The sequence below is a fragment of the Chiloscyllium plagiosum genome, unplaced genomic scaffold, assembly GCF_037043375.1.
Source record: "Chiloscyllium plagiosum isolate Xiang-an unplaced genomic scaffold, Cpla_swu_hap1 HiC_scaffold_48, whole genome shotgun sequence".
NCBI classification, from domain to species: Eukaryota; Metazoa; Chordata; class Chondrichthyes; order Orectolobiformes; family Hemiscylliidae; genus Chiloscyllium; species Chiloscyllium plagiosum.
The window spans coordinates 25,515,352-25,659,530 of NW_028270186.1; the positions used below are offsets into that span (position 1 = coordinate 25,515,352).

The 144,179-nt window shown below is 45.4% G+C and overlaps 3 long non-coding RNA genes across 4 annotated transcripts in view; 1 reads left to right on the plus strand and 2 right to left on the minus strand.

Annotated features, from left to right (window-relative positions):
• Positions 1-8,421: 8,421 nt before the first annotated feature.
• LOC148135758 (uncharacterized) lies at positions 8,422-82,417 on the minus strand. 2 transcript variants are annotated; one of them, XR_015754821.1, is made up of 4 exons: positions 82,251-82,417; positions 55,301-55,435; positions 40,153-40,280; positions 8,422-8,528 (listed from the first exon to the last, which is right to left on the minus strand). It is a non-coding gene; the product is annotated as an uncharacterized LOC148135758 (long non-coding RNA). The 2 variants fall into 2 exon arrangements; XR_015754822.1 differs by lacking the exon at positions 8,422-8,528 and adding an exon at positions 13,773-13,886.
• Positions 82,418-98,220: 15,803 nt separating this feature from the next.
• Positions 98,221-106,197, minus strand: LOC148135759 (uncharacterized). The gene is made up of 3 exons (XR_015754926.1): positions 106,078-106,197; positions 105,041-105,143; positions 98,221-98,810 (listed from the first exon to the last, which is right to left on the minus strand). It is a non-coding gene; the product is annotated as an uncharacterized LOC148135759 (long non-coding RNA).
• Positions 106,198-125,297: 19,100 nt separating this feature from the next.
• Positions 125,298-144,179, plus strand: part of LOC148135760 (uncharacterized) — a 34,308-nt gene continuing 15,426 nt past the window's right edge. Inside the window, exons 1-3 of the long non-coding RNA XR_015754879.1 lie at positions 125,298-125,381; positions 127,462-127,560; positions 128,526-128,608. This is a non-coding gene — a long non-coding RNA (uncharacterized LOC148135760). The remainder of the gene's footprint in view (positions 125,382-127,461; positions 127,561-128,525; positions 128,609-144,179) is intronic.

The window sequence follows — 144,179 nt, forward strand, 5'->3', positions numbered from 1 at the left end:
ATTCAATGTCTTATTCTCCAACGCTATCTGGGAAGAGAATTCCACAAAGACACAACACAATGAGATGATTACTCCAAATCACCAACTTCTTAACAGAGACATTTTTCAGTTTTATAATCCATCCACTCATGGTAATCTCTCACACAAGCTGAAACATTGTTTCAGTATTCAACTTAAAAGACTACTTGGAATATTCTGGGATTAAACAAGATCACATGTCATTCGCCTAAAGCTCAGCAGATCCAAGGCCAGTCAATTCAAGATTTCCTCCTGAAATATGCGCTCCTCCCAGGAGTCAGCTGTGTGAATCTTCTATGGATTGCATTTCATATCATTGTGGCCATCGCTCTGTTGATGTGCTTACACCACTACCTTGTAGATCTGTAGAAAATCGCCGCTACTTTTAAATGTATTCTGTTTCAGAAAGTTTCAACATTTATCTTAACTCCCTAAAAGTTTGATGTGCATGTAACGTTTTTATTTTGTAACCCAGGTGCCTGGTTCCTCTGTGCCTAAAGCCAATCTCTCCACTGAAATAATACATTACGTTTCCATTCAACCCGCCAATATCTTTGAGCACAGACACATTTTTCCTACTATGTTCCATACACCAATATTTGCTTGATCACTTGGCCCAACCTATATCTCTTCATGGACTCATGTCCTCTTCATATCTTTTTTCTCCAACAGTTTCAACAATTTGTATTCTTCCCTAATACAGACAGAATATTTGGCCAAAGAAACATACTGTGGCGACATTTCAAAGTAATTTGAAATGAAATATTTTTACTCCATGTCTAAAGTAAAAATTTAGAACAAAGCTAAAGTGTGCTGCAGTCCTATCACTCAGTTCCCATTACTCAATGTAGGGTCAGATGGTGTGGAATGTGTGTGGGTAGAATTGAGGAACCACAAATGTGTAAAACCACAGTTGGAGTAATGTACAGGCCTTTGAATCATAGTCAGGAGCTGGAGCGCATGATAGACCAGGAGATAGAAAATATATGTAGGAAAGGCAAAGTTACAGTGTGTGGGGTGATTTCAATATGCAGGTGGGTTGGGAAAGTCAGACTGGTAGTGGTTTGCAAGGAAAGGGATTTGTGGAATGTCTACAAGATGGCTTTTTGGAGCAGTTTATGGTGCAGGCAACAAGGGAATGGCAATACTGGATTTAGTGTTGTGCAGTGAGTCAGACGTGAGAAGGAAGCTTAAGGTGAAGAAACCCTTCGGAGGTAGTGATCGTAATATGATTGAACCTAAACCTCAATTTGAGAGGGAGAAAGTAGAATCGGAGTTAATATTACAGCTGAATAAAGGCACCTACAAAGACATGAGGGAGGAGCTGGGTAGAATTGACTGGGAGAGGAGCCGAGCAGGAAACACAGTGGAAGAGTAATGGACGGAGTCTCTCCGAGCAATTTAGGAGTCACAGCAGAGATTCATCCCGAGGTAATATATGTATTGTACAGGGAATGCATGGCTAGGGTAAAAACAAAAGAGAAAGCAGTTAACATGGCAAATGGCAATGGGAAACCAGAGGATTGGGAAGCTTACAAAGAGGAACAGAGGGCAACAAAATAAGAAATAAGGAGGGGGAAGATTAAATATGAAGTTAAGCTATCCAGTGATAGAAAGGATGACTGCAAGAGCCTCTTTAGATATATTAAGGGCAAAAACAGGAAGAAGAAGTGGATATTGGGACACTGGAAAATGACGCGGGAGTGATAGTAGTGTGGAACAAATAATAGATGAGAAACTGAATAATTATTTCACGTCTGATTTCACGGCGGAAGACATGAATGATATCCGAAAAATTAAAGAGAGTGGGGAGGCAGAACTGATTAGGAGAAGTTGCTCGAAAAACTAAATGTATAAATAAACTGGATGGAGACATTAATGGTGATATTCCAGAAATCTTTGGAATCAGGGAGGTTCCCAGAAGACGAAAAAATTACGAACGTGACACCCTGTTTGTTTTTAATAAAAAGAATATTTTTGATTTTTTTTTACAAAATTACAAAAAATAGTACAAACTAGTGTATTCTGTTTTACAATATAATAACAACCCCAATATAGAATTTAAAAACAAACTACTAATCTATTCTCTAAACTAGCAAACCATAAAATAGGATATACCACATTACTAAAACTAAACAAAAGGAGGAAATAAAATAAATAAGTGAATAAATAACTAGATGCATATGTTTTAAAAATTATATTAAGTCATAACAGAACCCGTATTGATTCAGGAGTCCTCCCCACAGGAGCCCCCAAACCAGCCAGAACCATCCCCACGGCGAAGCAATAGCACTGAACAATTTGGCTGATATATCTGTGTCAATGTAGTTCATGAAGATCTGCCATGTTCTATAAAATAATTCCGTCTTTTGGTTCACCATATTTGTAAGGATGTCAAGTGGGATATATTCCATGACTATCCTGTGCCAATTTGAAAGCCCTGGGGCACCTTCGGATATCCAATTCACTAAAATGTTTTTGCCCGGACAAAAGAAAAGGATAATGAATAATTTCCTCTCGTATACATCCAAAGAAGGGAAATTTGGAGAGGCCAAAAGTAGGGGCACTGGGTCCCACCCAATCTCAGTACACAAAATCTTTGCCAAGGCATTCGCTACTCTGTCCCAATACACGCGGATCTTACGGCATGTCCTCAGACAATGGGTGAGAGTACTAACTTCTATGTTGCATGTAGGATACATTGGCGATGCTCCTGCCTTGAACTTTGCAAGTCACTCAGGTGCCATGTGAGCCCAATGAAGTATCTTCAATTGGATAGCCTGAGTTCTGTTACAGATAGACAACTTCCTGACTTTTCCAGGACGTCCTCCCGCATCTCTAAGCAGATTTCCATCCCCAATTCTTGACTCTAGGTTTTATACAACCGTTCCATGTCCTTTGATACCTTATTAAATAGTTTATGGTAGAGACTACTGACCACGGGCGGACCCATCGGCCGAATCACTCTCGTTCCCCTATCCGATTTATAAGGGTCAATTATCAACATGGTCTTTTTTTGTATAAAGTCTCCCATTTGAACATATCGAAAAAGATCTTTGCTATGCAGCCGAAAGTTCTGACGCAGCTGTTTGAAGGACATCATGACATCCCCATCGAACAGGTCTCCCAAACATGAGATACCTCTGAACTCCCAGGTTCTGAATACAGTATCATTCAGTCCTGGCTGGAATCCCAATATTCCCACTATAGGGGTATAGGGGGAGGATTTTTGTAGGTTACCCTCATCCTGTCGCATTATCGTCCAGGCTTTGATTGTATTTAATACAATAGGATTTTTACAATGTTACGTAATAACTCTCACCTTGCCCGTAAATAGTAGATTGAAGAGGGGATATTTTGCTTGGGAGGCCTCAATATCTAACCAGATTTATTGTGGGTCAAAAGAGACCCAATCAGCTACGTAGGATAATAGAGATAATAATTGGTACCTCCTCAATTCTGGAAAATCCAGCCCACCGCTTACTTGTGGAAACTGTAGCTTTTCTAATTTAATAAGGGGCCGTCTATGAATCCAAATAAAGGAGCCGAGCCAACCATAAAGCGTACGCAGCACCTGTCTCAGCAGCATCCAGGGGAGCATTCTCATAGCATATTAAAGGAGAGGTAGGATATGCATGTTGAACAAAGTTATTCTACTCAGGAGATATTCCCAGCGTTGAAGGTCCTATCATGATTTCGCCAATAAATGTGTATATTTGACTTTATATAGCTGACCAAATGCCTGAGTATTAAAATGTAAAGAAAAACCTCCAGTGACCACCGAAAACAAAATGGAATCCTGAAGAAGGGCTTATGCCCGAAACGTCGATTCTCCTGTTCCCTGGATGCTGCCTGACCTGCTGCGCTTTTCCAGCAACACATTTTCAGCTCTGATCTCCAGCATCTGCAGACCTCACTTTAACCTGAGAACATGCCAAATAATTTAACCACTTGAATTAAGCGGGGCACAGATGTCAATGGAGAACTGAAGAAAAGGAGGACATCAACTGCATAGAGAGTAATTTTGTGCTTACCCGAGCCAACCTCCGGAGCCATTATATTAAGGTCAGCTCGTACAGATTCTGCCAACGGCTCAATCACTAGCGTAAATAATAATGGTGAGAGAGGGCATTCCTGACGAAAATCTCTGCCAACGCGAAAGCAATCTGAACTTAAACTGTTGGTGATCACCGCTGCTCTGGGATCATTATATAATACTGTAACCCATTTAGTAAAGACCTCTCCAACACCAAACCAGTCCAGCATATAAACGGGATATGGCCATTCTACCCGATCAAATGCCTTCCCTGCCTCTAGGGAGACAACTAATTCCGGTATTGCTCCCTGCTGGCAGGTTTGTACCATATTTAAGACTCTTCTAATGTTATGAGATGATTTGCGACCCTTTATAACCCCCATCTGGCCTTCTCTAATAATGAATGGCAAAACCCTCTGCAGTCTTAATGACAACACTTTTGAGAGAATTTAAAATCCACATTCAGCAAGGATATAGGTCGAAATGAAGAGCAGTCATCTGGGGCCTTTTCCTTGATAAGAATGAGACAAATATTTGCTTCTCTCAGAGAAGGCGAGAGCCAGCCCTGACTATGTGAATAATTATATATATATATATATATATATATAATGTGTGTGTGTGTGTGTGACCCGACTAATTCCCCAATCAATTCTTTATAGAACTCAGCAAAGAATCCATCTGGTGCTGGCGCTGTGCCACTCTGGAGCTGCCTCACTGCCACCTGTATTTCCTAGGTTGCTAGGGGGGCATTGAAGAACAACACCTGCTACCAGGTTAGGCCCGGGAGGGCAAGGTTTTTTTTAAGCAAAGACTCTATCTTCCTTGTTCTATCCTCACAGCCCTGTGACCTATACAATTCGAAATAGAATATTCTAAAGGTTGCATTGATCTTTTTACGATCACAAGTCAGGGTACCAGCACTCTTTCTGAAGACGTAATGGCTTGGGGAGCCTTTTTCTTTCTGGCAGCAAGGTATGCTAGATACCTGCCAGGCTTGTCGCTATATTCAAATAATCTCTGCTTCACAAGTAATAGCTCCCTCTTTGCTTTTTGAGTAAGTGTGGGATTCAAAGTTGCTCTAAGGGCTGTGATCCACTGTAGTTTAGCAATGGAGGGCCTATCCACATACGCTGCCTCAGCCGTCTTCAGGCGAGCTTCGAGCAGACCCTGTTGTTCTCCCTTTATGTCTTTTCCGGGTCACAGAATATGAGATAACCAAGCCTCATCCATAGGCCTTACCAGTTTCCCAATCACCGAAGGCTTACTGGCCGTGTTGGAGTTGATATCCCAAAAGGTTTTAAACTCCTGCCAGAAATATTTTATGAACTTACTACCCTTCAATAGGAAAGGGTCCATACGCCAATGTCGGGAAGCTAGCTCATCATTACTAGTCTTAGCCTCCACATATACTGCGGCATGGTCGGAAATAGTTATATTACCTACTTTACAAAACAATATTGAGTTCAAAAGTGTCGACGGGACAGATGCATATCGATTCTGGTATGGTATTTTTGTGGATTAGAATAAAAAGTAAAGTCTTTACCCTCAGGGTGAACACCTCCACGTATCTACCAGCCCCAACTCCCTACTCAGATCCGCCAACTGCCTAGGTCTCATACATATGTCCGCAGAGATCTTAGTATTCTGTCCAGCCCTGGGTTGATGAAACAATTACAATCTCTCCCTATAATTGTGTGGTGCACCCCGAGAGCCATTAACTTGGAGAACGCTTCCAACACAAACTTAAAAGGGTGCGCTGGGGGAGCAATAGAGATTCAAAATCCCATATTCATCTCCATATGTTAGGGTTTTAATTATTGTATACCATACAGACTCATCTTTTATTGGCTTAGCATTTGGAAGGGAAGATTCGTCTGGATAAGAATGGCTACTCCTCTACTTTTTGAGCTGAAAGATGAAAAGAACACCAGGCCAAATCGACCCTGTTTCAGCCTCGAATTCTCCTTAACAAGTAAATGTGTCTCATGTAGAAGGGCTGCATCCACCCTTTCTTTTTTAAGACTTGATAATATCTTTTTCCTTTTGATTGCTGAGTGGCTCTCCTTGACATTCTAGGTGCACCACCTAAACGAATGACTAGCCATGATCGTCCAAGCAAGACCGAGACCCCCCAGGAGGGAGAACCCCACCCAAAAGACATTGAATAAAAACCAAAAATGATTCACACATAAAACACTCTATAAAACAGCGAAATCAAAACAGCTGAGAACTACTCCGAAAAACAAATTGCATAAAACATACTTAAAAGAAGACTTTCTCCCTTGTTCACAAGGGGCACTACCAGCTTCCAATAATCCCGTCATAACATCTCCCAGCCAGAACCATGCCCTCGGCTCAGGCATTACAAAGTAGAGCAAATAAATTCCAATATCTTTTTAGACAGACTTGAAAAGGGTGGGAGCTAAACACTACCCCCCACCCCGCCCCACACACACCATCTTCGCCTCATCAAATGCCTTCCTCTTTCGGACCACATATTCTGGAGCACTTGTATATCATGACATGGGGATTCTTTCCCAACACTCTGGAGGACTCGAGCAGCATATGTTTTTCCCTGTAATGTTGAAGTTGAACTAGGACTGGGCGGGGTCGCTGATCCAACCCGGGCTGACGCACAGCAACCCGTTGTTCCTGTTCAACCCGCACCTGGCCCAGCTCCGACTCCAGTTTCAGCAGCTGTGGGAGCCATTGCTTCAGGAAAGCAAAACGCTGGGCTTCCTCCTCCCGTTCGGGAAGGCCCAGCAACCGAATATTTTCCGGATGACCTCGATTTTTGAGGTTGTCAATATGTTCCTCTAAGGTCGGGACTCGATATCCCAGAGCCCAAGCCTGACCCATGGATAACTCAGCAGTGGTGTCGGAGGCCGTGGTCCATTGCTGTGCATCTCCGACACGCTGCCCGAGTTTCTCGATCTCTCTGTCATGTTTCTGCAGCATGACCGAGATTGACTCCCACCTGGACTGGGTCTCTTCAATGGAAGCATCAATCTTCTCTCGGAGTGTTACAAGCTCCGAGATCAGGCTCGCCCCTGCAGGTGAGTCCCCCGGGGCGGCCGCAGACGTCTGCCTTGCTGCCAGGTGGGGGTGGGGGGTGGGAGAGGGGTCCCTGCCTGTTGGGAACTGTGGGAGCCTTTGTCTTTGGTCATTTTAAAAAGCATTAAATTCTAAAGTTTGATGTAGAATGGCCAAGGCTGCTGGGCAAAAACTATTTTAAACAATTTAACAGGTGAGGTGAGGGTGGGTACCCCACTTTGACTGAGTCTTGGGCAGAGCTGTGCAGACTCATACCTACTGGGTCGCCGCCATCTTGGATCTCACTGACACCCAGCTTAAAAAGGGAATAAGGCAAAAGACAGAAAATTACAAACTGATCAGCCTAACCCCGGTTGTGGGTAAGTTCCTGGAATCCATTGTGAATGATGGAATTTCTGAATAGTTGCCAGTGCGTGGTAAAGTATGGCGAGGTCAGTATGTTTTCGTCAAGGGGAGATCGTGGTAATGAATCTGTTAGAATTGTTTGAGGATGTAACAAGCAAGTTAGACCAAGGAGAGCTAATGGATGTTATCTATCTGCACTTCAAGAAGGACGTTGACAAGGTGCCTCACAGGAGGGTGCTGAGTAAGATAAGGGCCCATAGTGTCAGATACAAGGTACTAGTGTGTACAGAAACTTGACTATCTGGCAGAAAGTAGAGAGTAGGAATAAAAGGATTCTTCTCTGGATAGCAGCCGATGTCAACTGGTGTTCAGCAAGGGAACCAAAACTTTTTACTTTGTACATTAACAATCTAGATGAAGGAACTGAGGGCACTCCGGCGAGACTTTTAGATGATGGAAAGGTAAGTAGTGGGACAGGTATCATTGAGGAGGGAGGCTGCAGAAAGGTTTAAACAGGGGAAGAGAGCGGACAAACAAGTGGCAGATGGAGTACAACCTGAGAAAGTGTGCGGTGATGCACCTTAGTAGGAAGAAGAGAGGCATGGACTATTTTATACCTGGGGAGAAAATTCAGAAGTCTGAAGTACAAAGAGTGTTGCGAGTTCCAGTCCAGGATTGTCTCAAGGTAATCGAGCAAGTTGAGTCAGTAGTTAGGAAGGTGGTGTATCTGCCCCACAATGTGCTTGAAATCTTATATTCATCAAAAGAACTGAGTCAACTCTTACAAACAATAATATTCGTTTATTGAACATAATTAATATTAGAACAATAAAACGTATTATAACGTAATGTAAAACACTACAAGTTATCTTATGGTTTAACTTAACTTTGGATGATCACATACCACCCATGAGAAGTTGACCGCATTCCACGTGGTGAAGTCTTCTTGTTCTTCTGATAGTCTTGGAGGTGTCTTCTCTTTCATTGGTTATTCTCGAGTTACCACTCTCTGAGGGGTTTTGCGGTGATTCTTATCCTTCCAAGTCTTCACTCCTTTTGGGAGGGTGTGGAGGATCTGCCAATGAAATGAACAGGTACATTAAATTGATCAATCAGACTCAACCAGGTGTTGTCACATTGATGGCCCTAGGGCGACATTCCATTATCCTGTTCAGGTCCAACTTCAGGTGTGTATTACATGGTCTGTTGCTTCAGGTTTCTTTGCAACCATCTGTGGGTAGCTGCAGCCTGTCTGGATTCTGCAGAATATGGATGAGCACATAGACTTTGGTCAAGGCTGGGTTCTACTTCCCAGCATGCTTTAATCATTGTTCGTTTTTGTAACTCCATGGTAAATTTATTATTGTCCATTGTAAGATTATTTTTTCAGGTGGTCAATCTGGTCAGAAAGGCAAATACAGTGATGGCATTTATTTTGAGGAGACTTGAATATTACAGCAGCGATGGATTTCTGAGGCTCTATAAGACTCTGGTCAGAACACATTTGGTGTATTGTGTACCATTTTCGGCCTCATAGCTCAGTAAGGACGTACTGCCCAGAGCATGTTCAGAGGGGCTTCATAAGAATGGAATGAAAAGCTTAACATATGAGATCTCTGGGTCTATACTCGCTGGAGTTTATAAGGATGAAGGTGGATCTGATTGAAGCATACAGAATACTGGTTGACTTGTCAGAGTAGATGTTGGAAAGATGCTTCCACGGCTAGGAGAGAAAGGACTCAAGGACGTAGCCTGAGAGTCAAGAGAAAATCTTTAGAACCCAGGTCACTCGAACATTATCTGGGTTTATCGCATCAGAATTCAGTGATAACACCACGAGACCACTGACTTGCCCAATCCTCCACAGTGTGACTAACATGTGCAGTACGATATGTACTGGGATTTGCCTTCATGTTATCCTTGACTTCCTTATCAAGATATGGATGATTTTTCTCCGAAATGAAATTCCTCTTCGGTCTTTAGTATCTCCCTAATTGTTTGCCAAATTTCTTCAGCTGTCCTGCCTTTGACTGTTCTTTTCTCCCCCCCAGACCACCACAGCCAAATGCTTCCTTAGGCCAGTATAATTATCATTACCTAACACTAAAACTCTCATGTATGACTCAGTCTTCACTCTTTCAATCTGAATGTGAAACTCCAGCATGTTGTGGTTATTCCAAGGCAAATCTCATCCACCAATCCTTCCTTTTTACATAATATCAAATCTAAATTTGATGAGATGCCCTACAGTATGGAAACAGGCCCTTTGGCCCAACAAGTCCACACCAACCCTCCAAAGAGTAACCCACCCATTCCCATTTCCCTCTGAGTAATGTACCTAACTCTATGAGCAATTTAGCATAGCCAATTCACCTGACCTGCACATCTTTGGACTGTGGGAAGAAACCCACGCAGACAGTCCCCCGAGGCTGGAATCGAACCTGGAGGCCTGGTGTTGTGCTAACCACCGAACTACCGTGCCACCCCATTCTCTGGTTGTTTCCATGACATTCTGCTCTCAGAAATAATCTCTCATACACTCTATGGATGTTTATTCAAGGATATCACTGTCAAGTTGATTAATTGAGCCAATTTGCATGTTCAAACCACCCATAGTTACTGCTGTGCCCTGGTTACAAACCCTCACTCTTTTCGACCTCAGAAGTACTTTGGGGGGACAGTGGCTGAAAATTACTCTTTTCAAGCGGTTTCTTCTCTTGCTTTTTATTTGAACTGAGACGGATTTCAAATTTTTTGGCACAAAACACTTTGCAAAGGTCTGAGTTCCCATTCGCACGAACAAATGTTTATTTTCTTTTCACGAGTTACATTTCACAGTAAATATCGATGATTTAAGAGGACTAAAAGTAGTCATGAGATATTGATAGCAAACAGGGTTGAGGAAAATCCGAAAGAATTATTTTCATATATAAGGAGCGAGGGTAACTAGAGAAATGTTTGGTCCACACAAGGACAAAGGAAGAAAGTTATGCATGGAGTCAGAGAAAATGGGTGAGATTCTTAGCGAATACTTTGCATCTGTATTCACCAAGGAAAGGGACTTGACAGATGTTGAGGTTAGGGATAGATCTCTGAGTACTCTGGTCCAAGTCGACATAAAGAGGGAGGAAGTTTTGAATACTCTAAAAGGTATTAAGGTAGTCAAACCCCAAGTCCGGATGGGATCAACCACAGGTTACTGAGGGATGTGAGTGTGGAAATAACTGGGGCTTTAACATATATCTTTGCAAGATGATTGAACATGGGTGAGGTCCCGGAGGACTGAAGAATTGCTAATATTGTCCCCTAGTTTAAGAAGGATAGCGGGGATAATCCAGGTAATTGTAGACCGGCGAACCTGACATCAGTGATAGGGAAGCTGCTGGAGAAGATACTGAGGAACTTGAGGAAGGCGTTTTATTAGGTTCCCCATGGTCGGCTGATGGAGAAGGTGAAGTCACATGGGGTCCAGGGTGTTCTATCTAGATGGATAGAGAACTGGCTGGGCAACAGGAGACAGAGAGTAATAGTGGAAGGGGATTTCTCAAAATGGAGACCTATGCCAGCAACAGCAATCTGTGCTGGGACCACTGTTGTTTATGATATATATATCAATGATTTGGAAGAAGGTATCAGTTTCCTGATGAGCAAGTTTGCAGATGACACTAAGATTTTTGGAGTAGCAGATAGTGAAGGGGACTGTCAGCTAATACAGCAGAACATGGATAGATTGGTGAGATGGGCACAGAAGTGGCAGATGGAGTTCAATCTGTGAAAATGCGAGGTGATGCATTTTGAAAGAACCAGTTCAAGAGTTAACAGCATAGTAAACAGAAAAGTCCTGGGGAAAATTGACTTACAGCGAGATCTGAGTGTTTGGGTCCATTGTTTCCTGAAGGTGTCAACACAGGTCATAAAGGGTCAAAGCAGCATATGCCATGCTTTCCTTCATTGGATCAGGTGTTGAATACAAGCGCTGGCAGGTCATGTTACAGTTGCATAGGACTTTGGTTTGGCCACATTTGGAATACTGCATATAGTTCGGGTCAACACATTAACAAAAGGATGTGGATGCTTTGAATAGGGTACAGAGTAGGTTCACCAGGAGGCTGCCTGGGTTGGACGGTGCTGGTTATGAAGAAAGATTGAGTAGATTAGGACTATTTTCATTACAAAGTCGAAGGTTGAGGTCTACAAAATCAAGACAGATATACACAAGGTGAATAGCAAGAAGCTTTTTCCCCAGATTGTGGAACTCAATTACTCGGGGTCATGAGTTCAAAGTAAGAGGGAAAAGGTTTAGGGCAGATATATGTGGGATGTTCTTTACACATAGGGCAGATGCAGCCGGGAACTTGTGGCCAGCGGAGGTGGTAGGGGCAGGAACGATAGCGTTATCTAAGATGTACTTAGACAGAAACATGAATGAGCAGGGAGCAGAGGGATACAGACCCTTAGAAAATAGGTGGCAGGTTTAGAAAATAGGAGGATCTGGATCAGCACAGGTTAGGAGGGCCGAAGGATCTGTTCCTGTGTTGAAATGTTCTTTGTTCTTTATCAGTCATTCTAAAAATAGCAAGTTTTCAACTTATTGTATGCTACAATTTAATAATGTAAATGATTTATTTATTTGATAGTGCATATCAAATTATTGTCATTTCTAAATTACAGTCACAGGGTCAAAGCGATGTACAGCATGTAAACAGACCCTTCGGTCCAACTTGTCCATGCCGATCAGATATCCCAACCCAATCTAGTCGCACCTGCTAGCACTCAGCCCATATCCATCTCAACACTTTCTATTCATATACCCATCCAGACGCCATCTGAATGTTGCAATTGGACTAACCACCACCACTTCCTCTGGCAGTTCACTCCACGCACGGACAACCCTCTGAGTGAAAAAAATGCCCCTTACATCTCTTTTACATTTTTCCCTTCCTAACCGAAACCTATGCCCGCTAGTTCTGGACTCCCCACCCCAGGGAAAAGACCTTGTCTATTTACCCTATCCATGTCTCTCATGATTATTTAAACCTCTATAAGGTCATCCCTCAATCTCCAGCGTTCCCGGGAAAACAGCCCCAGCCTGTTCAACCTCCAGCTATAGCTCAAACCCTCCAACCTTGGCAACGTGCACGTAAATCTTTTCTGAACCCTTTCAAGTTTCAACTGATCGATCAGGTCCTGGGGATTTTTGCATCTTCATGTTTTTCAAGACATCCAGCACTTCTTCCTCTGTAATATGGACATTTTTCATGATATCACCATCTATTTATCCGTATATCTACATCTCCCATCTCCTTTTCCTGAGTATACACTGATACAAAATGCTCGTTTAGTATCTCTCCCATCTCCTGCGGCTCCACACAAAGGCCACCTTGCTGATCTTTGATGGCTCTTTTCTCTCCCTGTTTACCCTTGTGTTCTCAATGTATTTGTAAAATCCTTTGGATTCTTCTTAACTCTATTTGCCAAAGCTATCTCATGTCCCTTTTTTGCCTTTCTGATTTCCCTCTTTAGAATACTCCTCCTGCCTTTATACTCTTCTAAGGATTCACTCGATCTATCCTGTTTGTACCTGTCATATCCTTCTTATTCTTAACCAGCCCCTCAATGTCTTTAGTCATTCAGCACTCTCTATACCTACCAGCCTTTCCTTTTACCATAACAAGAATATACTGTCTCTGGACTCCGGCTATCTAATTTCTGAAGGCTTCCCATTTTCTAGCCGTCTGCTTACCTGTGATCATTTGCCGCCAACAGCTTTTGAAAGATTTTGCCTAACACCGTCAAAATTGACCTTCCTCCAATTTAGAACTTCAACGTTTAGATCTAGTCTATCCTTTTCCATCATTGTTTTAAAACTAATAGAATTGTTGGCAAATAACTGAAGCTGACACATTTCAGGTGAGAAATTAAATTGATTGATTATATTTAAATGTTATAATTCTATTTGATTGTTCAATCAAATGCTCACTCTGAATATTCAATCTGTCAGATGTCAACTATTTTGCAAATGATAGCGCGACAATATAGGCATTTGAATACTGAGATTCAATGTGTAATTGTGATCACCAGCATAGTCAGACAACATGTTCTTTTTCGATACAAAACAAAATGTGCATTCTTTACTTTTGGATAATAAAAGGTCATTCGTTGTTTATATTTTAATTCCATCAACATAGAATCAATTTTATTGTTTTCAGAGATGATGCAGATATTGTTCAGTTGAATAATTGTATTTCATACCTTATTATTGCACAATTCACAAACATGGGAAACTCCTGATTATTGTGCAGGTCAGTAAACCCATCACTTTGCATCATGACCGGCATTAAATGTGGATTCCAAAAGGGTGAATTCGTGTACAGTGATCCTGGACCTCACAGCTGCATGTAGCACTCAGAGAGACACTGGCCTGGCCCTGAATCTGTGAAGAGAGTTTCCAACTTGGGTCAGGGCAGTCATTCAAACATTCCCTCACAGAGAATCATTTGGAATCCACCTTGAGCAGGAGGAAACTAGCCAAGAGGCTATCACTGATCTCAGTGTAGGTATAAATACTGTCTAAATTAGATACTAATGACTGACCAGGAACCATGCCTCTTAAATTCAACCTCAGTCAGAGCCTGGCCCAGGGAGCAGATGTATGGACATGGAGTGTCAGAATCACATCGCACACGTTACTTATGGTGATGACATCTGGTATGTCCCCCAGACTCCATACATCTGCACCCTGGACCAGACACTGGGTGAAAACGTTCACAATTGACAGTCTATTGCAGCATTTTGTGTCTCACAGTGATCCCTCTGAAACTATATCCAATAAATGTACCTTCACATTCAACAGTATCAAAATAAAATTATACATCCCTGTGGATACCCAGATACTAAATCATAGGTCACCCAGCAGAATGCATCTGAAGAAGGCAGGAACAAACAGGAAGCCAAAAATCGTTTTAATAACTCAACTTGGTGGATTGATCGTGGTAACCACACATATTGTGCTGACACTCAGGTGAATGTAACAATGCACATCAAAACTGGACCTCTTGGTCTAACGCCCCTCCCCACCTTCCTGACCTCACACACCTCACTCCCTCACACATTCAACAACTGATGAGAATCCACAAGCTGAGTGAAACTTGGAACATAGAACAGTACAGCACAGTGCAGGCACTTCAGCTCTCAATGTTTTGGCAGCCTTTTATCCTACTCTAAGATCAGACTAACCTCCACAACCTTCAATGCACTAACTTACGTGTGCCGATCCAGGAATCTTCTTAAATATCTGTATTGTATCTGACTCTACTACCACCGCTGGAGGAAAGCCCGAGCTGCTCAAACTTTCATTGTAAGACATACCCTCCAGTTCAGGCAGCACCCTGTTAAGTCTCCTCTGCGCACTTTCTGAGGTTTCCACGTGTTTCCTATAATGAGGCATCCAAAACTGAACATAATATTCCAAGTCTGGTTGAACCACAGCTTTATAGAGCGAAGAAATAACGTCGCTGCTCTTAAACTCAATCCCCCTCATAATGAAAGACAACACACCGTATTCCTTCTGAACAACCAAATCAATTTGGGTGGCAACTTTGAGAGATCTATGGACAATGACCCCAAGTTCCCTCTGTCACTCCACACTGCCAAGAGTTCTGCCTTTAACCCTGTATTCTTTATGCAAATGCAACCTCCCAAAATAAATTGCTTCACATTTTTTAAGGTTGAACTCTAGGTGCCACTTATCAGCCCAGCTCTGCATCCTGTCAATATCCTGTTGCAACCTACAATAGCCCTCCACACTATCCACAACCCGACCAACCTTCGTGTCATCAGCAAACGTACTAACCTACTTGTCCACTTCCTCATCAAAGTAATTTATAAAAATCAAGAAGAGCACAAGTCCCAGAGCCGATCCCTGTGGAACACGACTGGTCACTGAGCTCCAGGCTAAATACTTTCCATCTGCTACCATCTTCTGACTTCTGTGGGCCAGCCACACCCGTATCCACAGAGCCAAATTTCTCTGCGCCCCATGCTTCCGTACCTTCTGAATGAGCCTACAATGGGGAATGCCTTGCTAAAATTCTTGTTGACCACATCTACTGGTCTACCTTCATCGATGTGTTTTTTACATCTTCAAAGAATTCAATAAGCTTTCTGACGGATGACCTGCTCCTCACAAAGCCATGCTGACTATCTGTAATCAAACTATTGTTTACTAAGTAATTGTAAATACTGTCTCTCAGAAACGTCTGCAATACTTTGCCCACCACTGATGCAAGACTGACTGTTCGGTCATTCCCAGAGTTATCCCTATTGCCTTTCCCGAACAAGGGAATAACATTTGTCACCCTCCAAACATCTGGCTGGCACTGCTCCAGTGGACAGTGAGGACGCAAAAATCATCGCCAAAGGCACGCCAATCTCTCCCGTCACTTCCTGGAGTAACCGAGGGTAACCCCATCTGGCCTAGGGGATTTATCTATTCTTATGTTTGTAATTCATTCAATCAGTGTATACTTCCCTTCAACTTTTCTACACCCTGACCAACCAACTGATTGACTGCTTTCCATTTCAGTGCAATATACAGTGCTGCCTTCCTGAGTAAGTACAGTTCACAACATTCTGGGAATCATGGAATGAAAAAATAAAGGAATGCATCAATGCTTTCCTGATGAAGAGTTTACGACCGAAACATCGACTCTCCTACCCCTCGGATGCTGCATGACCTGCTGTACTTTTCTAGCACCACACTTTTTGATTCTGATTTCCATCAACTGCAGTCCTCACTTTCTCCATTACTGAGGGCTGTCCCCTCTGCATACTGAGTGGGAAATTAACCATCAGAAACTCATTGTATGTGGAGCTGACTGCTCAGTTCTCGAAAGTTGCACTTGATGAATACATTTTTTTAAAAAAAGAAATTACAATTCTGCAGATATTCATTCAGTGCCAGAGTTAGAAATGTGGTTCATGGTTTCAGCAGCTGGATATCAAACAGGAAATGACTGAAAAACTCTGAGGTACAGGGTATTCCAGGTATTATATTGCAACTTACATTAATGCTGAGAGTATTTTCAGACAGGCTGACAGATGTGATAAGGGAATGAGTTGACATGTGGAGGTGTGACATTTTTTACCATCACAGAGGCGCATTTGAGGGAGGTCAGGGCTAACAATTCAAAACTCTATTGTACTGGAACTATAGACAGGACAGGGCAGGGTGTTAAAGATGAAGTGGTGTTGCTTTATTAATTAACAAGTCAGTTACTGGTGAAAGGATGGACAATATCTTGGAAGGGTCTTCAAATGAGGCTTTGAGGGTCGAGATTTGAATCAAAACGATGACACACACACTGCTTTTTTAAGCACACTTGAGCTTACAGTGTGTAAACAGGCCCTTCTGACCAACAAGTCCACACAGACCCTCCGAAGAGCAACATTAAGATTGACAAGTCGCCAGGCCTGGATCAGATTTGTCCTCGGCTGCTTTGTAAAATGAGAAACGTGATTGCTTCGTCACTTGCGAAGATATTTGCATCCTTGGTCTCCACTGGAGTCGTTCCTGAGGACTGGAGAGAGGCAAATGTAATTCCTCTCTTCAGGAAAGGAAATAGGGAATTCCCGAACAATGACAGTCCAGTAAGTCTCACGTCTGTTGTCTGCAAGGTGTGAGAAAGGATTCTGAGGGATAGAATTTATGACCATCTGGAAATGCATGGCTTGATTAAATGCAGTCAACACGGCTTAGTGAGGAGCAGGTCATGATGAGGGTCGAGCTGTGGATGTGGTGTATACGGACTTCAGCAAGGCATTTGATAAGGTTCCCCATGGTAGGCTCATTCAGAAGGTCAGGAGGAATGGGATACAGGGGAACCTAGCTGTCTGGATACAGAATTGGCTGGCCTACAGAAGACAGCGATTGGTAGTAGAAGGAAAATATTCTGCCTGGAAGTCAGTGGTGAGTGGTGTTCCACAGGGCTCCGTCCTTGGGTCTCCATTGATTGTCATTTTAATTAATGACTTGGATGAGGGGATTGAAGGATGGTTCAGCAAGTTTGCAGATGACACAAAGGTTGGATGTGTCGTTGACAGTAAAGAGGGCTGATGTAGGCTTCAGGGGGACATTGACAGGATGCAGAGACCGGCTGAGAGGTGGCAGATGGAGTTCAGCCTGGATAAATGCGAGGTGATTCATTTTGGAAGGTCGAATTTGAAAGCTGAGTACTGGATTAAGGATAGGATTCTTGGCAATGTGGAGGAATGGAGAGATCTTGGTAGGCAGGTACATGGATCCCTTAAAATGGCCAGCCAAGTGAACAGGATTGTTAAGAAAGCATATGGTGTTTTGGCTTTCATTAACAGGGGGATTGTGTTTAAGAGTTGTGAGATCTTCTTGCAGCTCTATAAAACTTTGGTTAGACCGCACTTGGAATACTGCGTCCAGTTCTGGTCGCCCTATTATAGGAAAGATGTGGATGCTTTCGAGAGGATTCAGAGGAGGTTTACCAGCATGCTGCCTGGAATGGAGAGCTTATCTTATGAAGAGAGGTTGACTGAGCACGGACTTTTTTCATTGGAGAAAGGGAGGAGAAGAGGGGACCTAATTGAGGTATACAAGATAATGACAAGCATAGATAGAGTCAAAACCCAGAGACTATTTCCCAGGCCAGAAATGGCTAAAACGAGGTGTCATAGTTTTAAGCTGGTTGGAGGAAAGTATAGAGGGGATGTCAGAGGCGGGTTCTTTACACAGAGAGTTGCGAGAGCATGGAATGCGTTGCCAGCAGGAGTTGTGGAAGCAAGGTCCTTGGGGACATTTAAGAGACTACTGGACATGCATATGGTCTCAGAAATTTGATGGTGCATACATGAGGATCAATGGTCGGCACAACATCGTGGTCTGAAGGGCCTGTTCTGTGCTGTACTGTTCTATGTTCTATTTTCAAAGTCCTTGCACTTAATAATAACTTGGTCTTGGGTGTGGAACTGAGGCCCATCATTTCAATGCTCCATACTGTGAGTTGTGTACTGTTTTCACCATATTGTTATAAAGATGAACTGAATAAAGGAGGGATTTTGTGTTTATTGGACAATCTAAAAGTTGGTATTACGAAAGGATGTAGGACCTTCAGTAAAAAGACTTTGCTGTTAATGGTTAGAACAATGGTGCAAACATTTACACAGAGATTTCCAGCCCAACATCCAAGGATGTTGGGCTGGGATCATACTGGCCATCAATGGAGCTGCACAATTCTGTTTGGATACTGACATTGTGGAAATAACATACACTGGATATGGTTTATGAGGGATTCAATGTAAGATGCCATCTGCTGCAGGAACCCTTCATCTTTATAACACATTCATTCAGGATTGGGTCCAAGGTACAAAATTACAGAAGGGATATACTTGCAAGACATGGTTGTTTACTGGTCATTGTTACAAATGTTGAACTGCATCTGGACCAGCGCCATGTGCTAGTCCATTGACCAGTCTGCCCCACACACATCTCCCTGTTGTTCAGGTATGTCTCTAACCAGTCTATTGTGAGGGATTGTGTGACTAACTGTCCAGCTCAAGTTAGGAAGCTCACTGAACAGATTTTGGAGATGGCCAGTGTTTTTGGAGGTCGTGGTGAGGGCCAGTAAAACTGTGCCTGAATGTCGGTTTTTTTTTTCAATGTCATTTCCAACAGCTTTTCTGCCTGCAAGATGGTGTGTTCACTGAACTGGACATGAATTGGCTGTTTACTATAGTCACTGAACTGTAATACTTAGGTGTGCGCTCTGGTAAGTCAATTATTGTTCACTTCAATTGCTTTCAACTGAAAAACAATGATGTTTGGTTTATTTTAAAATATGTAAGAAATAAAGTGATATTAATTCATCATTATACAGAATGTAAAAGTGACCTGCTGTATATTTCCCACAGACTAATCAAGCAACAATCAGATATTGTCTGGAAAGCAAGATTATGTGAAGAGGACTATGTCCCAGGTAACATCACCATCCTCTGTGGTAGGTTCTGTCCCACTGACAGGAGACAGCCAGGCAGAGGCGGACAGCTCCTTGACATATAGTCAATATGGGGAGGCATGGTGGCTCAATGGTTAGCATTGCTGCCTCATAGCACCAGAGACCCAGGTTTGATTCCAACCTTGGGCACACTGCCTGTGTGGAGTTTGGACGTTCTCCCCGTGTCTGCATGGCTTTCCTCCCACAGTCCAAAGAAAGGCAGATCAGGTGAATTGGCCATGGTAGTGGATTGCTCTTTGGAGGGGGTTGGCGTGGAATGGTTGGGACAAAGGGTCTGTTTCCACAGTGTTGGAAATCTAAAATAATCATAGTGCTCAGCATTGATGTTGGATCCTGTGGCGGCTAGACTGCTCTGCGGCAGATTATGGGGAACCAATAAAAGGGAAACCAAAAATTGACGACATCGTCACCGATCTGCCTGCTGCAGATACACCCCTCCATTTCATATATCGGTAAGAATGGTCACTGCACAATCTTAATGGGGAACAAGGGCTAACTTCACATTTTGCAGACCCTCCACACCATGATATCGACTGAATGGTACAGACTTTAAACAGATTAAGCAACCAATGACGATGCATCCATGAGGTATAATGGCCCATCGGCAGCAGCACAATCGTATTCTGTACAACTCATACAGTCTGCAACTTCCTGGACAGACATAAATCCCACTATACAGTAACCACCACGGCCCGACAACTCTCCCACTGTACATTAACCATCACGGCCCGACATACCGCCCACTGAACCGTAACCATCACGGCCCGACATACCTCCCACTGTACAGTAACCATCCTGGCCCGACATATCTCCCACTGTACTGTAACCGTCACAGCTCGACATACCTCTCACTGTACAGTAACCATCACGGCTCGACATACCGCCCACTATACAGTAACTTTCACGGTCTGACATACCTCCCACTGTACAGTAACCACCCCGGCCCGACATACCTCCCAATGTACAGTAACCATCACGGTCAGACATACTTCCCACTGTACTGTAACCGTCACAGCTCGACATACCTCTCACTGTACAGTAACCATCACAGCTCGACATACCTCCCACTGTACAGTAACCATCCTGGCCCGACATATCTCCCACTGTACAGTAACCATCACGGTCTGACATACCTCCCACTGTACAGTAACCATCACGGCCCGACATACCTCCCACTGTACAGTAACCATCATGGCTCGACATACCTCCCACTGTACAGTAACCATCACAGCTTGACATACCTCCCACTGCACAGTAACCATCACGGCCCAACATACCTCCCAATGTACAGTAACCATCACGGTCAGACATACTTCCCACTGTACAGTAACCATCACGGCTCGACATACCGCCCACTATACAGTAACTGTCACGATCTGACATACCTCCCACTGTACAGTAACCATCCCGGCCCGACATACCTCCCAATGTACAGTAACCATCACGGTCTGACATAACTCCCACGGTACAGTAACCATCACGGCCCGACATACCTCCCACTGTACAGTAACCATCACTGCCCGACATAGCTCCCACTGTACAGTAACCATCACTGCCCGACATACATCAAACTGTACAGTAACCATCTCGGAGAGACATACCTCCCACTGTACAGTAACCATCACGGCCCAACATACCTCCCACTGTGCAGTAATCATCACGGCCCGACATACCTCCCACTGTACAGTAACCATCACGGGCCAACATACCTCCCACTGTACAGTAATCATCACGGCCCAACATACCTCCCACTGTACAGTAACCATCACGGCCCGACATACCTCCCTCTGTACAGTAACCATCACGGCCTGTCATACCTCACATTGTACAGTAACCGTCACGGCCCGACATGCCTCGCACTGTACAGTAACCATCAGAGACAGACATACCTCCCACTGTACAGTAACCATCACGGCCCGACATACCTCCCTCTGTACAGTAACCATCACGGCCCGACATACCTCCCATTGTACAGTAACCGTCACGGCCCGACATGCCTCCCACTGTACAGTAACCATCAGAGACAGACATACCTCCCATTGTACAGTAACCATCACGTCCCGACATACCTCCCACTGTACAGTAACCATCACAGCCGACATACCTCCCACTGTAGAGTAACCATCACGGCCCGACATACCTCCCACTGTCCAGTAAACCATCACGGCCCGACATACCGCCCATTGTACAGTAACCATCACGGCCCGACATACCCCACCTTGTACAGTAACCATCACACCCCGACACACCTCCCACTGTACAGTAACCATCACGGCCAAACATACCTCCCACTGTACAGTAACGATCACACCCCGACATACCTCCCACTGTACAGTAACTGTCACGGCCCGACATATCCCCCACTGTACAGTAACCATCACGTCCCAACATACCTCCCACTGTACAGTAACCATCACGGCCCGACATACCTCCCACTGTACAGTAACCGTCACGGCCCGACATACCTCCCACTGTACAGTAACCAACACGGCCCGACATACCTCCCACTGTACAGTAACCATCACGGCCCGACATACCTCCCACTGTACAGTAACCATCACGGCCCGACATACCTCCCACTGTACAGTAACTGTCACGGCCCGACATACCTCCCACTGTACAGTAACTGTCACGGCCCGACATACCTTCCACTGTACAGTAACCGTCACGGCCCGACATACCTCCCACTGTACAGTAACCATCACGGCCCGACATACCTCCCACTGTACAGTAACCATCACAGCTTGACATACCTTCCACTGCACAGTAACCGTCACGGCCCGAAATACCTCCCACTGTACAGTAACCATCACGGCCCGACATACCTCCCACTGTACAGTAACTGTCACGGCCCGACATACCTCCCACTGTACAGTAACCATCACAGCTTGACATACCTCCCACTGTACAGTAACCATCATGGCCCAACATACCACCCACTGTACAGTAACCATCACGGCCCGACATACCTCCCACTGTACAGTAACCATCACGGCCCGACATACCTCCCTCTGTACAGTAACCATCACGGCCCGACATACCTCCCACTGTACAGTAACTATCACGGCCCGACGTACCTCCCACTGTACAGTAACCATCACAGCCCGACATACCTCCCACTGTACAGTAACCATCACAGCCCGACATACCTCAAACTGCACAGTAACCGTCAGGGAGAGACATACTTCCCACTGTACAGTAACCATCACGGCCCGACATACCTCTCACTGTACAGTAACCATAACGGCCCGACATACCTCCTACTGTAGAGTAACCATCACGGCCAAACATACCTCCCACTGTACAGTAACCATCACGGCTTGACATACCTCCCACTGTACAGTAACCATCACAGCCCGACATACCTCCCACTGTACAGTAACCATCACACCCCGACATACCTCAAACTGTACAGTAACCATCATGGCCCGACATACCTCCCACTGTACAGTAACCATCACACCCCAGCATACCTCGCACTGTACAGTAACCATCACAGCCCGACATACCTCCCACTGTACAGTAACCATCACACCCCGACATACCTCAAACTGTACAGTAACCATCATGGCCCGACATACCTCGCACTGTACAGTAACCATCACGTCCCGACATACCTCCCACTGCACAGTAACCATCACAGCCCGACATACCTCAAACTGTACAGTAACCATCATGGCCCGACATACCTCCCACTGTACAGTAACCATCACAGCCCGACATACCTCCCACTGTACAGTAACCATCACGCCCCAACATACCTCGCACTGTACAGTAACCATCACAGCCCGACATACCTCAAACTGTACAGTAACCATCAGGGAGAGACATACACCCCACTGTACAGTAACCATCACGGCCTGACATACCTCCCACTGTACAGTAACCATCACGTTCCGACTTACCCCCCACTGTACAGTAACGATCACACCCCGACATACAACCCACTGCACAGTAACCATCACGGCCCGACATACCTCAAACTGTACAGTAACCATCAGGGAGAGACATACCTCCCACTGTACAGTAAGCATCACGGCCCGACATACCTCCCACTGTACCGTCACTGTCAGGGCCCGACATACCTCCCACTGTACAGTAACCGTCACAGCCCGACATGCCTTCCACTGTACAGTAACCATCACGGCCTGACATTCCTCACACTGTAGATGAACCATCACGACCCAACACACCTTCCACTTTATAGTAACAGTCACAGCTCGACATACCTCCCACTGTACAGTAACCATCACGGCCTGACATACCTCCCACTGTATTTTAACCTTCACGGCCCAACATACCTCCCATTGTACAGTAACCATCACAGCCCGACATACCTCCCACTGCACAGTAACCATCACAGCCCGACATACCTCAAACTGCACAGTAACCGTCAGGGAGAGACATACTTCCCACTGTACAGTAACCATCACGGCCCGACATACCTCCCACTGTACAGTAACCATAACGGCTCGACATACCTCCCACTGTACAGTAACCGTCACGGCCCGAAATACCTCGCACTGTACAGTAACCATCACAGCCCGACATACCTCAAACTGTACAGTAACCATCACGGCCCGACATACCTCCCACTGTACAGTAACCATCACACCCCGACATACCTCCCACTGTACAGTAACCATCACACCCCGACATACCTCCCACTGTACAGTAACCATCACACCCCAACATACCTCCCACTGTACAGTAACCATCACACCCCGACATACCTCGCACTGTACAGTAACCATCATGGACCGACATACCTCCCACTGTACAGTAACCATCATGGACCGACATACCTCCCACTGTACAGTAACCATCACACCCCAGCATACCTCCCACTGTACAGTAACCATCACGGCCCGACATACCTCCCACTGTACAGTAACCATCACACCCCAACATACCTCGCACTGTACAGTAACCATCACAGCCCGACATACCTCCCACTGTACAGTAACCATCACACCCCGACATACCTCGCACTGTACAGTAACCATCACAGCCCGACATACCTCGCACTGTACAGTAACCATCACAGCCCGACATACCTCCCACTGTACAGTAACCATCACAGCCCGACATACCTCCCACTGTACAGTAACCATCACGCCCCAACATATCTCGCACTGTACAGTAACCATCACAGCCCGACATACCTCAAACTGTACAGTAACCATCAGGGAGAGACATACCCCCCCACTGTACAGTAACCATCACGGCCTGACATACCTCCCTCTGTACAGTAACCATCACGTTCCGACTTACCCCCCACTGTACAGTAACGATCACACCCCGACATACAACCCACTGCACAGTAACCATCACGGCCCGACATACCTCAAACTGTTCAGTAACCATCAGGGAGAGACATACCTCCCACTGTACAGTAAGCATCACGGCCCGACATACCCCCGACTGTACAGTAACCATCACTGACCAACATACCTCCCACTGTACCGTCACTGTCAGGGCCCGACATGCCTTCCACTGTACAGTAACCATCATGGCCTGACATTCCTCACACTGTAGATGAACCATCACGACCCAACACACCTTCCACTTTATAGTAACAGTCACAGCTCGACATACCTCCCACTGTACAGTAACCATTAAGGCCTGACATACCTCCCACTGTACAGTAACCATCACGGCCTGACATACCTCCCACTGTATTTTAACCTTCACGGCCCAACATACCTCCCATTGTACAGTAACCATCATGGCACGACATACCTCCCACTGTAAAGTAACAGTCACAGCTCGACATATCTCCCACTGTACAGTAACCATCATGAAGAAGGGCTTATGCCCGAAACGTCGATTCCCCTGTTCCCTGGATGCTGCCTGACATGCCGTGCTTTTCCAGCAACACATTTTCACCTCTGATCTTCAGCATCTGCAGACCTCACTTTCTCCTCAAAGTAACCATCATGGCCCAACATACATCCTACTCTACAGTAACCATCACAGCCAGACATACCTCCCACTGTACAGTAACCATCACGGCCCGACATACCTCCCACTGTACAGTAACCATCACTGCCCGACATACCTCCCACTGTCATGTAACCATCACAGCTCGACATAGCTCCTATTGTACAGTCACTGTCACACGGCCCAACATACCTCACACTGTACAGTCACAGTCATGGCCCGACATACCTCCCACTGTACAGTAACAATCATGGCCCATCATACCTCCCACTGTACAGTAACTTTCACAGCTCGACATACGCCCTACTGTACAGTAACCATCACGGCCCGACATACGCCCTACTGTACAGTAACCATCACGGCCCGACATACCTCCCACTGTACAGTAACAATTATGGCCTGACATACCTCCCACTGTACACTAACCATCACTGCCCGACATACCTCCAACTGTAGAGTAACCATCACAGCTCGACATACCTCCCACTGTACAGTCACTGTCACACGGCCCAGCATACCTCCCACTGTACAGTCACTGTCATGGCTCGACATACCTCCCACTGTACCGTAACCATCACAGCCCGACATACCTCCCACTGTATTGTAACCATCACGGCCTAACATACCTCCCACTCTTCAGAACCATCAAGAGCTCAGTGCTTAGTACTGCTGCCTCACAGCACCAAAGTCCTAGGTTCAACTCCGGCCTTGGGTGTCTGTGTGGAGTTTGCACATTCCCCCAGCGTCTGCGTGCGTTTGCTCCAGGTGCTCCGGTTTTCTCCCACCGTCTAAAGATGTGCAGGTCAGCCGAATTGGCCATTCTAAATTGCCCACAGTGTTAGGGCACATAGTCAGGGTTAAGTGTAGGGCAGGCGAATGGATCTGGTTGGGTTGCTCTTCTGCTGGTTGGTGTGGAATGGTTGGGCTGTTGGACCTGTTTCCACAATGTCGGGAATCTAATCTAAACTCCAAGGTTCAAGTCAGGAATATGATGGAATAGTCACTTGTCTGAATGAGTGCAACTCCAACAGGACTCTAGTATGGACTTACGAGCAACAGGCAACACAGTTGTGTGGGGAATATCCTGTCTCACAAACGTGATGGATTATTTTGAGGAAATGACAAAATTGATTGATGAGGGCTTGATGTTGGCCGATTGGAGCTTAGCAAGGCCTTTGATATGGTTCCTTATGGCAGGGTCATACAGAAGATGAAATGAAATGGGATCAGCGGTCAGTTAGTAAGATGGATAGAGAACTGCTTGGTCATAGAAGACAGAGTAGTGATGGAACAGTGTTTTTGTGACTGGAGATGTATAAATAGACTGGTGGAGTTGCAAATTATGAGGATGATTGCCAGAGAATACAGCAGGATTTAGGTCAGCTGCAGACTTGGACAGAGAAAACACGGATGTAATTTTATCTGGGCAGTTGCGACGTGATGTATTTTAGAAGGTTTAATGCAGGAGAGAAGTATAAAGTGGATGGAAAAATTACTGGCCGCATCAACATCCGAAGTGATCTGGGTGTACAGCTCCTCAGTCCCTGAAAGTAGCAACATGGGTGGATAGGGTGATCAAGAAGACTGACGGCAAACTTGCAGACATACACCGCAACATGCAGTATGAACATTAGCAGGTCATATTGCAGCTGTAGGGAAACTTAGTTCGAGGTACATTTAGAATATTGTGTACAGTACTGGTTGCCCCACCAGCAGAACGATATGGAAGTGTTGGAGATGGTATGGAAAAGTTTTACCAGGATCTTTTCTGGTCTGGAGGGTATTAGCCAGAAGGAGATATTGAACAAACATGGTTTGTATGCAGCTGGGCATCATTGGCTATGGGGCTACCTGATAGATATTTACAAAATTATCAGAGGCATAGATAGAAGGGCAGTTCGGTTTTAGGTAAAAGGGAGAAAGTTCAGGAGATATGATCGGTAAGGTTTTTTTTCGCTGTTCCAGACAGAATGTGAAAGTGCCTGGAATGCACTGATAGAGGGGAAGAAGCCAATATAGCAAGGTTTAAGAGGCATGTTGGCACAAGTATTACTAAGTAGAGAATAGAATGACATAGAAGGTATCAGAGCAAAAACTTTTATTTTAACTTTAAAATGGCATCATGTGTCAGGGCGAGCTTGCTAGGATGAAGGGCCTGTTCCTGTGCTGGACTGTTCTTTAAAACAAGATTTGTGCGGGAATGGCAAGATGTTGACTGAATGATGACTGATGATCAACAGCCACATTCAATGGATCTCTCAACAACTTGCAGCTTCATACCCTCCCACCCACAGCAGAGAAAATCAATATGGAGAATTGGACGTGAAAGTCCGAGCTGGTAACTGGTGACTTCATCTCGCCCCTCGCTCCGACCACCTTCTATCTTGGACACCAACATCTCGGCGGACACTGCACAGACAGAAGCTGCATGTACTCCACACCCACCAATGCAGGCATCTGACACATGCCAGCCTCACCATGCCATCCCAGCACATTTCCGACACACAGACAGTACGCTTCTGTACTTCAATGCTGCAGCTCAGGGTGCACTGACAACTCTCCTTGCGATACTCCTGCAAGGACACTGTGCTCAGGGACACACACCCAGCTCATGGACTGTCCCTCTGGGCCTGCTCAGTCCGTGTTTGTACACACTCAATGCTGCTGCAAGGACACTGTGCTCAGGGACACCCACCCAGTTCATGGACTGTCCCTCTGGGCTGCTCACTCCGTGTTTGTACACACTCAATGCTGCTGCAAGGACACTGTGCTCATTGACACACACCCAGCTCATGGCCTGTCCCTCTGGGCTGCTCACTCGGTGTTTGTACACACTCACTTTGAACTGACTTGAATACTCACAGAATTATTGCCTTGCCTTACCCTGCCCCCAGCAGTGTTTCCCCTTAGCCAGAGCTACCAGGCTCACCCACCTGCTGCATTGTTTTGGTGTTAAGCACAGACACAAACCCAGGAAGCTTGATATCATTGTCCACAGTCAGTCACGGTGCCCAGTGCAGTGAGACAAGAAGTGTCTCAGATCCCAGTCCGGGAGCTTGGACACGGTCAGTCAGCCTTTCATGGTTGTTAGGGTCAGGATCCTTCCCCTGTGATAGGGTGAGGAGCTGAATGTTGGGGAACCCCTATTCCTCTTGGCTCTTTCTGCTCTCGTGTGGGGTGGTTCCTTCCAGGGAAGTGGAATTGCTTGTAACAGTTGGTACAGACCGAGAGAAGGTGCTGCATTCAGTGACAGTGGGAGAACATGAGCCTTTGTGGGAGGTGGGTGCAGTAACAGAGAGACAGTGAGGGCAAGGTCACAAAGTGCAGATGGTGGCACTTACCATGGTGACGTGGAGATGGTCACTGACCTCCTTCCGACACTGCTTGGCATTCACTAAGAAGGCTGGCACCTCACTGACACATGGATCAACCTCCAACCAAGCTGGCAGGGTGTATTGTCATAGCCTCCCTTGCCAGTCCTGGAGGAAGATAATGTCCCTTTCTTGCACCGTGCCATCCACCAGAACCTCAGCGGCTTGGTCTCAAAGTGAAACCCCAGTTTTACCCCCTCTGCCATGTCCAGGCAAGTTTCGGATTGACAATCCAAGAGTATAATGACTTTTTAAAGATGGCCCCTGTAACAGGAAGGCTGGTGCATTCTGGGATATCCAGGCAGTGGGCAGTTGTTATGACAAAGGGAAAAATAAACATCTGCTTGGTGTCAGATGAGAGGAAGACCATGTGGGCAGGGAAGGTAGTCAATGAGACAGATTTGTGATGGTATTATGAGAATTTGCACTTCACCTTGTGGAGAGAAACCCTCCATGAAACCCGTCTAAAATGAGACTTGACCAAATCATTAGATGGCTTAGGCCTTTGTCTGTCTGAACTAAAATAGGGATGCAGTGCGAAATGTTGGGAGCAACAAACTTGGAGCGGAGAATTTTACAGGAGATTCAAATCCTTAAAATAGGGGTAACACAATGTTTTAGACTGTTAAAAGGAGCCGGGGAAAATCCCCTGCCTTATAGTTACCCACATTATCCAATCCTCACTGGATGCAGGGATGGTGCCGCAGGACTGGAGAATGGCTAACCCTGCAGCTTTGTTTAATGTGGAGCAAGGGAATGACTTAATAGGTCACAGCTGGAATTCTGAGACAGTGGATAAACGGTCACTGAAGAAGTCCCTGGGACTCCAGGATGGTCAGTCTGGATTTGTTCAAGGAAGATCTTGTGTAATTAATCTAACTGTGTCGGTCTGAGGCAGTAACCTGTATCTGCATGTGACTTACTCGGATTTGACGAGAGATTCCATGGCAGACAGTTTAAAAACAGAAACTATAGGATCCAGGTGAATGGAGCAAACAACCCAGTGAAGTGCAAGGCAAGGCATTTGGGGACATCAACAATAGAGAGATATGTACAATAAATGACAGTATAGTCAGTGTGGGCAGAAGGAAACTGGAAACATTAATAATCTTGTTAATATAGCAAATGGCATTATTTCCTCTATCAGACAAAATACGGAACTTCAAAGCAGCAAGCTTATGCAGGAACTGTATAAATAATGAGTTCAGTCACAGCTTGGGCACAGAGTACAGTTCTGGTCACCCCATCACATGGAAGGATGGAATTGGACTGGACAGGGTACAGAGGAGATTCGCTATCCTGTGACAGTGGAAGTGCAGTTATGAGGAAAAATTGAAATGGTGGATGCTGACAGGAGATTTGATTGGGGAGCACATATTGTCAGGAGCCTGGTTAGAAAGGGAGAGAACACCTTGTTCCCGTTGAAGAGCTCAGTTACGAGCGGCGAATATTTAATGTAATTTGTTGAAATATTTGAGAAGTGGTGAGGAAAGTTGTTATTTCACCCAGAGTATGGTCGGGATCTGGGTGTCACACATGGAAGCCGAGTAGAGGCAGAAACTCTCAAACCATTTTAATAACGGTCTGCACTTGAAGTCCTACACTGTCCGGGGAGACAGAACTAGGGCTTTAAAAAACAACGTCACATCTTTACCAACACAGACAGTGGACAGAGTGATCTCCTCTATACTGTGCTATTTTCTGAAATTTTCAAAGGTTACCAATGTTTGACATAATCAATACGCAGGGATGAGCGGTGAGGGCAGGGAGGAGCAGTGTGTAAATTGATTAGAATCACGATAATAATGATCCCATTCTTTATCCACAATGCTACTTCACTGTGTTGGCCTATTTAACCTACCTGTAAAAATCGGGAAACCGTTTGTTTATTCAGTTCTCAGTCATGGTCACACTGCAGCAACATCTCCATAATCCCAGCTCAATCTGACCTGGTTCACTCTATTGAAAGCTGCAATTTCACTGGCCTTGTTGAAAGGTTCCCAGCTTCTTTCTTGCCCCATTGAAGGCTGCTCTCAGTCAACTAATGTTTCTCACTCTCAATTATTGCACATCATTCTCTACCATCACCCTGATCTTTACAATAAAATGATCGCTGCGCCCCAAAACGTTCCCCTACTGACACTGGATCCACTTGCCCCACCTCTTTCCCAAGGACCAGGTCCAACAGTACATGCCCTCTTAGGCTGGAAACATACTCCTGCAGTCAGCCCTCCTCGATGTAACCCAGGAACACTTGCCCCTCGTGACCTTTCACCACCAGTATCCCGGTCTATATCTGGAAACATTAAGTTTCGCAGTATAACCGATCTGTAGTATTGTCATCGCTCTCAAATGAACCTGCCTATTTATTCCCTCCATCCTTTCCAATGGTTCCTGGCTGACAGACTGTATCTCACAGTATAATTGTACACTTGTTGTTCTGTAGCTCCAGCCAAATTCATTCTGTTCTTGGACGGATCCTCTTTCTCTTGGACTCCTAAACTAACGCTAATCTAAACCAATACTTCTACCTTCATCCTTTCCCTTCCCTTTTATCATTTCAGAATCCCTTATACCCAGCAATATTTAACACCCAGTCCTGCCATTCCTTGAGCCAGCTCTCGGTGATCCGTCCATCAGATTTCCACAATCTGCATCTGGAACTCCGCACATTCCGAGTATTCACGTCCATGCAGAGTACCTCAGATTAAGGCTTTCGTTCTTACTCCATCTTCCACTGATAGACTTGTTGTTGTAAATTAGTACCAACTGCATCTCCCATTATTTTGAGAATCCTGGTAGTCTCCTCTACTATTCCTTTTTGGATCCTAAGCACACACCAAGTTATTTTCAATCCCTCCCACATACCCCGTAAGGAATTCAGTCCCAGCTCTGTCATGTTAGCCCATCCAGCTTGTACAGTTGCTGCCTTCTCCAGAACCAGTCCCAGGAATCTGAAGCCCTTCCTGCAGCACGATCGTTCCAGTCACACTCTCATCTACCTAAAACTCTGAGTCCTGTTCTCACTTGGACACGGCAATGGGAGTATTCCAGGGATTGCTACATTTGCGGACTGGCTTGCTAACCATCCACCTAGCTCCCTAAATTCTGACTCCCAGACCACTTCACCCTTCCTACCCAGGTCATTCCTACCAACAGGAACATGACCTTTGACTGCTCATTGTCCCCCAGACGAATGTCCTGCAGCCACCGTGACATTCTTAACCCCACTATCCTGGAATTACAGAAACACTGACACCTTCTTCACTTTCCTGACTCCCCTGTGCCTATTGCTTCTCCTTCCTTCTCCCTCCACTCCTGTACAGTCAGGCTGCTTGTGGGGCCACAGACATGGCTCTGACTTCACTCCTCTGAGCAGCCAATACCTTCATCAGCTTCCAAACTGGGAATCTGAATTGGGAGGGAGACACCAGGATATTCTTGTATTCCCTGACTGTTTCTCTCCGATTGCTTAGTTCCCCAGACTCTTCCTTCTTCCAGGCCGTCATGTCTGCAGGGTGATCTGCTCTGCGTGTGTGTTCTCCACCTAACTCTCAGCACCACAGATCTCCCATAGGGTCTCTAGTCACTGTCTGAGCTCCATGACCCAGTGTCCATCTAGGACACAAGCAGGGGGCTATGACTTCCCAATGTAACAGAACACATTTTCCATCTGATAGGTATGTCTAACCATGTCTTAAAATACAACATGTCTGGAGTAACTTAATTAATTACTTAGAATGAAGTTAACCATATTGCTATTTCCCGAATGTTAAGTCCCTTATTCAACTGTGGCTTACTCAGGGTAATTTATTATATTGGCTCACAATTTCACTTGTCCCTCTTATTTCTGTTTTCAACCCTTATTTCAGAAGTTCAAAAAATAAATTTGCTGACTTACAACAATTAACTGACAGTCACTAATAACAGTGTATTTATCAACCAGTGACTTCACAGCCTTTCCTGTGATGGCTCTTGCATTTCTTTCAAACTCAGTGCAGGTAGGTCCCAGCAGCAGAAAGTTATCTCTGTGACTCCCAGGTGTGTGTAATCTTCCAGCTCCCACTCCACTCTGCTCCCTCACAGGGTCACCATCTCGGTGACTCCCAGGTACATGTCCTCCTCCAGCTCCAACTCCACTCTGCTCCCTCACAGGGTCACCGTCTCTGTAACTCCCAGGTACATGTAATCCTCCAGCTACCACTCCACTCTGCTCCCTCACAGGGTCACCATCTCGGTGACTCCCAGGTACATGTCCTCCTCCAGCTCCAACTCCACTCTGCTCCCTCATTGCGTCACCGTCTCTGTGACTCCCAGGTACATGTAATCCTCCAGCTCCCACTCCACTCTGCTCCCTCACAGGGTCACCATCTCTGTGACTCCCAGGTACATGTCCTCCTCCAGCTCCAACTCCACTCTTCTCCCTCACAGCGTCACCGTCTCTGTAACTCCCAGGTACATGTCCTCCTCCAGCTCCAACTCCACTCTGCTCCCTCACAGCGTCACCGTCTCTGTAACTCCCAGGTACATGTCCTCCTCCAGCTCCAACTCCACTCTGCTCCCTCACAGCGTCACCGTCTCTGTAACTCCCAGGTGCATGTAGTACTCCAGCTTGTACTCCATTCTGCTCCCTCACAGCGTCACCGTCTCTGTAACTCCCAGGTGCATGTAGTACTCCAGCTTGTATTCCACTCTGCTCCCTCACAGCGTCACCGTCTCTGTAACTCCCAGGTGCATGTAGTACTCCAGCTTGTATTCCACTCTGCTCCCTCACAGCGTCACCGTCTCTGTAACTCCCAGCTACATGTCCTCCTCAAGCTCCAACTCCACTCTGCTCCCTCACAGCGTCACCGTCTCTGTAACTCCCAGGTACATGTCCTCCTCCAGCTCCAACTCCACTCTGCTCCCTCACAGCGTCACCGTCTCTGTAACTCCCAGGTGCATGTAGTACTCCAGCTTGTACTCCACTCTGCTCCCTCACAGCGTCACCGTCTCTGTAACTCCTAGGTGCATGTAATCCTCCAGCTCCCACTGCACTCTGCTCCCTCACAGGGTCACCGTCTCTGTGACTCCCAGGTACATGTAATCCTCCGGCTCCAACTCCACTCTGCTCCCTCACAGGGTCACCATCTCGGTGACTCCCAGGTACGTGTAATCCTCCAGCTCCCACTCCACTCTGCTCCCTCACAGCGTCACCGTCTCTGTAACTCCCAGGTACATGCCCTCCTCCAGCTCCAACTCCACTCTGCTCCCTCACAGCGTCACCGTCTCTGTAACTCCCAGGTGCATGTAATCCTCCGGCTCGCACTGCACTCTGCTCCCTCACAGCGTCACCGTCTCTGTAACTCCCAGGTACATGTAATCCTCCGGCTCCCACTGCACTCTGCTCCCTCACAGGGTCACCGCCTCTGTGACTCCCAGGTACGTGTAATACTCCAGCTCCACCTCCATTCTGCTCCCTCACAAGGTCACCATCTCTGTGACTCTTAGGCACGGTAAGGCCTTGATCCTCAGTGCTGATTTATATCCTCCCACGTTGCTGCCTCTGTAACTCCCAGGTATGTTAGCCTCATGCTCCTGCTCCAAGTTGCTCCCTCACATGGTCACTTCCTCTGTGACTCGGTGCTGATTTCGAGCCTCCTGCTCTGCTGCTTCTCTAACTCCAAGTCCCAACCGGCCTCGATCCTCGCTGCTGATTTTTATTCTCCCGCTCTGTGCTGATCTCTCTCAGGTTCTCTCCCTTTGTGACTCCCAGGTAATGGTAGGCCTCAAGCCTCAGCTGAGATTTATAACATCGCATTCTGCTCTACTCTCTTACAGGATCGCTGTTGTGCTTGGAAGACAGTGGGAAAGAGGAGGATTAGACAGAGCAGAGGGTTTTACAGTGATTGGGCGAGCTATATGGGATGGAACAAGTTATCTGGGGAGCTAGGCAGACCTGCAGCAACTAAAGAAGCTTACTGGAAGATACTGTGAGAGTTTCAGACACTGAAAAAGGCAAAGGAAATAGAGAGATGGTGGCTTGTTCATGACGGAGCTTTTTCTGAACTGGTTACGGTGATGTGTAGACTTCAATAAAAGGAAATTGACATCCAGCAAATGTTGTCTGGTCCTGGAGACTTGGATGGAGACTTGGATGTGACAGACTTGCATGTGACAGAGTGAGAAGACTTGCAGTAACTGGGGGGAACATAAACCTTTGGGGCACTGGTGGTATTCAAGGACCCTCAGAACATGAGGAGATGCAGAGAATGGGGGCATTCCAAATAGTGGAATTGTAGGGGCTGGAAGTCCTGAGATGTATAAGGAGGAAGAAAAGCGCCAATTTAACACATACAACCATTATAATTATAGACATTTAGGAAGGGAACCTGTGCTGTCATTGATTACAGTGAGATGGAGAGTAACAGAAACTGAAGGAGTTACAATTTTAAAAAGGGAGAGATTTTTGGTGATCAGAAGTTTAAACAAGAATAAAGAAATTTTAGTGATCTCTAGCACAGATGGGAATGGAGGAGGTGAGATATTGTGAGAAACTGTCAGATTTATATGGCGGGGAGGATGTCAGATATGAAAGGGAGAGCTGCATTATCTGTATGCAGTTACAGACATGAGGAGTGTTGTAGCGCCTGCTGGAGGGTACACAGATAACAACAGCAGTGGCTCAGGAAGGCAGCTCACCACCACCTTCTCAGGGACAACTCAAACTCAACAATAAATGCTGGGTCAGCCAACAAAGCTCGTGTTCATTAATGAATGAAGGAATAAAAGATCTACAATTAGCACTGAGGTCAGAGCTGAAAATGTGTTGCTGGAAAAGCGCAGCAGGTCAGGCAGCATCCAGGGAACAGGAGAATCGACGTTTCGGGCATAAGCCCTTCTTCAGACCCTTTCGAATAGAGGTCACTCAGGCAGGGTCTTTCAACAGCCCTTCATAAACCTGGAACCACTATACCCTGGAAGGACAGGAGCTCCAGGTACACGGGAACACCAGCATTTCCAAGGTGCCCTCCAAGACACGCACCATCCACCCAGCACTGTGTCTGTCCCTACACCCAAAGGACTGCAATGGGTCAGGAAGGCAGCTCACCACCACCTTCTCCAGGGAATTACAGATGGGAAGGTAATGGTGAAATTCTGCTGTTTATAGCCAGACTGAAAAATAAATCCAGCAGTGTGTGTGAAATGAAATTTCCATTTCAGAACAACATGCTTAGCATGGGTAGAGGATTTGTTTGATTGGCACAAGGCAGAGAGTGTGAAGAAAGGGGTCTTTTTCACGATGGGAACTGGTGATGAGGGGAGCTCCGCAGGGGTCAGTGTTGGGACTACACTCCACGCGTTATACATTAAGAGTCTGGACAAAGGAAGTGAATGGGTTCGAGAAATGGGTTTCCAAAAACAATCCCAGGGATGAAATTTGTGTCATATGCGGAGCAGGTGAAGTCTCTGGGTCTGCACTTGATGAAGTTTCATAGGCAGCGGCAGAATCTCATTCAAACTTACAGAATACTGAGGGGCCTAGATGGTGTGGACGAGGGCAAGATGTTTCCATGAGCAGGAGAGACTAGGGGCCAAGGGCACAGCTTCAGAGTGAAGGGACGACCCTTTCGAATAGAGATGTGGAGGAATTTATTCAGCCAGAGGGTGATGGATCTGTGGAACTCACTACCTCATGGGGCTGTGGGTGCTAAGTGATTCAGAGATAGCTAGGTTTTTGATGAGTAAGGAGATTAAGGGTTACAGGGAGTGAGTGAGAGAACGAGGTTGAGAAACAATTCAACCATAATCGAATAGTGAAATAGACCCGATGGACCGAATGGCCTAATTCTACTCCTATAAATGATGGTCGTATGGACTGCGCTTTTTCCATAGGTTTCTAACTGTGCAATTCGCATTTCTGGCATATTGTTTACCATACATTCCAGCACCTTCCTGATTATTGATGTCACTTCTTGGTTTCAGATCAACTGCAGAAAGCTACATCACAGAGTAACTTGGGAATCCTTGTGTATAAATCTCAGAAAGGTGGTATACAGGGCAAGCAGGACAAAGAGAAGAGCTGGCATTGATTCCAAAGGGAATGGAGAATAAAAATAGGGAAGGCTTGTAACAACTATAGAGGACTCCAGTCAGCCCACAGTGAGAATACAGTGAACTGGTTTGGTCCCCTATCTGGAGGGAAAATGTCCTTGCATTGGAGGAAGCCCAGAGAAGGTTCACCAGGCTAATCTTCAAAATGGAGGGATATTGATAAGAAGAGGTGGAGAAGGTTGAACTTGCCGTCATTAAATTTTAGAAAATGAGGCAAATTTATTGATACAACGAAGATTCGTGTGTTCTTACAGATTCAGTACTGAAACATTGTTTCCCTGAGCAAGGATCTGTAACTGGAGATAAAAGGGAATACAGTTACCAGAGAAACTAACAGAGAAAAGCTGGGTTGTAGAGACTGGAGAATGTTACAGAGCTCGGGTGGTTTGAGATCACTGTTGGTGATTAGATTTCTGATCGGTTGTCGGGCTGAAAGATGTCAAGGAGAGTTACAGGGTTATCAGTCCTGAAGGAGTTACAGAGCTCAGGAGGAATACAGGGACTAGAGGTTACTCAGATAGGGGTGGTCGTTGGAGATTCAGGAGATACAGAGACTGGGAGGGTTGTCGGGACTGAAGATTACACAGATATTGGTGGTAGTTGGAACTATAGAATATTTTAGAGAAAGGGACGGTTGGAGGACTGAAGATTAGACAGATTGGGTGGTATTTGGAGCTACAGAAAGGGAGGTTTGGACGGACTAGAGATTACACAGATTGGGGTGGTAGTTGGAGCTGCAGGAGTTTATAGAGACCGGGAGGATTGTTGGTGCCAGGAATTACACTGAAATGGACAGTAGTTGGAGCTGCAGGAGTGAGTGGGAAAGGGAGGGTGGAAGGGGCTGGATCAGTCCACACAGCCAGGGAGAATTATAGGGATTGGAGGAACCAGAGATACTGAGGGTTGTAGGGCTGCAGGAGTTCAGAGAGATACTGAGGACTGTGAAGGCAGGTTTACAGCATTCCCATCAGTTACACTGAGATGTGGAGTGCTATTCTGGAGGAGGTTACAAAAATCAACAGGGTTGCAGATACTGAAGATATTACAAAGACAGTGAGCTGTAGCATTTGAGAAGGTTACAGCAACAGGATGCATTGAGGAGTTGGAGGCTGCTAGAGGTGTTAAACATGCTGTAGGAGATCAATAACCTTACATTGATCAGGAGGATTGGAAGCTCTGGAGATAAAGAATTAGAATTGCAGTAACTGAAGAATATCACAGAGATGGGCAGTAACATATGAGTTAGAGGAGTTATAACATGAGATGAGCTGTATTCATTGGAGTCAGGGAAGATACAGGGAGATCTGAAGGGACCACTGGTGATCAAAAGTACAGTGAGGCTTCTCAGTATAGGATTGGGGTAGCTTACGCAGACAGGGAGTATTTTATGGAATGGTGCTATTTACAGAGACTATGAAGTTTGATGGAATTGAGGGACGAACAGAGATATGGAAGGCTGTAGTTAATGAATTCATTTGTTGATGTCGGATGCTGAGGTTCTGGAAATTATATGGACCGGAAAGCTGGACAATCTGTCAGAGCTTACAGAGACAGGAACAGCAATAGAGCCTGGAGACACTAACACAGATAAGGAGTATTGCAGACACTGGAGGAGGTTTCTGCTTTAGGGATAGTTGTAGGGGAATGTAACGTTTACACAGATAGGGGTGTAAGAGCTGAAGAAGGTTATGGAGATGATTAGATTGATGGGGAGACTGGAGGAGCTTACATTGACAGGGCGGGTGATAGCGACAGGAGGATGTTACATAGATAGCCAGTCTTGTAGAAACTGATCGGGAGAGTCACAAGCATTGGAGTTGGTTCCACAGATCGGGGGTGTTACAGGAACCTGAGAGGATTACGCAGATAGGGAGGATTGTACGATGTCCACATTTTCAGAATGTTTCAGGACTGAAAAGGGTAACACAGTGAAGGAGGGATGTTGGAACTGTGGGAGTTCACACAGACTTGGAGGTTTGAAGGGTTTGGGGCTGTTTATGGATAGAGGGATATATTTAGGGACAATAATATGGAATGCAGAGGGAGAGTTTAGATTAGAAACCCTACAGCATGGGAACAGGTACTTCGGCCCAACAAGTCCACACCGACCCACCAAAGAATAACCCACCCAGACCCACTTCTCTCTGACAATGCACCTAACACTATGGGCAACTTAGAATGGCCAATTCACCTGACCTGCACATCTTTGGAGTGTCAGAGGAAAGCCACACAGACACGGGGACAATGTGCAAACTCCACACAGACAGTCACTCAACGCTGGAATCGAACCTGGGTCCCTGGCGCTGTGAGGCAGCATTACTCACCACTGAGCCACCGTGCTGCCCCAAATTGCAGATTTACACAGAGACAATGTTTGAGGTGCTGGGAGGACTATATGGAGTGGAGGAGCAAACAGAGATGTGCAGTGTTGTTGTGGCTTGAAAAGTGTCTGGAGGTGTTTATGCAGATAAGGTACTCAGTAAGGTTGGGAGCAGGTTACTGAGGTCATGTGGTGCTATAGGCCAGTAGGCAGGAGTGTTATAGGGCCTGCACAAGGTTACAGTGATATTATGTTCTCTTTTGGGCTTGAGGAAGGTACACAGGAGGGTATTTTGGTCCAGGCTGGAGGAGTGCACAGAAACGGGGGCACGTAAGTATTGTGCAAGACTACAGAAATAGGGATTATTGTACTGAGCGCAGGATGAGATTATTGAGATTGGGCATGTTATCGACACTGGAGCAATTTACACACAGGGAGAGTCGTCAGCATCGGAGTAGGTTTCAAATATACCGCGGGAATATGGTGGGGGGGGGGGGGGGGGTGGGTGGAGGTTACAGAAGCAGGAAATTTTCTGGGAATTACAAGTATTCCAGACACTGGCACAAATGAGTTGGACCGAAAGGCATGTTTCCTTCCTGTATGACTCTATCACACGACAAAAGACAATGTGTGAATATAGAACAGAAAGATCCCAGGGTTCAATACCATCTCCTTGAGGGAGACCTGCTTTCCCCTCTGTTGTACTGATCCTCACTAAGACAGCACAGGCCTGGATTGATAACTGTCAACTTCTTATACTGACACAGGTAGGCTCAGTACAGCAGAGATGAAAGTAAACAAGAGGGTGGGGATTGAGCCTGGGACCATCATGCTCTGTGTTCGTGCTTCAACACTGTATCTGTGTCATGTCTTCTGGACCAAAGTTCGATGTATTAAATACACTCTGCTCTGTTCACTGAGTGATCTTACCTCACTGCAGGATTTACTGAAGGCTCCAGATCTCACTCTCCATCTCTCTGGCTGACCAACTGTCTTCAGTGTGGTGATGGACGAAACAGGAATTGGGAATTCTGCTGAGTCAGGAGCATCCTGAGTACCTACAGGAGACAGAGAAATGAACAGAATGGGAAATCAGACTGATGCAGTGAGGGTTACACATGGAGAATGGCACCAAGTCCCACCGAGACCTGGAAAATCCCAGTCTCCATCCCTGGCCTGTGCTGCTGCATCTCCCTGGAGTGGAGAATTCTGTTGGTTCAGGATCTGGAGTAGCTGCAAAAGGTGCAGTCACCGGCATCAATTAAACCCTCACAGTGACATATAACACATGGAGAGAGACTGTGTGATATCACCAGAGTGCAGGAAGTTATCAGGATCAAATCACGGTCAGGAAGAAGGTGCACTGGGATCAGTACTCAGGGATGAGGGAGCTATCAGTGGGCCAGGCAATGGCCTCGGGTTACTCTCACTAGACTGTTCATCCAGAATTTAATGCCGGTAGCAGGGATACTCATCTGACTACTTAATACCCTTTAAGTAAGGAAATCTGCTATAGGCTGCCAGTCTAGACTACATATGAATCCAGACCCAGAGCAATGGGATTGACTCTCAAATGCCCTCTGTAATGGTCTGGAAAGCCACTCAGCTCTAAGGCTGGTCAGAGTGGGCATGCGATGCTGGCCAGTCAGAGACAACAATATCTCACGAGTGAATTAAAACTAACACTGCTGGGACCAGTGTCCTGGCCAGTCATGTCGGTAGGTTTATGGACAGGCTTTAAACTGACATGGAGGGTGCAGAGAGAGGGTACAGGTGAAAGGAGCTTTCCAAATCCAAAGGGAAAATGTGAAGCCTCGGAACAGCATGGGAATGTGGCTGAAGACAAGCAGAAAGAAACAGGAAGGGACAGAGTTTAACGAAAACTGTACATCAATGAATCAGTTTGTGACAGGACATTGTGGGAAAGAGGAAATTATCCTTTTTTTTTGGAATGGGCAAAGTATCTACAATAAGGTAATAGACTTGTGACACAGAGAAAATGAGACTTAGTCACCAGACAGACGTGGTTACAGGTTGAACAAAAGGTGGAACATAAATATTCAACAGTAAACAACCTTACAGGATCTCAGGCAGAATGGAAAAGCAAGATGGGAACCCTGACACTAATGGATAACAAAGGGATTACAGAGAAAGCATTTGGCCACAGATTATGCAGCTGAATCAGCCTGAATGTAAATTCTGGGTGCTATGTGTCAAAAACATAAGCAGGAGAACAGTTTTTATGCTGCCTTGCAGTATTTCATTGCTCATCCCTGCATTAAACAGGAATTCATTAGAATTTGTAGCAAAGGTGGTGAGATAATTTTTGGAGACTTCAATCTTTGTATAATCTGGGACAGACACATTGGCAAGAGTGATATTTTCCAAGATCCTCCTTGAATGTTTTTGTCAGTGTTTCTTTGAATAACACATTGTGCAAATAGCTAGGATGTAACTATCTCAGATCGACCGTTGGGTGATGAAGCTGAGTGAATGAGTAATATCACACCAAGATCCTCCAAAAAATTACACCGGAATTCAAAGAGATTATGACATTTTAAAGTGACCATAAAGCACACCCAAGCATCAGTAACAAAACCAATTACATGATTTTGAGAGAGAACTGACCAAGGTAAACAAAATGTCAGTCTGTAAATGAACAGTGGAAAACATTTAGACCCAGAGAGTCCTAGAGAGGTACAGCACATAAACATACCCTTCGGTCCAATTTGTCCACGCCACCCAGATATCCTATCGTAATCTCGTCCCATCTGCCAGCACTTGGCCCATATCCCACTAAACCCTTTTTATCCATATACCAATCCAGATGCCTTCTGAATGCTGCAATTGTACCAGCCTCCACCACTTCCTCTGGCAGTACATTCCATACATAAGCACACTCTGCGTGAAAACGTTGCCCCTAAGGTCCCTTTTAAATCTTTCATCTCTCACCCTAAACCTATGCCCTCCAGCACTGATCTCCACCACCAAGGGAAAAAACCTTGTCTGTTTATCCTATCCATGCCCCTCATGATTTTATAAACCTCAAGAATGTCACCCCTTAGCCTCTGACGCTCCAGGGAAAACAGTCCCAGTCACTTCAGCCTCTCCCGATAGCTCAAATCCTCCAACACTGGCAACATCCTAGTAAAACCTTTCTAAACACTTTCAAGTTTCACAACATCCTTCCAATAGGAAAAAGATCAAAAATGCACGCAATATTCCAAAAGTGTCCTAACCAGTGTGCTGTACAGCTGTAATATGACCCCCAATCTCCTATAATCAATGCTATGACCAATAGAGGAAAGCATACCAAACACCGTCTTCACTATCCGCTTACCTGCGACTCTACTTTCAAGGACTTATGAACTCCAAGGTCTCTTTGTGCAGCAACATTCCCGAGGACCTTCACATTAAGTGTACAAGTCCTGCTCAGATGTGCTTTCCCAAAATGCAGCACCTCACATTTATCGAAATTAAACTCCATCTGTCACTTCTCAGCCCATTTGCATATCTGATCCAGATCCCGTTGTAATCTGAGGTAACCTTCTTCACTACCCACTATATCTCAAATTTTGGCGTCATCTGCAAACTTGTTAACTGTACCTCCTATGTTCATGTCAAAATCATTAATATAATGACAACACATAGTGATACAAGCACCGATCTTTGTGGCACACCATCAACCTCCAGTGTGATCAATTAGATTACATTACATTACAGTGTGGAAACAGGCCCTTCGGCCCAACAAGTCCACACCGACCCGCCGAAGCGAAACCCACCCATACCCCTAACCTAACACTATGGGCAATTTAGCATGGCCAACTCACCTGACCTGCACATCTTTGGACTGTGGGAGGAAACCGGAGCACCCGGAGGAAACCCACGCAGACACGGGGAGAACGTGCAAACTCCACACAGTCAATCGCCTGAGGCGGGAATTGAACCCGGGTCTCTGGTGCTGTGAGGCAACAGTCCAGCCACTGTGCCACCATGCCGCCCACAAACGCAGCCCTCCGCCACCACCCTCTGTCTTCTACCTTCGAGCAATTCTGTATCCAAACAGCCAGTTCTCCCTGTATTCCATGAGATCTAACCTTGCTAAACAATCTCCCATGAGGAACTATTTCAAGCACCTCACTGAAGTCTATAGAAATCACATCTAATGATTGGCCCTCATCAATCCTTTTTGTTACTTCTTCAAAAGGAGCAATCAATTGCTTGAGACATGATTTCCCACACACAAAGCCATGCTGACTATCCCTAGTCACTCCTTGCCTTTCTAAATACATGTAAATCCTATCTCGTAGGATTCCCTTCAACAATTTATCCACTACTGATGTCAGGCTCACTAGTCTGTAGTTCCCTAGCTTTCCCTTACCACCTTTCTTAAATGGTGGCACCACGTTAGCCAACCTCCAGTCTTCAAGCACCTCACCTGTGATAATCAATGATACAAATTTATCAGCAAAGGGCCCATCAGTAACTTCCCTCGCTTCCCACAGATTCCAAGGTACACCTGATCAGAGCCTGGGGATTTATGCGCTTTTATGCATTTCAAGACATCCGGCACCTCCTCCTCTTCGATATGGACGCTTTTCAAGAGGTCACCATCTACTTCCCCACATTCTGTATCCTCCATTTCCTTCGCCACAGTAAACACTGATGCAAAATACTCATATAGTATCGCCACCATCTCCTCCGGCTGCACACAAAGGCTGCCTTGCTGATCTTGGAGGGGCCCTATTTTCTCCCTAGTTACCCTCTTGTCGTTTATGTATTTATAAAAACCCTTTGGATTCTCCTGAGCACCATTTGTCAAAGCTATCTCACGTCCACTTTTTACCCTACTGATTTCCCTCTTAAGTATACTCCTCCTGCCTTTATATTCTGAGAATTCACTTGATTTCTCGTGTCTATACCTGACAAATGTTTCCTTCTTTTTCTTAACCAAAATCTTCATTCTCTCGTCATCCAGCATACCCTACACCCACCAGCATTTCCTTCCACACTAACAGGAATACTATGTACTGTCTCTGGAAAGCCGTTATCTCATTTTTGAAGGCCTCCCAATCTCCAATGATAAAGGTTTCAATCTCTTAAAATTGAATCACCCCAATTCCTGCATCTCACGAAACTGACACTTGAAAATAATAATAATAAAATAGAACATTCTAAACTAAGGCTTTGATGAGGTGAGCTCTGGTCAGTCCTGTCGATCTGGAGGTTACCAGATACACGGAGAGTACTTTCTACTAGAGCAGCACCAGGTCAGTGTCAGGCAAATATATTCACATCTGAACTCACATTTCCCAGCCTGGGAATCTGAAGCTGTGCACAGCCAATTCTGGTAAACATCAGCAAAACTAGGTCATCAAGATCGGCCCAATAGTCTAATAAAAAAAACAAATGAATCATTCAGACTAAAATATCCTTCAGGTTCCACAATGCAGTCACGGTTCCATCCTGCATGTTATATGAATCCCGCTCCCTCTAACCTCCTGCAGGATCTCCGTCCCTTCCTACATTTGTACCATCCTCCAGGTTCTGCAGCCCTTCCTACCTCCGTAACATGACCCGGACTCTACAACTCTTTCTTCCTCTGCAATGTTCCACAGAAGGGTACTAGATGATGGTGGGGCTTACAGAGTTAGGGAGGAATATCAGGATTGGAGGATTTTGCAGTTATTAGTAATATTAAAGTGGCTAAAATTGGCTTTGGTAGTTTTGAGGGTTCATGTCAATAAAGGAGGTTACGGAGCTTAGGAGGATTATAGGGGCGGGAAGACGTTTCACAGTTTATGAGTTTTGTGGGGACTGGAGGAAGATACCAAAATAGGGAGGGTTTAAGATTGAATGATTCTGCAGAAAACCTCTACTGGGTTAAAGGCAGGATTCTTCGTAGTGTGGAGAAACAGAAGAACCTTGGGGTCCACGTCCATAGATCCTTCAAAGATGCCAGCCAAGTTGATAGGGATGGTACGAAGGCGTGTGATGTGTTAGCTTTCATTAGCCAAGGGATTGAGTTTAAGACCTGTGAGGTTATGCTGCAGCTCCATACAGCCCTGGTTAGTCCACACTTGGAATATTGTGTTATGTTCCGGTCGCCTCATTATAGGAAAGATGTGGAAGCTTTGAAGAGGGTGCAGAGATTTGTAAGGATGTTTTCTGGATTGGAGGGCAGGCCTAATGAAAAAATGTTGGGGAAGCCAGGGTTTTTCTCATTGGAATGAAAAAGGATGAGAGCTGTCTTGATCGAGGTGTACGAGATGATAAGAGACGTACGAGATGATGAGAGGCATACACAGAGTGGATGGCCCGAGAATTTTCCCATTGTGAAAATGGCTATAAAGATGGGGCATAATTTTAAGGTACTTGGAGGAAGGTTTATGGGAGATATCAGAGGGTGTTACACAGAGGGTGGTGGGTATGTGGAATGCACTGCCAGCGTTGGTGGCAGAGAGAGTTACATTAGGGACATTTAATTAACTTTTGGAATTAACATCGATTACAGTAAAATGAATTTCTCAAAATGGAGACCTGTGCCCTGTGGTGTTCCACGGGGATCCGTGCTGGGTCCACTGCTGTTTGTGATATACATAAATGATTTGGAGGAAGGTATCAGTTGCCTGATTAGCAAGTTTTCAGATAACACTAAGATTAGTGGAGTAGCAGGTAGTGATGGGGACAGTCAGAGAACACAGCAGTGTATATAGATCGATTGGAGAGATGGGCAGAGAAATGGCAGATGGGGAGTTCAACCGAGGCAAATGCGAGGGGATGCATTTCGCAAGATCCAATTCAAAAGTGAACTATACAGAAATGGAAAAGTCCTGGGGAAAATTGATGTACAGAGAGACCTGGGTATTCAGGTCCATTGTTCCTTGAAGGTGACAACGCAGGTCAGTAAAGTGGTTAAGGCGGCATACAGCATGATTTCCTTCATTGGACGGGCTATAGAGTGAAAAAGTTGGCAGGTCATGTTACAGTTGTATTGGATTTTGGTTTGGCCACATTTGGAATGTTACATACAATACTGATCACCACATTACCAAAAGGATGTGGATGCTGTGGGGAGGGTGCAGAGGTTGTCTGGCATGGAAGGGGCTAGCTATAAAGAGAGGTTGAATATATTTTATTGGAAACACAAAGGTTGACTGGGAACCTGATTGATGTCTACAAACTCATGAGATGTGCAGACATGGTGGATAGCAAGAAGCTTTTTTCCTCAGTGTGTGGAATGCACTTATTGGGGGTCACAATCTCAAAGTGAGAGGGGAAAGATTTAGGACAGACATACGTGGAACGGTCTTTATGCAGCGGGTGATGGGGCCTGGAACGCGTTGCCAGCGGAGGTGGTAGAGGCAGGAACGATGACGTCATTTAAGATGTATCTAGGCAGATGTATGAATGGGCAGGAAGCAAAAGGATACAGATCCTTAGAAAATAGGCAGCAGGTTTAGACAGAGGATCTGGATCAGCACAGGCGTGGAGGATCGAAGGGCCTGTTCCTGTGTAGCAATTTTCTTTGTTCTTTTCTTCTTTGAATGGTCTGCAGGTTAGTTTGACCTTAGAATAGGATAAAAGATTGGCACATTATCAAGGGCCGAAGGGCCTGTACTGTGCTGTACTGTTGTGTCCTAAATAGGGAGGGTCACAATGGCAGGAAAGTGTTTCGGGAGGCTGGAGAGGATGGGATCTGAGTGAATAGATACAATTAGGAAGGTTTGTTCGGAGTGCACAGGTAACAGAAACACCAATGATCTGATCTGGAACAGACGACCCAGGCTGGGAGGGCTGTGGGGACTGGGGTGGTTTCACAGGAAGGGAGGACCATAGAACCACGAGGGTGTTACAGAAATGTGGAGGGCTGTTGGGCCTGCAGGAGTTCATGGAGCTGTGGAGGTTGGGAGGGATGGAACAGTTTACACAGATATGGATGTTGGTAGGATGGAGTGGTTTACACAGACAGGAGTGTTTTAGGTGAATGGAGAAGTTTAGAGAGAAAGTGGGTTGTATAGACTGGAGGACCAAACAGAGATATGGAGGGTAGTCATGGATGATGTTTATAGATACAGGAAGGTTTAGGTTCTGCAGGTTAGTTAGATACAGAGGGTGTGGAGTCTGACAGATTTTCCAGAAGGGCAGTCATTTTGGTTGGATACAGTTTCACAGATAAGGGAGCATTAGTAACCTCCTCCAGAATGGTCAAAGTGGTAAGGGTTGTAGGGGAGAGTGGCGTTTACACAGATAGAGGTGTAAGTGCTGGAGAAAGTTATGGAGATGAGTAGTGGATGGAGAGACTGGAGGAGATTACATTAATAGTGGTGTACTAATGATGGGAGGATGTTACACAGATAGTGAGTCTGAGAGGAACTGAAAGCCATATGATTTGGGGTGGGATCTACAGGTTGGGAGTGCTGCAGGGACCTGAGAGGCCTTTTGGGTCTCCCCAGATTGATCATGTCTTTAGGACTGTCAGAGGTTACATAGATACGGAAACATTAAAGACAATGTTTGCCTTCCTCATTTTCCTGAACAGTGTGACGACACCTCTCATGGGCCAGGGATTCCTAAACCTGCTAGCTTTTCCCTTCACCCTAACAGGGACATACTGGATCCTTGAGATCACACGTTTAAAAGCCTCCCATTTGCCAGTCATTCCTTTTCATTCCAACAGACCGACCCAATCGATTTTAGTCATGATTTGGACGTGCCAGTGTTGAACCGGGGTGGGCAAAGTTAATAATCACACAACACGGGTTATAGTCCAGCAGGTTTATTTGCAAGCACTAGCTTTCGAAGCACTGCTTCTTCAACTGGTGGATGTGGAGCACAATCCTAAGGCACCAAATTTATAGAAACAGGAATGCAGTGTCATGGAATGAAATATTAAACAAGCTTAGATGAAGTCTTTTATCTTTTTACAATGACCACCAGAGCTTCTAAATCTAGCGCTTTCAACTATAAAGGGACCTCGACTATCCAAATATCAATTAACCCAATATCAGATTATTGAAAGGAGATCTTGAGGTCCCAATAGAAACATTACATCAAAGAGCCGTTTCAACCCTGATTGTGTTTTGTTTTTGTTTACACTGATTAAAACCGATCTCGGGTGACTGAATTGCTGCTGAGAACAATCCTGGACATCAAGCCCAGGGACCATCTCCAAATGACTGACCTCTCACCCTCTCCCCCTCCCCACACTTAGCCGAGAGTTAAATATAGGGATAAATCCTAACCCCCCCCCCCCCCCCCTTCCCCAGATATTCTCTCGAACATTGTCCTGTATAGGGCAAAGGTGAAACTTTTTGAGATGTTGCAGTAAAAGGTTGTGTGTGGCTGTCTGAGCGTGTGTGCACATGTGCATGTGCGCTATTTGGAGACTTACCCCCGCAAAGGCAGTAGATGTCCAGCTGCCCAGAAGGGGGAGGGGATGATGGGGGCAGGGGGCCGGGGACACGGCCGTGGACATGGATTGGACAGTGGGTGTGGTATGCGGAGGGCGGTGTTGGACGGGTTTGGGGACTGGCTGAGGTTGATGTCGACCGTGTTTAGGAAGTGGGGGCAGGCGGCGAGTGGAGGGTGATGTTCGTCGGTTTTGGCGGCAGGGGCCGCTTTTCGTGGGTTTGGGACAGGTGGGGGGTGACATTGAGGGGCGGGTGGGGGCGGTGTTGGATGGGTTTGTAGGCGAGCGGGATGTGTTTTTGGGGTTTGGCAAGGTGTGGGGGCTTGCTCATGGCTTGCTGCTGCCTAGTAACCTGAACAGAGAGCAGACTGGACTGAAAACTCCGAGCCCCAGAGGAAAGGCATTGAATCGATTAACTGAACACTCAATTATCCGAACGAAATAGTGCCCGCCCATCTCGTTCAGATAATCGAGGTTCCTCTGTAAACCATCTGGACTGTAGCCTGGTGTTGTGTGATTTTTACCTTCACCCAATCAAACCCTGCTTGATCCTGCTGAATGGCTCCAATATTGGCCCAGTTCCAGTTTAATACCTAAATCTGTTAACCCATCTGATCTTTTTCCATAACTCTGTTAAAACAAAGACAGTTGTGGTCACTGGACGCAATGTGCTCTCCGACTGATACTTCAGTCACTTGTCTGACCTCGTTTTCTGAGGAGAGATCCAGTGTTGCACCCGCCTGAGTAGCGTAGAGCCGTCTACGTCTTGGTTTCAGAAACTTTTTTGGACACATTATACAAATTCTACCCTGTACAGGCCTTTTACACTCTGGGTGACCCAGTCAATCCAGGGGAGGTTAAAATCTCCATCTAATGCTATTCTATTATTTTTATAGATACCTGCAAACTCACGACACATTTTCTCCTCTAGTACCCACTGGCCATTTTAGGGTCTGCAGACCTGCAGACAGACCATCCCCTTTTTGTTTCTAACTTTTAAATATATGGCCTAATTTGATGGTCTCTAAGCACTGTTGTTATGTCCTTCCTAATCAAAGGGGCGGCTCCCTCCTCACTTACTTGTCCTTCTGTCACGCCTGTAGCTTCTGTATCCTGGAACAGTGAGCTGCCAGTCCTGCCCTCTCTCAGCCATGTTTCTGTTACAGCTATAATATCCCAGTTCCCAGAGCTAATCCATGCTCTGAGCTCATCTGCCTTACTAGTCAGGTCTAGTATGTTGAAACAAATGCCCTTTAAACTAGCAGTCTTTACCCTCCCTCGACTATGCCCCTGGCTATCCTTGATCTTGATGGCTGATGTACTTTCCTCTGACTTTTCGATGGTCCCTCTCTTACTCAGAGTCACAACTCCCTGCCAAACTAGTTTAGATCCTCCTGGGTAACTCGAGAAAATTTCCTCCCTGGGATATTAGTGCCCCTCTGCTTCAAGTACAAACCATCCCCTTTGTACAGGTCACCTCTACCCCAGAAGAGATCTCAATGGCCCAAGAACTGAAAACCCTGCCCGCTTCACCAGCTTCTTAGCCACATATCCATCCGGCTTATCTTTCTATTTCTATCCTCACTGGCACGTGGCACTGGGAGTAATCTGGAGATCATTAATATCAATATCCTCCCTTTTTAACTTCTCCCCTAACTCCCTGTACTCATTTCACAGGACCCCATCCCTTTGTCTACCTCTGTCATATGGGCCGATGTGCACAATGACCTCTGGCTGTTCACCCTCCCCCTTCAGAATATTCAGTAACTGCTCAGAGACATCCTTGACCCTGGCATCCGGGAGGCAGCACATCATCCTGGGGTCTCCTCTGCAGCCAAACAGTCTCCTGTCTGTCCCCCTCACATCTGAGTCTCCTATCAGTATTGCGATCATTAGAGAGGATCTGGCAAACAGAGACAGGGAGGAACTCCCTGCAGTTGGGTCCATGTTAGGAACGTGGAGTATTTTAAAGTGATGCAGTGAGAACGCAGGGTCAGTGTGCTCCTTGAAGAGTGAACAGTAAAGGCAGCAAGGGAATACTGATCAAGTGATATCGCGAGTTTGATAAAGAAAATACAGTGCAATAAAATCAGGTGAAGCCCTTCACAAGTATAGAGAGTGCAAGGGGATTGTGGAAAATGAGGGACAAACAATGGTCATTAAATATATTTGGCAGATATGATTGCGGAAAAGCCGCAAGTATTTTATCAGAATCGTGAGAGTAAGAGGATTCCCAGCGAAAGAGGGAGGCCTGTGAGAAACCAAAGGGATAATCTGTGCATGGAGCCAGAGGAAGCAGGTGAGGTATTCAATGAATACTACCCATCTCTATTCACACAGGACAAAAACATTGCAGCCAGGGATTTCAGTCAGGATGGTGAGGTTCCAGAATATGTTAAGATCAATAAGGAGGAGGTATTAAATATTTTCACAGGCATAAAGGTGGAGAAATCCCCAGTACCCAATGAAATGTATCACAGACTCTTATGGGAGGAAATGGAGGAGATTGCTAGGGCCCTGGTGGATATATTTAATACTTTGCTGGCCACGGGTGAAGTGCTTAATAACTGGAGGATCACTAATGTGGTTCCTTTATTCAAGAAGGGTAGCAGGGAAAGGCCAGGAAATTCAGAGCAGGTAGTCTGACAGCAGTGAGAGGGTAATTGGGAACAATGCTAAGGGACAGGTTGAATCAATAACTGGAAAGGCAGGGATCGATTAGTGATACTCAGCACAGATTTGGAAGAGGAAGATAATGTTTGATGAAATCAGCTGAAATTTCTTTGAAATTACGATTGAAGATATTGATGAGGGCAGTGCAGATGATGTGGGTTCCATGGAATCCATTCAGGCCTTTGACAAGGGTCCACGTGGAAGCCTCATCCAAATGGGAAGAGCCCATGGGATCCAAGGCAAGTTGGCAAATTGGATCCAAAATTGTTGTGTGGGTTGGTTTTGTGATTGAAAGCCTTTGCCCAGCGGGTGTATCACAGGGATCTGTGCAGGAACCATTGCTGTTCCTTAGGGGCATTAGTCACTTGGATGTGAACGCAGAAGGAATCATTAGTAGGTTTGTAGATGACATGAAAGGTGAGGATGTTGTCCAGTGAGGGGGGTGGTCTCAGGCTGCAGTCTGAAGGTTGAGGCTGGGACAGAATTTCAAGAGAATCATTTCAATCAACAAGCCTGGCAAGAGCACAGTAGGCAATGAGGGGAAACACATCAATTAAGCTGCATTTACTTTAATGTAAAGGGCCTAACAGGTTATACAGATGAACGCACGGCACGGATGGGAGCATGGGATAGGGATATCACAGGAATTACAGAAACACAGCTGAGGGAGGGGCAGGACAGGCAGCTCAATGTTCCCGGGACAGATGCTACAGGAAGGATAGAAGGAGAGGCAAGAGAGGAGGGGGATTGGTGTTTTTGATCAGTGAAAACATCACTGCAGCGCTTAGAGAGCATATTCCTGGGGATCGCCCAGTGAAGCTGTAATAGCAGAACTTAGAAATATAGCTGGATGATCAGTTTGATATGACGGTACTGCAGGCCTGCAGTAGTCAGCGGGAAATTGAGCAGCAAATACGTCGGAAATCTCAGATGTCTGTAAGAATGATAGGGTTGTAATGGTCGGGGATTTAACTCTCCAAACCTAGACTGAGACTGCCATAATGTTCGCAGCTTGGATGGGAGGGATTTGTTCAGTGTGTTCAAGAAAACTTTCTCAGTCAGTATGCAAGTGGTCCGACTGGAGAACGGAATGAAACAACACCTCCCCTCGGAAACAAGGTCGAGAAAGGGGCTGAAGTGTCTGTGGGGCAGCACTTTAACAAAGTCGCCACAATTCTATTAGTTTGAAAATAGCGATGGAAAAGGACAGGCCTGGTCCACAAGTTAAAGATCAACACTGGCCTTGCCCCAGTCCAGAAGGTATTCAGCAAGACTGTCCAAAAGTTGATTCATGGAGGCTATTTGAAATTAAAGGGATGTCGGGCAAGTGGGATTCTTTCAAAAGAGAGATAAATTAAGATTTCTGGGTCAGCATATTCCTGTTAGTGTGAAGGACAATGCTGACACGTGGGAAATGCTGGATGACTGGGGATATTGAGGCTATGGTGAAGACAAAAGGGGACACATGTCCTATATAGCCAGCTGGATTAAGTCAATCCCTTGAAGAACATTGTGGGTGTGGTAATATCCTTAAGAGGGAAACCATGAGGGCCTAAAGGGGAACTGACAGAGCTTTGGCAGAGAAGGTTCAGGAAAATCCAGAGAGATTCTACAAGTATATTAACAACAGAAGATTAACTCGGGACAGAATGTGACCCCTTAAAGATCAATGAAGCCATCCGAGTGTGAAAACACAGGAAATGAGTGAGATCTGAAACAAGAAATTCACGTCACAACTTACTGTGGAAACAAAATGCTGGGGAAGCAGGGAAATAAACAATGATATTTTCAAAAGAGCCCACATTGGAGAACAGGAGGTGCTGAAGGTTTTCAAACACATTAAAATTAGACAACTCCCTGGGAACTAATCAAGTATATCCTAGGACATTGGGGTAAGTTAGGGAAGATACTTACAATGATATTTCTATCACTGACAGCCACGGGTGGTGAGGTGGAAGTCTGGAGGGTGGCTAATGTTGTGCCAGTATTTAGGATAGGCTGTGAGGGAAAGCCAGGGGCCTAAACACCAATTAGCTTGATGTCAGTGGTGCCAATGTTGTTGGAGGCGGACACAAACGGACACAAAATGGGCTTGACAATAGGAAACAGAGGGTAGTGGTAGAGGGTTGTTGTGCAGACTGGGGCTTCTGACCAGCGGTGTGCCATAAGGATCGGTGCAGGATCCACACATGTGCATTATTGACATAAACGAGAATATATGAATTATTGTTTGTAAATTTGTGGATAGTAAAATACATGTTATAGTTGGCAGCGAATACAGTTATCAAAGGTGATCTTAATCAACTGAGCCAGTGGGTCAAGAAATGAAAGTTGGGAGTTGAATTCAGGTGTTGGGTGTTGTTAAGATAAACCAGGGAGGCTAACGCAGTTAATGGTTGGGCTCTGGACAGTGTTGTCTAGCAGAGAAAGACCAAGGGGTGCACTTACATTGTTCCTTGGAAGTGGCATCACAGGTGGACAGGGCGGGGAAAGCAGATTCGGCACACTAGCCCTCATGGGTCAGAGCATTGAGTAAATGGGTTGATACAGCATGATACGGCTGTACAAGACATTGCTGGGTCTCCAGTTGGTGTACTGTGTATAATTCTGATCATCCTGCCTCAGGAAACTGCAAATGGAGCAAAGATTGACGAAGATGTTACTGATACTGGAGGGTTTGACAGAAACAGAGAGGCTGGATAAGCTGGAAAGCAACACGGGGGAATGAGATAGAGTTGACAGATAAGGTTAAGGAGAATCCAAAGAGATTCTACAGCACACAAGTACAAAAAGACTACTAGAGAGACAATAGAGCCCCTCAAAGATCAATAAGGCCATCCATGCATGGAACCACAGGAAATGGGTGCGACCCAAAATGAATATTTCATGTTGGAGCGTACTGTGTACAAAGACTAGGAAACAAAAGGAAAGAAACAGTGATGTTTTGAAAAGAGTCCCCATTACAGAAGAGGTTGTGCTGGAGGTCTTAGAATACAAAGGTATAGAAAGTCCTAGGTCCTGAACAAGTGTATCCCAGAACATTGTGGCAAAGTCGCAGTGGGGACCGTGGCAGAGATATTTGTATCGTTATCCTTCATATTTCCATTAGGTGTAGGTGGCTGAGGGGTGATCTTATAAAGGTTTATAAACCATGAGGGGTACAGGTAAGGTGAATAGTAAAGGTCTCTACCCCAGGGTAGGGGAGTCCATAACTGGAGGGCAGAAATATGAGGTGGGAGAGGGAAGACTTAAGAGGGATCAGAGGAGAACATTTTTCACAGAGAGCATGGTGCACAAATTGAATGAGCTGCCGGGGGAAGTGATGGAGAGAAGCACAATGACAACATGGAAAAGACATTTGGGTGGATACATGGAGAGGAGAAGGTTTGAAGGGATACGGGCCAATTGCAGGGAAACGCGACTCGTTCAGGAACCGTGTTCAGCATCGACTAGTTGGATCAAAGCAAAGGTTCTGTTTCCGTGCTGCATGAGTCTGTCATTGGGGAGGAGACTACCGAGATAAGGCACACTAGACACTGAAGCAAGTTACAGAGATAGGGATGGTAGGCTGGAATGCAGTACATTTCAAATATGTGGAGGGACTATAGGGAAGGGAGAAGGTTACAGGGTCAGGAACTGTTATAGGAGTTAAAAATTATGGAAGACACCGGTCCATGCGACATGCCAAAGATACAGTGTTGGAGAGGGGAATATGGAAGAGAGATCCCAGGCAGCATTCCCACACTCTGTTGGGAAGTCTGCTTTCCCCTCTGTTGTACTAATGCTCACTAAGACTGCACAGGCCCGGATCGATAACTGTGACACTCCCGATACTGTCTCAGTACATCAAAACTTACAGCAGGGGTGGTGATTGAGCCTGAGGTTTGTCTGTACTCTGCTCCCCCTCCAACACTGTATCTATGTCATGTCTTGTTAGCCGATGCTTGGAGCCCTCTCATTGCTCTCTGCTCTGTACACTGTGAGTGATCTTACCTCACTGCAGGATTTATTGAAGACTCCAGATCTCCCTGCCCTTGGTCTCTCTGGCTGACCAACCATCTTCAATGTGGTGATGGACGAGACACCCAGCAACTGTGAAATCTATTGAGTCAGGACTTTCCTGAGCACCTACAGGAGACAGAAAAATACACCGAATGGGAATTTATACTGATGTAGTGAGAATTACACATGGAGAATGGTCCTGAATAAAACAGAGATCTGGAAAATCCCAGACTCCGTCCCCGGCCTGTGCTGCTGCGTCTCCCTGGAGTGGAGAATTCTGTTGACTCAGGATTTGGAGTAACTATAAGAGCGAGGTGCATTGAGAGAGGCAGCAATTAGATCCACATAGTGAGGGATACCACATGGAGAGAGATACTGTATGATATCACCAGAGTGCTGGAAGGTATCAGGCTCATACAATCATATCAGAAGTCCTCAGAATCAATCCATTGTGTGGGAAGAAGGGATTCTGCTTCATGATGGCATAACTGTTCAGGAAGGAGCAACCAGTGAGCAGGCGAAGTGATGGCCTAGTGGTATTATTGCTAGAGCATGTATCCAAAACTTCAGCTAATGTTCGAGGGGACATGTTTGAATCCCACAATCAGAAATGGGGGAATTTGAAAACAACACTTTTAAAGATAATAATTAACAATCCATAAATAAATATGAGACAATTGCTAATGTACAAAAATACAAACACTTGTCATTTCGAGAAGGACATCTGCCTATCCTCACGTGGTCTGCACACAATACCCACAGCAAAGTGTTTGTCTATCAATGACGCTCTGAAATGGCCGAGCAAGTTACTCAGTTCAAGGGCAGCTAGGGCTGGGCAAGAAAGGCAGGTCAGACTGAGATACCAACATCCTATGAGCTAATAAAATCAATCCCGTTGCACTGGGCCCCACTGGAACCATGGTGGGACCAGTGTCCTGGCCAATCATGTCGGTAGGTTTATGGACAGGGCTGTAAACTAACAGAGAGGATGCAGAGACAGGATTCAGGTGAAAGGAGCTTTCCAAATCCAAATAGAAAAGGGAAGCATTGGAACAGCATGGGGATGTGCCTGAAGACAAGCAGAAAGGAACAGGATGGGAAAAAGTTTAGTTAAAACCGTACATCAGTGAATCATTTATGACAGGAAATTGTGGGAAAGAGTAAATTATGTTTTGTTTGGAATGGACAAAGTCTCTGCAATAAGGTAGATGGACTTGTGACACAGAGATAAAAGAAAATTAGACAGCAGTGAGACATGGTTCCAGAAAGAACAAAAGATGGAACATAAATATTCAACGTTTCACAACCTTGTGGAAATTCAGGAAAAATGGGTAACGCTAACAATAATGGATAATAAAGGTATGACACAAAAAGCATTTGGCATCAGATCATGAAGTAGAGTCAGTCTGAATGTAAATTCTGGCTACTACTTGCCAAGGACACAAGCAGCAGAACAGTTTCAGCCACCGAACAGCATTTCATTGCTCATCACTGCGATGAATAGGAATCAACTGGAATTTTTAATAAAAGCATTGTGATAATTTTGGGAAGCTTCAATATTCCCAAAATCTGGGACATTCACACTGACAAGAGCGATATTGGAAGAGGAGTTCAGAGAATTTTTTTTTCAGTGTTTCTTTGAATAACACATTGTGCAACTGGCTAGGGATGTAACTATCTCAGAGCGACCGTTGTGTGATGAAACTTAGTGAATGAGTAATGTCACCTGGAGAGATCCCCTGGGAAATTGTGAGAAAATGCAGTTCAAAGAAATATGAAGTTTTAAAGTGAATCACAGAAAGGACAAGCTACAACTAGAAATAAAAATAGCCAATTACATGATTTTGAGAGGAGAACTGATCAAAAAAAACAAACAGGCGAAACAGACTGAAACGTGTGTCTGTAAATGAACAGTGGAAAACATTTGAAGGAACAGCGCAAATCATTCAAATAAAGGACATTCCATTGAAACAGACATAACTTCAACAAGAAATCCCCACTGGTCCCTTACTCAGGACAAAAGGCATCATACTAGATTATGAGGCTGAGAAGATCACCAAAAAAGTACTTAAAATCCTGAAATTAGAGAGTGTTTTAGGAATAAGTTTTAAAGGGTCTGCTACCAGGGGGAGGGCATTGGGAAGGGGTAATATTGTCAGGACATATTGAAGCGATAGGAACAGGAAGAATGGAAGGTGATGGAGCTGGTGAGAGTGTTACAGAGAATGGTCACGGCCTGAACGATGTTACAAAGCCAGTATGGATTGCTGCAGCTGGATGGGATTTCAGAGGTAGGGAGGGACACATGTATTTTTATTTTTTCATTCATGGGATGAGACTGCCACTGATTGGACCATCAATCTTTTTCCCCCCACTGCTAATTGCCCAGATGGTAGCTCAGAGTCAGCCAAATTGTTGTGGGTCTGGAGTCACGTGTAGGCCAGACCAGGTTAGAGTGTCAGATGTCCTTCCCTAAAGGAGGTAAGTGAACTAGATGAGTTCATCCTGCTGATCAACAATGGTTTCATGGTGGTCTCACCAATGTCTTGTACAGATACACCATGACACCATTGGTCACCTCTCAATGCTCTGACCAATGAAGGTAACATCCAAACGCCTGCTTCACCAGTCTGTCTACCTGTGACACCACTTTCAAGGAATTGTGTACCTGCATCCCTGGGTCACTGATGGACAACACTACCCAGGGTCCAAACATTAACTATATACGCCCCACCCTGGTTTGTTTCATCAAAATTGCACACTGCACAGTTTTCTAATTAAACTCCATCTGCTATTCTTCAGTCCACTATCCCAGTGTACTGTCCATCCTGTTGTTTCATAGATAATCTTCATCACTGTCCAGTTTACCACCAATTTCAGTGTCAGCCAAAAAGCTTACTTATCACAAAACCAATATTCCCATCCAAACCATGTATCCAAATAACAAACAACAGTGGGCCCACTACACCGCTGGTCACATGCCTCCAGTCAGAAAAACAAAATGTCTCCCATCATCCTCTGTCTCCTACCATCAAGCCAAGTTTGTATCCAGTTGACTAGCTCCTCCTGAATGCCATATCCTTTTACATTGATATGAGCTTATTACCCAGTTTACCATACAGACACAGAACACAGAACAGTATAGCACAAGACCCTTCGGCCATGATGCCATGCCAACCTTTTATCCGACTGTATGATCAAACTAACCGACGTACCCTTCATTCTATTATCATCCATGTGCCTATCCAGAAGTATATTAAATGTCCCGAATGCAGCTAATTTTACTGCCACCACTGGCAGTGCATTCCACTCACCCACCACTCTATATGTAACGAACCTACATCTGAAATCTCCCCTTCACCATCCGTGAATCACCTGAAAATTATACCCCCTTGCAATAGCTATTTTTGTCAGGGTGAAAAATGTCTCTCACTATTCACTCTCTCTGTGCCTCTCGTCATCTTGTTCACCACTACCAGGTCACCACTCACCCTTCTTCACTCCAATGAGAAAAGCCTAAGCTTGTTCAAGCTTTCTTCATAAGACATGCTCTCCAGTACGGGAAGCATCCTTGTAAATCTCCTCTTTACCCACTCTAAAGCTTCCACATCTATCCTGTAATGAGGGAACCTGAACTGAACACAATATTCCAAGTGGGGTCTAACCAGAGCTCTGTACAGCTGCAGCATAACCTAACGGCTTTAAAACTCAATCCCCAAACTAATGAAATCCCACACAATATATTCCTTCTTAACAAGCCTATTAGCTTGTGTGGCAACTTTGAGGGATCTATGGACTTGGAACCCAATATCCCTCTTTTCCTCCACACTGTCAAGGATCCTACCTTTAACCCTGCATTCTGCATTCAAATTCAGTCGTCCAAAATGACTGACTTCATACTTTTGCAGATTCAACTACATCTGCCACTTCTCAGCCCAGCTCTGCATCCTGTCCTTGCCCCATTGCAACCTACATTAGCCACTCCACCAACCTTCGTGGCATTGCCAAACTTACTAACCCATTCTTCCACTCACATCCAAGTCATTTATAAAACCACAAAGAGCAGAGGTCCTGTAACCTCTCCCTGCAGAAAGCCACTGGTCGCTGAGCTCCAGGATGAATGCTTTCCATTCATCATCACCCTCGATCTTCTTTGGGCCAGGAATTCTGTATCCAGACAGACAGGTTTCCCTGTTTCCCATATCTCCGTACTTTCTGAATGAGCCATAAAGGTGTTTTGTCACATCGTCAAAGGGCTCAATAAGATTTGTAAGGCATGACCTGCCCCTTACAAAGCCATGCTGACTATCTCTAATCAAACTATCATTTTCCAATGAATTATAAATCCTGTCTCGGAGTCCTCTCCAATAATCTGCATACCACAGACATAAGATTGACAGGTCTGAAATTCCAAGCGTTATCGGCATTCCCTTTACTGGACAAGGGAATAACACTTGCCGCCCTGCAACCATCTGGTACAACTCCAGTGGACAGTGAGGGCGCAAAGGTCATTGCCAAGTGCACAGCAATCTCTTCCCTCACTTCGTGTAGTAACTTTGGGCACATCCCGTCTGGTCCAATAGACTTTTCTATCCTTATGTTTTACACAATACTCTGCACACCCTCATTTTAACATCAACCTGTTCACATATATCAGCCTGTTTCACGCTATCCTCACAAATGACAAGGTCCCTATCAGTAGTGAATACTAAAGCACAGTATGCATAAAGGACTTCCCCTACCTCCTGTAACTCCAGGCACAAGTTCCCTCCACTATCCCTGATCGACCCTACCCCCACTCTGACCATCCTCTTGTTCCTCCCATAAGTGGAGAATGCCTTACGGTTTTCCTTAATCCTTCCCAACAAAACTTTTTCATGCCCCCTTCAAGCTGTCCTAAGTCCATTCTTCATTTCGTTACTGGTACCTTCAGAGAATCCCTACAGTGTGGAAATGGGCCATTTAGTCCCACAACTCCATATCAACCCTCCAAAATGTACCCCAACCAGAACCATCCCCCAACCTAATTCTCTCCATTTGCCCCGACTTATGCACCAAACCTACACATCCGTGAACACTATGGGCAATTTAGCATGGCTGAGTCACCTGAAATGCACATCCTTGGGCTGTGGGGGAGACCGGAGCACCTGGAGGAAACCAATGCTGACACGGGGAGAACGTGCAAACTCCACACAGACAGTCACCTGAGGCTGGAATCGAAATGGAGTGCGTGGTGCTATGAGGGAGCAGTATTAACCACTGGGCCATCGTGCTATTCCATGTTACCCTGTAGAAACCTATCTGATCCTTGCTTCCTCAAACTTAAATAAGCTTCCTTCTTCCTCTTGACTAGATGTTCTACATCCCTTTCAACCTTGTTAAATGATTCGCTAAAGTCCACGTGGACAATGTTCACTGCTCTGCCTTCATCGATCTCTTGGCCACCTGCTTGAAGAGTCAATCCGGTTTGTGAAACACGGTTTCCCACTCACAAAGCCATGCTGACTATCTCTAATCAGCCCTTGCCTTTCCAAATACACATAGCTCCTTTCTCTCAGAATCTCCTCCAACAACTTCCCCACCACTGGGCTCACTGGGCTGTAATTTCCTGGCTTTTCCCTGCAGCCCTTATGTGATGTAACAGCATAATGTTCCCTCCAGTCTTCCGACACCTCACTGCGTCTGTTGATAATATAAATATCTCTGTAAGGGACACTGCAACCTCTTCCCTAGCTTCCCACAATATTCTAGGATAAACCTAATCAGCTACTGAGGATTGATCTACTTTTATTTGTTTTAAGATTCCAGCACTTTCTCTTCTCTGGTGAGGATTCTTTCCACAACATCACTATTTATTTCCCCAAGTTCCTGAGCTTCCATGTCTTTCGCCACGGTAAATACTGACAGGACTATTTTGTCTAATATCTCACCCATCTCCTCGGGTTCCACACATAGGCGACCTTACTGATCTTTAAGGGGCCCTATTCTCTACCAAGTTACTCTTTAGCCCTTATTGAAACTTGCGTAAAGGCTTCTGATAATTCAAATACACCATATCCCCTATATCACTCCGCCCCTTCTACACCCTTTCAAACCTGCCATTTATATTCACACCAACAAATTAAATCCAACAGGCTCAAAAACAAATTCTCTTTTATCAAATGTGTTTCCAAGTGGCCAGTTATTGCATATTTACATATCCTTTCTAACAATGTCAATATGCTCCCGACTTACTATCAGGCTAACACTATTTGGTTTCAGACTGACAGCAGAAAGGGCTGAGGGAGTTCTTGTTTATCAATCTGAAAAAGGTAGCCCACAGGTTCAGCAGGTAATAGAGAAGGCAAATGAAAAGCTGACATTTATTACAGACGTAATGGAGTCGAAACATAGGCAGGTCAAGCTAAGACTATGCAAGGTACAAGTCAGACCACACCTCGAATATTATGAACAGTGTGAGTGCCCGAAGGAAAGATATTGTCGCATTGGACGCAGTCCGGAGAAGGGTCACTCGGCTGATCTTGGGAATGGAGGGATTTTCTAACGAGCAGAGGTGGAGTAGGTTGAGGTTGAACCCATTGAAGTTTAGATAATGAGAGAGAAATGGAATGAACCATCCAAGATTCTGAGGGGCTCTGATCGGGCAGAGGCTGCGAAGTTAGAAAATAGAACAGCAGAGCACAACAACAGGCCCTTCGGCCCACCACATCTATGCTGTCCATGATGCTATTCTAACTTATACCATCTGCTTGCACATGGGTCCATAACCCTCTATTCTCTGCCCGTTCATGTCTAAATGCCACTTCAAAACTTTACTCACATTTCTGGTTCTATGACCTTGCTTGGCAACTTCCACTCTCTGTAAAAAAAAATTGCCTCACAAATCTCATTTAAACTTTCTCTTTCTCACCTTAAATCTCTGCGCTCTAGTATTTGAAAGTTACACATTGGAAAAGAGATTCTGACTATCCACATTATCTATCCCTGTCCTAATGTTATATCCCTGTACCTGGTCACCTGTCAGCCTCTGATACTCTCACAAAGCAATCCAACTTTGTTTAATTTCCTCTTAACACCTAAGACACCCTTAAAAACATAACAGGTAACGTGCTGATAAACCACTTTTGTACCTGTCCAAAGACTCCACATCCTTCCTGTTTTGTGGAGATGAGAACTGCGCACAGTACTCCAAATGTGACCAAACAAACATTTGATACAATTACAGCATCAAATGCAAACCACTTTACCCAACGTTGTGACCGATGAAGGCTAGTGCTCCATTTGCTTTCCTTCCCATCTGAAACACTTCTGTTGCCATTTTCTGGGAGTTACTGACTTGCACCAAGATCCTTCTGTATATCAATATCCCTCAGTATGCTAACTTTCTTCTTGAATTTGACATCAGCTCACACTTGTCCAGATTAAATTCAATTTGCTATTTCTGTCTACCTCTCCAACTGTTCTGTAAGCTCCTGCAGATTTTAATGAATCAGGGAAACAATGGTTTTGTGGAAAAGGCAGGAAAATAGAGTTGAACAGTATCAGATCAGCCATGATCTGACTGAAGGACAGAGCATACCCAATTGGCCAAATGGCCTCATTCCCCTCCTACATCTCATGGTCTGAGCACAAACCCAATATGTCCTGCATAATATTATAGGTCTCTGCTCACAAAACTCCTTTATAATGGGATTATTGGATATTTATTAGTACACAGCATTTGATCTACAAATATGATATGATGTTATAGAAAACCATCTCACATACAATCCAGGATTCTATCCATTACAGCACTGATACTCATTGCTGTATCAGTCGGCATGGAGACCACTGTCACACACAGTTACTGTACTGCCCTTGCCATAAGTACATTCAGTGTCCTGACTGTAACCATATTGACATTCCCATCACTGGTTGGTGCCTACAAAAGAATTCCTGCTAACGGTTGCTGCTGCTTGTTTATTCTCAGCTCCACTTTTCATATTCAGATCCACTTGACTGTCTCATTAATGCATTAACCTCATCATTCCTTCACAACTTGTTGGCTTTTTACCTAGTCTGCCTATTGGGACTAGATTGGGTTGGAATATCTGCTCAGCATGGATGGGTTGGATCGAAAGGTCGGTTTCCATGCTGTACATCTCTCTGACTCTATGGCTCTATCCCAACAAGCCTTCAGCATTCACCTCCCAGCGATGGTCATTCTGCAGCTAAATCTCCGAAATGACAGTTCCATCATATCTGTTCACTGTCATTCCATCTGCCTTATGGCGAATACAGGGAGTCATTCCTCAGTAGTGGGGAGGTTGAACAGATGGGTACAGGTTACAGAGATAGGGTGGCTTACAGGGACTCAAGGATGTTAGAGTTAAACAGAGTTACATCTGTTCAAGAATGTCAGCGGGACAAAGGGGTTTGGGGATAGGAGGAATTTACAGAGATCGAGGGAGCTAGATTAGATTCTGGAGATAGGGATAGGGATGGAGAAAGGAAGAGGTAGGCAGGCTGAGAGGCACAGACAGGGAGCTGTTTCATCTAGGAGAGTATTGTGTATATTAACAGAGATATGGAAGGTTGTCATGACTGAAGATGTTTACAAATATAAGGCGGTTTCTAGGCTCTGGAGGCTACATAGATAGGAAGGCAATGGAGAATGCCAGGTTACTGGGTTGGAGACAGTTACACAAATGGGGAGGGTTGCACAAACTGAAAGAGGTTCCGGTGGTCGCGAGGGGTATGGTGTCGGGAATGAGGGTGAAATTTAACAAGATAAAGATCAAAGAATTGGAGAAGGATAAGCATATTACAATTTTTTCACAGCTAAGGAAGTGTTGTAGGAACTGGAGAAGATTACCTAGGTAGGGACTGATGGAGAGGTTAAAGACAAATACAGTGACATGGAGGGTGGTATTGGTGGGAGGAGCTTACAGGGATAGACAGGACTGTCAGGGTTTACAGACATGAAGGAATTTAGTATCTACTGCAGAAGTATAGGAATTAGGGTGTTAGGGATTGGAGAACCTGACAGAGACAGAGAGAGAGAGAATGGTGTGGAGATTCCAAACAGAGGACACATTATTGGGACTGGAGAATATTACAGAGATCACTTACACAGCATGGGCCAGGATTGATGCTTGCGATCCCCTGTGCTGTCGCATTGAGGACCATTTCAGCAGAGGGGAAAGCAGGACCCTCACAAGATGGTGGGAATGAAACCTAGAATGTTGCTGTTCCTTGCCCAGCTCTGTATCCATGTCCTGTCTTCCAGGTCTGAATATAGAAGTCTACTACCTCCACCCTGTACTGTTTACTGTGAGTGATCTTACCGGCTGCAGGATTTACTGAAGGCTCCAGATCTCCCTCTCCATCTCTCTCTGGCTAACCAACCAGCTTCAATGAGGCGATGGATGAGACAGGAGTTAGGAACATCTGGATTACTTGCATGGGACAGAAATAGACAGAATGGGAAATTAGACTGTTGTAATGAGGATAACACATGCAGAGTGGCACTGAGTCCAGCAGAGATCTCGGAAATCCTAGTCTCCATCCCTTGCCTGTGCTGCTGCATCTCTCTGGAGTGGAGAATTCTGTTGACTCAGGATCTCAGACCATCTGTAAGAGGGAGAAATGCTGACAGAGGCAGCAAATAGACCGACACAGCGAGGAATACCACATGGAGAGATACTGAGTGATATCACATAATTAGACACTACATTAGCAGGGAATTGTTTGAATTTATAACAAAGGCACTGGGATAATTGTGAAGGGATACAACCTTGGTATCTTATCATCTCTTTGGCGGTGGGTCACAGACGAGGCTGACTCTCTCCCACTCTCAATTGGGGGGTGGGGCAGGAGTCTGGAGTTGGTTGTACAGACCAATGTGGCTTTCCACAGACTCTGTTACACTTGGGGCAGAAGGTGGCCATGGAAAGGGGGAGTGGGGCATTGGTGTGGTCACGCGCTCCTTGTGCTGTTTTCTCCTGGATTCCCATTTTCCCCACAGCAAGTCTCGAGGAGCTCGACACCTTTGCAATGCTTCTTCCCCACTTCGGATGGTCGTGGCCTAGGACTAAACAGATTTGATTAAGAGATGTGGAGTTGTGGAGGCAGGGTCATTGGGGACATTTAAGAGACTCCTGGACATGCATATGGTCACAGACATTTAAGGGTGCATATATGAGGATCAGTGGTCGGCACAACAACGTGGGCTGAAGGGCCTGTTCTGTGCTGTACTGTTCTATGTTCTATGAAAAAAAACGATCAACTCTGAAGAAGCCAATGTTTAGAAACGTGGACACATTTGTTAAAGAGATCGCTCGGGATTCTCCTAGCAGGAGTACAGTAGGAAGAGGAAACATTGTCAGCATTTAATCAGATGATCGGAACAGGGAGAGGTGAAGGTGCTGGAGGTGGTGAGAGTGTTACAGAGAGGGGCAAAGGCCTGAACAATGTTACAAGACCAGAATTGCTGCAGCTAGAGCTGTTTGCAGAGGTAGGGATGGACATATGTATTTTTCATTGATTCATTCATGGCCTGAGGATGTCACTGGATGGACCAGCATACATTGCCCTCCTGCTAATTGCCCAGAGGCAGCTCAGAGTCAGCCATATTGCTGTGGGTCTGGAGTCACATGTGAGCCAGACCAGGTAAGAATGTCAGATGTCCCTCCCTAAAGGACATACGTGAACAAGTTGATTATTACCAGATAATCAACAATGTTTATACGGTGGCCTCACTAATGTCCTGTACAGATACACCATGACATCCCAACTCCTACTCTCAATGCTCTGGCCAATGAAGGGTAACCGTCCCAAACGTCTGCTTCACCAGCCTGTCTACCTGTGACGCTACTTTCATAGAACTGTCTACCTGCATCTCTGGGTCACTGAACTGATTGACAATACGACCCAGGGCCCGAACATTAATTGTACAAGTACAGCCTGGTCTGCTTTACCACAATACAACATCTTGTATTTCTCCACCTGCTATTCCTAACCTCACTGGTCCAGAAGTACTGTTGATCCCATTGTACTCTTCGATAATCCTCTTCACTGTCCACTTTATCACCCATTTCATTTTCACTCACAAGCTTGCTAACCATGACTCCTGTATTATCATCCAAACTGTTTATATAAATGATGCACAACAGTGACCCGGCACCGAACCCGATGGCACACCGTTGGTCACAGGCCTGCAGTTTGAGCAGCAACCCTCTATGAACACGCTCTGTCTCTTACCGTCAATCCTGTTTTGTATCCAGTTGGTGAGTGCTACCTGGGTTATGTGTGATCTAAACATACTAACCAGTCTGCCATGCAGAACCGTGCCAAAGGTCTTGCTAAAGTTCATGTGGACATCGTGTACTGCTCTGCTTTGATCTGTCACTTGTCTACCTCCACACTCAGGTTTGAGGCATGATTTCCCATGCACAAATCCATGCTGACGATCATTAATCTGTCCATACCTTTCCAAAAGCACGATGATCGTTTCTCTCAGAATCTCCTCCAACAACTTACCATCCCTGCATCAGTCTCACTGGTCCATAGTAGCTGTCGATGATACAAATAGCTCTGGAAGGAGCCCTGTAATTTCCTCCCTCCTTTCTCACAAGGCGCTGGGATACATCTGATCATGTCCCAAGGTTTTATCTAACTTTTTGCATTTTAAGACATTCAGCACCTCCTATTCTCCAATGTGCATTATTTTCAAGACATCACTATGTATTTTCCCAAGTTCCCGAGCTTCCGTGTCTTTCTCCAGAGTAAATCCGAACGCAAAATATTTGGTCAGTTACTCACCCATCAGCAGTGATTCGACACAGACAACATCATTGACCTTTCAGGGGCCCTATTCTCTCTCAAGCTAATTTTTAGCCCTTGTTGAAACTTGACAAAATGCTTCTGAAATTTCAAATATCCCTCTACCACAACTAGACTCCCCCACCCTTATGTATTCTGCCATTTATGGTCACACCAAAATATAGAATCCAACAGATTTAAAAATATTCCCTTTTTATAAAATCATGCGTCTCCCATTGTTTCTAAGCATCTAGTTACCATTTATTGTCATAACCTTTATAACACATTTCAGCACGTTCCAGACTTACTGTCAGGCTAACACCGTTTGGTTTCAGACTGACTGCACAAAGGGTTCAGGGAGTTCTTGTTTATCAATCTGAAAAAAGTAGCTTACAGGATCAGCAGGTAATTGAGAAGACAAATCAAATGCTGGCCTTTATTACAAAGGGAACGGAGTCTAAAAATGGGAAGGTCTTGCTAAAACAATGCAAGGTACAAGTCAGACCACACCTAGGTTATAATGAACAGATTGACCTAGAACCCATTGGGGTTTTGGAGAATGGGAGAGAAATTGAATGAAACATCCAGGATTCGGAGGGGCTTTGACAGGTTAGATGTCGTTAAGTTAGAAAATAGAACAGAACAGCAGAGTAATAGGCCCTTCGGCCCACCATGGCTGTGCTGTCCATGATGCTATTCTAAACTAATCCCATCTGCCTGCACATGGGCGATATCCCTCTATTCTCTGCCTGTTCATGTTTCTGTCTAAACTTTGCTCTCATTGCCACCTCTCCCACCTCCTGAGCAGCATCCACCCTCTCGGTAAAGACAACTGGCCTCATTCATCTCAGTTAAAACTTTGCACGCTCACCTTAAACCGAGGCGCCCGAGTATTTGATATTTCTACATTAGAAGACGGATTCCAACTATTCACACCTCCTAATGCTATATGCCTGTACCAGGTCACCCCTCAGTCTCCGACATTCTTGCAAGACAATCCAACTGCTTCCAACCTCTTTACAGTAAACACATTCTCATCCAGGTAACATTCTGCCAACCCTCTGTTGCAATCTCTCCAAAGCCTCCACATCCTTCCTGTAGTGTGGCAATGAGAACGACACACAACATTCCAAACATGGCCGAATGAAGTTTCATTCAGTCACAACATGACATGGAAACGCCTGTACTCAATATTGCGACCAATGAAGGTAAGCCGACCATACACCTCCTTTACCACCACATCCCACTGTGTTGTTATTTTGAGGGAGCTACGGATTTACATCCAAGGTCATCTGTTTATCAATGTTTCCACTTAGTCAATTAGTGCACTTCTCTCTTCCATTTGACTTCATAGATGCATCACTTCACACTTGTCCCGATGAAATTCGATTTGCGATTTCTCTGCACAGCATTCCAGTTGATCTACACACTGCTGCAACCTTTAACACTTTTCCTCACTATCCACAATTCCCCTAACTATCCCTAATCATTACATGCCTTTCCAAATGTCGTCTGCAAAATACTAATCAAATGCTGACCTTTCCATCTGAATCACGGATATAAATTATCGCAGCACTGATCCTTGTGAAACAGCATTGGCCACAGATGTCCAATCAGAAACTGACCACTCCACATGCCTCTGCTTACTATCACCAAGAAAATATTGTATCCAACTTACCAACGAGCATGGATTGTGATTTGATCTTCCAGATCCCCCTTGCTATTTGGAAGCTGTCCATTCAAAATGACTCTATATTTTGATTCCCAGATTAAATTGTCTGTCTCACTAATGCACTGACTGCATCCTTTCTTCCCAAAAAACGGGACCTTGTTTGGTTGTTTGCTGATCCTGCCTAAATCCCTACAACCCCTCAATAATCACATTGCTGTCATGGTCATTCTGCAGCCACCCCTCCACAATAACAGTTCGATCATATCTGTTCCCTTCAGTTAATGCTGTCATTCCATCTGCCATGTTGCAAATGCATGGCGCGTGTCACCGAGAGAGGGCCTTTGAGGGATGAATAGAGGTCAGAGTGGGAGAGATGTTTGGGGGTGCAAAAATGTTGCAGGGTTAAACATAGTTACAGTTGCTAAAGAATGTTCACAGGAGAAAACTTTTAGAGAGATAAAGCGTCTTTGATTAGACTTCAGAGAGAGGGACGTGTGTAGGGTTGTGGATCGTAACATGGTCGATGTTGATCAGGGTATAGATACATTCACATGATTCCAGGATGTCGTACATTTAACAACAGTTGTTGGGATCTGGAGAATATGACAGTGACGGGGAGGATGGTTTGGACTGGAGAATATTACAGGGAAAGGGAGGCTGGTATGGACTGGAGAATGTTGCAACCACATGGACGATGATATACACTGGGGAATGTTGCAGGGAGAGGGAGGAAGTTGTAGAATGGATAAAGGTTGAAGGAGAGATGATTTTATGTTCTGGAAGGAGTGTCAGAGAGAGTGAGTGGTGTGCATGCTGCAAGATGCGACAGGGATAGGGAAGCTTGTAGAGACTGGAGGAGAGAGTCATGGAGAGGCTTGTGAGAGACCAGATTCACTTATGAACATAGGATGTGTTACAGTGAGCAGAGCCTTTTGCAGATATAAACAAAGATACAATGGCTACAAAGCAGTCACACCAATACATAGGTATATAGGAACTGAAGGAATTGAAGAGATTACACAGACTGGGAGTGTTGTGTGCAGTGGAGGAGATAACCTGATAGGGACAGTTTTAGAGACAACAACGTTAGGAAATAATGGGGGGTGCAATGGTGAGAGCAGGTTTCAACAATTCGGAGGATATAGACCAGAAGTAGCTTTGACAGATAGTGATGGCTGTCAGGTCTGGTGGGGGCTGCACAGTAAAGTGAATTGTAATGGCTGGAAACATTTACACAGATGGGGAGAGTATTAGTGATCGGCAGAATTCACAAAAAACGGGTCTGCAGGACACGACAGAAATCTGGAGCGTTGTATCAACTTGATCACGTACACAGGCAGAAAAGCTTGTGGGGGTATGGAGCAGTTCAACATGATAGGGAGAGGCATGGAGACTGGAGATGTTGCAGAAAGATTACTATGTTTAATGCTTTAGAACTCTACATAAGTCTGTACTGGTTCCTTCTTTATGTTTCTGAACCGCTGTCGATACGCTTAGACCATAAGACCCAGGAGTGGAAGTAAGGCCATTCGGCCCACCGAGTCCACTCCGAATTCAATCATGGCTGATGGGCATTTCAACTCCACTTGCCCGCATTCTCCCCGTAGCCCTTAATTCCTTGTGACATCAAGAATTTGTCAATCTCTGCCTTGAAGACATTTAGCATCCCAGCCTCCACTGCACTCTGCGGCAATGAATTCCACAGGCCCACCACTCCTGGCTGAAGAAATATCTCCGCGTTTTTGTTCTGAATTTACCCCCTCTAATTCTAAGGCTGTGTCCACGGGTCCTAGTCTCCTCGCCTAACGGAAACAATTTCCTAACATCCACCCTTTCCAAGCCATGTATTATCTTGTAAGGTTCTATTCGATCTCCCCTTCATCTTCTAAACTCCAATAAATACAATCCCAGGATCCTCAGCTGTTCCTCATATGTTAGACCTACCATTCCAGGGATCATCCGTGTGAATCTCCTCTGGACACGCTCCAGTGCCAGTATGTCCCTCCTGAGGTGTGGGGCCGAAAATTGGACACAGTACTCCAAATGGGGCCTAACCAGAGCTTTATAAAGTAGCACATCGGTGCTTTTATATTCCAACCCTCTTGAGATAAATGACAACATTGCATTCGCTTTCTTAATCACGGACTCAACCTGCATGTTTACCTTTAGAGAATCCTCGAATAGCACTCCCAGATCCCTTTGTACTTTGGCTTCATGAATTTTCTCACCGTTTAGAAAGTAGTCCATGATTGTATTCTTTTTTCCAAAGTGCAAGACCTCGCATTTGCTCACATTGAATTCCATCAGCCATTTCCTGGACCACTCTTCCAAACTGTCTAGATCCTTCTGCAGCCTCCCCACTTCCTCAGTACTACCTGCCTGTCCACCTAACTTTGTATCATCGGCAAACTTTGCTAGAATGTCCATCGTCCCTTCATTCAGATCATTAATATATAATGTGAACAGCAGCGGCCCCAACACTGGCTGTCATTCAGAAAAAGAACTTTTTATCCCAACTCCCTGCCTTCTGTCAGACAGCCAATCCTCAATCCATACCAGTGGCTCACCTCGAACACCATAGGCCCTCACCTTACTCAGCAGCCTCCCGTGTGGCACGTAATCAAAGGCCTTTTGGAAGTCTAGATAGACCACATCCACTGGGTTTCCCTGGTCTAACCTACTTGTCACCTCTTCAAAGAACTTCAACAGGTTTGTCAGACACGACCTCCCCTTACTAAATCCATGTTGACTTGTTCTAATCAGACCTTACTCTTCCAAGAATTTAGAAACCTCATTCTTAATTATGGATTCTAGAATTTTACCAACAACCGAGGTTAGGCTAATTGGCCTATAATTTTCCATATTTTGTCTTGAATCCTTTCTTGAACAAGGGGGTTACAGCAGCGATCTTCCAATCACCTGGGACTTCCCCTGACTCCAGTGACTTTTGAAAGATCTCAACCAACGCCTCCGCTATTTCCTCAGCCACCTCCCTCAGAACTCTAGGATGTAGCCCATAGGGGCCAGGAGATTTATCAATTTTAGAAATTTTAGCTTTTCTAGCACTTTCTCTTTTTTAATGGCACTAATAGTACTTCTGGTACTAATCCACAAGCACTTAAAATAGCCTGTTTGACATGCTCATAACCTCCTGACCACTCATGAAACAGCACTGCAAATACCTTACTGGCTCTGCCTAACAGTTTAGACTGAACTAGCTTTACCCACAAGACCTCAGGCCACTCCATCTGTCTCTCCAATTTTTCAAATGAAGTACAGAGCTCCTTGAAAGTAGAGTCACAGGTAGATAGGATAGCAAAGGCGGCACTTGGTATGCATTCCTTTATTATTCAGAGTATTGAGTACAGGAGTTGGGAGGTCATGTTGCGGCTGTACAGGACATTGGTTAGGACAACTTTGTAATTCTGTTCTCCTTCCTATCGGAAGGATGTTATGAAACTTGAAAGGGTTCAGAAAAGATTTACAAGGATGTTGACAGGGTTGGAGGATCTGAGCTATAGGGAGAGGCTGAACAGGCTGGGGCTGTTTTCCCTGGAGCGTCAGAGGTTGAGGGGTGACCTTATAGAGGTTTACAAAATTATGAGGGGCATGGATAGGATAAATAAGCAAAGTCTTTTCACTGGATTTGGGGAGTCCAGAACTAGAAGGCATAGGTTTAGGGTGAGAGGGGAAAGATATAAAAGAGACCTTAGGGGCAAAGTTTTCACACAGAGGGTGGTACATGTTTGGAATGAGCTGCCAGAGGAAGTGGTGGAGACTAGCACAATTGCAACATTTAAAAGGCATCTGGAAGGGTACATGAATAGGAAGTGTTTGGAGGGATATGGGCTGGGTGCTGGTTGGTGCGACTGGACTGGCATGGACGTGTTGAACCGAAGGGTTTGTTTCCATGCTGTACATCTCTATGATTCTCTAACTTTAATTGCCGAAGTTTCAAATCACTGCAGGCAGTCAGACACCGAGATAGAATTGTAAGGTCTTTTGGAGGTTCCACAGTTAGGGAGGATTGCATGGACTTGATGATGTTGTACATGGAAGTAAGGTTGTCAGGACTGAAGCTGGGAACAGAGATAGAGAGAAGTGCAGGGGATTAGAGAGATATGGGGGCTAGTGGTCTCTGGTGGAAGTTCCAGGTAGAGGGATGGTTTTTGGAACTGTTGGACCTTGAAGAGATAGGTAGATTTGGAGGGGTTGGGGAGATTTACAGAGGCATGGAGAAATGTAGTGACTGGAGCATACGGAGATGGTGAGGTCTGTAGGAGATGGAATAGGTTGGATGGACTGTGGAAAATTGGAAGGGTTCACGCAGACAAGGTGGATTGTAGCAGAGTGAGGAGTCTAAAGAGGTAGGGAGGGTGGAGCATTCTCAGTAATGATTGGTTTGGAGCACTGTCCAGACTGGGGGAGGTTTCAGAATGATGAAGGGGTCGAGCAAAGGATGTGGTCGTAAACATTCTCGGAACATATACCTGTCACTTCGGTGCTGTGCCACTGCGGGTCATCAGGAGGACAGTTGTCCTCATTAAAATGTACAAATCCTCAGGGGAATGGACAGGGTGGATGTTGAAAGGATGCCCACTTCCCCTTATGGGAGAGAGACAAACAAGCAGACTCTGTTTGACAAAGGTGGAGAAGGGGGAGTTGTCTTTTTCTTCCAATGGCCCAAATCTCCTTCAGGTTTGTTCCCACACAGCTCAAAGGAATGCAGTGCGATAACAAAGAGCAAGGTCTTTGGAACTGCAGGAGATACAAGACCAAGGCCAGGCTGGAGGGACTGGAGGCAGTGAGATAGAAGGGAGATGTTCAACAGCTGGAAGGGTTTCCAGGGAGTGGACACTGTCAGGACTGGGAAACATGACACGCTCACTTATGAGAGGGAGATGACGATATGGCACAAGGTCAAACAGAGCAGGAGGATCCTAAGCTCCAAACCTGTCATTTATTTATGGAGTTGCTCTCACCCAGTCTGTGCCCAGCCCCATAAACAGAGTCAAGATTAGAGTGGTGCTGGAAAAGCACAGCAGGTCAGGCAGCATCTGAGGAGCGGGAAAATTGACATTGCTGCCTGACCCTCTGTGCTTTTCCAGCACCACTTAATTGAGACTATGATCTCCAGCATCTGCAATTCTCACTTTTGTGACATACAAACAGCATGTGGTTTCCCAGTTCCTGGTGCTCAGGGCCCAGTGCACTCACCCCTGAACCTGTCAGTGAGGTATTTACACAGTTATACATTCTCCAGAAACACTGTGTCCTAGCCGACATAAATGGCAAATTGACACTCTACCAAGCAAAGATTATCTGCACTCAGATTCCCTGGTGATACAACCCTCTGAGTACTTGTCTGCAGAGAACTACAGCATCCACAAATCCCCATTGCATGGGTCAGGGTCAATGACAAAAGTTTCATTCTTTTAAAAATCACAACTCCTCAATTCCTTCATTTCACATAACTGCCATTTAAAAATATTAAAATAAAGAACATTCTAAATGAAGGCTTTGATTAAGTGAGCTGTGGTCAGTCATGTAGATCTGGAGGTTACCACAATGCACAGACAGTGTTTTCTATCAGAGCAGCACCAGGTCAGTGTCAAGCGAACAAAAGGTGGAACACAAATATTCAATGGTTCACAACCTTGTGCAAATTCAGGCAAAGTGGACGACGCTAACAATAATGGGTAAGAAAGGCCTTACAGAGAAAGCATTTGGCATCAGATCATGAAGCAGAGTCAGTCTGAATGTAAATTCTGGCTACTACTTGCCACGTACACAAGCAGCAGAACAGTTTTATGCACCAAACAGCATTTCATGGCTCTTCCCTGCAATCAATAGGAATTCATTGGAATTTTTAATAAAGGCATGGTGAACATTTAGTGAAACGTCAATATTCGCAAAGTCTGGGACAATCACACTGACAACAGTGATATTGGAAGAGGAGTTCAGAGAATTATTTTCAGTGTTTCTTAAAATAACACATTGTGCAACTGGCGAGGGACGTAACTGTCTCAGAGCGATTGTTGTGTGATAAAACTTAGTGAATGAGTAATGTCACCTGGAGAGATCCTCTGGGAAATTGTGATAAAGTGCAGATTAAAGAAATATAAAGTTTTAAAGTGAATCACAGAAAGGACAACTAGAAACAAAAATAGCCAATTACATGGGTTTGAGAGGAGAACTGACCAAGGTAAACAGGCTAAACAGACTGAAATATGTGTCTGGAAATGAACAGTGAAAACATTTGAAGGAGCTGTGTAAAATACTCAACAAAAGGACATTCCACTGAAACAGACAAAAACTCAGCAAGAAATCCCCACCGGTCCCTCACTCAGGACAAAATGGATCATATTAGATTATTAGGCTGAGAAGATCACCACAAAGTACTTAAAATCCTGAAGTGAGAGAGAGTTTTAGAGTAACTTTTAAAGGGATTGCAATGGGTCTGCTAGCAGGAGGAGGGCAATGGGAAGGGGAACCGTTGTCAGGGTTTATTGACACGATATGAACAGGGAGAGATGAAGGTGCTGGAGGTGGTGAGAGTGTGACAGAGAATGGTCAGGTTCTGAACGCTGTTACAAAGCCAGTACGAATTGCTACAGCTGGAGGTGTTTGCAGAGGGAGGGAGGGACATGTGTATTTTTATTTATTCATTGATGGGATGTGGGTGTCACTGCCTGAACCAGCGTTCTTTGACCCCATGCTAATTACCCAGAGATTGCTGGGGCCCTGGTGGATATATATAATACTTTGCTGGCCACAGGTGAAGTGCTGAATGACTGGAGGATCGCTAATGTGGTTCCTTTGTTCAAGAAGGGCAGCAGGGGTAGGCCAGGTAATTACAGAGCAGATAGTCTGACAGCAGGGGGAGGGACGTTATTGGGAACAATTGTGAGGATGAATCAACACTTGCAAAGGTAAGGATCAACTCGGTTTAGTCATCACGGATTTGGCAGAGGAAGATACTGTCTGAGGAATTCAGTTCAGTTTTTTTGAAATGGTGCTTAAGTATATTGATGAGGGTTGTGCAGATCATGTGGTTTACATGGACTCGAATAAGTCCTTAAACAAGATCCAACATCGAAGGCTGGTCCAAAAGGACTGGGTTCCAAGGCAAGTTGGCAAATTGGATGCAAAATTGGTGGATAGAGTACTTTCACCACCGGGTGTACCACAGAGATCTGGGCAGGAACCATTGAACATTAATACCTTCTGCTTTCACATTCAAGTTATCATTAGTCGGTTTGCAGATGACATGAAAGGTGAGGGTGTTGTTCACAGTGAGGGGGATGGTCTCCGTCTGCAGTCCGATGTCAATCGGATGATAATCTAAGCAGAGTTTAGTGCTGATTGAAGTGAGGTAATACTCTGTGGGAGGTACGATACGAGAAGAACAGACATAATAAACGGTAGGTCCTTGCGGAGTACTGAGGAATACAGGGACCTTAGTGGACAAATCCATAGATCCCTGAAGGTGCCAGCACAGGGAGACAGGGTGGGAAAGGCACCTCAACTGGGAACAGGAGAGGGACCCATATCCTGGTGGGGTGAATTGCTAGAGATGCTTCAGAGGATATAACCTAGTCTGGCAGGGTGTTGGATCTTAAATAGACATAAGGCCAAAAAGAAGATTGAGGCTGGTACATGAGTTAAAGACAGCAATTTCAGCAGACAAGGCAGGCAAGAACATAGCAGGGAATAGGGGAAAACTGATGATTAAACTGCATTTATTTCAATGAAAGGGGCCAGACAGCTAAGGAAGATGAACTCAAGGCATGGATTGGAACATGGGACTGGGATATTATAGTTATTACAGAAACACAGCTGAGGGAGGGGCAGGACTGGCAGTTCATTGTTTCAAGGTAGAGATGCTACAGGAAGGGGAGGCAAGAGAGAGGACGTGTGGTGGTGGGGTTTGATGCATGAATCATCACAGCAGTACTTAGAGAGGATATTCCTGTGGGATCACCCAGTGAAGCTATGTTAGTGGAACAGAGAAATAAGAATGGGTCATCACTCTGATACGATCGGACTGCTGACCCCAAAAATCTGTGGCAGACTGAGGAACAAATATGTCGGGACATCTTAAATATCAATCATAATAATAAGGCTGTTATGGTAGGGTTTTTGAATTTTCCAAACCTAGACTGGGACTGCCAGTGTTCAGCGTTTGCAAGGGAGGTATTTGGTAATTGTGTACCAGAAAACTCCCAATCAATATGTAAATGGCCTGAAAAGAGAAAGGGGCAAAACCTGACCTCCACTTGGGAATCAAGGTAGGGAAAGGGACTGAGGTGTGAGTGGGAAAGCGTTTTCCCAAAGTGACCACAGTTCTAGTAGTTTGAAAACAGCTTTGGAAAAGGACAGGCCTGGCCCACAAGTGCAAGTTATAAAATGGGGCCTGACCAATCTTGATCGTATTAGCCAGGAACTTTCAAAATGGGATTGGGGAAGGGAATTATTTACAGGGAAAGGGAAGTTTGGCAAGTGAGAATATTTTAAAAGTGAGATAAACTGATCGATCAGCGCCAGCATGTTCCTGTTTGTGTGCAGGTCAGTGCTGACAGCATTCGGAAACACTGGCTGTCTATTGAGGGTTTGGTCAAGGAAAAGGGGGCACATGTCAGGTATAGCCAGCTGGATCAAGGGAATCCCTGAGGATATACAGAGGCTGTAGGAATACACTTTGGGTGGAAAACAGGAATGGAGAAGGAAAGGGGAATCCAAAAGTGATTGTATCAGTATATTAAGAGTGCATAAGTAACTCAGGACAAAATAGTGTCCATTAAAGATCAATGAGGCCATCGATGTGAGGAACTGCAGGATATTTGCTCAGATCCTAAACAATATTTTCACTCCAGAACTTACTGTGGAGAAAGACTGGGGAACTCAGGGAACAAGAGTAATATGTTAGACCACAATTGGAGTTCTCTGCAATTCCAGTCTCTCTGCTATAGGAAGGATGTTGTGAAACTTGAAAGGGCTCTGAAAAGATTAACAAGATATTGCCCGGGTTGTTGCTGAATAAGCTGGGGTTACTGTCACTGGAGAATCGGAGACTGAGGGATGACCTGACAGAGGTTTATATAAACATGAGGGGTATGGATAGGATAAGCATTCAAGGCCTTTTCCCAGAAGATGGGGAGTCCAAAACTAGAGGGCATAAGTTTAAGGTTAGAGGTGAATGGTTTACAGAGGGACTGAAGGGACAGCTTCTTCACACACATGGTGATGTGTGTATGGAATGAGCTGAGAGAGAAAGTAATGGAGACTGATACAATTACAACATTTAAAAGGTATCTGGATGGGCATCTGAATAGTAAGGGTGGGCGGCACGGTGGCACAGTGGTTAGCACTGCTGCCTCAGCGCCAGAAATCCGGGTTCAATTCCCACCTCAGGCGACTGACTGTGCGAAGTTTGCACGTTCTCCCCGTGTCTGCGTGGGTTTCCCCCGGGTGCTCCAGTTTCCTCCCACAGTCCAAAGTTGTGCACGTCAGGTGAATTGACCATGCTAAATTGCCCGTAGTGTTAGGTAAAGGGGTAAATGTACGGGAATGGGTGGGTTACGCTTCCGCGAGTCGGTGTGGACTTGTTGGGCCAAAGGGCCTGTTTCCACACTGTAAGTAATCTAATCTAATCTGTAAGTAATCTAATCTAAAAGGGTGTAGACGTATATGGGCCAAATGCTGGAAAAGGGAATGGATTTAATTAGATCTTCTGGTGAGCCTGGACGAGTTGGGACCGAAGGGTCTGTTTCTATGCTGTATATCTCTATGACTTGAAAAGAGTGCATATTATAAAAGAGGTGGTGCTGGAGGTTTTAAAACTCAAAGCTATGGCAAGTCCCAGAACCTGATTAAGTGTATCACAGGACACTGTGGGATGCTCGGGAAGAAATTGTGGAGCTCCTAGCAAAGGTATGTGTACTACTGACAGCCATGTGTGATGGACTGGCAGGCTGGAGGGTAGCATCATGGACAGTGAAGGATGTTTTCTGAGATTACAACGGGATCTTGATGAAGGGAGTGAATGGGCTGAAAAGCTAGAGATGGAATTCAATCGGAGTAAATAGGAGGTAATGCACTTGGTAAAACAAACAAGGGTAGAGCTTATACAATTAATGTTAAGGCTTCGGTTAGTGTTTTAGAGCAGAGGGACCTCTGGGTTCAGGTACATAATTCTTGAAGTTTGCGTCACAGGATGGATAAGACAGTGCTGTGCATGCCTGACTATTGCTCAGTCCATTGAGTATAGGATTTGGGACGTCATGTTGAGATTGCACAGACATTTGTGAGGCCTGTTCTGCAATACTCTGTCCAGTTCTGGTCGCCCAGTTATAGGGAGGATATTATTAAGCTGCAGGGCATTCAGAAGAGATTTACCAGGATATTGCTGGGTATGGAAGGCTTGCGTTCTGAAAAATGGCTGGATAGGCTGAGTCTTTTTTCACTGGAGCCTGGAGGTTGAGACATGATGCTATAAAGGTTTATGGGAAAAAATAAGGTATATAGATCAATTTAATGGTAGTTGCCTTTTCCTCAGGATTGGGGAGTCTCAAGAGGAGGGGCCACATTTTTAAGGTGAGAGGAGAGAAATGTTCAAAAAAAAGATACGGGGCAATTTGCTACACAGAGGGTGGTTTGAGTGTGGAATGAACTTCCTGAGAAAGGGGTTGATGTGGGTACAATTACAACATTTAAAAGATATTTGGATAAACAGGTGAATAGGGAAGGGTTGGAGTGATGTGGGCGAGCAACAGGCAGCTGGGAAGAGTTTAGTTTTAGATTATGGTGGGTATCAACTGAAGGGTCAGTTTCCATGCTGTATGGCTCTATGACAAGAATATGGTTTTATTCCATTATTGAAGAAAGGATCAGGGCTGGGCCCACTGATGTGCATCATCTACATAAATAATTTGGTGGAAAATATAGGAGTGATTGTGCGAAAGTTTGTTGATGATCAAATTAATGGTGTCGTGGGCAGTAAGTACGGTTATCAAAGGGGATCGTGACCAACTGGGTCAGTGGACCAAGGAATGAAAGATGGAGTTTAATCCAGGTGTTGGATTTTGTTAAGACAAACCATGGAGGACTAACACAGGAAATGGAAGGGCTCTGGCCAGGGTTGTCGAACAGAGAGAGAGTGAGAGAGAGCGAGAGAGAGCGAGAGCGAGAGCGAGAGCGAGAGAGACAGACAGAAATCCAGAAATTGACTATAAGCAAAAATAATAAGTAACCACAGCTGCTTCTCATTCTTAAAGATAACAGTGATGGATCCCCACCATGCAAATCAAGTTGAGCAGGTTCTAAAAACATCTGTCATTTGCTGGATGAAGACCATGCTATATGGAGTAAAGTTGCAGTTGACTGTGGATTAGACTACCTCCCAGAAATAGATGAGTTCAAATTCCTTGTGGGAAAGACAGTTGAAAGATGTGTGGCACACTGTAATAAACAGCCAATTTGCAAAGCTTTTTTTACAAATCGTATTCATCCATAATTTGCTTGTTACTTCCTGTTTAATTCAAGGTAATCCTAAATAGAGTCATAGAGTCATACAGTACGGAAACAGACCCTTCGGTCCAACCATTCGATGCCGAACAGAATCCTGAACTAAACTAGTCCCACTGCCTGATCCTGGTCTAAGTCCCTCCAAACATTTCCTATTCATGTATTTATCCAAATGTCTTTTAAACGTCATAGTTATGCCCTCATCTCCAACTTTCTCAGGAAGTTCATTCCACAAGTGAACATTGGTTCATGTCTTTTCAAACGTTCCCTCTTCTCACCTTAAAAATACGCCCCTGTGTCTTAAAATTCCCCATTTTATGGAAAGACAACCACCATCAACTCTATCTATACCTCTGATTATTTTACAAACTTCCATCAGGTCACTTCTCAACCTCCTCTGTTCCAGCGAAATAAGTCCCAGCCTATCCAGCTTTTCTTTATAATTCACACCTTCCTGATAAATCACTTCTGAACCCTCTCCAGCTCAATAACCCTTCCTATAAATGGGTGACCAGAACTGAATACAGTTTTCCAGGAAAAGCCTCACCAATGTCCTGTACAACCTCCACCTAACATCCTAACTCCGATACGTAACTGGAGTTTAGGACTGATACTATTTTGACTTTGCCTGGTTGACTCTTACGTTCTAAACTGTGAAAGCTTGTGGCTTTTTATTTCAGCAAATAACTGGGATTACCAATTTTTTTTACTTTAAAACAAAAAAATTACTGCTTTCTAATAAGTTTGTAATAGGAGAATCAGAGATCTAGACAGCATACATATATATGTTCTAACAAATCTTGAGTAAAATTTAAGATAAAAAAAAAATTCTACTTTTCCAGTAGTCATATGATGTGGAGAAGCAATTCCAATGAAAGCAATTAACAGTTTGAAACAACAAAATGACTGAGAAATAAATTGAAGGGTTTTGACTAGGGGGTGCAAGTTATATTGTTCCTCGGAAGTGGCATCACGGGTGGACAGGGTGGGGAAAGCGGCATTTGGCACATTTGCCGACATTGGCCAGCACTTTGTTACATACGTTGGAGACATTTGTAACATTGTCCTCAATATTTCCCTTGGGCAGAGGAGGCCACGGGGTGACCCTAAGAATGGTGAATAACCAAGGGTAGGTGAGTCCAAAACTAGAGGGTATAAACAGGAGGTGAGAGAGCAAGGATTTAAAGAGGGAGCTGAGGGGGAACATTATCCACAGAGGATGGTGCACAGACAGAACAGACTGCCTCAGGCACATGGGAGAAACAAGAACAATTACAGCATGGAAAAGACATTTGGGGAGGTATATTGAGAGGAGAAGGTTTGAAGAGATAAGGGCCAAACGCAGGCAAATGAAACTCGTTCAGTTTAGGTCACATGGGCAGGTTCTGTTTCCGTTCTGTATGACTCTGTATCCAGTTAAAGAGGATTACAGTACCGAAATAAGGCATGTTGTAGACACTGAAGCAAGTCACAGCAATAGGGATGGTAGTCTGGAATGCAGTACATTCCGACTATGTGGAGGGACAATCGGGAATGGAGCAGGTTACAGGGACAATTACTGTAATAGGAGTTAAAAATGACTGAAGATACTGGTGCACAAGCCATGCCACAGATAGTGTTGCAGAGTAATGCATCTTAGTACAGTGTTGGACGGAGAACACAGAACAGAAAGATCCCAGGCAGCATTCCCAACCTCTCGTCAGAGGCCTACTCTCCCCTCTGTTGTACTGATGCTCACTAAGACAGCACAGGCCTGGATTGATAACTATGATCTCCCGATGCTGTTTCAGTGCAACAAAAGTTAAAGTAGACATGGTGATTGAGCATGGGGTGTGTCTATACTGTGCTCCCCATCCAGCACTGTATCTATGTCATATCTTGATGGCCAATGCTTGGAGCCCTCTCATTGCTCCCTGCTCAGTGCACTATGAGTGATCTTACCTCACTGCAGGATTTATTGAAGGCTCGAGAACCCCCTGCCCTTTGTCACTCTGACTGACCAACCATCTTCAATGAGGTGATGGATGAGACACACAGCAGTTGGGAAGTCTATTGAATTAGCAACGTCCTGAGTACCTACAGGAGACAGTGAAATAGACAGAATGGGAAATTAGACTGATGCAGTGAGGATTACACAAGGAGAATGGAAATGAGCCCCACAGATATCTGGAAAATCCCAAACTCCATCCCTGGCCTGTGCTGTTGCGTCTCTCTGGAGTGGAGAATTCTGTTAGCTCAGGATCTGGAGCAGCTGCGAGAGCGAGAGACACTGACACAGGCAGCAATTAGACACACACAGTGAGGGATACCATATGGAGAGAGACTGAGTGATATCACTGGAGTGCTGGAAGACTTCAGGATCACACAGTCATGTTGGAAGAATGGGTTTAGCTTCATGTGTCAGTGCTCAGGGATGAGCAACCAGTGAGCAGGTGAAGTGATGGCCTAGTAACATTATTGTTAGGGCATTTGTCCAAAACCTCAGCTAATGTTCAGGGGAGGCAGGTTTGATTCCCATCATAAGGTATGGTGTAATTTAAAATCAATAATTTTAAAAATAGCAATTAACAATCCATAAACAAATATGAAACCATTGCTGATGTACAAAAATCACAATCCCTTAGATTAGATTCCATACAGTGTGGAAACACGCCTTTCGACCCAACCAGTCCACGCCATCCATCCAAAGAGTAACCCACTCAGACCCATCTCCCTTGACCTAATACACCTAACATTATGGGCAATTTAGCATGGCCAATTCGCCTGACCTGCACGTCTTTGGACTGTGGGAGGAAACCGGAGCATCCAGAGGCAATTCACGCAGACACGGGGACAATGTGCAAACTCCATACAGTCGCCCGCGGCTGGAATCGAACCTAGGACCCTGGTGCTGTGATGCAGGAGTGCTAATCACTGAGCCACCGTGCCGCCCACTTGTCTGATCACCACGTGGTCCGCATGACATGCCCACAGCAAAGTATTTGCCTCTCAATTGCCCTCTGAAATGGCCAAGCAAGCTACTCAGTTCATGGGCAGCTAGGGCTGGGCAATAAAGGCTGGTCAGCCAGAGACACCCACATCCCCTACCTGATTTATAAGAAAATCCAATAAGATGTTCCCACTGCAACCGTGCTGGGACCAGTGTCCTGGCCAATCATGTCAGTAGGTTTAAGGACAGGGCTTTAAACTGACAGAGAGGATGCAGGGGCAGGGTCCAGGTGAAAGGAGCTTTCCAAATCCAAACAGAAAAGGTGAAGCATCGGAACAGTATGGGAATGTGGCTGAAGGCAATCAGAAAGGAACAGGATGGGACAGCGATTAACTAAAACTGTACATCAGTGAAGGGGTTTGTGACAGGAAATTGTGGGAAAGAGTAAATTATGTTTTATTTTGAATGGACGAAGACTTATCAATAAGGCAGATGGATTTGTGACACTGAGATAAAAGGTTTAGACACCAGAGAGATATGGTCACAGGGTGAACAAAAGGTGGACATAAATATTCAATGGATCACAACCTTGCGGAAACTCAGGCAAAATGGGTAACACTAAGAAAGGCATCACAGAGAAAGCATTTGGTCTCAGATCATGAAATAGATTCAGTCTGAATGTAAATACTGGCTACTACTTGCCAAGGACACAAGCAGCAGAACAGTTTTAGCCACCGAACAGCATTCCATTGCTCATTACTGCAATAAACAGGAACTCATTGGAATTTTTTAACAAAGGCATTGTGATAATTTTGGAAAACTTCAATATTTGTATAATCTGGGACAATCACACGGACAACATTGATATTGGAAGAGGAGTTCGGTTAATTTTTTTTCAGTGTTTCTTTGAAAAACACATTGTGCAACTGTTAAGGGACGTAACTATTGCAGAGGGACCGTGTAATGAAACTTTGTCAATGAGTAATGTCACCTGCAGAGATCCTTCGGGAAATTGTGATAAAGTGCAGTTTAAAGAAATATAAAGTTTTAAAGTGAATCACAGAAAGGACAAGCTACAACTAGAAACAAAAATAGCCAATTACATGAGTTTGAGAGAACTGAGCAAGGTAAACAGGCTAAACAGACTGAAATATGTGCCTGTCAATGAACAGTGGAAAACATTTGAAGGGACAATGCAAAATACTCAACAAAAGGACATTCAATTGAAACGGTATAAAACCTCAGCAAGAAATTCACACTGATCCCTCACTTCGGACAAAAGGAATCATACTAGATTATGAGGCTGAGAAGATCACCGAAGAATACTTAAAATCCTGAAGTGAGTGTGTTTTTTAGGAGTAAATGTTAATGGATTGTAATGGGTCTGCTCGCAGGAGGAGGGCTGTGGGAAGGGGAGCCACGGTCAGGGTTCATTGACACGATAGGAAAAGGGAGAGATGAAGGTGCTGGAGGTGGTGAGAGTGTTACAGAGAGTGGTCAGGGTGTTACAAAGCCAGTATGAATTTCTGCCGCTGGAGGAGTTTGCAGAGGTAGGGAGGGACATATGTATTTTTATTTATTCATTCATGGGATATGGGTGTCACTGCCTGGAACAACGCTCTTTGACCCCACTGTTAATTACCCAGAGGGCAGCTCAGAGTCGGCCATATTTCTGGGTCTGGAGTCACATGTCGGCCAGACCAGGTTAGAATATTTAATGTCCTTCCCTAAAGGAGGTTAGTGAACTAGATGAGTTCTTCCTACTGATCAACAATGTTATAATGGTGGCCCCACCAATGTCTTTTATAGCCACAACATGACATCCCAACTCTTACTCTTAATGCTCTTCCCAATGAAGGTAACCATCCCAAAGACCTGCTTCACCAGCCTGTCTACCTGTGACACCACTTTCAAAGAACTGTGTACCTGGGTCACTGGGTCACTGACTGACAACACTACCCAGGGCCCGAACATTAACTGTACAAGTCCCACCCTGATTTGTTTCACCAAAATGGAACACTTCATATTTATCTAATTAAACTCCATCTGCTATTCTTCAGCTCACTATCCCAGCAGGACTGTTCATCCTGCTGTATCATAGATAACCTTCTTCACTGTCCACTTTACCACCAATTTCAGTGTCACCCAAAAACCTTACTTACCAGGAAACCAATACTCCCATCCAAAACATTTATCCAAATGACAAACAACAGGGACCCACTACACCGCTGGTCACATGCCTGCAGTCAGAAAGACAACATGCCTCCCATCACCCTCTGTCTCCTACCATCAAGCCCAATTTTGTATCCAGTTCCCTCGTTCCTCCTGAATGCCATACCCTTTTACACTGATCTGAGCTTATTACCCAGTTTATCAGACAGAACACAGAAGGCAGAACAGTTCAGCCCAAGACCCTTCGGCCATTATTTCATGCCAACCTTTTATCCAACTGTAAGATCAAAGTACACTACATACCCTTCATTTTACTATTATATATGTGTCTGTCCAAGAGTTTATTAAATATCCCAGATGTGTCTAATTTTACTACCACCATTGACAGTCCATCCAACCATCTACCATTCTCTATCCTCTTATCCATCCTCCAATCACCTTACAATTATGCCGCCTTGCAATAGCCATTTATGCGATAGGAGGAAAAGTCTCTGACTATTCACTCACTCTGTGCCTCTCCTCATCTTGTTCACCTCCACAAAGTCGCCCCGCCTTAGCTCCCTCAAACTTTCTTTGTAAGAACTGCCATCCATTCCAGGCAGCAAGCTGGTAAATCTCCTGTGTACGCTCTCTAAAACTTGCACATCCTTCCTGTAAACAGGGGACCAGAACTGAACACAATATTCCAAGTATGGTCTCACCAGGACGCTATAAAGATGCAGTAAAACCTCACAGCTCTTACAGTCAATCCCCTTCTAAGGAAAGCCAACACAACATATGCCTTTTTAACAACCCTACCAACGTGCGTGGCGATTTTGAGGGATCTATGGACACGGACCCCATGATCTCTGTTCCTCCGCACTGCCAAGTGTTCTGCCTTTCACCCTGTATTCTGTATTCAAATTCGACCTTCCAGAATGAATCACTTCACACTTTTCCAGATTGAACTCCATCTGTCACTTCCAGCCCAGCTCTGCGTCCTGTCAATATCCTAGCACAACCTACAACAGCTCTCCACATTCCCCACGACTTCACCAACCCTCATGTGATTGGCAAACTTACGAATCCACTCTCCAACATCCACATCCACATCTTTTTTAAAAAAAAAAATCACAAAGAGCAGAGTCCCAGAGCCGATGGTTACAGAAAACCACAGGCCACTGAGCTCCAGGCTCAATACTGTCCATCTGCTGCCATACCCTGTCTATTCTGGGGTATCCAATCCTGTATCCAGACAGACAGATTTCCATGTATCCAAAATCATCCTTCTTTTTTGAATGAGCCATCAACGTATTCTGCCATATCCACAAAGAATTCAATAAGGTTTGTGAGGCATGACCTGACCCCTCACAAACCCATACTGACTGTGGCTAATTTAACTATGGTTTTCCAAGTAGTCATAAATCCTGTCTTTCGAGTTCTCGCCAATAATCTGCACACCACAGACATTCGACCAAATCTGTAATTCCCAGAATTCTACCTCCGTAACATGGCTCGGACTTTACAAATCTTCCCTCCTCTGCCATGTTCCCCAGAATGGCACTGGAGGGTGGTGGGGGTTACAGAGATAGAGAGGGATATCAGGACAGGAGGATTTTGCAGACATTAGGAGGGTTGCAGTGCCAAAAGGAGGCTTCAGTGAGGTTTCATGGTGATGAAGGCATTTGAGGAGGGAGGGAGGGAGGATTGTAGGGAAAGAAATGTTTCACAGTTTAGGTGTTTTGTTAGGGCTGCAAGTGGTTACTGAGTTTGGGAGGGTGTAAGCACTGGTGGATATTACAGAAACATGTGGTTTTGGTTGCAATGCAGGAAGAGGATGCAGGAAGCTGGAGAGTATGGGGTCTGAATGAGGTTACACAAATGGGAAGAGTTGTCAGGAATGCAGGTGTTTACAGAGACAGCAATGGTCTGATCTGGAGCAGAGGGCCCAGATTGGGAGAGATGTGGGGACTGGAGGTGGTTTCATAGGGTGGGAGGACCATAGACCCACAGGAGGTTACAGAAATGTGGAGAGCTGTAGGGCTGACAGGGGTTCATGGAGATGGGAATGTTGTGAGGGATGGAGAAGTTTACAGGGATAAGGATGTTTGTAGGCCAGGGCTGGATCACAGACAGGGACTGTTTTAGGGAGCTGAGCAGATTACAGAGATAAAGATGTTTGTATTGACTGGAAGAACAAACAGAGGTATGCAGGGTAGTCGTGACTGAAGATGTTTATAGACATAGGAAAGCTGCTCTGGGGATTATGGAGGCTGTGGAATCTGGATTTCTTTTCAGAGACTGGGATAACAATTTTGGTCAGAAACAGTTTCACAGATAAGGGAGCATAGCACAAACAGGAGGAAGCTGTCGGGGAGGGTGACGTTTAAACAGAAAGTGGTGTAAGAGCTGGACAAGGTTATGAAGATGGGTAGATGGTGGAGACACAGGAGGAGCTTACATTGACATGGGGGTTATAGTGACAGGAGGGTGTTAAATAGATAGTGGGTTTTGTAGGGACTGGATTGGGAGAGGCACAGGCAAGGAGTGAGTTCGACAGATCAGGATTACTGCAGAGACCTGAGAGGATTGCACTGATAGAGCTGGTGGGCGGGTCTCCACAGACTGTTGGTGTTTAGGGAATGGAAGAGACTTGGTAGATAGGGAGGGATGTAAGAGCTGCAGGAGCTTATGGAGAGTTGAAGATTTGGAGCAGTTTGCAGAGGTAGGTTTCTCAGACAGGAGTAGGTTATAGATAGTGAGGGTTGTGTGGTCTGAGTAAGTCAAAAAGAGGAGATTATTCGCGTCTGGAAGAGGTTACACTGACAGGGCCAGTTGAAGAGACTGAAGCAAAAATGCATGGGGAAGGTTACACAGATAGGGAGGTGAGTAGGGACTGAAGGTGAATACACAGACATGGAGGGTTGTATTGTTAGACGGAGCTGAGAGGGACAAGGACTGGTGTAGGGATTTACACAGATAGAGAAGGTTGTATTTTTGGTGAAGGTTACAATGATACAGACAGTGTTAGGGAGTATTTAGTGGACTACAGAAGAGCTCAGAGAGAATGTATTATGGGGAGTGGAGGAGATTACAGACACAGAGATGGCTGTCGGGTTGAAAAGAGCTTCTACAGATCCTCAGTGCTGTAAGGCTGGAGGGAGGTTATAACAGTGAGTGTTGCCAAGAGTTAATTACTTCACTGATATAGAGCAGGTCTCAGCACGTAACTGTCAAAGGGAAGTTGAGACATTCCAGATGAGTTTTCAGAGATACAAATATTTATGGGAGTTTCAAGAGGGAACAATGATTGGGAGTGCTGTACCAAATGGTAATAGTTATAGGGAGGGTTCTAAAAGCAGGAAGAGGTGACGGACATATCGATCTTTGTAAGGACTGGAGAAGGTTACCTCGCCAAGGAGTGTTTTAGAGTCTGGAGGAGATTACAGTGTTTAGGAGAATATTGGGGATAAGGCCAGGTGTAGGAGACGGGGATGGTGGACAGGGCTGGACAAATACCTGAACAGAATCGTGTGGAACCAGGCCATTCGGCCCAACTAGTACATTCCAAACCTCTGAAGAGCATCTGACCCAGACCCACCCCTCTACCTGTACATTAAACCCTGCATTTCTCGTGGTGAACATACTTAAACCACACATTCCTGAATACCACAGTTAATTTATGATGGCCAATTCACTGACAGTGCAAATTTTGGACACACACACACACACACACACAGCAATGGAGCGACACGCAAACACACACAGTGAGGGAGATACCCGCAGACACACAGCGAGGGAAGGACATGCACACACATACAGTGAGGGGGATACACACAGACACACAGCGAGGGAAGGACATGCACACACACACGCGCACACACACAGTGAGGGATATACCCGCAGACTCACAGCAAGGGAAGGACATGCATACACATACACACAGTGATGGGGGTACACGCAGACACACAGCAAGGGAAGGACATGCACACACACAGTGAGGGGGGATATACGCAGACACACAGCGAGGGAAGGACATGCATACACACGCAGTGAGGGAGATACACAGACACACAGCAAGGGAAGGATATGCACACACACAAGCACACACACACACACAGTGAGGGGGATATACGCAGACACACAGCGAGGGAAGGACATGCACACACACACACACACACACAGTGAGGGAGATACCCGCAGACTCACAGCAAGGGAAGGACATGCATACACATACACACAGTGATGGGGGTACACGCAGACACACAGCGAGGAAAGGACATGCACACACACAGTGAGGGGGATATACGCAGACACACAGCGAGGTAAGGACATGCATACACACACAGTGAGGGAGATACACAGACACACAGCAAGGGAAGGATATGCACACACACACGCACGCACACACACACACACACACACACACACAGTGAGGGAGATACCTGCAGACCTCACAGCAAGGGAAGGACATGCATATACATACACACAGTGATGGGGGTACACGCAGACACACAGCGAGGGAAGGACATGCATACACACATGCGCACACACACAGTGAGGGATATACCCGCAGACTCACAGCAAGGGAAGGACATGCATACACATACACACAGTGATGGGGGTACACGCAGACACACAGCGAGGGAAGGACATGCACACACACAGTGAGGGGGGATATACGCAGACACACACAGCGAGGGAAGGACATGCATACACACACAGTGAGGGAGATACACAGACACACAGCAAGGGAAGGATATGCACACACACAAGCACACACACACACAGTGAGGGGGATATACGCAGACACACAGCGAGGGAAGGACATGCATACACACACGCACACACACACACACAGTGAGGGAGATACCCGCAGACTCACAGCAAGGGAAGGACATGCATATACATACACACAGTGATGGGGGTACACGCAGACACACAGCGAGGAAAGGACATGCACACACACACAGTGAGGGAGATACACAGACACACAGCAAGGGAAGGATATACACACACACACACACACACACACACACACACAGTGAGGGAGATACCTGCAGACCTCACAGCAAGGGAAGGACATGCATATACATACACACAGTGATGGGGGTACACGCAGACACACAGCGAGGGAAGGACATGCACACACACAGTGAGGGGGGATATACGCAGACACACAGCGAGGGAAGGACATGCACACACACACAGTGAGGGAGATACCCACAGACACACAGCGAGGGAAGGACATGCGCGCACACAGTGAGGGGGGATATACGCAGACACACAGCGAGGGAAGGACATGCACACACACACAGTGAGGGAGATACCCACAGACACACAGCGAGGGAAGGACATGCGCGCACACACACACACACAGTGAGGGAGATACACGCAGACACACAGCGAAGGAAGGACATGCGCGCGCACACACACACACACACACAGCGAGGGAGATACACGCAGACACACAGCGAGGGAAGGACACGCACACGCACACACGCAGCGAGGGTGGGACACGCACACACGCAGCGAGGGTGGGACACGCACACACGCAGCGAGGGTGGGACACGCACACACGCAGCGAGGGTGGGACACGCACACACGCAGCGAGGGTGGGACACGCACACACGCAGCGAGGGTGGGACACGCACGCACGCAGCGAGGGTGGGACACGCACGCACGCAGCGAGGGTGGGACACGCACGCACGCAGCGAGGGTGGGACACGCACGCACGCAGCGAGGGTGGGACACGCACGCACGCAGCGAGGGTGGGACACGCACGCACGCAGCGAGGGAGGGACACTGACATACACAACGAAGGGGGGGACATGCACCCGCACACAGACACAGCAAGGGAAGGACACGCACACACAGTGAGGGGAGGACATGAACAAAGACACACAGCGAGGGAGGGTCACCTTCATACACAGCAAGGGAGGGACACACACACACAGGGAAGGAGGGACAAGCACACACATGGCGAGGGGGAGGAAATGTGCACAGAAATTGAGAAGGGATATGCACACACAGCGAGAGAAGACACGCACAGACACGACAAGGGAGGGACACGCACACATAGCAAGGGGGGTCATGCACTCACACAGCGGGGGAGAAGCACTCACACAGTGAGGGGATAAACACAAAGAGCAATGGAGGGACACACACACACACAGAGCGAGGGAGAGACATGCGCACTTAGAGCAAAAGGGACACATACACACATAAAGCGAGGGTGGGACACGCACACATACACACAGTTGAGGGGATACAAACAGACACACAGCGAGGCAGACACACACACACACACACACAGCGTGAGAGGGACACACAGACCCACAGTGAGGGAGGGACATGCGCTCACAAACCCGCACACACAGAGCAAGAGAGGAACACTCGCAAACACAGCGAGGGGGAGACACACGCGCACACAAGAGGGAAGGCCACACACACGCGTGGACATCTAGAGGGACACACACACACACACACACACACACACACACAGCAAGAGAGATTCACGCACACACACAGCGAGGGGGAGACTCATGCACACGCAGCGAGGGAGGGCCACGCACAGCAAGAGGGACACACACACACACACACACACACACAGCAAGGCGGGCGATCTCACACATACACAGCGAGGGAAGGACATGTACACACACTGCAAGGGAGGGACACGCACACACAACAGCAAGGGGGACACGAACACTCACAGCATAGGAGGGAGACACACTTACACATACAGACACACAAACAGAGGGAGGGACATGCACGTACACACATACACACACACACACGCAAACAGCGAGTGAGGGACACGCAGTGAAGGGGGGACACACAAACACATACAGTGAGGAGGTGACACGTATACACAAACAGCGAGGGAGGGACTTGCTGACAAATGCAGCGAGGGAGGGATGCGCGCACACAGCAAGGGAGGGACGTGCTGAGACACGCAGCGAGGGGGGGACACGTGCAGGCACAGCGAGGGAGGGACACACGCACACACAGCAAGGGGGGATGTGCACCCACACACCGTGGGGAGATGCGGACACACAATGGTGGGGATATGCACAAAGAGCAATACAGGGACACACACACACAAGGGACGGACACACACAGACAGCAAGGGAGTGACACGCGCACACACACCCAGGGAGGGACATGCACACACAGCGAGGGAGGGACACACACATACAGCGAGGGACGGACATGCACATACACAGCGAGGGAGATACACACACACACACACACACACAGCGAGGGAGGGACACGCACATACACAGCAAGTGAAGGACACACGCGCGCGCATACACACATATACACACACATACGTACACACACAGCGAGGGATGGACACGCACACAGAGAGAGAGAGAGACACACACACACAGCGAGGCAGGGATACACACACATACACACGGAAGGAGGGGCAAGTACACACACGGCGAGGGGCAGGAAATGTGCACAGAAAGTGAGAGGGGGCACACACCCGCACACACAGTGTGGGAGTGACACGCATACACACACGCACACACATGCAGCAAGGGAAGGACACTCACATACACTGTAAAAGGGTCACACATATTCACAGCAAGAGGGGACACTTACACACAGCGAGAGATGGACACGCTCATGCTCAAGCACACAAACACAGACACACAGCGAGAGAGGGGCATTCACACACACAGCCAGTGAGGGACATGGAAGCACACACACACACACACCCACACACAGCAAGAGAGGGACACGCGCACACACAGCGATGGGGGAGACACATGCTCACACAATGAGGGAGGGGCAAGTACACACACGCACACCAAGAGGGACAAACACACACACATACACAGAGCAAGGGGGGAAACTCACAAACACAGCGAGGGAGGGACACGCACATACACAGCAAGGGAGGGACAGACAGACACACACACACACACACAGAGCAAGGGAGGGACACGCACACACAGCGAGGGAGGGACACACACACACAGCGAGGGAGGGACACCCGCACACACAGCGAGCGAGGGACACACACACACACAGCGACGGAGGGACACACACACAGACACACACACACGCACGCAGACACACAGCGAGGGAGGGACGCGCGCACACACAGCGAGGGAGGGACGCGCGCACACACAGCGAGGGAGGGACGCGCGCACACACAGCGAGGGAGGGACGCGCGCACACACAGCGAGGGAGGGACGCGCGCACACACAGCGAGGGAGGGACGCGCACACACACAGCGAGGGAGGGACGCGCACACACACAGCGAGGGAGGGACGCGCACACACACAGCGAGGGAGGGACGCGCACACACACAGCGAGGGAGGGACGCGCACACTCACAGCGAGGGAGGGACACGCGCACACACTGCGAAGGAGGGACACGCGCACACACTGCGAAGGAGGGACACGCGCACACAGCCAGGGAGGGACACGCGCACACACAGCGAGGGAGGGACACGTGCACACACAGCGAGGGAGGGACACGCGCACACACAAAGAGGGAGGGACACGTGCACATACAGCGAGGGAGGGACACGCGCACACACAGCGAGTGGGAACACAGACACAGTGAGGGAAGTACATGCACGTGTACACACTTAGCGAGAGAGCGACACACACACACAGCGAGGGACGGACACACACACAGCGAGGGAGGGACACACACACACAGCGAGGGAGGGACACACACATACAGCGAGTGAGCGACACACACACACAGCGAGGGGCAAGCACACACATGGCGAGGGGGAGGAAATGTGCACAGAAAGTGAGAGGGGTATGCACTGACACAGCAAGGGAGGACACACACACACATACACACACACACAGAGCGAGGGAGTGACACGCACATACAGCAAGAGGGGGACACACACACACAAAGCGAAGGAGGGACACACACATACACACAGTTAAGGGGGTACATGCAGACACACAGTGAGAGTGGGACACACCCACACACACAGCGAGCAAGGGACACACAAACAGCGAGGGAGTGAAACGTACACACACAGTGAGAGAGTGACACACCCACACACACACACACACACACACACACAGTGAGGGAGAGAAGGACATGCACACACACAGCGAGGGAGGACACACACACACACACAGCGATGGAGGGACACGCAAACACACAGTGAGGGGATTACACACAGACACACAGCGAAGCAGGGACACACACACTGTGAGAGACGAAGACACACACGCGCAAAGCGAAGGAGGGACACACACACAGACACACACAGTTAAGGGGATACATGCAGACACACAGCGAGAGTGGGGCACACCCACACACACAGCGAGCAAGGGACACACAAACAGCGAGGGAGTGAAACGTGCGCACACAGTGAGAGAGTGACACACACACACAGTGAGGGAGGGAAGGACATGCACACACACAGAGCAAGTGAGGGACACACACACACAAACACATAGCGAGGGAGCATCATACACAAATACACACAGCGAGGGAGGAACACGCGCACACACAGCGAGGGAGGGACACGCGCACACACAGCGAGGGAGGGACACGCGCACACACAGCGAGGGAGGGACACGCGCACACACAGCGAGGGAGGGACACGCGCACACACAGCGAGGGAGGGACACGCGCACACACAGCGAGGGAGGGACACGCGCACACACAGCGAGGGAGGGACACGCGCACACACAGCGAGGGAGGGACACGCGCACACACAGCGAGGGAGGGACACGCGCACACACAGCGAGGGAGGGACACGCGCACACACAGCGAGGGAGGGACACGCGCACACACAGCGAGGGAGGGACACGCATACTCCCAGGGAAGGAGGGATAAGCAGACACACGGCGAGGGGGAGGGCATGTGCACAGAAATTGAGAGGGACACACGCACACAAAGCGAGAGAGGACACGCACAGGCACAGCGAGGGAGGGACACACACTCACACAGCAAGGGGGGACATGCACTCACATACCGAGCGGAGATGTGCACATACAGTGAGGGGGATATACACAAAGAGCAAGGGAGGGATACACACAAGGGAGGGACACACATACACAGCAAGGGTATGACACGTGCACACACAGTGAGAAAGGGACACGCGCACACACAGCGAGGGAGGGACACGCGCACACACAGCGAGGGAGGGACACGCGCACACACAGCGAGGGAGGGACACGCGCACACACAGCGAGGGAGGGACACGCGCACACACAGCGAGGGAGGGACACGCGCACACACAGCGAGGGAGGGACACGCGCACACACAGCGAGGGAGGGACACGCGCACACACAGCGAGAGAGGGACACGCGCACACACAGCGAGGGAGGGACACGCGTACACACAGCGAGGGAGGGACACGCGCACACACAGCGAGGGAGGGACACGCGCACACACAGCGAGGGAGGGACACGCGCACACACAGCGAGGGAGGGACACGCGCACACACAGCGAGGGAGGGACACGCGCACACACAGCGAGGGAGGGACACGCGCACACACAGCGAGGGAGGGACACGCGCACACACAGCGAGGGAGGGACACGCGCACACACAGCGAGGGAGGGACACGCGCACACACAGCGAGGGAGGGACACGCGCACACACAGCGAGGGAGGGACACGCGCACACACAGCGAGGGAGGGACACGCGCACACACAGCGAGGGAGGGACACGCGCACACACAGCGAGGGAGGGACACGCGCACACACAGCGAGGGAGGGACACGCGCACACACACAGCGAGGGAGGGACACGCACACACACAGCGAGGGAGGGACACGCACACACACAGCGAGGGAGGGACATGCACACACACAGCGAGGGAGGGACACGCACACACACAGCGAGGGAGGGACACGCACACACACAGCGAGGGAGGGACACGCACACACACAGCAAGGGAGGGACACGCACACACACAGCGAGGGAGGGACACACGCACACACACAGCGAGGGAGGGACACGCACACACACAGCGAGGGAGGGACACGCACACACACAGCGAGGGAGGGACACGCACACACACAGCGAGGGAGGGACACGCACACACACAGCGAGGGAGGGACACGCACACACACAGCGAGGGAGGGACACGCACACACACAGCGAGGGAGGGACACGCACACACACAGCGAGGGAGGGACACGCACACACACAGCGAGGGAGGGACACGCACACACACAGCGAGGGAGGGACACGCACACACACAGCGAGGGAGGGACACGCACACACACAGCGAGGGAGGGACACGCACACACACAGCGAGGGAGGGACACGCACGCACACACACAGCGAGGGGGAGGGCATGTGCACAGAAATTGAGAGGGACACATGCACACAAAGCGAGAGAGGACACGCACAGGCACAGCGAGGGAGGGACACACACTCACACAGCAAGGGTGGACATGCACTCACATACCGAGCGGAGATGTGCACATACAGTGAGGGGGATATACACAAAGAGCAAGGGAGGGATACACACATGGGAGGGACACACATACACAGCAAAGGTATGACACGTGCAGACACAGTGAGAGAGGGACATGCACACACAGCGAGGGAAGGACATGCATATACACAGCGAGGGAGGGACATGCGCACACACACACAGAGAGGGAGGGATGGAGACACACACACACACACACCGTGAGGGAGGAAGACGCATACACAGAGTGAGAGGGAGTGACACACACGCAACCATCGAGGGAGGGACACGCACAAACACATGCTGTGAGGGTGTGCACACACATACAACGAGGAAGGGACACGCACAGCGAGCGAGGGACTTGCTGAGACGCACAGCGAGGGAGGGACACGCACGCTCACAGCGAGAGTGGGACACGCACGCTCACAGCGAGGGAGGGACACACTCACAGCGAGGGAGGGACACACAGACACACAGTGAGTGAGTGATACACACACACACACATACAGAGCGAGGGGAGGACACACACCCACTGCAAGAGGGGCACACACACTCACAGCTAGAGGTGTGCGCGCACACACACACACACACACACACAGCGAGGGTGGGACATGTGCTCAGAAAATGAGAGGGGACACACACAAAGTGAGGGAGGGTGACACGCAGACATATGTACAAACACACACAAACACACACACACACAGTGAGGGAGGGACACACACACAGTGAGGAGAGTTACATACACAGCGAGGGAAGGGGACACACACACACACGGTGAGGAGAGTTATACACACACACACACACACAGCGAGGGAAGGGGACACACACACACACAAACACAGAACAAGGGAGGGACACGTGCACACACAGTGATGTGTCTCCTCGGACGTGTAATCGTCCAGCTCTCACTCCAGTCTGCTCCCTCACAGGGTCACCGTCTCTGTGACTCCCAGGTACAACAAGGCCGCGATCCTCAGTGCTGATTTATATTCTTCCAGATGTGAGTCAGCATCAAGCTCCTGCTCCAAGTTGCTCCCTCACACGGTCACTCCCTCTGTGACTCGGTGCTGATTTGGAGCCTGCTGCTCTGCTTTTTATCCAAATCCAGGTCCCAGTCGGCCTTGACCCTCGATGCTGATGTATCTTCACCCGCTCTGTGCTGCACTCGCTCAGGGTCTCTCCCCTTGTGACTCCCAGGTAATGGTCGGCATCAAGCCTCAGTTGAGATTTATAACATCCCATTCCGCACTGCTCTCTTACAGGATCGCCGTGTGCCTGGAGGAAAGTGGGAAAGAGGAGGATTAGACAGAGCAGAGGGAGTTACAGTGACTGAGGGAGCTGTAGGGGATGAAACAGGTTATCTGGAGAGCTAGGCAGACCTACAGTAACTAAAGAACGTTACTGGAGCTTCTGGTTGTCAGTTCCAGCTGTCCGCTGCAGTGGTCGGTATATTGGGTCCATGTCGATGTGCTTATTGATTGAATCTGTGGATGAGTGCCATGCCTCTAGGAATTCCCTGGCTGCTCTCTGTTTGGCTTGTCCTATAACAGTAGTTTTGTCCCAGTCGAATTCACGTTGCTTATCATCTGCGTGTGTGGCTACTAAGGATAGCTGGCCGTGTCGTTTCGTGGCTAGTTGGTGTTCATGGATGCGGATTGTTAGCTGTCTTCCTGCTTGTCCTATGTAGTGTTATGTGCAGTCCTTGCATGGGATTTTGTACACTACATTGGTTTTGCTCATGCTGGGTGTCAGGTCCTTCATCTGGTGAGTTGTTGTCTGAGAGTGGCTGTTGGCTTGTGTGCCGTTATGAGTCCTAGTGATGGCAGTAGTCTGGCTGTCAGATCAGAAATGTTCTTGATGTATGGTAGTGTGGCTCGTCCTTTGGGTTTTGGCATGTCCTCATTCCATTGTCTTTCCCTGAGGCATCTGTGGATGAAATTGCGTGGAGTTTGACCCCACCCCACAGCTCACCAATAGGATCAACAACACAGTGAGAAACCTGCAAGAAAAACAGACAGATAACCAGATCTGACCTACAGAGAATGAAAACTGAAAGCAACAACACCCTCAGATTCTATGGACTAGCTAAAGTGCACAAACCAGACATCCCACTCAGACTCATCGTATCACTACCTGGGACACCATCACACAAACTGGCTAAAGAACTACAGCAGAAACTGAAACACCTGATCTGTGGATCCAGACATTCTGTACAGTCAACACAGGAATTCTTGGACATCATCAGAAATAACACACATAGACAAGGAAGAAACTATGGTCTCATTCGATGTAACGGCACTGTTCACCTCTATCAACAAAACCCTAGCCAGAGAAACAATAGCCAACCTGCTGGACATGCAGAACAGACAACAGGACGGTGAACCTATCAACAAAGACGGCATAGTCAAACTACTGGACCTGTACCTCACAACACACTTCACATTCAACAACCAAATAAATGAACAAATCAATGGCACACCAATGGGCTCACCCATCTCTGGACTCATAGCAGAAGCGGTAATGCAAAGGTTAGAACAAACAGTCTTACCGCAAATTCAACCCGCACTCTGGGTCAGATATGTGGATGGTAACTTTGTAATAATGAAAAACACAGAAATAGAGAACACACACCGGATCATCAACACCACACTCACAGGAATCTGATTGACTAGAGAGAAAGAAAAGGACACCCAACACACCCAACTCCCATTCCTAGACGTGATGGTACAGAGAACACCGAACGGAGAATTCACCACAAAGGTATACAGGAAAGCCACACACACAGACCGACTTCTGAACTACAAAAGCAACCACCCAACACACACAAAAGAAGTTGCATCAAGACACTGTTCAAAAGGGCCACAACACACTGCAGTACACCAGAACTGCAAAAAGAGGAAGAAGAATACATTTACAGTGTATTCGCCAAAAACGGATACCCCCACAATTTCATTAGGGATTGTCTGTATGGATTTGCTTGACGACTCTCCTCTGATATTGATGAGGGCCGTGCAGATGATGTGGTTTATATGGAGTTCATTAAGGTCTTTAACAAGGTCCCACACGGAAGGCTGGTCCAAAAGGGAAGATCCCAAAGGATCAAAGGTAAGTTGGTAAATTGGCTCCACAATTGGTGGAGGGTTGGTTTTGTGATTGAAAGCCTTTGCCCAGCGGGTGTTCCACAGGGATCTGTGCAGGAACCATTGCTGTTCATTATGGACATTAATCACTCAGATGTGAAAGCAGAAGGTAACATTAGTAGGTTTGCAGATAACATGGAAGGTGAGGGTGTTGTCCACAGTGAGGGGGATGGACTCAGGCTGCAGTCTGATATCGATCAGATGATAAACTGAGCAGAGTAATGGCAGACAGAGTTTACTTCTGATCACTGTGAGGTAATACACTGTGGCAAGTCTAACCAGCGAATGATAGACATCATGTATGGTAGGTCCTCCTGGAGTACTGAGGAACACAGGGACCTTGGTGGGCAAGTCCCTGGATGTCTGAAGGTGTCAGCACAGGTAGACAGGGTGGGGAATATACCTGAACTGGGAGCAGGAGGGGGACCCACATCCTGGTGGGGAACGTTGCTGGAGCTGCTCGAGAGGATTTAAACCCGTCTGGCAGGGCTGTGTGACCCCAAAGAGTCGTAAGGCCAGAAAGAAAGTTGAGGCTGGTACAAATGTTCAAGAGAGCAATATAAGTAGACAAGGCAGGCAGGAACATAGCAGACAATTAGGGAAAACTGGTGGATTAACCTGCAGTTATTTCAATGCAAAGGGCCAGACAGATAAGGCAGATGAACCCAGAGCATGGATGGGAACATGGGATTGGGATACCATAGGTATTACAGAAACACAGCTGAGGGAGCAACAGGACCAGCAGCTCAATGTTCCGGAGACAGATGCTACAGGAAGGATAGAACAAGAGGCAAAACAGGAGGAGAGCTGGTGGTTTTGATTGGGGGAAACATCCCAGCAGTACCTCGAGGGAGTATTCATGCAGGATCGCCCAGTTAAGCGATATTAGTTCAACTGAGAAATAAAAATTGGTCATTAGTTTTCTACGGTCGGACTACAGTGATAGGCAATGGGAGATGAAGGAGCAAATATGTCAGGAGATTTCAGATATCTCTTAGAATAATAGGGTTGTAATGATAGGGGATCTGAACGGTTCCAAACCTGGACTGGGATTGGTATTGAGTTCAGCATTTGGATGGAAGGAATTTGTTAAGTGTGTTCCGAAAACTCCCAGTCATTATGTAAGTGGCCCAACTGGAGAATGGGGCTAAACCTGACCTCCCCTTGGGAAACAAGGTCGGGAACGGGACTGAGGTGTTAGTCAGGGAGCACTTTGGAAAGTTACCACAATTGTATTAGTTTGAAAATAACGATGGAAAAGGACAGGCCTGATCCACAAGTTCAAGTTATTTAATGGAGCAAGATAGTATTAGACATGAATTTTTAAAGTAGATCTGGGGAGGCTATTTGCAGGTAAAGGGAAGTCTGGCAAGTCGGAATATTGTAAAACCGAGATAAAAGGAGCGTTCAGCGCCAGCGTGTTCCTGTTAGTGTGCAGCTCAATGCTGACTGAATTAGGAAACACTGGCTGAGTTTCGAGGCTGTGGTCAAGAAAAAAGGGGTGACATGTCAGATATAACTGGCTGACTCAAGGGAATCCCTTCAGGAGCATCGGGGCTGTAGAAATACACTTAGGATGGAAATCAGGAATGTAAAAAGTGGACACGAGATAGCTTTGGCAGAGAAAGTTAAGGAGAATCCAAAGAGACTCTACAAGTGTATGAAGAGCAAAAGAAGAGCAAGGGACAAAACCGGTATCCTTAGTGATCAATGAAACCAACGATGTGTGAAACTACAGGATCCAAAACAAATATTTCACTTTGGAGCTGACTGTGGATAAAGACTGGGGCGCTCAGGGAACTAAACAATGTTTGGCCTGACCACTATTGGAATACTGTGTGCAATTCTGGTCTCAATGCCATCGGAAGGATGTCGTGGAACATGAAAGGGTTCAGAGGAAATGACCAAAGATGTTGCCAGGGTTGGAGGGTTTGCGCTTCAGGGAAAAGCCTGAATAGGCTGGGGCTGTTTTCACTTGAACCTGGGAAGCTGAAGAGTTAACCGATAAAAGGGTTTAAAATGATGATGGTCATCGACAGGGTCAATAGACAAGGTCATTTCCCCAGGCGAGGGAAACTTTTCAAAGGGATCTAAAGGACAACTGGCTCCTGCAGAGTGAATGGAATAAGCTGCCAGAGCAAATAGGGGAGGCTGATAGAAATACATTTAAAAGGCATGTGGATGGGTGTATGAATAGCAAAGGTTGAGAGGGATATTAGCAAAATTGTGGCAAATGTGACTAGAAACGTCATGCAGGAGTTGGTCCGAAGGGCCTGTTTCCGTGCTGTACATCTCTATGACTCAAAGTGTTGAAATGAGTCCACATTATAGAAAAGGAGGTGCTGGAGGTTTTAAATCACAAAGGTAGATAAATCCCCAGGACCTGATCAAATGTATCTCAGGACATTGTGGGAAGCTGGTGAAGAAATTGTAGGGCCCCGAGCAGAGATATTTGTACCATAGAGAGCTATGTGTGATAGGCTGTTAGACTGGAGGGTGGCATTGTGGACAGTGAAGAAGGTTTTCTGAGATTACAAAGGGATCCTGATGAAATGTGTGAATGGCTGAAAAACTGTCGATGGAGTTCAATCTGAATAAATACGAGGTAATGCATTTGGTACAACAAACACGGGCAGGGCTTATACAATTAATGGCAAGACCTTCGGTAGTGTTGTAGAACAGAGGGAACTCAGGGTTCAGGTACAGAATTCTTTGAAGTTTGCTACATGGAGAGACAGGATAGTTTAAAAAAAGGTGTTTGCCTCACTTGCTTTCATTGCTCAGTCCTTTGGATATAGGAGTTGGGAAGTCATATTGAGATTATACAGGCCATTGGTGAGTCCTTTTCTGGAATACTGTGTCCAGTTCTGGTCGCCCAGTTATAGGAAGGATATTATTAAGCTGGAAAGGGTTGGAAGGAGATTTACTGGGATGTGGCTGGGTACGAAAGGCTTCAGTATAAAGAAAGGCTGAATAGGTTGGTATTTTTCACTGAAACCTGTATGTTGACAGATGACCTCATAGAAGTTTATAAAATCATGAGGGGGATAGATAGAGTTAATGGGAGTTGTCTTTTCCCATGGACAGGGGAGTTTCGAGACAAGGCACTACATTTTTAAGTTTAGAGGAGAGACTTTAAAAAAAAAAGACATGAGAGGCACATTGTTACACAGAGGGTGGGTTGTGTGTGAAATGGTCTTCCCAAGAAAGGGGTGAATGAGGGGACAATTACAATGTTTAGAAGACAGTTGGATTAGTACAGGAATAGGAAAGGTTTGAAGGGATATGATCCGGGAACAGGCAGGTGGGACGGGATTAGTTTTAGAGTATGGTTAGCGTTAACCAAACAGTGTGGTAAGACTCTCTGACTATAATTATAATGTTGTGTCATTAATTAAGAAAGGCTGCAAGAGAAAGCCAGGGAACTACAGACTGATGAGCGAGACATCAGGGTGGGTCAGTTGTTGGAGGTCACTCTGAGAGGTAGGCCTTACATGCATTTGGAAAGATAAGGCCTGATTACAGACTGCCAGCATGGCTTTGTGCATGGGAAAACATGTCTCACAAACTTGACTGGAGTTTGCTCAAGATGTGACCAAAAAGATAGAGGAAGGCAGAGCAACAGACGTTGTTTCTGGCTTCCACAAACCCTTGTTCAGGGTGTAGCATGATACATTGGTTCGTAGGGGTAGATCACAAGGAATCAGGGAGAGCTAGCCAACTGGATACAAAATGGGATGACAGTGGGAGACAGAGGGTGGTGGGAGAGGGTTGTTGTTCAGAGTGGAGGCCTCTGACCAGCAGTGTGCTGTAAGGATTGGTGCTAGGACCACTGTTGTGCACCATTTCCATAAACAATTTGAGTGAAAATATAGGAGTCCCTGTTAGGATGTTTATGGATACAAAGATTAGTGGAAGAGTGGGCAGGGAATATAGTTATCGAAGGGGATGTTAATCAACTGGGCCAGTGGGCCAAGGAATGAAAGATGGAATTTCATTCAGGTGTTGGATTTAGTTAAGACAAACCAGGGAGGACTCACACAGTTAATGGTTGGGTCCTGGACAGTGTTGTAGAAAAGGGAGAGACCGAGGGGTGCAGTTACATTGTTCCTTGGACTGGCATCACAGGGCGACAGGGTGTTGAAATGGCAATTGGCACACTTGTCTTCATTGGTCAGAGCATTGAGTACATGAGTTGGAGATATTTGTAACATTGTTGTCAATATTTCTCCTGGGCAGAGGAGGCCATGGGGTGACGTTATAAAGGTTTTTGAAACAATGTAGGGCCTAAGTAAGGTGAATTGCCAAGGGTAGGTGAGTCCAAAGCTAGAGGCATAAATGTGAGGTGAGAGAGCAAGGATTTAAAGAGGGAGCTGAGGGGCAACATTATCCACAGAGGATGGTGCATAGACAGAATGGACTGCCAGAGGAAATGGTGAAAACAAGTACAACATGGAAAAGACACTTGGGCAGGTACATGGAGAGGAGTAGATTGGAAGGGATATGGGCCGAACACAGGCAAATGCAACTCATTTCATTTTGGAAACCTCAGCCGAAAGGTCATGCCGCACAGAAACAGACCCGATGTCTCCAGTTATTGGAGGAGGAGACTATCGAGACAAGGCATGTTGTAGAGACGGAAGCAAGTTACAGTGATATGGATAGTCATCTGGACTGGAGCCTTCAAATATGTGAAATAATTGGTGAGAGGGGAGGAGATGACAGAGATAGGAACTATTATAGGAGTTAGAATGATTGAAGACACTGGTCCTCAATACAAGCCATTGATACAGTGTTGGAGAGGGAATAGGGAACAGAAAGATCCCAGGCAGCATTACCACCCTCTCTTGGGAGGCTTGCTTTCCCCTCAGTTGTTCTGATGCTCCCTAAGAGAGCACAGGCCTGGACTGATAACTGGGAACTCCCAATGCTGTCTCATTACAACAGAACTTGCAGCAGGCGTGGTGATTGAGCCTGGGTTGTGTTTGTACTGTGCTCGCCCTCCAGCACTTTCTCTATGTCATGTCTTGTTAGCTGATGTTTGGATCCCCCTTATTACTTTCTGCTCTGTGCACTGGAATGATCTAACCTGGCAGCAGGATTTATTGAAGACTCCCGACCTCCCTGACTTTGTCTTTCTGGCTGACCAACCATCGTCGGCAAGTCTATTGAGTCAGGAACTCCATGAGTACCTGTAGAAGACACAGAAATAGGCAGAATAGGAAATTAGACTAATGCTTTGAGGGTTACACATATAGAATGGCACTGAGCCCACAGAGATCTGGAAAATCCCAGTCTACATTCCTGACTTGTGCTGCCTCATCTCTCTGGAGTGGAGAATTCTGTTGGCTCATGATCTGGAGTAGCTTCAAGAGTGAGAGACGGTGACAGAGCCAGCAATTAGACCCACACGGTCAGGGATACCGAGTCACATCACCAGAGTGCTGGGTCAAACAATTGTGCAGGAAGAAAGGGTTTTGATTCATGTTGCACTGGGATATATAAACTGTGAGCAGGCAAAGTGATGGCCTAGTGGCATTATTGTGTCACAATTTATCCAGAAATTCAGCAAGTGTTCTCTGGACACAGGTTTAAATCCAGCCATTGCAAATGATTGAATGTGAAGTAAATGCTTCAAAAACGATGTAATTAAAAACCTGTAAATGAGTATTAAACAATTGCTGATGTTAAGAAAAATCCATCGGGTGCATTCCTGTCTTTAGTGAAGTAACCTAAAATGGGACTGGGATATCACAGGTATTACAGAACAACAGCTGAGGGAGGGACAGGACAGACAGCTCAATGTCCCAGGGGACAGATGCTGCAGGAAGGACAGAAGGGGAGCTGAGAGAGGAGGAGAGCTGCTGGTTCTGACTGGGTGAACCATCCCAGCAGGACTGAGAGAGGATATTCCTCCGGGACCGCCCAGTGACGCTGTGTCCGTGGGATTAATCAGTAACAATGGGGTCTTCCCTTTCCTCTGATTGTTCTACAGACCCCGAGAGCCCCGCCCTCCTGCACCTTGACCTTCACAAGATGGCGGCCGCCCGCGCTCCCTCTTCCCTCAAACAAATGGCGGCCGTGACCCTGAGCCGCTTCCCTGATCAGAGACCGCCGCCTCCTTACCCGGGCCTGGAGTATTATTTTCGCTCTTTTTACCTGTTTTCGGGATTTGTGAATTCTCTCCGCTCCTTTCTCCCAGCGAGGCTCCCACACACCGGCTCTGAGCGCCGCTCTCTGAAGCCGCTGTCGGAGAAAGCAGCTCCATGTCTCTCTCTGTCATGACGAATTTGACACTGCGCATGCTCTGCATAGAAACCAAACTGCGCGTGCGTCTGAGGTTATCGGTGAGTTGATATATGATATTCCTATCTGCACAGGATCATGGGTGAAATATTAGTCATTAACAATTGCTCTGTCGACTTACAGTCATAGACATGTCTAGCTTGCCAATAAATTGTTCGTTCCAATTCAACCATACCGGCCAGGTATATAAATTACCAATCGTTCTGGGAATTTGAAAATAAGTTTCTTACTCGAGTTGTGTAAATCGATTGGAAATATGTATGTTATCAGATTTACATCTCAACAATTTCTTAAAATGTCACATAGATTTATGAGAGAGGTTTAACGTTGTACCATGTAGTGAGAACGATCAATCGTGCAAAACACTTTGCTTTCTGACCAATCCTGAAGCGTTCACTCGCCGAGAATGCTTTGGCCCCGCTCCTCACTCACTCTGGTTGGAAGACCGGCCGCTGCTCGGTCCTCTAGTTCCGCCCCTTCCTCCCAATTGCAGAGTTGATTCAACTGGCCAAGCAAAAGAAACATTAAGGGACAAGGGAAGTTAGAGTCGATGCCTTCTGATGCGGTGAAAATATCCTAATCTTGGACCGAGAGGCCAGAGATTAATTCACAACTTGTGCAGGTTTGTAATAACATCTTTGAACAGGTTCATTAGGAAAAACAAGGGAAGTCCGGAACAGCACTAAAACAATAACAAAACCCATGCAATATGGTGGGACTCTCAATGCTCAGATGATTTTAGTCTTTACCAAGTGTTTCAGGGCCCCAGTGGGTCCCAGTTCAGACTGTTGCACTCCCTCTAGTGCACAGCCAAATACCACAATTGTGTGGCAAAGTGTTGTGGTGGGAGATAGAGGTGCTTTTCTGAAAGGCATTCGGTTTTGGAGGTGATAAGAATTGAGAAGGAGTAGGGTTTTGTATGGAGTTACCTGTTCCCCTCCTGTTGCAGCATCTTATTATTGCCCTGATTCTACCTCGTACATGTTTGGTAGATATCAGTGACATTTCGTAAGCCCACAATACAAGATTTGTCACTCTGTTTAAGACACCAGAAATCTCTTGTAGCACTATAGTCATAGAACAATACAGCGCAGAATAGGCCCTTTGCTCCTTGATGTTGCGCCAACCTGTGAACTATTTTCAGGCCAACCCCCTACACTATCCCAAAATCACACATGTGCTTATCTAAAGGATTGTTTAAATCTCCATAATGTGGCTGAGTTAACTACATTAGCAGGTAGTGCATTCCACGCCCTAACCACTCTGAATAAATAACCTGCCTCTGATATTAGTCTTAAATCTACCACTCCTCAATTTGTAGTTCTGCACCCTAATACGCAATGATGTCATCATCCTTGAAAAAGACCTGCACTGTCTACCATATCTCAGCCTCTGATCATCTTGTATGTCTCTATCAAATCCCTCTTGGCCTTCTTGCCAATGAGAACAGGTTCAATCTCAACTTTTCCTCATAAGACCTTCCCTCCAGACAAGGGAACAACCTCGTAAATCTCCTCTGTACCTTTTCCAATGCTTCCACATTCTTCCCGAAATATGGGCACCAGAACTGCACACAATATTCCAAGTATGGCCGCATCAGAGTTTGTATAAGTGCAGCATGATATTGTGGCTCAGGAATTCAATCCCTCTACGAACGAAACCTCACACACCGTATGCCGGCTTAACAGCACTATCCAACTGGGTGGCAACTTTCAGGCATCTATGTACATGGACCCCAACATCCCTCTGCACATCCACACAACCAAGAATCTTTCCATTGACCCAGTACCCTGCCTTCCTATTATTATTCCCAAAGTGCATCACCTCACATTTAGCTGCAATGAACTCCATTTGCCACCTCTCTGCCCAATTTTGCAGTTTATCCATGTCACCCTGCAACCTGTAACATTCTTCCACACTGACCACTATTCCACCGATTTTAGTGTCGTCTGCAAATGTACTAATCCATCCACCTATGCCTGCATCTAAGTCATTTATAAAAATGACAAACAGCAGTAGTCCCAAAACAGATCCTTGTGGCACACCACTAATAACCGGACTCTAGGCTGAATATTTTCCATTAACCACCATTCGGTGCCTTCTCTCAGAAAGCCAGTTTCTAATCCAAACTGCTAAATCACCCTCAATTCCATGTCTCTGCATTTTCTCCAACAGCCTACCATGTGGAACCTTATCAAAGACTTTACTGAAGTCCATGTATACCACGTCAATTGCCTGACCATCATCTACATGCTTGTTCACCTTCTTAAAAAACCCAGAGGATTGTGAGACACGACCTGCCCTTGATGAAACCATGTTGACTATCTGAAATCAAATTGTTGTTTGCTAGATGATTATAAATCTTATCCGTTATAATCATTTCCAATATCTTTCTGACAACAGAAGTAATGCTCATTGGTCTATAATTACCTGGGTCATCTCTACTACCCTTCTTGAACAAGAGCACAACATTTGCAATCCTCCAGTCCTCTGGTACCAAACCTGTAGACAATGACGACTTAAATATCAAAACCAAAGGCTCACCTGTCTCCTCCCTAACTTCCCAGAGAATCCTTGGATAAATCCCATCCAGCCCAGGGGACTTGTCTACTTTCACTCCTTCTAGAATTGATAACATCTGTTCATAACTAACCTCGATCCTTTTTAGTCTAACATCTCTTACCTCGTTCTTCTCCTCGACAATATTCTCCTTTTTCCTGAGTGAAAACCGATGAGAAATGTTCGTTTAGCACCTTTCCGATCTCCACAGGGTCCACACTCAACTTCCACTTCTATCTTTGATTGGTCCTATTCCTACCCTATCGCTTTATTCCTCACATACCTATAGAATGCGTTAGGGTTCTCCTTTATTCTATTTGCTGAAGACTGCTCGTGTCCTCTCTTTGCTCTTCTTAACTCTCTCTTTAAATCCTTCCTAGCTGATATGTACTTCTCCATCACCTCATCTGTACCATCTTGCCTCATCAACACATAAGCTCCTACATCTTCTTAACAAGAGATGCAATTTCTGCAGTAAGCCAGTTTCCTTACCTGATCACTTCCTCCCTGCCTTATAGAGACATACCTATCAAGGACACGCAATATCTGTTCCTTAAACCAGCTCCACATTTCAATAGTCTGCATCCCCTGCATTTTGCATCCTAATTCTTGCTGAATCCAGCCCCATTGATAAATCTTGACCTGTGGCATGTACCTATCCCTTTCCAATGCTAAACTAAATGTAATTGAATTATGATCACTCTCTCCAAAATGCTTACCTCCAACTAAATCAAACTCCTCGTCTGGTTCATTACCAAGGACCAGATCCAATGTGGCCTCATCTCTTGTCGGCCCTTCGGCATACTGTGTCAGGAAACCCTCCTGTACACATTGGACAAAAACGGATCCATCAGACATACTAAAGTTATAGCATTTCTAGTCAATGTTGGGAAAGTTATAGCCCCCATAATGACCACCCTGTTACTTTCACTCCTACCCAGAATAATTTTGCAAATCCTCTCTTCCACCTCTCTGGAACTCTGCGGAGGCCTATAAAAAACTCCAAGCAGTGTGACCTCTCCTCTCCTGTTTTTAACCTCAGCCCACACTACCTCAGTAGATGAGTCCTCATCAAAAGTTCTCTCAGCCGCCGTTATACTATCTTTGACTAACATGACATGCCTGGACCCATTGCAGAGCTTCAAACTCCATGAGGCAGGCAGACTCAGTCTGGCACCTCCTCTGTCCTTAAGACCATCTGCACTGCCTGCGCTCCTCCATTTTCCTTTTGCACATTCCCTTTCCAATCCACCCCACCTGCATCACTCCACAATTGGAGCTGTCAAGGCCAGAAGTCTGTGGAATAGCCTCCCTAACCTTCTCTATCCTCCTTTTAAGATGTATTTTAAAATCATTCTCTTTAATCAATGTTTTGATCATCCATGAAGCACCTTAGGAGATTTGCCATTCTGAAAGATTCCATTAAATGCAAGTAGTTGTTGTTATTGCCGTACATTAGGAGAAACAGGAATGATGCATTCAAAATTATAACAAGAAAGTCACTGATAGGTGCAGTGTGTTGGTCACCAAATAATAACATCACATTGTGATGGGCAATAAACAAAGAAATAACTAATGCCTGTAAAAATGGTACGGCTATTATCATGGGTGATTTTAATCAACATGTCGATTGGTTGAACCAGCTCAGTCAGGGTAGCCTTGAGTTTGTTAACTGTATCCGTGATAGTTTCGTTGAACACTATGAAATGGAACTGACAAGGGAGCAGGCTATCCAAGATCTGGTCCCTGTGCAATGAGGCAGGAATGATTATTGACTTCAGAGTTAGGGGAACCCCTTGGAAGACGTGATCTCTGTATGGTTGAATTTAGAATAGATATGGCAAGTGTGAAGGTAAAATCTAATACCTGGGTCCTGTGCTTGAACACAGGGAACTGCAATAGAATGAGGACGAAACTGGATAAAGTAGACTGAAAACAATGATTTTATGGTGGGACTATTGATGACCAGCAGCAGATTTTCAAAGACATGTTACAAAGTACTCAGTAAAGGTATATTCCAGTGAAAAGGAAGTACTGTGAGAAAAGGCATACTCTGAGATGGGTATCTAAGGAAAGCGATCAAATTGAAAGAGAAGCCATACAAAGTGGCCAAAAACAGACTGAAACTTGAACTGGGAAAACTTTAAAGGTCAACAGAAAGTCACACCAGAGCTATAAAAAAATAGTAAGATAGAACAGGAGAAAAATAAACTAGCACAGACTATAAAGACAGAGAGCAAAATTTCATATAAATAATAAATAAATAAATAATTTGAGAAAAGAATGGCTAAAGTAAATGTTGGTCCCTTGGAAAATGAGAAGCAGCATTTAGTTATGGAATATCACAATGGAGGACACTAATATCTTGCCAGTAATTAACAAAGAGACAACGGTAGGTGTGGATTTGGAAATTATCATTATTATGGAACAGCTAGTGTTGACTGTTGGAGGTAATTGTTCTAATGATAGAAAAGTCTCCTGACCCTGATGGAATGCATCCCAGGGTACGAAAGGAGATGGCAGGAGAAATAGCAAATGCACTGGCAATAATTTTCCAAAATTCACTGGACTCTGTGGCAGTCCCAGCAGATTGGAAAGCAGCAAAAGTGACGACACTATTTTAAAAAGGAAGTGGACAGAAGATGGGAAATTATACACCAGTTAGCTTATTCTCTGTAGTGGGAAAGATGCTTGGGTCTATTATCAAGGAAGAAATAGCAGGGAATCTCGATAGAAATTGTCCCATTGGACGGACACAGCATGGGTTCATGAAGGGCACGTCATGTTTGACAAATATTTCAGAATTCTGTGAAGACATTACGAGCAAGGTGGACAATGGGGACCCAATGGATGTGGAGTACCTGGATTTCCAAAAGATCTTCAACAAGGTGCTGTGCAAGAGGCTGTTGCATGATATAAGGGTGCATGGTGTTAGGGGTAGAGTATTAGCATGGATAGAAGATGGGTTGAATAAAAGAAAGCAAAGTGTGGGGATAAATGAGTATTATTCTGGCTGGCAATCAGTGACTAGTTGTGTACTTCTGGGATCAGTGTTGGGACTGCAAATATTTACAATTGATACAGATAATTTGGAGTTGAGGACCACATGTAGGGTGTCAAATGTTGCATATGAGACTAAGATGAGTAGCAGAACAAAGTGTGCGGAGGACTGTGAAACTTTGTAGAGGAACATAGATACATTGAGTGAGTGGGCAATGGTCTGGCAAATGGAATACAATGTTCATAAATGTAAAGTCATGTTACAATTGATACAGTAACATTACAAAGGAGATTATTACTTGACTTTTAAAAAGTTGCACATTTGCTATGCAGAGGCACCAGGGTATCCTTCTGCATGAGGGTTGGTCACCAGGTACAACGATCCATTCAGAAGGCAAATGGAATTTTGTCCTTCATTGCTGTAGGGATTGTGTTTAAATGCAAAGATTATGTTCCAGCTGTGTTGGGTGAGGTCACACCTGGAGTACTGCATGCAGTTTTTATCTCCTTACGTGAGGGAGGACGTACTGGTTCTAGAGGGCGTGCAGAGGAGGTAAACTAGGTTGATTCTGGAGTTGAGAGGGTTGGCTTAACAGAGACTGAGTAGATTGGGATTGTGAGAAATAAAACTCACAGTATAATAAATTTCAGTCCTAGTCAAAATCTGAACCAGCGAATTTTATTGGAACCTTCTTGCAAGAAGGGGGTGACCAGTGGGCACACACATTCAGGGATTGCTTTACAATGTATACAGTTTTGATTTTCGGTACTCCCCATTTACCTCATAGGTCTTCATACCTATCAATCTCCCTTATTGCGTTCTGCCACTACCCAGGTGCGCTCTGCCATTATTACTTCCCCCTTATCCAAGCTGGCGACCCTCCCCTCTGTAAGTGCTGACATAAGGGAGATTTTGCTAAACCTCGATCTTGATGTTCTTTTCACTTTATCTGTTTGCTTGTAACATCTTCTATTGTTCATAGGTACATTCCATTGCTTAAAATACATTTTAACAATATGTCTTTTCTTGCCTAGTTTATGCGCTTCAGCTATCTCAGCTCTTTTGCTGAAATTGTAAATTATTTAAACTATCATGATGGAAGAAATTATTTGCAAGAATAATTATGCACTAAAGTTACTCAATTATCCACAATTATATACTAAAGTTAGTAATTATTTACCTATATCCCACAATTATACACTGAAGTTAGTACTCAATTTCACTGTTCAATGTTCGCAGGAGGACAGTAAAACACTGTTTTACCTATATCCCACAGGATTATATTCATTGTAATTCAGAAGAATGGAAACATATAAAATAATGTATGGAATGGATAAAACAAAAGTAGTGAGAATGTTTCCACTGGCAGGTGAAGCGAGGGCAACATGGCATCATCTCAAGATTAGAGGCAGCAAATTTAGCACTGAATTGAGAAGGAACTTCTTAACCACTATGGAATTAACTGCACAGGAAAGTAGTTGATGCTAGTTCAATAAACGTTTTTAAAGCTAAGGTAGATTTTTATTAAAAAAGAAATAATCAATTAAGGGATGTGGTGAGAACGCGGGTAAATGGTTCTGCGTCCACAAAATGATCTTGTTGATTAGCAGAGCAGGCTCGAAGGGCAGGACGGCCTTCTCCTGTTCCTAGTTCTTTTGTTCTTATATTATGCATTCCTCCCTCACTCGTGGCTTGCAGGTGCTGGTTTTGGATTAGGATGGACAAAATTATAATTTAGTGAACACCACTTTAGAGTCCAACAGGTTTATTTGGAAGCACTAGTTTTGCTGCTTTTTCATCAGGTGGTTGTGTGATTTTTAACATTGTCCCTCTCGTAAGTTATGAACAGCAGCAGAAGCAACAAAGCGGTGCGCATGCTCCAACCAACAATGGGCCCTGGGTGATTGATGTCAGCAGCGGACCAATGGAAAGACAGGGGCAGAGCTGGAAGACTTGGTCCTCCAACCAATCAGAGTAAATGAGGGGTGGGACTAGACTATACCACGTGATTATCCACGCCGTCGGCGCGCATGTTCAGGACGTGTGGCTGGAGAGCTGTCGGTAAGGAAAGAAATAAACAGCAGGAAGTGGGAGGGTAATGGTGTTGGTATGGGCTGAGAGGTTTTACATACATTTGGTGCACATCGGAAAACACAAATTTGAAACTTACAGTCCCATTTTTGCAGCAAAGGGGAAAATGCCTCATCGAGCGATCCCGCCCGAGTGAGCGCCGCCATCTTTATTCGGGGCAACGACTCACTGGACACGCGCGCAGCCGCCAGCTTTGTCGGGGGCAAAGTTCAGAGGGGTGTATGTGCAGCTCTCCCTGATAGTCATGGGGCAGGATTTACACAGAGCACATTCAAACCCAGGGAAATGGATGCTTTTTATTCTGGATATGTCTCGTCATTCATTTAAAAATTTTTGATGTGAAGAGAGGCGGTACAGATAGTACGTTTGCAGATGACACCAAAATTGGAGGTATTGTGGACAGTGAAGAAGGATATCTCGGAATACAATGGGAAATTGATCAGATTGGTCAATGGGCTGAGGAGTGGCAGATAGGGTTTAATTTAGATAGATGTGAGGTGTTGCATCTTAGAAAAGCAAATCAGAGCAAGACACACACTGAATTGTAAGGTCTTGGAGATTCTTGCTGAACAAATAGACCTTGGAGTGCAGGTTCATAGATCCTTGAAAGGAGATAGAATAGTGAAGAAGTTGTTTAGTATGCTTTCCTTTATTGGTCACAGCATTGAGTAACGGAGCTGAACAGGTTAGGCCACTTTTGAAATATTGTTTACAATTCTAGTCTCCCTCCTATCAGAAGGAGGAACTGAAACATGGAAGGTTTGAGAATAGATTTTCAAGGATTTTGCGAGTTGGAGGATTTGAGTCGCAGGGAGAGGCATAATAGGCTGGGTCCATTTTCCCTGGAGTGTCATAGGCTGAGGTGTGATGTTATAGAGCTTTATAAAATCATGAGGGGCATGGATAGCATAAATAGACGAGGTGTTTACCTTGGGTTCGTGGAGCCCAGAACTGGAGGATATAGGTTTAGGTTAAGAGAGGAAAATTCAAAAGGAGCCTAAAGGGCAACTAAAGTTGGAACACTTAAAAAGCATTTGAATAGGAAGGGTTCAGAGGGATGTTGGCCAAATGCTGGCAAATGGGAATAGATTAGGTTAGAATATCTGGTTGGCAGAGACGGTTGGACCAAAGAGTCTGTTTCAGTGCTAGTCATCTCTGACTGTGATATCATAAAAGTGAACACTGTTCTGATTCTCCTCTGGTCTCCTTGATGTCCACTTGTTCATTATATTGCTTCCTCAGTCTCTCGTGTGTATTTTCGCTCTGTTTAGTACTTTACTATTATGTTCACAGACCCTTTTGTAAATGAATTGTCTACTGCTGCCCAACTCGTGACCATATGCTTCTCATTATCAGGTTGTTTTTCCCACAATATCTTTGATAGTGAAGAATTCTTTTTTCCAATAAGTGAGTAAATTTTCCTTCTATTTCTAACAGCCAAATTCTGCAACATTTTCGTTCTCTATAATTCATATTGCACTCCCTGAAAAACCGTGTGTATTTCTCCTTCCACAGGTACCAGTGATCAATGCCAAAGCCCTGGTGCCTGTGGAGAGGGTAATATTTGACTTCTTGTACAGCTGCAGTTTGGATGGTGAAGGTGCTCCCACAACGTGGTTGGGTAAGAGACAGAACAGATTATTCACTCAGCGATAGTGAAGAGTAGAAGATACCGGTAAAAATCAATATGTTTTTAATTTCCCAAAAACATTATTGAGAACTTTTGACAAAAGGCCAAAGATGGAGAATATTATGCCAGTGCTAGAGCAGTACTTGTCTTGGTGGGCAGCAAGTTCTGGAGCACAGCCATCAGTCTTATTGCCACAATGCTGGCAGGGCCCAGAGCCTTTACACTATTTGTCCATTTCTTGATCTGATTTGAAATGAGTTTTCAACTAATCCAATTCACATCTGTGTCAGGGACCAATGGGGAAGCTCATTCACTTGGCACTGCTGGCTGAAGATTGCTGCAAATGCTGTTGTCGTATCTGTTACATGGATGATTGAGACTCTTCTGTCTGTAGGGATGGGGATATCTGTGATGCTTCCTGCAGTGAGTTGTTTAATTGTCCATCACCAAGCATGACTAGGTGTGGCAGAAATGCAGAGCTCAGATCTGATCCAGTGGTTGTGGGATCACATAGTTCTATTTGGTGTTGCTTGCACTGTTTGGCGTGCAGGTTTGGTAGCTGCACCAGGTTGGCACCTCAATTTTATGTACTGGTACTGCTGCTGGCATGTCGTCCTGTGTTCTCCATTGAACCTGGGCTGATCTCCTGGCTTGATGTTATTGGTTGAGTGGGGGATATACCAGGCCATGAGATTTCAGATTGGGCTGGAGTACAGTTCTGCTGCTGTTTTTGGCCCACAGTGAGGCAGAAGTTGCAGTGTCAAGAGGACTGACTTTGTGGTTGTACTTTCCAGTGCATTGGTAGATGTAATATGGTCTATCAAAGTTTCCTTCCTTTGTTGAGACTGTGCAGTGTTTAATACAGTGAGTGATTGGGTGGACCACTGTCAGGAATGCAACTTTTAAAAACAGGTTTTGTGATTTTTTTTATGCATAATTTCAGTTGCATCACAATGTAAATTTTTGCTGTGAATTCTGTGCCTTAGAATTGTGCCCTCCACAATCACCTGATGAAGGAGCGGCGCTCCGAAAGCTAGTGTGCTTCCAATTAAACCTGATGGACTATAACCTGGTGTTGTGTGATTCTTAACTTAGAATATGACAGCATTACTAACAGGACTGGATGTAAACAGGCTCAATCCAGTTAATCAATACATTCGGAAGGATTTCCTCCAAGTTTGATGACTCAATACTAGTCAAAACCGTCAACTTCAACCTGCAATGTTGCTCTTAACAAAAACTTCAGGCTGACACAAAGCTCCCCACCCCACTGCAATGTGGTAACCGGGCCTGGCCCAGGAACTGGGACATTTGTGGACTGTGATCTCAAAGGAAGTTCGCAAACACCATTCTGACAGATTAGTCCTCAAAGGTGAGTAGCAAGTTTGAGACAAGGCCGGTGGTATGTCACCTTGCACTTAGCTTAATTGCATTTCTTATTTACAGTTGTGTTTTGCAAAGTATAAAGAACTGTGTTTTCCATGGTTGGGGAGTTTTATCCTAGTTGATCACAGTTGCTGCCTCTTGCTCCCCAAGTCAAATCATAGGATCTATATAAAAAAAATAAACTGCAGGTGCTGGAGATCTGAACCACAGAAACAAAGTGCTAGAGAAACTCAGCAGTTCCGAGGGCATCAGTGAAGAGAAAAAAATGTTACATTTCAAGTTCACTAACTCTTCGTCTGACCGGACAAATGGTCATGAAACTTTGAACTTACAATGTTTTTTTCCCCCCTCAGAGATGCTACTGGACCTGCGGTTCTCCAGCACTGTGCTTTCTATAGTGAACTTTATTTACAAAACAGATCGGAAAATACTAATCTCCAAAAGTGAAAGGTTCATTGCAAACATGAGCATAGTTTCCACACTTGAGTTACACAAGCACGCCTCAGTTTAAAAACAAGATTTAACTCAAAGTGACATTTCATCTCAAAATTAGCCGAGTTACACCAGTAATAAAGCTCATCCACCCAATGAGGCACTTCAGCACAACATCCTGCAGTGTTGCATACAGCCACCTTTACCAAAGAATGATCACATGTCACAAAATTGAAGGCCAAGAGCATGTCTCTTTAAAGGAGCTGAAGTCAAACTCAATTTTTGGAAGGATTTTTATTAAACCTGATTGAACATTTAAACCTCAGAGCATAATCTTTGCTTTTTTAAACAAAATGTGTGGGAAACATCCCACATCTTGCTAAAGGCTCAGTTCAGTCTGATACATAGAGCCAAAGGTCAAACAAACATCTCACTTTCCATTCACTTCTACAAAGGGCTGACATCACATTTCTTCAGGATTTAAAGTATTTTATAAATTGTTTGTAAAATCATTTGTCACATTAAAGAACTGGACAATAAATGTCATTGTATGCAATAAGAGTGAAGCCTGTGACAGCAGATTTAGCTTTGGAGGGCAGTTATGCGTTTTCTAAATTCTGGGAGCACTTTGGGAGACTGCTCCCAGGTGGTGATAGTGAGCGTATCTGGAATGCACTGTTTAGATTTGGGAATCCATGGGAAACAATCTGTGGTTTCACTAATACTTGGCTTGCATTGTTGGTGTACAGTAAGCAATTCATAAAGTTACTTATGTATTGTTGTTGACTACCTGAATGGTATTCAAATCTGCCAGGTTGCCTTCAATAGTGTAAGTGTATCTATTGTAAATATTTGGAATATTCCAGAACTGCCCAGTGCTTGGCAAATTCAGGGGGGGACAAAAAAATCACATTGAGTAATTTGAAATTAACAATCCAAGAGGACTTAACCACTGAAGTATTCAATTCAAATAGTTCAATGGAGTGCTCACATTTAAAATACCTCTTATCCATAAGAATCGATGGACTGACAGAATTGGGACCAAATTCCTAGCTGGGGCATGTGAAATGTGCTTTGATAAAGTCACCTGCATTTACCAACAATAATTTGGCAAGCTCGGAAATTTTAAAAAACAATACGAGCTTCATTGCTGCTCCAGTCGGGTCCCAAGCTCTGTGCAAAAGTAACAATGTTCAGGTTTATTGCATACACTCTGAAACATGTGTTCCTTCTACAGATCCTGCAAGTTTCCCCAATGAGCATAGTCCATCCAAATGATGTTGCTAACTTTGGCCAACTCATTTCTTTCCTAGCCTCTGTAACCTGAAGAGTGACCAGAAGCAATTACTCCCCATATGTGGGAACATTACCGACGAGGATTATTTCCTTCAGAATTTACTTCCATATATTCAGTGCCCAGAAAAAATAAAAAGCTTGTCACCTTTTATAGAGCAATGATTCAGTGGGAGTAAAACGCTAAACTTTTCTTGCTGAACAATCAAGCTGCCTAAATTTTAAAAATGAACACTTCTTAATAGTTCTTAATAGATCTATTAAGAATGAACACTTGTAATAGATCCTAACGAAATATATTGTGCAAAACAGATCACATGATACATAGTTATTCAGATAATAAAACAAGTTTGTTAATTGAAGAACCCAGAGGAAAAGGTCATGAAACAATGTGAGTTTGATATACCTCAATCATCATTGCAAGTGTATTCTCTGCATAAATTCTCCCTTTCCTCCTCGAAGTATTCAACTTCTTGAATAATTGAGAGAATGAAGTCACAGTTGTACAACACAAAATCAGACCCTTCAGTCCAACTTGCCCATGCTGACCAGATATCAAAAATCTAATCCCATTTGCCAGCATTTGTTCCATATCCATCTTAAACCCTTCCTACTGATTATCAGTTTATTTTACTTTATCAGCACTTGAAATACTGACATTTTTTTTCTCCCAACATTGGTTAAAGAAATCATAAGTTCATTTATCTAAGTTAATTTTGTAATCTTTCACAAAGAAACAAGTGAGAACAACATCTAGCTGAGTGCAAAACAAAATACTGCAGCTGTGCGATATCTGGGAACACTCTAAAGCTGAGGCACTGATACTGCACAAGTTTGTCAGCACGGTTTCAATTACTGACAATAATTTAGTAATGTCTTAGCCTTCACATAGTTAAGGTAAATGTGAGATATCTGAATTTCATGAATTGGTTCCTATTGCACTTCGATCAACAAAAATTATTCTTGGTTTAATCTACTCAAAGGAGAAAGTGACGACCAAAGAAGCTGGACATCAGAATCGAAAAGTGTCATGCTGGAAAAGCACAGCAAGTCAGGCAGCATCCGAGAAGCAGGAGAGTTGATGGTTCGAGCATAAGCCCTTTATCAGGAATCACAGGCTTCAGAAAAATAACTGGCATAAACTTATGCCAATACATACGTAGAAGGGTCAAAGCACGTTACTATCAGATTAGAGACTAATTTCAAATTTGGTACCATTCAGTGCAACATTTCAGGATGATATTTACATATGTACCTAAAAGAGAAGTTGTCTAAAATTACAAGCTCTAGAATGATTATACAATTAAACCTGGAAATAAAGCTGGTGAACAAGAATGGCAAAGTGAAGTCCCATCAGTATCGCCTTGGGCAGTGTCAAGTAAGAATTTGAGAGCAGAATTATCACTTTGGAGTAACCTGCAGTCTGGCCAAATTGCTGCAAACATCTGTTCAATTTTATCTGCAAACTATTGAATGCAAAATCCTCCTTGCACAATAATGAGGCAGCATTTTGGGATGTCATTTTTCAATTATATTATTTTCAAAGTTACTCACAATTAAGAGTGTTCACTTGGTGCTGTCTGCATAACACAGTACGAAAAGGAATTAACAGAAAAAAACATTATAACCCAAATTCAGAGTCACTAATTTATTGATATTGCATGGGTCCAGCATTGATAAGTAATCTATTTTTAAAAATAAATACAGATACATTTACTAATTACATTGGAGTACAGTCAAGTTTCTTACTGAACAGTGACAAGATTGTACAGAGTCCGCATGGATTTAAGAGAGGGGAATTATCCTTAGCAAATCTACTGAAAGAATCTACAGAGTCGAATATTAAAGTAAGAAATTGCAGGACATTTAGGAAAGCTTATCATTAAACATGATAGACTGGATTTTGTGAAAGAGAAACTATATTTGACAAATTTGCAACAGTTCATTGAGGAGATAACAAGAAGGGCTGATAAAGGGCAATCCAATGATGTTCTGTATTTGGATTTTAAAAATGCAAATGATAAGGTGCTACATAAAAGTTAATTGCACAATTTAGGAGCTCATGGTATCGGCGTAATGTATTAGCATGGATTGAGGATTGGTTAACCACACTGGCTGTTGGTGAGTCCTCACTTGCAGTATTGTATACAATGTTAGCTCCCATATTTAATAAAGGATAAACTAACATCGGAAACCATTCAAAAAAGATTCACTTAGGTGCTTCGAGGACGAAAGGGTTGACTTATCAAGAATTGATAAGCAGGGGTGATCTTATGGAAACAAGATTCTGAGGAGCTTGACAGAATAGATGTTGACTAGATCTTCGAGCACCAGTGAAGTCTCAAACCAGGGGACATTACTAAGGGAACATTCATTTTAGAAAAAGTAAAGAATTTTTTCTCTCAGTGAATGGGTAGAATTTTCTCACCCAAACAATTGTGAAAGTTAAATGTGGGAGGGGAAAGGTTGGGTTACTCTTTGGAGGGTTGTTCTGGCTTGTTGGGCTGAAGGGCCTGTTTCTACACAGTAGGGAATCTGCTATTCTATCTCAAATTATTTTAAGAGGGCAGATGGATTTTTAAAATATTGAGTAGTTGAGGGCTATGCGGATCAAGCATAAAAGAGGTGTTGAGGTCTGGGTTGGCCCAGCCATGATCTGGTAGAATGTGGGAACAAGCTGAAGGGAATGAATGCCCAACTCCTGCTCCGATTCCTTGAGTCTCCGTTTCATGTTTTTTTTGTTTCCAAAGAAGAGCGTGATACAATGTGCTAAAGATCTCAGATGTTGTGAAAAAGTGGTGTTTATGTACTGATTCAGATGGCATTGATTCATCAATCACAGCTATTCAGTCATGAGTAGGAAGGCAATTCCCTCCATGAATAAAGGAAATCTACTGCAGAGCTCACACAAAGGGAATTCTTACCCTCAGCAAACTCTCCCATTACATGACCCAACATATCAGCTAAAGCAGGACGCATTGCGCATGTTCTCGCCAACAAAGGGACTCCGGGTGATTGATGTCAGCACCGGACCAATGAATGGATGGCGGGCGTAGCTGGAGGACCTAGCGGGACGTTGGTCCTCCAACCAATCAACGTGAATGAAGGGCGGAGCTAAACTAAACCATGTGATCACCCTCGCGCGCGGCGCACAGTCGCTGTAATGAATGCTCGGGAAGTTATGGAGAGAAAGGATACGGTAAGGAAAGAAGTAAACAGGGAAATGGGAGAAAAACTGTGTTGCTATGAGCGGAGAGGTTTTACAAACAAATTGTTCACGTCGGAAAACACAAATTTGAACGTCCCAGTCCCGTGTTTGCAGTAAATGGGGAATTGCCTCAGCATAGCTGCAGGCCTGAGTGAGCGCCGCCATCTTTATTCGGGACACGTGCGCGGTCGCCATCTTTGTAGGGGGCAAGGTGCAGCCAGGCGCATGTGCAGCCTTTGTCCAGTATAGCGTCATTGTGATCATAGCAGCCCATACAGCTCTGATTCTCCTCTGGGCTCCCTCATCACCACTTTGTCAATATCTAGCTTCCTCAGTCTCGAACCATGGGTGTATTTTGGTCTGTTTACTACTGTATTATTACTTTTTTAGACCCTTTGTAAATGAGTTTTTCATTGTGGCCCAGCCCCTGACCATGTGGTGCTCGATTATCAGAATACTTTTTTCTTGAATATTTTTGACAGTCAACAATTCTTTTTTCCAACAAGCAAGTGTATTTTCCTTTCATTTCTGACTATCAAATTCTGCACCATTTTCATTCCCTGTAATCAATTTTGCACTCCATGAAACATCAACTGTGTTTCTCCTTCCACAGATACCAGTGATTAATGCCAAAGCCCTGTTGCTTGTGGAGAGGGTGATGTTTGACTTTCTTGTACAGCTGCAGTTTGTGTGGTGAAGGTGCTCTCACAGTGTGGTTGGATAAGTGGCATTATAGGTTATTCATTCAGCAACAGTGATGATTTGAAAATAATGTCCAAATCAACAACAGTTTGTATTTTTATTATCATGCTTATAATTTCACAAAAATACTATTGACAACTTTAAACATATGGCGAGAGATGGAGATATTAGGTCAGGTGACCAAAAGCATTGCCAAAAAGCAGGTTTTGAGGGCTATCTTAAAGGTGGAAAGCAGACCTGTGAGGAAATGGCTGCGAATTTAAGACCATGCTGCTTCAGCAACTGCAGAAACAGCCACACAGGTGAAGTAATGCATTAACAAATGGTTGGGAGTCTCGAAGAAAAAGGATTGTCGAGGTCTCAAAGTGTGTGTGGTGCAGGGAGCTAGGAATTATCACAGCCAGGAATTAAATCAAGTGTGAGAATTTTAAATTGAGGGATATGGGCCAGGTGCTGGCAGGTGAGACTAGATTGGGTTGGGATATCTGGTCGACATGGACGGGTTGGACCGAAAGGTCTGTTTCCTTCATGTACATCCCTATGGCTGTATGCTGTTGATTATAATTAGGAGCCTTTTTGATGAATTAATAAGCAGAGATTTAGACTTTCTTGAGATTACAGGGAGGTTGAATGAGGGAAGCTGGCCCTGAGTGTGTTTGGAAAATGAAAGTATGAGACAAGAGTGGAATCAGCAAGAAATAGTGGTCTTGGCGTGGGACTGAGTTATCACACTCACCTCACCTCTGGAATTCAGTTGGTCGTCAGGTTGTGAATCAGGGCGGTACCACAATCGGGACCCGAGCTGCCATGGTGGAGCCTAAAATGAGTGTCGCTTAGCTGGCTGTTGCTGAGCAGCTGCTGCTTGGTAGCCCTGTTGATGACATTTTCCATCACTTTACTGCTGATCGAGTGTGGACTGATAGAGGGAAATTGCCTCGGTTGGATTGCCCTGTATTTTTGTGTTGAACATCCCTGGGCAATGTTCTACATTCTCGGTAGATGCCAGTGCTGGGGCGGTACGTGACTTGGTGGGTGGCAAGTTCTGGAGCACAAGCCATCAGTATTATTGCCAGAATGTTGGCAGGGCCTGTAGCCTTTGCACTACTTAACCATTCCTTGATGTTATTCAAACTGAATCGAACTGGCTTAAAACTCACATCTGTGATGTTGGAAACCACTGGAGAAGGCTGAGATGGATCATCCCACTTTGCACTTCCGGCTGCAGATTGCTGCAAATGCTGTCATCTTATCTGGTGCATGGATGTGTGAGGCCCCTCCATCAGTAAGGGTGGGGATTTCTGTGATGCTTCCTCCAGTGAGTTGTTTAATTGTCCATCACCGTTCACAACTGGGTGTGGCAGAACTGCAGAGCTCTGATCTGTTCCTATGGATGTTGGATCACTTAGCTCTGTTGCTTGCTGCTGATGCTGTTTGATATGCAGGTAATTCTGTTTGATAGCTTCACCAGGTTGGCACTTCATTTTTAGGTCTGCCTGGTGCTGCTCATGGCATGCCCTCCTTTCCTGCCCATTGTGATGGGTGAGAGCAGGATTTACAAAACCATGAGATTACAGATTGCGCTGGAGTACAGTTCTGCTGCTGTTGATGTCCCACAGTGCCTCGGAGATACCCAGTTTGAGATCCTACATCTCTTCGAAGTCTGTCCCATTTAAAACTGTGATAATGTCACTCAACACGATGGAGGTTTTTCTCAACTTTAAGGCAAGACTTTGTCTCCGAAAGGAATGTATGATGGTCGCTCTTACTGATACTGTCATGGACAGATGTATCTGCCGCTGCTCAATTCATAACAATGAGATCAAATATGTTTTACACTCTTGTTGGTTCCCTCACCACCTGCTGCAGATTCAGTTGAGCAGCTATATCCTTTAGGACCTGACCAGCTCAGTCAGTAATTCTGTTGCAGAACTAGTCTCGATTGTGGACATTGAAATCCTGTATCCGGAGTACGTTTGACACCATTTTACTTCCTCAGTGCTTCCTCCAAATGGTGTTCAACATGAAGGAGAACTGATCCATCAGCCAAGGGAGAACGGTACGTGGTCATCAGCAGGAGCCATGAGACTTCCTGGTCTCCGGAGCCAATGCTGTATACTCCCAGGGCAAATCCTCCCTGTCTGTACGCTACTGTGCCACCACCTCTGCCTGGTCTGTCCTGCTGGTGGGACAGGACATATCCAGGAGATTTCAGGAGAAAGTGAAGACTGCAGATGCTGGAGATCAGAGTCAAGAGTCTGGTGCTGGAAAAGCACAGCAGGTCAGGCTGATGAAGGGCTTAGGCTCGAAACGTCGATTCTCCTGCTCCTTGGATGCTGTCTGACTGTTGTGCTTTGCCAGCACCACTCTCTCGATCTAGGGATGGTGATGGTGGTGTCTGGTCATTGTTTGTAAGGGATGATTCTGTGAATATGAGTATGTCAGGCTCTTCCTTGATTGGTTTGTGAGACAGCTCTCCACATTTTGGCACCAAAAACCATATGTTTGTGAGGAGGACGTTGCAGCATTGAGAGGGCTGATTCTGTGGTTGTAATTTCTGGTGCCTTGTTAGTTGCCAACTGGTCCATCCAGTTTCATTCCTATGTTGAGACTTTGGAGTGATTAGTACAGTGAGTAGCTGGCTGGGCCACTGTCAGGTTGGCAGGATTTTTTTCGCCATTGACAATGGTTTCATGGAGATCAGGAGATTCCTAATACGTTGATTTTTTTTCTTGAATTCAGATTCCACCATCTTCCAAGATGGGATTCGAACCAGGACTTCAGTCGTTTTTTTTAATATTCTGGATAAAAGCTAAATACATCAGGTTTGTTCACTCATTTTAAATATCACTTACCCAGGTTTTGTTTCTTTGTAAAACACTGTCCATCATCCTGTCTCCTCCATCCTCCCCTCTAACAACGAGTGAAGAGCACATGGAGTTTCTCTGACACTAAGACTGAGATAATCCGATCTGCTGCTTCTCTCCCTCCCACTAGCCCACCGAGCCAAACTGCCTCACGTGGTGTTCCTGGTTTTTATCCTAAACCTACATCTTTCTCCAGTCTCTTGTAAAGCCTTATCAGAGTTCACCTTGACCCTTTACTCTAATCTCACTAAACTCACTTTCCAACTCTCTTTCCTCCACTGCCGCCTCATCACTCGCTCTCGCCAATTCATAGATATTGTTCCTTGTTCTGTCTGTTGGTCTTTTCTGGTTATGTCCTTCTCTCCTATTCTGTGAAAAACTAATATTTGACCTCACCGTTGTTGGAAAATCTCCACTCTCCATTTCCTTTCTGAATTCCTTGCATTTTGTGTCCCTCAACGATCTATCCTTGGTCTCTCCTCTATCTCACGTACATAGTGCCAGGAGGTGATATCATCCAAAAACACTGTTAGGTTTCACATGTACACTGACAATACTCAGCTCTCCCTCCCCATCATCCCTCTCCATTACTCCACTGTTACTCAGTTATCAAACTGCTTATCACATTCCCACTACTCGATTAGCTGCAATTTCCTCCAATGAAACATTGTCACGGTTAAACCCATTGCCTTACCTTTACCTTTCTGCTGAGCCCCTCCCTCCCACTGGGAATTCTCTGAGGCAGAACGACACTCTTCACAATATTGCTGTTATATCTGACCCCAAGGTGACCTTCTGATCAGACTTCCACACAATCACAACAGCAGGAATTCCAATCTCTTAAACGTTGCTTTTCTTCACCTCACCCCAGCTCCATTGCTACTGAAACCCTGCGTCTGTGTCGCCTTAAACTTGAATCCAAAACGGAACCCTTGATTCTGTGACTCAGAATCTGGTTTTAGACTCCCCTCTCAGTATTTACCCTCAGACACATCCTCTCAGTATTTATCCTGTTAAACCCCTTAAGAATCCCATCTGTCTCAATGAGATCACCTCTCTTTCTCCAAACTCCAGTGAGTAGAGTCCCAACCTTTTCAGCCTTTATTTAAAAGATAATCCCTCCAAACCAGGGATCATCTCATTGAATCTTCCCTGAAATGCCTCCAATAAAGTGACACATTTCCTGATCTAAAGGGACCAAAACTGCCCTCATTACTGCAGTTATGGTGGTCTCACCAGCACTTCCACACGGTACTCTCAGGTATATACTCCAAACTCTAGTACAGAGAACCTTTGAAACAAAACGTTCCATTCCCCTTCCTCATTCCCTGTTGTAACTGTGTGGTAGCTTTCTGTGTTTCCTGAACAATTACCCCTGGTCCCTTTGTGGTGCAGCTTTCTACAGTTTCCACCATTTAAATAGTACTTTGTTCTTTTATTATCTCCTCCAAAATGAGCAACTTCCCATTTTCCCAAGTTACACCCCATCTGGCAACTTGTTGCCCCCTTCTCCTGAGCATCTCTCTCTTTTCATAATCCTCTTAGACCTTTACAGTTATGCCTTTTCTAGGAGATATCCCCCCTTCCCATTCTTCCAAACATATACTGGGAGCACTGGGCAGTGGGAAGCAGACAGAGTTGCTATCTTTTTAGGGATACGCTTTGGAGTGATTGGGAGGATCTTCCTACCCATTGGTCAGAGTGGAAACAACTTGCCCATCGTTAGGCATTAGCCTTTCACACCCATGTCTTATTGATGAGGCAGAGCGGCAGCACGGAATGAAAGAAAAGAAAGTAATTCTTGTTCCCCATATCTCACTGACGCTTGGGTCATTTTCTCCAACGTGTCAAAGAACTGGTGTGCTCAGTCACATGAGATCTCAAGTTGGAATCTCCTAGAAACCCACAGATTTCCCCCTGAGTTGACTGCTGATGTCCTCAAGGGTAATATGTACAGTCATCCTGGGCCACAAGGAGGGAATGGTGTGGGTTTCTAACTTGAACTGGTAGTGACAGATTTTATAAACTTGTATTACAGGATATTACAGGTGGACATTCAGATGGTAATCTTAGTAAATATTCTGCCAAACTCTAATTGAATTACTCAGTATATCAGACCTGGATATTCGCATTGTGTGTGTGAGTATTGTGTTCCAGATCAATCCCATTTGCTGCTTAAAAATTCTCCTTTGAATCATCGCATTCTCGCAAAAGGTCTCCCCAAACCTTTAATGTGTCATGTAATCCTTTTATGATGACCTGATGAGTGTAAGGTTTATTATTCGAATGTGTAATTTTTGTATAAGGATGTCTCAGAGAGGGAGCTGAATATTCTTAAAGGGGAGAATAACCATTTTGAGGGGAGGCTGTTGTTTATTGGTATCAATGACATAGGAATAGAAGAGTTCACATTATTGGATCATTGGAATCTCTTGTGGGGTAGAATTGACCTCCATCAGAAGGATGGATTGTACTGGCACTGGAAGGGAACAGTTGCTAGTGCTATTCAGGAGGCATTAAACCAGTGAAGGAATATGGGTAAACCCAGAGAGAGAGTGAGGAAGAGCTAAGTCTGACGCTGGTCCAGTTCAGACGTCAAACAGTCAAGGCAGGCAAAGGCAAGGCACAGAATGAGCAGTTACACTGCATTTATTTCAATGCGGGAGGCCCGATAGGTCGGGTAGAGGAGCTCAGGGTATGGTTTTGAATATCGCACTGGGATATTATAGCAAACACAGAGGCATGACTTAATGATGGATAGGACCAGCAGCTTAATGTTCCAGTTTATAGATGCTATAGCAAAGATAGAAAGGGGGTAACAGAGCAGGGGGAGAGGTAATTTTGATTAGGGATAACATTACAGCTGGGCTTCAAGAGGGTATTCCTGTGAGTACATCCAGGCAGGTGATACAGGTGGAACTGAGAAATAAGAAAGGGATGATCTCCTTATTGGGATGGTACTATTGACCCCCCACCCCCCCCCCCCCCCCACTCTCCAATAGTCAGCAGGGAGTTGAGAAGCAAATTTACTAAGAGATGACTTCTCTGTAAGAATAGTATGGTTGTGTACAAGACTTGACCTTCTTTGTTATTCATTCACAGGATGAGGGTGTCACTGGCTGGGCTCAAAGGGCAGTAAAGGGTCACATTGCTGTGGGTCTGGAGTCATATGTAGGCCAAACCAGGTAAGGATGGCAGATTCCTTCCCTGAAGGATATTAGCTAATCTAATGGTTTTTTTTCGCAGTAATCAACAATGGATTCATGGTCTTTAATAGATTCTTAATTCCAAATTTTTATTGAATTCACATTCCACTCTCTGCCGTGACGGGATCCAAACCTTGGGTCCCAGAACGTTTTCTGGGTGTCTGGATTATCCATCTAGTGATAATCTCACTAGGCCATTTGGCAGGGTGAGTGACTGAGGTATCCGTCGGGCAGCACATCATCACCAAAGATCCCATGGTCTCTGTGGAAGACAGAAAGGGCTGGGGAGGGAGATATATCCCTGGTGGTGGGGTCTGACTGTAGGTAGCGGACATAGCAGAGGTTAATGGTGATTAGTAGGTGGCAGGTGAGGACCGGGGGATTATATTCTTATTGTGGTTGGAGGGGTGGGGGGAAGGCGGAGGTACAGGAAGTGGAGGATATGCGTTGGAGTGCATTGTTGATCAAGTGGGAGGGAAATCCGGTCCTTGAAAGAGGAAACCTTTCTGGGATGTCCTGGAGTGGAATTGCTTCTTCTGGGAGCAGATATGGCAGTGGCGGAGTAATTGGGAGGACAGAATCACGTTTTTACAGGAATATACTCGAGGGTAATCAGGAGAGCAAAACGGGGACTTGAAATATCTCTAGGAAATAGTTTAAGGAGAATCCAAAGAGATTCTACAAATACATTAAGGATAAAATAATAACCGGACAGAGAATAGGACCCCTTAAAGATCAACAAGGCCATTTATGGAACAACAGGAGGTGGGAGAAATACTATGCTATTCTATTCTAGAGAGTTTGGAGAAATAAATAGTGATAACTTGAAAAGTGTCCATATTACAGAGGGGGAAGTACTGGATGTCTTAAACAGTAGTAAGGTTGATAAATCCCTGGGACCTGATCAGGTGTATCCCAGAAATTTGTGGAAAGCTAGGAAGGTGATGGCAGTGCCCCTCCCTGAGGTATTTATATCATTGTTTGTGACAGGTGAGGTGCTGGAAGTTGGGTGCCATTATTTAAAAAAGGTGGTAAGGAAAGGCTAGGGAACAAGAGAACAGTCAGCCTAACGTCAGTGGTAGGTAAGTTGTTGGAAGGGATTCTGAGGGACAGGATTTACATGTATTTGGAAAGACAAGGATTGATTAGGGATAGTTAACATGGCTTTGTGTGTGGGAAATTCTCTCTCTCTAACTTGATTGAGTTTTTTTGAAGATGTGACAAAGATGATTGATGAAGGCAGACTGTGGACGTTATCTATATGGACACTGAACGATGTTCCACAAAGCAGACTGGTTAGCAAGGTTAGATAACAACATGAAATGGCGGGAGAACTAGCCATTTGGATACAAAACTGGCTTGAAGGGAGGAGGCAGAGGGTGGTGATGGAGGGTTGCTTTGCAGACTGGAGGCCTGTGAGCAACATTGTCCTGCAGAATGGATATTGGGTCCTGAAATAAATGACTTGGATGTGAATATGAGATATGGTCAGTGGGTTTACAGAAGACACCAAAATTGGAGGTGTCGTGGACAATGAAGAAGGTTAGTTCAGAATGCAACAGTATCTTGACCAGATGGGCCATTGGAGCGAGGAATGGCAGACTGGGTTCAATTTAGACAAATGTAAGCTGTTGGATTTTGGAAAGGCAAATCAGAGCAGGACTTGTACACTTAATGGTAAAGTCCTTGGGAATGTTGCTGAACATAGAGACCATGGAGTGCAGGTTCATTGTTCCTTGAAAGGAGAGTCGCAGGTAGGAAGACTAGTGAAGGTGGGGTTTGGTATGCTTATATTTATTGGTCAATGCACTGAGTACAAAAGCTGGGACGTCAAATTGTGATTGGACAGGACATTGATTAAGCCATTTCAGGAATTATGTTTTCAGTTCGAAATTCCCTGTTCTGGAAAGGATGTTGTGAATCTTGAAAGAGTTCAGACAAGATTAACAAAGACTTTGTTAGGGTTGGAGGATTTGGGCTACAGGGAGAGGCTGAATAGGCCAGGGTTAATTTCCCTGGAGAGTCAAAGACTGAGAGGTGACTTCATGGAGATTTATAAAATCATGAAGGGCATGAATAAGGTGAGCAGCCGGTGTCTTTCTCCCCCAGGTTAGGTGGGTTCAAGATAAGATCACATGGGCTTACGTTGAGAGGGCAAAGATTAAAAACGGATCTAAGGGGCAAAGTTTTCAAGCTGTGTGTGGTGTATGTGTGGAATGAGCTGCCAGATGAAGTAGTGGAGGCTGATACAATTACAACATTTGAAAGACATCCGATTGGGTACATGAATAGGAAGAGTTTCCAATGATACAGACCTATAGCTGGCAAATGGGGCTCCATTTGTTGAGGATTCCTAGTTGGCATGGACAAATTGGACCAAAGGTCTGTTTCTGTGCTGTACATCTCTATGACACTAATAAATGAAAATAAGATGTGTTCCTCTTTTGTGGAGAGCTAGCAGAAGCACAGATAATTGTCCTTGGAGCCGAGAAGGTTAAGCAGTGATTTTAACCAGGTGCAAATTTGTTTCTAGGATATCTAATCTGCAGAGACAGGGGAATTGTTAACAATGTCACAATTTTAGTAACTATTTTCAGGTAATTGGCAAATAATGTGAATATGTGAATGTTATTTTATTCAGTAAGTTCTGAGTACCTGGAACAGTCTGAATTGCAGCTGGACACAGACTCAGCAGTTATTCATAAACAGACTTGGAATTTTACTTTTTAAGGGAAGATTTGGGGGGTTATGGGCAAATGGGAAGGGAATTGGGACAGATTTGTAGAATATCCAGAGGGAGAGAGTACAGCCCCAATGGGCTGAATAGCCCCAGACCCTGTGCTCTGTGATACTGCCCCATTGACTGTGAATATTAAAGCTCATCCCAGGGCAGAGAGAGGGAGGATCCCACCACTCGCCTCACAATGGGCCCCGATGATTGATGTCAGCTAGGGCCAATAGGAGGCAGAGGGCAGTACTGGAGGACCAGGCCGTACCAGTTTGTCTTCCAACCAATCGGAGTGAATGAGGGCATCCTCAAGGCTGGAACTAAAGAAAGGCACATATCGCAGAGATTTGAGAAACTGGAGGACATGAGATAGGGAGCGTTCTGTGGCTGGTGAGGAATTATATAAATAAGGAAGAGTTGTGAGGCTGGATGAGGTGACAGTGATCAGGAGAGTTGAGGATGGAGGAATTTAGAGTTAGTGAGGATTAGAGTCATAATGTTATACAGCAAGGAAACAGGCCCTGTGGTCCAACCAGTCCATGCCAACCATAATTCCAAACTGAACTAATTGTACCTGCCTCCGCTTGGTCCACATCCATCCAAATATTTCCTATTTATGTACTTATCTGAATGTATTTTAAATATTGTAATTGTATTCACAGCTACCACTTCCTCTGGAAATTCATTCCACACGTATAATTTTTTTTTTAAAACCCTAATGTCTTTTCTCAAACCTTTCTCATTTCTTCTCAAAATGAATGCACCCGAGTTTTGAATCCCCCTCTCCCCCGGCTATTCACCTTATCTACGCTCTTTCTGATTTTATAAACCTCTAATAAGGTCACCCCTCAACCTCGTGCACTGCAGTGGAAAAATTTCCCAGCCTATCCAGCCTCTCCTTAGAACACAATCCCTCCATTCATGGCAACATGCTGGTAAATCTCTTCTGAACCTGCTCCGATTTAATAATATCCTTCCTATAAAAGCACAACCAGAACTGGACAGAGTATTCCAGAAGAGGCCTCTCCAACATCCTGTACGTTCTCAACATAACGTCCCAACTCCTGTACTCAAAGGTCTGAACAATGAAGGTAAGTGTGCTAAGCACCTTAACCACCCTGTCTACATGTAACACAAACTTCCAAGACGTGAAGCCCTCTGTCTCTTCGTTCCCATATCACTACTCAAGGTCCTACTTTTATTGAGTGTAAGTCCTACCCTGGTTTGTTTTATCAAGATGTAATATTTAGCATTTATTCCAATCCAAAAAATTTTCAAGTATAAAGGCAGTAGGAGTATAATTAAGAGGGAAATCAGGAGGCAAAAAGGGGACGTGAGATAGCTTTGGCGAATAGGGTTAAGGATAATCCAAAGGGCTTTTATAAATACATTAAGAACAAAAGGCTAACTAGGAGAAAATAGAGATCAGCAAGGCAGTCTTTGTGTGGGGCTTCAGGCGATGGGCGAGATAGGGAAACAAGTACTTTGCATTAGTGTTTACTGTGAAGAAGTACATGGGAGATATAAAATGTGGGGAAATAAATGGTGACATCTTGAAAAATGTCCATATTACAGAGGAGGAGGAGGTGCTCAATGAGTGGCTAAGGAGCTGGTGCAGTGGAAAAAGGATTCACGTTTTTGCATCATTGTGATCTCCTCTGGAGTAGAGTTGACCTGCATAAGAAGGATGGATTGTACCTGATTTGGAAGGTGTCTAATATCGAGGCAGGGAGATTTGTTAATGCTACTCAGGAGGCATTAAACCAGTGAGGGAGTTAGTGTGATTGCAAATAGATAGTGAGAAAAGAGGTATGTCTGAGGCTGGTACAGTTCTGAGGTCAAATAGTCAAGGCAGGCAAGGGCAAAGCAGAGAATGAGGTCAGACTGAGCAGTTACACTGCATTTATTTCAGTGCAAGAGGCCTGACAGGGAAGGCAGATGGGCTTAGGGCATGGTTTTGAACATGGCACTGGGATATCATGGGTATTACAGAAACGTGGCTCAGGGATGGATAGGACTGGCAGCTTAATGTTTCAGAGTATAGATGCTATAGGAAGAATAGAAACAGGGCCAAGAGAGGAGGGAGAGTAGCGTTTTTGATTAGGGATAGCATTATGTTTGTGCTTAGGGAGGATATTCATGGGAGTCCGCCCAGTGAAGTTATTTGGGTGGAACTGGGAAATAAGAAAGGGATGATCACCTTATTGGGGTTGTCTGCGTGGATTTCATCCGGGTTCTCTGGTTTCCTCCCACTGTCCAAAGATGTGCAGGGTAGATTGGATTATCCAGGCTGAATTGCCCGTAGTGTTCAGGGATGTGTAGGTTGGGTGGCCCTGGAAAATGCAACGTTACAGGGGGAGGTTAGGAGGCTCTGAGCGTCAGTATCGATGTGATGGGCCGAATGGTCTCATTCCACACTGTTGGGATTCTGGGATTCTCTGATAATTCTACTAGTTTTAAAATAGTTACAGAAAATAATAGACCAGATTATCCAATTTCGAAACTTAACTTTTCAAAGGTCAATTTTGATGGCACAAGGCAAAAACTTTCATCTGACCCCTCAAACCTGCTCTGCCATTCAATAAGGTCAGGGTTGATCTTTTCATGGCCTCAGCTCCACATTCCTGCTCTCTCACCATAACCCTTAATTCCTTTCCTGTTCACAAATCTACCTTTTGCCTTAAAGACAAATAAAGTTGATAGCTCAACTGCTTCACTCAGCAGGGAATTCCACAGATTCACAACCCTTTAACTGAAGAAGTTACTCCTAAACTCAGTCCTAAATCTGCTCCACCTTATTTTGACGCTATGTTCTCTAGTTTCACCCATCCCTGGTGAAAATAAACTCCCTGCTTCTATCTTACTTACTCCCTTCATAATTTTGTTTTTTTACCCCATCCAACCTCCCATTCTTCTAAATTACAATGAGTATAGAACCAGTTTTCTCAATCTCTCCACATACACCAACCCTCTCAACTCCAGGCCCAAACTAGTGACCCTCCTCTGCACCCCCTCCTGTGCTAGTACATCTTTGCTGAAGTAAGGAGATCAAACCTGTACACAGTACTCCAGGTGTGGCCTGTACAGCTGCAGCATAACCATCCCTCGAGCAAGGAAGCACAATATTCCGTTCACTGCCTTAATTACCTGCTGCACCTGCAAACCAACTTCCTGTGATTCATGCAGAAGGACACACAGCTCCCTCTGCACAGCAGCATGCTGCAAGTTTTCACCATTTCATCATCCAGTTTGCTGTGAGTTCGACCAAATGGATGACCCCACATTTCCCAACATTGTCCTCCATCTGCCAGATCCTTACCCACTGACTCAACCTATCTGTATCCCTGTGCAGACTTACGGTGGCCTCTGCACACATTGCTCTACCTCATCTTTCTATCAAATCTGAACTCTGACACCGTACACTTGGTCCTCAACTCCAAAACATTTGTGTAAATTGTAAACAGTTGTAGTGCCAACACTAATCCAAACACCCGTTTATCCCCATTCTTTACTTTTTGTTGGTTAACCCATCCTATATCCATGCTAATACATTACCTGTAACGCCATGCAGCCTTTATCTTATACAGCAGCCTTTCATGTGGCAACTTGTCGATTATTTTCTGGAAATCCAGATACACCACATCCACCGGGTCCCCCTTGTCCAACGCATTTGTGATGTCCTCAAATAGTTCAAGTAAATGTGTTAAACATGAGCTGCCTTTCATGAATCCATGCTGTGTCTGCTCAATGGGATAGTTTCTGCCCAGATAACTCGCTACTACTTCCTTGACAGGTTCAAGCATTTTCCCCACTACAGAAGTTAAACTAATGGGTGTTTTTTTTTAAATAGTGGCATCACATTTGCAGCTTTCCAATCTGTCAGATACGTCCCAGAGTCCAGCAAATTTTCGCGAATTATCATGAACACATTTGCTATTTTCCCGGCCATCTCTTTTAGCCCCTGGGATGCATTCCATCACGGCCAGGCACCCCTTTTACCTTTGGGCTGTTACCTTTCCCAACACTTCCTCTTTACTGAGAATGATTGATTCTCTGTCCATATCTGCTATTGCCTCCATAGACCTGTAAAAATGAGACAATGAGAGTACACAGACAGTATGTTCCTGTTAAGGGCAAGGCTGGGAGGCGTAGAGAATGCTGCCTGTCGAGAGAAATTGAGGCTCTGGTCAAGAAAATGAAGGAGGGATATGGCAGGTACAGACAGCTGGGTTTTAGTGGATCCCTGGAGGAGTATAGAGACAGTAGGAGAATACTTGAGGGAAACCAGGAGGGCAAAAAGGGGACAAGCGATGGCTTTGGGAAATAGGTTTAAGGAGAATCCAAAGAGATTCTAGAAATACACTAAGGACAAAGAGTGACCAGGCAGAGAATAGGGATCCTCAAAGATCAACAAGACTGACTATGGAACCGCAGGAGGTTGGAAAGATTCTATATGAATATTACACATTGGTTTTTTACTGAAAAACGATATGGAAGCTAGAGAATTTGCACAAATAAATAGTGATAACTTGGCAAGTGTCCATGTTACAGAGGAGGATACTCTGAATGTCTTAAAATGGATAAAGGTGGATAAATCCCTGGGACCTGATCAGATGTATCCCAGAAATTTGTGGGAAGCTAGGGAAGTGATTGTTGGGCCCCTCCCTGAGATATTTGTGTCATCAATAACCACAGGTGAGTTGCTGGAAGATGTGTGCCATTATTTGAGAAAGGTGGTAAGGAAAAGCCAGGGAACTATAGACCGGTGAGCCTGAAGTCAGTGGCAGGCAAGTTGTTGGAAGGGATTCTAAGGGACAGGATTTGCATGTAATTGGAAAGGCAAATAATTGGGGAGAATCAGCATGGCTTTGTGCATGGACATCGTTAACTTGGACTTCAGGAAGACACAATGTTCCACATAACAACAGACTGGTTAGCAAGTTCAACATCATAGAATACGGGGAGAACTAGCTATTTGGATTTTTAAAAAAATGGCTGAAAGGTCATTCATCACAGAGACATACAGCACAGAAACAGACCCTTCGGTCCAACCCATCCATGCCAACCAGATATTCCAGTCCAATCTATACCACCTTCCAGCACCCGGCCCATATCCCTCCAAATCTTTCCTATTCATATACGTATCTAGATGCCTTTTAAATGTTGCAATTGTACTAGCCTCCACCACTTCCTCTGGAAACTCATTCCATACACGTACCACCCTCTGCGTGTAAACGTTGCCCCTCAGGTCTCTTTTATATCTTTCCCCTCCCACCCTAAACCTATGCCCTCTAGTTCTGGAAGCCCCCACTCCAGGGAGGAGACTTTGTCTATTTATCTTATTTATCCTATCCATGCCGCTCATGATTTTATGTACCTCTGTGAGGTCACCCCTCAGCCTCCGACACTCCCGGGAAAACAGCCCCAGCCTATTCAACCTCCCCTTGTCGTGATTTCGACCAGGAGCAGATTTGTCTCCAGGATATTTAGTTGACAGAGAGGGAAAGTAGAAAGTTTGTCACAATTTTTAGTAACTGCATTCATGTAACTGGCAAATAATGCAAGGTAAAAATGAGAAGATTATTTTACTGAGTCAGTTCTGAGCATCTGGAACAGTTTGAACAACGGCTGAATGCAGATTCAACAGTTACTGTCAAAACAAATGTGGAATTCAACTTTTTAAGGAAAGATTTGGAGGGCTATGGACAGATGGGAGGGGAGTTGGGACAGATTTGCAGCATCTGCAGAGGGAGAAAGTACAGCTCAAATGGGCTGAATAGCCCCCAGCCCTTATACTCTGTGATAATGCCCCATTCACTGTGAATGATGAAGCTCATCCCAGGGCAGAGTCATCGAGCCATAGAGATGTACTGCACAGAAACAGACCCTTCGGTCAAACTCGTCCATGCTGACCAGATGTCTTAACCTAATCAAGTCCTATTTGCCAGCACTTGGCATATATCCCTCTATACCCTTCCTATTCATATACCGATTCAGATGCGTTTCAAATGGTGTAATTGTACCAGGCTCCACCACTTGTCCTGACTGAAAATTCCATGCATGTAGCATCCTCTGATTGACAGAAGTTGCCCCTTAGGTCCCTTTTAAATATTTTCCCTGTCAACTTAAACCTATGCCCTCTCGTTCTGGACCTGTCTATTTATCCCATTCATGCCCCTCATGGTTTTATAAAACTCAATGAGGTCACCCTTTAGCCTCCAACACTTATGGGAGGATCCCACCAACATGACACAATGGGGCCCAGGTGATTGACAGCAGCTGCAGACCAATAGGAGAGGGTGTGGCCAGCAGGCCAACATGTGACCATGAGCTGTGCAGGCGCAGTGTCACTGTGAGGGGGGGCTCAGAGAGTGTGATGGGAGTGGCATAGACTGGGAGAAAAATGGAGTTTGTGGGTACTGGGGCGGTTTATAAACACACGGTGTAGGCTGCTTGACATGAATTACAAGCTCCCGCTAAATAAAAACCAGAAAAAATTGTGGATGATGGAAATGATAAACAACAACCAGAAAGTGCTGGAAAAGCTCAGCAGGTCTGGCAGCATCTGTGAAGACAAATCAGAGTTAACATTTCTGAACCTATGAACCTTCCTCAGAACTGATGTGACTGAGGGAAAAAATGTTGGTTTATATGCAGAAGGTATAGGCTAAAAAGTAAGTGATTGGGAATAGAGTCCAAAGAGAGAGAGAGGAGAAATTGGACAAAGGAGTGTATATCGATCTGGCTGGGGAAGGGTGAATAGCTGTTTATGGGGACTGTTAGTGGCTAATCACAGTGTGTAATAGCAGGCTATGTAATAACAAGGCCTGGTGTGTGGGGTAGGGGGCTAGGATGCTAGGACGTGGGAGAGTTCAGGATCTAAAATTGTTGAATTTGATATTGAGGCCAAAGGGCTGAAGGGTCCCCGAGTGGGTGATGAGGTTTTGTTCTTCCAGCTTCATTAACATGTGGCACTGGAAACACACAGCAGGTCAGGCAGCATCCAAGTAGCTGGAGAATCGACATTTTAGGTATATGCCCTTCATCAGGAATGTGCGGTGTGGGAAAGAATGCTGAGAGATAAATAGGAGGGGGTGCGTAGGGCTGGGGGGGGGGGGAAGGGAGCTAGGAATGCAATAGGTAGATGCAGAGGTAATGGTGAGAGGGTGGAGTGGATAATGGGGAAGGAAGATGGACAGGTGGGTCAGTTCAAGAGGCCAGTGCCGAGTTGGAGGGTTGGAGCTAGGATAAGGTGGGGTGAGGGGAGATGAGGAAACATTGATGCTGTGTGGTTGAAGGGTCCCAAGGCGGACGATGAGGTGTTATTCCTCCAAGCTTTGGGTGGCTTGATTTGGCGATAGAGGCAGCCCCGAACCTGCATGTCCTTGGCGGAGTGGGAGGGTCCGTTGAATATGTCGACCACAGGGCAGTGGGGTTGGTTGGTACATGTGTTCCAGAAATGTTCCCTGAAATATTCCGCAAGTTGGCGTCCTGTCTCCCCACTGTAGAGGAGACCACATCGAGAGCAAAGGACTCAATAGGTGAGGTGTTTGAATGTAAGAACTATCTCTGCTGAATGTGGAAGGATCCTTTGGTGTCTTGGATGGAGGTGAGGGGAAGGTGTGGGCACAGGTTTTCCACCTCTTGCAATAGCGAGCAAAGGTGCCTGGGAGTGGAGGATGGGTTGGTGGGGAGCATGGATCTAACATGGAAGTCACAGAGGGAATGGTCTCTGAGGAATGCTGAAAGGGCTGGGGAGGGAAATATATCTCTGATGGGGTCTGATTGTAGGTGGTGGAAATGGTGGAGGATGATGTGTTGTACCTGGGTGGAATGTGAGGACTTGGGGGATTCTATCCTTGTTGCAGTTGAAGTAGTTGGGTTCAAGGGTGGAGGTGTGGGAAGTAGAGGAGATACGGTGGAGGGTATTGTTGACCACATGGGAGGGGAAATTGCTGTAATTGAAATACGGAGCCATTTGGTATGTTCTGGAGTGTTCTGCCAGTTTGTATCAAGCTTCACTGGAACATTGCAGTAAGTATGAGACAGGGATGTTGCCCAGGGAACAGGCTCGTGTGTTGAAGTGGCAGGCAACTGGAAGCTCAGGGTCTTTTTTGCGGCAGAACGTACATCAGCCACCATTTCCATCCCATCCACTGAGATGCTGCCAGACACCGGTTCCTGTTCCCTCCATTAACAGCTATGCACTCTCCCAGCCAGATCGCTATCCAGTCCTTTTTCTTTCCAAATGTTCCTTTGGGCTCTGTCCCCACCTATTATTCACTCTTTAACCCCTATCTCCTTTGCCATTGCACTGGGAGCTAAATTGCTAGTTTTCAGAGATGTGTAGGTTAGGTGCAAGATAAATATTTGTCTTTACTATTCATCCTGCACTGACTGTGAGTTTTGTTGTGTGAATTCATTTTATGGGATATTAATTGAGACTGGGATCTCAGAAACAGGTTTTTACAGTCAGCAGAGACATCAGGACCTGAATATAATTGGCATTTAACTGTGGAAACAGAAAGGTTTGTCTGTTCTGTCTGTGAGAAAGTATCTTAAATACTGTTGTCAAGCAAAAATCAGAGAGATGGACAAATTTGTGGCTGGATCACCCTTTGGGTGTGTGCTCTGTTCTGGGCCCTGCAGCTGAGGAAGGAGATATTGGCCTGAGAGGGAGCACAGATTTATCCAAATTGCACCTCATCTCTTTGCAGGAACTGTCAGATTTAGTCCCCAATCACCCACTTCGTAATGTTAACCTGTAAACTCCTTATTTTCAGTTCTCTGCAAACTACCCACTAAAATTCCTTATGGACTCAAATTCCTTATGGACTAAAATTCCAGCATCTTTTCAGGTGGAATGTTCCAGATTCTGACAACTGAAAATGACAGGGCTGCACTGAGTGCTGCTTGGCTCAGTGAGTGTGTTTTGGAGTTGGGTGAAAACAGTGAGGTGAGACAGGAGAAGGTGATGCTGAAACTCAGGTTTAGTTCAGGCCATTCAGAAATTCACATACTCCCAATGGGAATAGCCAATTTTTATGAGATACCTGCTGAATATTTTGTAACAGGTTTTAAAGTATAACATGTCAGCTTAAGTAAAGGTCGGGGATTTAGATTATAATGGACATGCTTGAAGTGAAGAAAGGTTGCTAGCTCATTTAAGTTCTCGCGATGGGAGAACTAGCTGAATCTAGAGAGACATTGTTACAGAAGACCTCAGATCCGCGGTGTTCTCCTCTTGTACAATGTGGGAAATAAGGGATGCTTCCAGTGTCCCTGGCGACAATATGTGCAGGAAGTGTGCCCATCTGCAGTTACTGGGAAACTGCTTTTCAGATCTGAAGCTGTGAGTGGACTCACTGTGGAGCATCTGCAATACTGAGGATGGACAGCACGTTCAGTGAGTTAGGAAAGGGAATGGATGACTATCAGATCAAGTAAAAGGCTCAGGAAGGAAATGCAGGAGTTCCCAGTGATCATCCCGTTATCAAACAGATACTGTATCCCGCTTCGGATTCTGCACCGAACGGAGGAAAGAGAGTAACGGGGATTCAATAGTCAGGGGTACAGATAGGCACTTCTGTGGCCACAGACATGAATCCAGGATAGTATGTTACCTCCCTGGTGCCAGGATCCGCGATAGCATGGATAGGTTATTGGACATTGTGGAGCTGGAGGGTAAACAGCCAGTGGTGGTGGAATCCTTTCACTATGCAGACCATGTATCATTTACATTCTCCACTGCTTCTCACTCATGTCTGCTTCAAAAAGAGGGAATCACTGAGAAACACGGAATAAAATGGGGTCAGAGTCTCTGGTATAAAACTGTTGAACACAATGCCCCCATCTTCTCCATATTGGTCATCAAGCACACAGACCCACTGCGATCATCTCATACCTTTTTGATATTAGAATAGATGATAGATGATTGGTTAATGTTTTGGGGAGGCAAATGAGCAGAGAGGTTTAGTAGGAAATTCTGGAGCTCAGGGTGCAGGAATCTGAGTTAAAAATGGGCTATCCTCAAGGCTGGAATTACAGAAAGGCACTTAGCAGAGAGATTTGTGGGGATCGAGATGACAGAGATAGGGAGGATTGTGTGATTGGAGGATGTTACAGAGATGCTTATGATAGCAGAGATAAGGAAGAGTTGTGAAGCTTCATGAGGTGACAGTGATAGGGAGAGTTGTGAACACGAAGACACCGAGAGTTAGAGTTTCAAAGTTATATATCATGGAAATGGACCCTGTGGTCTAACCAATCCATGTCGACTATAATTCCACCTAAACTAATCACACCTGCCTCTGCTTGGCCTATATCCCTCCAAATATTTCCTATTTATGTACTTATCCAAATATCTTTTAAGTATTGTAATTGTGTTCACAGCTACCACTTCCTCTGGGAGTTCAACCCATAAGTGCAAAAATAGAAAAACTCATGTCTTTTTAAAATCTTTGTCATCTCTTCTCAAACTGTATGCACCGGTGTCTTGAATCCCCCTCCCATGCAGCCATTCATCTTGTCTACACACTCCATGATTTTATAAACCTCTAATAAGGTCACCCCTCAACCTCCTGCTCTCCGGTGACAGACATCCCAGCCTATCCATCCTCTCCTTCTAAAACAATCCCTCCGTTCATGGCAACATCCTGGGAAACATCTTCTGAACCTTTTCCAATTTAATGACATCCTTCCTCTAACAGGGGGACCAGAATTGAACACAGTGAAGAGGCCTCACCAACATCATGTATAACCTCATGACAGTGTCCCAACTCCTATACCTAAAGGTCTGAGCAATGAAGGTAAGCGTGCTAAACACCCACTTAACCACCCTGTCTACATGTGACACAAACTGCAAAGACCTGAACCCCTCGGTTTCTTTGTTCCACATTACTACTCAAGGCTTTACTTTTAATTAGTGTAATTAATTAATGAGGCTAAAGGAGATTTTGTTTTATAAAATATAATATCTTACATTTATTCAAATTAAATTCCATCTGCCACATTTCAGCCCATTCACCCAATTGATCAGGATCCCTCTGTATTCGTGGATAACCTTTTGTTACTGTCTACCTTAACAGTTTTTGATGTCACCCACAAACAAACCATGCTTTGTGTATTCTAATTCAAACCATCTACACACATGACAAACAAAAATGGACCCAGCACCGATTCCTGGAGAACACTGCTGGTCACGGGCCTCCAGTGTGAAAAACAACCCTCCACTATTACTGTCTACTATTGTTAAGCTAATTTTGTATCCAGTTGGCAAGCTCTTGCTGAATCCCATGGGATCGAACTTTACAACTTCGTCTCCCCTGCACAACCTTTTTAAAGGCTTTACTAAAGTCCAAATAAACAATGTCTCCCACTCTGCCCTCATCGATCTTCTTGGTGACTACCTTAAAAATCTCAATCAAGTCTGTGAGACACCCTGTTAAGTAACCATGTTGAGTGTCCCTAATCATTCCTTAACTCTCCAAATACATGCAAATCCTATCCTTCTGAATCGCCTCCAACGGCTTACCCACCACTGAGGTCTATAGTTCCTGGGCTGCTCCTTATACCCCTTCATTAACAAAGGTACAACATTAGCCACTCTCCAGTCATCAGGCAGCTCACCTGTAGTTATCGATTATACAACTATTTCTCCATGGTGCCCACAATTTCCTCTCACCCAAACTGTTCCCGTCCTATCACTTCACTCACTTGCCCTGTCTGATCAGACAAGAAAAGGTCAGGTGTTGCTTGCTTCCTGATAGGAACATTTAAATATTGATAAAGAACATTTCTTGAACTCATTTAACACATTCTTTACCAACCAAACCTTTCACACTATCGTAATCACCTACTACTATAACCTTATTGTTGTGACTGTATATCGGAGATCTCTCTGTATATTTGTTCCTTATATTCTCCCTGATTATTGCAGCGTCTATAGTGCCATCCGACCAAGGTGATTTTTTTTTAAAGTTTGAAAACACAATTTTGTTTTTAAAAAAGCTTTCCTCTGCGATTTAAATATAAATCTTTTTTTGTTTATTCACTCAGATGTGGATGTTTACCCTGAGGGCAGTTGAGAGTTAACCACATTGCTGTGGGTCTGGAGTCACATGTTGGCCAGACCGGGTGAGGATGACAGTTTCCTTCCCTAAAGGGCATTAGTGAACCAGATGGGTTTTTTCCTAACAGTCGACAATAGTTTCATGGTCATCATGAGCCTTTTCATTCGAGAATTTACTGATATCTGATGCCACCATCAGCCATGATGCTACCATCTAACCCTAATCCTCGGAACATTGCTCATATTACTCGTCTAGCAAGAATATCATCTGGCCATTGCCTCCCTTTTTAGCAATGTATTTTTTAAAAAAAGCTCCATCATTCTCCGTGTACAATTTGAGGTAAAATTACACACATGCAATTTCTGAAGCTGGAGGGGGATTACAGAGACAGGGGGGGATGTGGGTCTAGTGGGGGATTGTTGTCCAAACATCACTGTGGTGTACATGGACTGCAGCATTTCAGGGAGGCCGTTCACCACCATTTCTCCAAGACACATAAAGGTGGCCAATAAATTCTGGTCTGGGCAGCAAAGGCAACCTCCAGTGAATAAAACTGAGCAGTGACCTCTCCCAGCTGACTTCTTGTGAAGGTATAAACCGCTCGGAAATGCAGCTTGGAGAAAAGAGAAAGAAACAGTGACATTTCACAGCTGTCCTCAGAGAGACCTCGCTCTGTGAGCTGCTCACAGCCGGGATCAGCTCAGTGGGTTTCAGTCTCTTGAAACATCAATTTTAGACGGTTTTATTATAT